This window comes from Pavona decussata, unplaced genomic scaffold (assembly GCF_977016875.1).
Source record: "Pavona decussata unplaced genomic scaffold, jaPavDecu1.1 SCAFFOLD_19, whole genome shotgun sequence".
In the NCBI taxonomy this organism is placed as follows: domain Eukaryota; kingdom Metazoa; phylum Cnidaria; class Anthozoa; order Scleractinia; family Agariciidae; genus Pavona; species Pavona decussata.
Window position 1 is genome coordinate 2741669 of NW_028145442.1, and position 127411 is coordinate 2869079.

The window sequence follows — 127411 nt, forward strand, 5'->3', positions numbered from 1 at the left end:
TTCATCAAAAGTTGAATGGATGTTGGGCAAATGTTGAACGGAGTGTTCATACGGCTTCAACTCCATTCAACATTTTTGGGAACAAAGGAAATGACATTGACATTGAATGAAAGCTTCAACCAATTTAAATTTGATTCATAATGCTTTCAACAAGCTTTCTACATTTTTTTTTACACTTTCAACAATGTTGAATGACCTGTTCAAAAGCTTCCAACATTTGGTTCAACAAAGCGTCGAACGCATGTTGAAGCAAATGTTTGAACTGTTAAAATGGGCCTTAAATGATTGGACAAACAACAAGAATGTGTCAAAAATTAATATATATTCCACTACAATGAAAAACATCAGGTCACTGCAATACAACCTCGACAAAATGGGCAGAAAATTTAAAATTATTTAACAGTTACTTTAGCTTTGTTTGCATTGATATCTACAAAAGAAACAGGTATGCCATGTTGAATCCAGCACCTTCAAGCAACCCAGTCAACACAGACTGTCAGACCCAAAACCAGTGTTTTCCAGAAGCCCCAGCAGTTGATATTGAATCATAATGTTTGATTTCTGTAAAATCCAAGACATGCCAACTAAACAGTGGATCATGTATCTACCCAGAAGCTCATGTCTTGCATGCATTTTGGTGCCAGGTGCCATTTGGGAACTGGCTATTCCAAAATCTCTGAAGAACATTGAATGATAAACTTTGATTTCTGTAAATGCCTACTAAACAGAAGTTAAACATACTTGATCTAACTAGAAGGTCATGTCTTACCAGGAGTTTCATTAAGATTTTGAACAGATGGGCAGGATAATTAACTTGGATATGTTCTTTTATGGAAAAAATCAGATGAGATGTTAAAAGACAAGTTCACAAACTGTCAATTTGCCCTGTGCACGGCCCTTAACGAAACCCGTCTTACACGTTTTTAGGTGCCAGGTGCCATTTAGGGATTAGCTATGCCAATGCCAAAAACACTGAAGAACATTGAACGATAAACTTTGATTTCTCTAAAATCCAAGAAATACCAACTAAACAGTCTGGATCATGTATCTACCTAGAAGCTCATATCTTACACACACTAAGGTGCTATTTAGGAACTAGCTACTCCAACATTACTGGAGAACACTGACTTAGAATAATTTGAGGAGGTGAAGTCAACCAGACTGTAATAACAGATAAGGAATACTACAGATGATCAAATCCTCTCTTGCAGTCACTGTAACCAAGCCAACAAAACATTCTAGGCATGGTGATACCTGCACAGACCCAATATGTGAACAGATCAGGACCCAGTTGTTTGAATGTTAATTGACATAACATCAGGATTAGCTGTTAAGAACAGTCTGTGCCTCCTTTTGCAACTGCGCATATGTTCTTCGCATCTCAGGATAGTCTGAGAAACTTAGGTTTCTTAAAGGTAGTGCCTACTAAAACAAAGATATTTTTGGATGGTTTGTAACTATATGGCAAAAGCAGATCTTGGCAAGACTTCTTGGAATGCGAAAAGAAAATGAGGGGAAACCAATCCATTTTCAGAGACAAAAGCTTCCATTTTAACACTTTTTAGAATTATTATTGTTGCTTAATTACCTCTGAAAAATGCATGGTTACCCCCAATTTTCTTTTTGGATTCCAATAGCCCTTGCCAAGATCTGCTTTTCCCACATGGTCATAAACTGCACAAAAATACCGCTGTATTAGTCGGCACCATCCTTAATTAACCAAGGATTTCACTCCTCTTGTTGAAGGCATTGTGGCTGCCTACCTTGAATAACAGCTAACAGCAGCTGAAGTCAAAATGTATATGCCAAAAAGTAATAACAAGAATTAAGCACATAAACTAGCTACATGTATGATCAGAATTTCTCAAACTCATCAATAATCCATGAGAAGAAAACAGGGGAAATTGCTACCGTGAAGGAGGTTTGGAAAACACGATCTTAATTACCATAACATTTGGTGAACTATTGCTTTGAATTTCTCCAAAAATTATTGATGGTTTGAGAGGCTATATCAAACACTTGAAAGAGAGTTTCATCCAATTCCCAAACACCTTGAAGTTGGTTGATTTTTCTCGGTGTTTGGAAATCCAATGAAACACTCTTCCTCTTGTTTGATATATTACTTAAAATTGACACTTATCCTTGGTAAGCTAACCACACTCAATCAGAAAAATGTTACATTTTAGAGTGCAGTGCCCAACTAGTTTGTATTACAGACAGAAAACTACTACAGGATTAGTTGAAATGCATATGTCAGCAACTTGAATATTACAAATTCATGTCAAAAGCTAGATTAAGACTGCAGATTGTTGCTAGAATTAAAGAACAAAGTGAAATGGGCGTTTAGTCAGCAGGTCTCTTCTCTGAATATTTCTTTGTGAACTCTTCAGCATTCTTTATAAACTTTTTCCTATCCTTCGTATACTCCTCTGCCAAATCTCCACGCAGTGGGTGCTCTGGTTCAGGATCATGTATGAGAGCCACAAGTGCCTGAATTACTGAAAAGAAAAAAAAAAATAAAATAAGCAAGATTGTTATAAGGAGTATCAGAGCACATGAGCAAGCACAAACTCACTCATGTTCCTTAACCCCTAATATCAAAGGACGAATTCTCCCATCTTGTCCCCATACATTTCTTAGAAAAGTACTGGGGAGATAATTCAAGGAAAATTCAGCTTGGGTGATCATATCCTTAATTCTCATGACCTCAGGGGTTGAAAAAGCATTGATATTACAAGGAGAAATTTGATTCTGATCACTGTTCTAAAGGGCTTTAAAGGTTAAGGATTTCCAGTAACTAGAGAGAAAAGACTGTTGTACTAGCAAAAGAGGATTCACACCAACCTTGATCGGTCTTTGTCGCTGGCTTCCAGTTTTCAGGGCTGATAATAGGAAGACATACCTGGCCCTTTTCATCAATGTTTGGGTGATAAATCCTTGTCTTAAACGTTATCTGAAAAAAAATAATTTATCAATTATGCAATGATTACTGTCAGCTGTTATTGATAGTTATACAATGTCCTATGAGCCAAGAGGAAACACACACACAAAAAAAAAAAAAAAACAAGAAAGAACAAAGGAAGTGATACCAGTCTACAAAAACAATGTTTTTAATACGTCTGTGCAACCATTAGTAAGAGAATCCAATTTCAGAGTTAGCAAACTATTAAAATGCACAGCAATAGCATTCTGTTCTGTATACAGTAGAATCTGGACTGACCTTAGGAGGCTTGAAAGGATATTCCGCTGGGAAATTGATCTCAATCTTAAAAGCGCCCTTGCTGTAAGGTGGATTCTCCTGTAAAGAAACAACATGGTCAATGCCAGCTCTCTAAGAAAAGTGGCGAAGCCGATTTTTTTCAAGAGACCTTTTCATAGTTTTAGACACCATCCTGGTTGGGGAGCACACACAGCTAAAATTATTGTAAACAAATGGGATTTTGGCTTTGAAGTAGTAGTAGTTTGCGACGAAACTGAGAATGTTGTAAAAGTTCAGACATTCTGGGACTACTGTCCCTTCATTAGTGAAATAAGATGTTGAGTGAAGCGTGCGTGATGTTATTTAAATGTTGCATAGGATTTTAGCTGCCTTTGAGCCTCTGTAACTCCATTAACATTTGTCAGAATTTGGCAGCGAATACATCAGATTTTCAAAACATAATAAATTGTTATTAGATTATTTTCATAAAATATAGAACAGATTCAGGCTATGACAGCCATAGGCGAAATTTATACCAACTCCCCCCCCCCCCCCCATTATATCAAAAGATACAAATTTGCTGGAAAATTATGGTGTTTGCCAACAGCAAACTTCTATAGCAGCAATATGGTAATTAAAGATTGTCCTTATCAATTACTGACCAAATTACAGTCAGTCTTCGTCACATGTGACCAGTTTTTCCGAGAATGAAATGAAAATTTGAATTCCTTTTTGTAATGTCTGGCATTTGAATGGAACCTTGAGAAATCTTTCCAAAAGACACATTAACTGAACAAAAAAGTCCAAAATACTTGGGAAATAATGTTATTTTTTAAATACTTAATGCTATAATGTGAAGAAAAATTCATAGATTTATACTGTCAATAAACTAAGGTAATTTCTAAAGAAACTCTGAAATCTTGCTGGTGGTGTTCAAAACTGACATGTAAATTTATGTCAAAACTCTGTTCAAATTTCAAAAATACTGGTCATACGTGACGTAGATTGACTGTAACTACACTGCAAGGAAAGCTATAATAACAGGTGTAAAATAAAGTACAGTTACTTGGAACAAAACCAAACAAAAATATGTCATCAACAAAATAATATTCAAACCCTCACCAACAGTAGTCTAAATAGAGCTTAATTGATCATCTCAATCTTATAACTAAAGACATGGCATTCATGGAAAACAGGCATTTTATTAGTTAGTGATTAATATGTTTTTAACCTGATTGAATTTCTGTGGGTAAATAAAGATTGATTGATTGTTACTTGAGAACTACAAAGCTCTTCCTAAAAAGGTAACTGGTTCTTGAGATGGTGTATAGGCCTTATCACCGTTTTCGACGCCATTTTGACAAGTAGGCAAACACGTCTGAAATAACAGTGTTTGTATGGAAATCCGATGCCAAATAATTTTCAAAAAAAAATCGCATCTGAAAAATTCATGAATTGGAAACTTTTGGCACTAGGAAAACGACTTTAAGTAAAAAAATTTGAGGGATGTAACTGTGCCAGAAAGCGTCTAGTCGTGTTTTGAACTCTCCATACATTTGTCTGTATAGCGAACCAGCCGTGAACTGCTACTAAAAATAGTTCGCGGGAAAAAATACAGGGAAATGTATGGAAAGTTCAAAACACGACTGGACGCTTTCTGGCACAGATAGATCCCTCCAATTTTGTTCTTAAAATCCTTTCCCTAGTTCCAAAAGTTTCCAATTCATGAATTTTTCAGAAGCGATGTTTTATGAAAATCATTTGACATCGGATTCCCATACAAACACTGTTATTTCAGACGTGTTTGCCTACCCGTCAAAATGGCGTTGAAAACCGTGATAAGGCCCATGGCTGGCTCAATAACTTGGACGCAACTCGTACAAGACATAAAGTATGTATTTTAAGGAGTAACTCCATAATACCCTTTCACTGAGAAGGTACACCCCTTAATCAGCTGGATACTTGGATATACAGTGGCAAAGCCCACCACTCTCCTACTAAAATATGGTACGTGAGCTATATATAGTACACCAACCCTCTCGCACTGGTATGTAAAAAGATGGATACGCAGCTACCTGGATACCAGGTGAGTGTGGCTCACGGGCAACATGCTTTAACAACAACAACAACAACAACAACAACAACAAAATACAGAAAAAGGGCCAATTTCGTTTGATCACACAAGCGTTGAGAAAGATGTATAGCATTTCCCATTTATCACACTACACCCTCTCAACAGCAAATTAATTAAGACCAATTTGTGCATAATTATATTGACTGCCTATCCGCGTATCCACTCAAGCGGTATATATAGCTTCAAAGTGGCGGGGTATTCTAAAGTTAAGCCCACCTTAAAATTAGTCATTGGATACTATTAGATTACAGAAATAAAAATTGGCTACCTACCGGAACGATAAGTCCTTGCCAATTTAAAATATTTGATTCATCTACGTGAATATCACGAAATATTTTTAAACCAGACGATCTTATGTCTTGCAGTTCCTGGAATGATAGAGAAATCAATTGACAAAAACGGTAAGATTGCGAATCAAATAATCGTGAGTTTCGCATGATGAAATATAAAGATGCAACAAGAAACTGAATTGGGCATTGTACATTTCATTTCTGAACTCTAAATATTCCCCTATTTACTTTTGTTTAAAAAAGGGACATTTTGGTCACTCTTACAGAACTGCAAGGTAAATTAAACAAGACAGCTGCAGTTGCAAACGAGAAACAAATGAGATCAGATCGAAAACTGTCAGACATGCAAGTGATTTGACCAAAAATGTCTGGCTACTTTTTTCATATTAATGCACGATTCAAAACGCTAGCGTTCAAAATTCTCTTCCTTAGGTATTGTTAAATGATTTTGGTTACGACTGGAATCGTTTCTCCGTGGAATTCAAAAGATTTTCGCTTTTACAGTTCCTTTACCTTTCCCAATCTCCGTGTGGCCGCCATGCTCGAAGGAACCTATTGCCGGTTTCACTACCAGTCCCCGCGCAGCATCATTTACCAACAATGCACAGCGAAAAAGGTGGAGTTGAGCTTTTATCAGGGGGGTGGTCTGAGACACCTGATTTAAAAATAGTGAGTGTTGGGAGGGGGGGGGGGGGGGAGGGAAGAGGTTCCCGTTCATATTCATACCCAAACCACAAAGGTCTCAAAGACATGCCTTCTTTCAATTTATATAGAAGAAAAAAAAATCACAAAACAAATGCAAGAAAAAACAAACCAAAAACAAAATTTAACAAAACAAACACAAAAAAATAAAGAAAGAGGAAGAAAGAAAAGGAAAAAAAAAAAAAAAAAAAAAAAAAATGAAAGGTAAGATCTATAAAAACCTTTGAAATGTAAGCTCTAAGACCAATATTTACGACCCCCTAATTTCATCATTTTTAACTAGGGTCTTTGTTTTCTGCAGTTCATAGTTTCTAAAACTCGTCAACAGATTTAAGGCCCCAGGGAATTACATTTTTAAATGCACAACCCCCAGTACATTCATCAACATTATTTTAATATTTTTACAGTCGAAAATACTTTTAGTACCTTAATCACTTCACAGTCCCCCCCCCCCCCCACCCCCATTACCGTATCCCTTGGGTTATCCCAACTTTACTTTCATTAAACATATAATTTTTTTTTTTCACGGGATGGAAATGTTCTTTGGAGTCTAGAGAAATGCCCTCCCCCCTCACCCGGTGAGTGTGAGAGTTGTTGTACTCTGGGTAGAAGTCTTTTATTTTGCAGGAATGCAGGAGGCTTGTCAAGATATTTTGCCCCTTCAGTGCCTTCTCTCTGGAAGCTTTGTTCACTTCTCACAGTCACTTCGACAGGAAAAAACTGCTACACAGGCTAGCTTTGGTGGAGGGTGGCACACTCTTCAAAGGTGTGGGACCTTTGATTGCGATCTGGTCACAACTTTATACCGACTATCACTATGTAATATATATTTTGAATGAGAAAAATTTCCAACGACTGGAAAATGCACGAGATCATAGCTAATTAAAACCAATAAAATTTAAATTTGGCAGCCAGAGAAATTTTTTGAAACCAAATATTGTTTTCTAAATTGGACGGACTTTGGGACCACATGCCTTAGCTTCCTGAGTTTAAGAAATAATATTATTGAACATTTGGATAGATAACACATGTACAGTTCAAAGGCAAATTCACCAGTTATAATATTATGTTGACTTGTTGGCACTCTGAAGAATTCCTTGCTGTCACTTTTGCCATGTGATGTTGAATGTTACAAAATAAAATAAGCTTCAAGCTCTCTTTTCTGTTCAGCAGTGTTCAACATTTTGAATGGACTATATTTTACAACATTCAGCATGGCACTACTACTGGCCATGATACATTATACAACATTTGAACAACTAAGCAGTCACAATATTTCATTGATCAGCAAGTAAAGGGCTTCGCGAAAGCTTGAGGGTAATGTAAATATTAATTTTCGCCTAATTTAAATCTGAATTTGCTAATTAGAACTGAAGCCGGCTACTCAAACACTGAAGGTAGTAATAACATTTGTATTGTTATCTGTTTTCAATTAGGAAAAGAACAAAAAAAAAACAAATAAAAAAACTTTAAAAAAACCCAAAAAACACAGTGAAAACAAAACAAAACAAAAAAAAAAAAAACAAAAAACAAAAACTAAGCATTGAATCTTTTGTGCGAATTGCCTGTTATAAGTAAAGTAACAAGCTAAACAAAGTCCAAACATTGGTCTGTTTTGCGCCAAGCTCCTTAAATTTTATTGTTCAACGGTGTGCATGAGTAATTGGCTCAAGGCATAATTATGGAAGGATGACAATTCTGTCATTAAGTAGTTCCTTTTAATTACTAATTCCATTTGTACACTAAATATATATATATAAATATAAAAATAGTTTTAATGAACAATTCATCAGGATTGTTTGCTAGTTAGTTAAAATTAAATAGGGGTAAATGCTTTAAAAAATACATAAATTAGTGTCAAGGACATTTTGCAGAACACAAACAGCTACCATGGAAGAAAAATTCCAACCCTAAACAGAACTTACATTCCTAAATATAGGCACTTGCTCCTTAATGATACGCTGTTAAATGTGAAATAAATAAATAAATAAATAAATAAATAAATAAATAAATAAATAGATAAATAAATAAATAAATAAATAAATAAATAAATACACTTTATTGGCTTGCACAGTTACTGATAGACCCAGTAGTTTGCATATGGGCCAGAGAAAAAAGAAAAAAATAACAATTATAATAATATAAGGGAATGGTAAAGAGACTATTTATAATAATTATTATTAATAAAATATAGAAAATTATATCATTGTGATCAATGTTTATCCCTTTAATAGTAAAAAATGACTATAAGAACCTAAATATTCTGTATTCTGTAAACTACCAGTCTGCCATAGCAGATGGCCTTATAATTAAGCCCAAACTTTGACTGGTATCTTTTTTCTCCTTAACTACAACCTTACTGATTTAAACCCACAGGTCACAAGAACACATGTAAACATGCTGATGTTTCAATGAATTCTCCTAACTAGTGAGGCATGAGGAGAATATACCTGTTGATGTTACATGTTGGACTTACAGGGTTTAAACTCAGTGTTTCAGATAAGAGAGGGGTCTCAGGTCAAAATCCTGAGAAAGGTGACTTGCCGATCACCCAATAGGGGAGAGCCACACTTAAAAATTCAAAATCAAAATTCTTCATAATAGACTCCCTGGTTTTGAAAGTTATCTGGAACACTAATGTACTAATAGTGTTCTTTTTTAAGCCTTGTTCATAGTGGTGACATGGGTGCGGGGTAGAAAAGGTCTTGAGTAAGTTACAAAGCCTGGAAAATGAATCAAGGGCTGCATACAGTCTTTTGCTTCCAACCAAGCAAGTGTCTCAGGGGATGGCAAGAAGGCATCCATGATCCCATGCTTGTCTGATTCAACACTGATCAAGGAAAACATGACAAAAATGAGATCTCTCTCTCTCTCTCTCTCTCTCTCTCAAAAAAAAAAAAAAAAAGACTGAAACTGAAAAAATAAGCACTAAGATCCTAACCACCAAAGGAAAAGTTTTGCAGAGCTAGTTACTGCTACAAACCTACATATACCAGGTCCAAGTTATCGCTCCATTTTACATAAATTGTCACCTTGATAATATTATTATGTCATAGTTGAACCTAGTTGTATGAAATAATTGCTCACAATGCATTGTCATTAATCATAAATATTATTAAGGTGTAAAATTGTTCCCACTGTTGAAAAACTCTGAGACTAAGTTTAGTGAGATTGATTAAACAACACAAATTTCGGAAAACTCCTGCAGAAAATAACCACATATTCTTCTAAGCTCTTGCTAAAACTGGTTTCCTGATAGCTAAGCTTGAATCCCATTTTTAAAAAATATTATTTCCATGACTCACAAAAATAATGCAAGTATTCAAACTTTTGCTTATTGTGCTTAATAACAACTATCTGAATGGGAAAAGTATAGAAAGATACGAGCGTATCCAGCAACTATCCCTGCATTGTGCATAAACATAGAGCCCCTGTGAAGTGCGGCAAAGTAAAGAATCACACAGCACCAAGGTACAACATTGTAAGGTAAACGGAAACACCCAAAGGTGCATTTGTCAGACTTCACAAACTTTGTCACCAATGCTATTAGTCCAAACACCACACCAGACATTCCAAGACTGCATACATGAAAGAGGTCATGAGCCACATGGTAAAGAAGTGTTGTCATAGCAACCTCCATCAAGGTTGAGATCAGCCAACAGGAAATTAGCACAAGAATGAACAAAATGCTCCCCAGCTCTCTTGCAACTTTTGTTCCAAGAATAAGCAGTGGCACCGTAGTAACTGTGAGATGCCATGGTCCCTTGTGGAATAATGCATGGGAGAAAATCCTGGAAACTGCAAATTAGATTAAAAATATTAGTCAAAGAATGATTTTGTTACTTGCTTCTTTTGCACTGTAACAAAAAGATACATATCGAAGCTGAACGACTTTCAAAGCTATGAACACCCCCCACCCCTCCCCATTATTTTTGTGAAAGATAGGAACTCTTGTCGAGGCCTGGCCTTAAGACTGAGGTATTATATATCCCATAAAGTGTAAATCCTCAAGTAGGTGCCAGGGGCACTTACTTCAAATTTAGGATAAGAAAATAGGTGCTCATTCATACAGGGATGGGGGAGGCTTCGGAAAATATTTGTGTTCCTGCAAATGATGGGAACACAAATCTAAAGCTTACTTTCTCATTTTCTTCTTTCATGCATAATTACGGGACCTGTACGCCAACTTGTATTTGCTATTCATACGGGACTCTCAGGGTTGTCAAAATAAGCTGGCAACCGGCACATTTCACCGGCTATTCCGAATACTGCGCCGGCTACTCTGGCTGCTAGGTTTGTTCTAGGCATGGTATCGCGGAAATAAAACTGTTCAGTTAATAATTTGTTGGAAGCCAAATCGGAACAGAGGCAATAAAACAGTTATTTTGCCTAAAAAGTACAATAAATTGTGTGCGTGACACAGATGTCGACGCGATTGGCCGCGCTTGCGAAAGCATCAGTCAATGCTCGAGGTTTCAAAAAAATTATGGCGAGCGGAGGGGGCGGAGCGAAACGAAATAGGACTTTGCTTATTAGGCCTTATCACGGTTGTCGACGCCATTTTGACGAGTAGGCAAACACGTCTGAAATAACCGTGTTTGTATGGAAATTCAATGTCAAATAACTTTCATAAAACATCGCTTCTGAAAAATTCATGAATTGGAAACTTTTAGCACTAGTAAAAGGATTTTTAGAAAAAAATTGGAGGGATGTAGCTGTGCTAGAAAGCGTCCAGTCGTGTTTTGAATTTTCCATACATTTGTCTGTATAGCGAACCAGCCGTGAACTGCTACTAAAAATAGTTCGCGGGAAAAAAATACAGACAAATGTATGGAAAGTTCAAAACACGACTGGACGCTTTCTGGCACAGCTACATCCCTCCAAATTTTTTTTCTTAAAATCCTTTTACTAGTGCTAAAAGTTTCCAATTCATGAGTTTTTCAGAAGCGATGTTTTATGAAAATTATTTGACATCGGATTTCCATACAAACACTGTTATTTCAGACGTGTTTGCCTACTCGTCAAAATGGCGTCGAAAACCGTGATAAGGCCTATTTCATTAAAAAGAAGACGATGAGGGAAGATGAGAAGAATGAGCAAGACGACGGGCAACAAGGTAAACGTTGATAAAAACTCGTCCTTTGCACGTTTCGCATTGTCTCGGAAAACAATATCAGTCATTGGACAGACCATGGATTCAGTACCCCGATACGGCAAAAAGAAAAGTCGTTCTGGTTCACTGGTTATCTTGTGAGTATTGGCACTAACATTAAGGTTACTTTAATGATACTTTTTTTCTTACATTCGAATTATCTTTTCTTTTGTGTCGCTTTAGAAACACTTTTGTTGATTACAACAGTGTGAAAATTTTGTAAACCCTAATTAAATTTACTCACTATTTACAGTTACGTTTTTTTGTGCTGGCGCGTCTCTCAAGCAATCAAAAAGAAATACCAAGGCTAAAACTAATATTGAAACCAAGAAGGATAATTTTAGAATAAGTTGAGCTTTATTTGCAAGACGAAACTTGCAGCCAAATGAGTGTTTATACAAACAAGAAAATTGCCAAATTTATCCGCCAGACGTGACGGCACCTCTGATAATTAGTAAGATGTTCATTTCATTTTTGTGGGCTCTTGACTTTTCACCGGGTTTTACATAATGATAATGATAATGAAGTGGATGATCATGAATCAGATGAATCTGATTATTACAGTGATTTGGAAGATGATTAGAGCAATCTAATCTGTAATGAAATAAGTCTAATCTGAAGCATCTTGGTTTCTTTGAAGTATTTTGTATGTTACAGTAATTTACATTTCAAACACTGAATTCAAAGAGTACACACTGACAGAAACCGGACAATACTGTAAAAAAGAAAAGTTGTGTTGAAGACAAAATACAGTGTAAGAGAATAGTAGTCTCCTTCTTGTGCGCTGTAGTTTTTCAGGATTTTTAATCACATGGCATGTTGATGTAAAGAAAATAAAGATAATGGCAGGCATGGTGAATTATACAGTTATACATGACTTCAGCTATCACATAAAGATGGATTGCAGAACTATAACATCAACTTAACAGTGGGAAAACCATTTACAAATTTACACAACGTTTGCTGAAAATATGCCCAGATTGCATTTCAGAGTATCGTTTTTGGCAAAATTTCCTGGGGGAGGCCCCACAGGACCCCCCATAGAAGGGACCAATATCCCTCCATACCCTCCCTGAACGATGTCCGTGCCTTGCTGCAGCCGCCTACTTTATGGACAGAACCTGCTACTCAGAAACATAATGACAACCCTGGACTCTTCTCTTACCTTTCTTTTAAACTCTAGTTTTTGTAACTTTAATAACTCCAGAAGAACATGGCAAATGTGTAATCCATTCCTTAATGGGCTTCCGTTTTTAGATAAATATAGAACATCCAGAAATCGATCAAAATAATGCTGATTAGGCAAATGCAGAATGGGGCAAGCACCCCAAGGGTGGGGCGGGCAGGTGGGGGGGGGGGGGGGTGGTAGGAGAGAGAGAGATGTGCCATGAATAACAATATTGTTTCGATAACAATCGATGTTAGGTTTAGTGACAACCAAGTAAATTAGAAGTTACAGTGTAATTAAAAATAAAATTAAGCATAGCTCCATGAAGCTCACCTTCGTTTGAGCGGACGATTCCATGCGCTTGCAGGCAAACTTTGTCAAGTTTAAAGTCTATGAAAAAGGAATTTAGAGCAAAGAAACCCACAGAGAAAAGAGCTACCACAAACGTAACGAGGGGAACCTTCAAAAACAAAATAAACCTCATTATCTTGCACCGTTTAATATCCGACTACCTGGGGCGCCATATTGACCGTGGAAAGTATTTATCTGGGAGGACTGGTAACGGGTCAGTTGTTATACGCGTAAATCTTATGCGCCCTTCGGACTGCGCATTTCAAGATGGCGGATGGAAAACACAACATGAAACAGAGTGCTTGTCTGTGTGCGGTTACTGCCATCTGATCTCTGTTTTTTAAAGAGATTTCTGCTTCGTAAACATGAGATATGCACAACTGGTAATGGGACCCGCTGGCAGCGGAAAGGTAGGTGTATTAATGGAGAAATTATCGGACAATATGCAGTTCCTTCACCTAACACACCTTTTACAGTGCGACCGGGAAAACCGTGAACACCTAAAATATGTCAGGAATGCTTATTGTTTTTAAGCCAATCATGTTTCAGGACTTCGCGCGCCAAAACTGCAAAGTGAATAACAAATACTGGAGGAATAAAAGACTCGAGTCTGTCGATGATTACTTGTTACACTTCGTGTAAGGGCTCTGCACTGGTATTTCCTTTGAATTATTTTCACTCACCAAGAGATGTGTATCTTATGGGCAAGGCGATCAAAGAGTCTCACGCATTCGCACAAGTTGTCTGGCACATGACCCATGACTTGATTTGAAGGACTTCGCACAGCAATTGCTTTGTGATTTCTTACATTAAATTATTAGGTTCTGGAGTGTATTTGTAAGTGTCATCCCAGCCACAGTATGATTGTATACGTATTGCCCTTTCATGACAGTCGCTGATAACAACCTTGCTCATTTCTCCCCGATACTATCTTACATGTAATGGTGAGGCGCTAAAAGTAGTAAAGGAATCTAATAAAACGATGACAATACTGACAGCTGTCAACCATACATCAAGACTCCCGCCCTTTGTTTTCCTTCGTTCTGCTTTCGCACTAAATAGCAGCGTTAACAAAGTAGCAGAATTGGAGCAAAGTTCCCAGGTAAACTAACCAAAACGCAAGCAAAATGACGGAAATAAGAGAGTGGTTGGTGTCAATGGGAATTCCTGGTATAGAGAGATTTTCTGAGGAGTTTGAGGACCGTGGATTCACCACAAAAAAGTCGCTTCAGTATTTGAAACAAGGAGATTTGGATATAATATTCTCATCACCTAAGCGTTTGTTGCTGGCCGAGAAGAGAGCGCTAGAATTCGAAATTCGTCGTTTTCAAGAGAATTGTCTTCAGCCGAGGCAGTTGACCTACGAGGAGTCCAGCACTAGTGGTCAAGTTGATACAACAACAACCAGATACGCCTATGAGTTTTGTCGTATCGAATCCTGCTGCTCCTGAACAACCAACGACAGATTCTCCGCTCGAACGCCGCAAACTAGAACTTATCGAGAATGTGAGCTTTTTAGAAGCCCAAATTTCCAGTGCAGAAAAGCATTTATCTAAGCTTAAAGAGGAAAATAATTCTCTCCTCACCGTAACGCGGGGAAGAATTTGCAGTAAATGCCATTCTGAAGGCCATAACAAGAACAGTTGTCGAGGTGTGCCTTGTGATTCCCACAAGAAATGCAGACTGAAAGACAAACATCCTGAACTTAGCAAGGCGATAAACGACACACAGAAAAATCTCGCCTTGTTGAAGAAGAACAAAGAAACAGCGAAGCATACACTTGACCAATTTCTAATGCAAATACAGAGATCGCGTGGGAATTTTTTTTCAATTATGAGACCAAGATTGAAGGCTTCGAATCCCATAAAATACATCAACAGGCAGGAACTCGACAAAGACCTACTATACCTTCAAAGAATATTGGAAAATAAAATCCCGCCCGAAAGTGAAGACTGGCGTCTGATTCACTTGCTAGAGACAAGCAAAGCGCAAGTAGCTCCACTGCAGGTCAATGTTACGGGCGATCATGCAACGGCAATTTCCACTCCCAGTAGTGCTAGAATGCCTATTTCAGGATCACTCAGTGATTGACGATTTCATCCCTATTTGTGACCCTGAAGCACGTTCGACTTCGTCGACTTCGGTTGTGGATTATATCTGATATTATAAGAGACTTGCAGCGGGCAAACTGTCTGTGAAACTGTTGCGTTCTTTAAGCTCACTTTCCGGTAGAAAAATGATAAACAAAGGAACACGAACATTTCTCATAGTTCTGCAAGGCTTACAAGTAAAAATTGGCTCTGAAATATCGGCTGACTGTTGAGTTATGATACGTTTTCATCTTTCAATAAATCGTTCATGTTTTTTGTTGAATGCACTGGTTTTATTTCATAGTGATAATACAGGTATTAGCGACCGCGCCACATGTTGAAAGCAACAATTGCTTCGGAACGCCAGTGTTCCGGTGAACTGAAATGACAAATACATGCACAGTTCTGTTTCTTTATGGGGTTTATGAGTAGTCTCAGAGCTTAAACGACCAGAATTAGCTCACATAAAATAAATTACCCGTATATAAAGCCAAAACAAATCTGGCCGCGCAAACGACAGTAAACAGTCTGCGGTTTGGCGAATGGATTTCGGACGCGTGATTGGACAGAAATAACATTCCTGACATATTTCAGGTGTTCACGGTTTTCCCGGTCGCACTGTAAGTACGGTGGGAAAATGGCAAAAAATAACCAGGGATTGTTATTGAAATTCGAGTGTTGTATGCATGCTTTGTTTTTCTGGCAATGTAGTCCGGGATCAAGCTAATAATAACCAGGTTAAATCCCTGGTACCTGGCAAATTGCAATCGATCGATCGATCAATCAATCAATCAATCAATCAATCAATCAATCAGTCAGTCAGTCCGTCCGTCCGTCAGTCCGTCAGTCAGTCAGTCAGTCAGTCAGCTCACTGACGGTCAGTCAGCTCAGTGACAGTCAGTCAGTCTGTCTGTGTGTCAGATCTGGGATGTTTATGCACCTCCCCTTTCCACCCCCTGAACACCACCCAGATTCACCTAGAGGAACTGCAGTCTGTGACCTGTTTTGGTCAAATGTCAATACACTTTGAAAGCTTTTACTTAGGATTTATACCCTCTTGGTATTATTATGTACTAATTAGTACACGGGACTGATTTGTAACTTGAGGCATTTTTGTTTCAGTCAACTTACTGCAGTACAATCTTACAACACTGTGAAAATGTGCAACGATCTGTTCAAGTGGTGAATCTTGATCCAGCTGCAGAACATTTTGATTATCCAGTTTTAGCTGGTATGTTACATGTACATTAATAATTTATGAATGTCATTTAGTGGAGTAATTGATTGTGTAGGGTGTGCAATTATGGTTGAATTTATAAATTTTGATGCTACATCATATATTTGAAAGTAACATTCTAAGCTTTTGACTCTGCTAGAGTTTTGTTCATAGTGATTTGGTCAGGTCACGAGACATGTGAACTGACCAGACCTCACGGCACATTTCTGAGAACATAGCAGACCGAGCTCCTCCATGTCTCAACACATCAACAAAGACAAGCCAGAACACGATGTCCACATTGACGGGACATGGATTTTGGACAGAGATCCAGACTGCTTTACAAAAGGAGTTCAGGAGGCAATTTACATCAGAGCCCACAAGCCAATCCTAAATAGAGACGGAGTGAGATAAAACCTTCCAGCGATCTGGACAAGGCTGATCAGGTCATATCATGTGATCTGACCAATTCACTCTGAACAAGACTCTAGCAGAGTCAAAGAATTCTACTTTCAGTATGGTGTTGCGTCAAAAATGTATTAGTTCAAGCAAAATAGTTTATGGACCCTAAATGATGCACTGACCGCACCCATGGCAGGTTTTGTACTTTACTAGTTTAGGGCAATTTACATGGTATGACTTTGTCGCATGCGACAAGCTTACGACAGGCCTACAACACGAATTGTTTCGTGTAAAGCAAACCTACATGTACAAGTCGCTTACGACTGTCGTGTACGTCACAAGAAATGTTGTAGGATTTTAAAACATGTTTTAAAATATGTTTTAAAATCCTACGACAATTGTAGGTTTAGGCAATGTTGAATGACGAGTGTTGTGTGTGATTTTTTTGCATGAGGTGAGCAGCGCGCTCTCTAGAAATCGCATGCGACAATTATTGTAAGCAAAAGTTGTACAGTCTAAATCGGCCTTTTATTGGCTAAACTAACTGAGAATCTTGTAACCGCTATAAACTTACAGCTGTATTGTTCCTAGAATACTATTTAATTAATCAACATTATCATCAATGTTTTTTAAGACATAAGGGAGTTGGTTGAACTGGAAGATGTTATGGAAGCTGAGGATTTGCGACTTGGACCAAATGGAGGACTTGTTTTCTGCATGGAGTAAGAAACAGTTTTATGGACTATACACTGTGTCTACCCTTAAAACTTGCCAAGTACACTGCTAGTAGTGGTATTAGATTAGATTAATTCTTCCAGCTTGTCTGTTGTGATACATTCAGTTCATGGTGTACACTTTTTCATACAATGTTTCTAAAATTACACAAAAATTTGCCATATTTGTTAAAAATCAAAAGCATCCATTATAAGTGCCTCATCTCCATCGATTTTATTTACCCTGTAGTGAGGTCCCAAAATACTGACTGGCTCTTTGATGCACTTTATTTTCCAGTTTTTGCGTGTGCACTTCCCCTTGTTTATTGTTATTTTTGTGTGTGCGTGTGTGTGTGAATGGTAAATCGTGTCCTTAGTTCTATTTTAATGTAGGGTATTTGCAAATTTTTCCGCTTGGCCCAGCCACTTAGCTCGATTAGCTTGCTATTTCTAAGTGGCTGTGCCCTCTTCTTTAGTAATTTTTCTTTCTTGTATTAATGTAACTCTGTATATTTTCTGGGCACGAATAAAGATTGTTGTTGTTGTTGTTGTTAAAAAAAAAAAAAACCTCAGATGTCACCTTTCATCTTGACAAATAATGCATTCTGTAAATAATTCATACTCTGCTCTGGATTGATATTGAAGATACCTGGTGCAGAATTTTGATTGGTTGGAGGAAAAATTGGGAGATGTTGATGATGACTACATTCTCTTCGACTGCCCAGGTATTTATCCAAAATTGACTGTGTGAAGTGGTTATTAAGCTTAGATGAAGAATAATAATAAACCTTCCTTCCTTTTCTTCTTTCATTTGTTTTTTCCTTTGTTCATTCTTTCTTTCTTTCTTTCTTTCTTTCTTTCTTTCTTTCTTTCTTTCTTTTGAGTAACAATGTTATTCTCTTTTTTGTGAAACAGTTTCTACTTGCAATGAGATGATTTAGTCTAGTGTTCTAGTCTCAGTAATTTTTTAAAAAAGCATCCCTACATGTACATGGTATACTGAAAAGCTTATTACTACACACTGTAGGCAAATCCCTGTAAGATAGTGACATTGAAGATGACTACTATGAAATTGCACTGACAGTGACTATTCCTAAGGTTTAAGTTTCTGTTATTGTTTGGCCATGGAACACTACTGTAGATGGCTTAAACTCTCAGAGTTAATTTGTACCCCTTTCCTTTATATACACTTAACCCTCCGAACTTCAAGTCGAAACTTCTCATAAGCTCTTGATACAAAGTAAGTGCCAGGCAGTAAATTGAATATCTATATGTGGTTCCTCATTTTTTACTGCGCATGCGCCTTTCAATAACTTGTGAACTCTGAACTTCAATACTCAACTAATGATTTGCGTGTTTTACTGCTGTCAATCATAAAATTATTATGTAGACAACTGACTTACCGCAAAATCCAGAAAGCTACCAAGTGGATAGAAATCCACCAATCACAGCGTTTGAATGTGACCTTTTGAACCCACTGAGCCAAACATCTTAGTTTTCTAAGAGGTAAGCTGAGCATTGGAGAATGCAACGGTTGGTTAAATCTTGAACTTCAGAGTCCGCATGTTATTGAGAGATACAGTAAAGGAAATTTATTTTAGTTTAGTCTTGGTTCTTTTTATTCTCCGGCAGGGCAGATAGAGCTTTACACACACATGCCTGTCATGCGGCAGTTAGTGGAAACCCTACACCAGTGGAATTTCCGAGTGTGTGGTGTTTTCCTGATCGACTCACAGTTCATGGTAGACTGCAGCAAGTTCTTTGCTGGAATTTTGTCGGCACTGTCTGCTATGATTCAGCTTGAAATTCCCCACGTAAATGTGATGAGTAAAATGGACTTGCTGAGCAAAAAGCAACTGAAGGAGGTAGACAGGTGGGTTGATAATAAAAACTGCTATTTTCAGCAAATTTAAGTATGTACTTATACAAATTCTCAACATGAAAGCTAGATATCGAAAGCTTGTACTCTTAAATATATTTTTGGATTCTGAAAGCTAATTTTTTTTCTTAACTTCAAGTGACAGGACCAGGAAACAATTTATTTTGTCATACAATAAATTATTGTTTCACAACATCTTGCATAATGTTGCTGTCCAGGATCCTTCTACTAAAATCCAAGAGATTTCTTTAATTCTGCTTTCCTCATGCTACAGAAACTTGGCTAAACAGTGGCTGTGCCACACGATGCAACTTTAGTACCCTTTTAGTTATGTTTGCGACATTGCTGTCAGTTATTATGATTGTGAATAGGTTTCTGGACCCTGATCCATGGCAACTTGTAGAAGAGCTTAAAGGAAGTTCAAGCAAGAAATTCAGAAAGCTTAATAAAGCTCTAGCACAACTGGTAGGTGTTAACCCTTTAACCCCTAATATCAAAAAACAAAATTCTCCTATCTTGTTCCCATACCATTCTTATAAAAGTACTGGGGGGAACATTCACCTTGAGTGATCATATCCTTAGTTCTCATAACCTCAGGGGTTGAATAAAAGCATTGATATTACAAGAAGAAATTTGATGCTGATCACTGTTAGGGCTTAAAGGGTTAACTTGTCTAGTTCCCAGATTGAAAGATGAAATCAATAAATTCTACTTAATTATTATCAGATATTTATTTGTTAGCTGTTTGTTTACCTTTCTTTAGTTAGTTGTTTAAAAGGGGGAAAAACAAAACAAAACAAAACAACAACAACAACAACAACAACATGTTTGAATGGATGGGTATATTAATTAGCCATTCAAATGGAAAAAAAAAACTAACTTTGTACAGACCTTTTTAGACATTTGAACAGATAAACAAGGGATTATTAAAGTCAATCATAATTCTTCAGTTTATTTAGAGCCTACAAAAGGACGTTAGTTCTCTTAACAGATAGCTACACGAGCATTTGAATTTGACTTGATATTTTTATATGATTGTACATGAGTGTTATATGTAGTATAAGAGGTGTTTTGCAGCTGATCAAAGCCAAATTATTGAGATAACATGTACATCACACTCACTATTATTCTGTGTTTAGATTGATAATTACAGCATGGTATCATTTCTACCACTAAATCTTTGTGATGAAGAATCCATTATGAAGCTGCTTCTTCAGATTGACAATGCCATTCAATATGGGGAAGACTTGGATGTCCGTGAAATGAAGGTTATTATTTGATTTAATTTCAGATTCACCAAAAGCAAGATCAACTGACGTTGTAAATTACTGTTTGACGGCATGTTCGCCCAGTGTAGTTGATGAAGATAAACTAATTAAGGCAGGGCTTCTGATAGGGTGCGGAAAAAAATTGGAAATTATGCGGCACTTTTAAGTCTCATTATGCGGCAAGAAAGGTCTATTATGCGGCAAATTATGCAATTTCATTTAAGCTAATTTAGCCTTGTTTTATTAGGTCTAAGAGGAGCACAATCCATTTTTTGCTGTTCAAGAAGCAACTAGAGCTCGAAGAAATGAAGAAACAGCTGAAATAAATCATTTGTTGCCTCATTTCAAATTATTGAAAATCAGATATTGCTTAAATTTGGTCAAGTCAGCATTTGTTGCTTCCCACCCGCATTTTTTTCCACGTTCCGCTTGTGTGACTCAGCTTCAATGTGCTTGTCAACCACAAACTTTCGAAGATGATCAACCACTATGTTGCACGAAGAGCAAAACATCTAGGAAGATCGAAGGAGACACTGCTCGCAGGGTAAACAACAGACCATCGTCAACATGAAACGTTCCTTCGGGTACTTTCTTGCCCTGTCTTTTGCCGAAATATTTACTGAAAGGTGTGATCTTTTTTTTCTCCTGCGAAGAAGCGCTCGGTGTTTTAACAACAAACCTATTCATAATGAGGATGTTTGTTGCAATTAAAACAAAATAACTACATATTGCAAGCGACTATCACGCAGTTTTCACGTCAATGCCTACATCCCAAGTATGAAGGGATCAAATGACATCTTAAAAATATATCAATGATTGTGATTGGTGTATTTACATAAAAGGATTGTTTATTCGGGGTCAATGATCACTTGTTTAATATTGAAAACCAGCACCAGGTCCCCAGCATGTAAAATGAAGCATAGAATGCCTGTTTGTTCGCTTAATCAACAAACAAACGCTTCCAGGTGATTTCTGATGCCTTTTGAGAGAAAAAACTCCTTGAGATAACGCTTAAATTATCGGAGAACTTAACATAAAGCGAAGTTTTTGCTCTTTTTTTCTTAAATTGTGCGATTTTGTACAAATTCTGCGATTTTTCATGAATTATGCGATTTTAGGTCAATTATGCGAAATCGCAACATCGCATAATATCAGAAGCCCTGTTAAGGTTTAAAATTGCTGTATCAGACAGGACAGAAGTGTTTCTGTCTGTAATCCACACCGTCCTGAACTTTGATGTCTTGTTCATATTTGCACCCCAGCTCCAGCTGTCCAAAGAGCTAGTATAATATGTATTTTAAACACACATATCTGTTGTGATTTAAATTTTTTTGGGTCTAAATTTTTCAAACCAGCTTAATTTTTATTTGCCTTTTTGCAATATTCATTACCATTATCAGAGACAAAGGGAAATAAAAATCAAACTTGTTTGAAAATTTTTAAACCAAACAAAAATTTGAACCACTGGATAAATCCATTATATTGGATAAATTTATTTTAGCGAATGGATAAAGCTAATGCTCTATCTATCTCTATCAGTTGGATGGCAGCTTGTCCACTGAATACAGTTAATGACTCTTTGAGAAGCTGGGCTGGTCTTAAGAAACATCAGCCTGGTCTCTTTGAGCTCTTTCAGGGAATGACCAAATGGTACAGTGTTGCTAGGTGATTGTATTCACAGCATAAGCAAAGCGGTTTCTCTGACCAAGCATTGCTGGTGCAAATAACACAATGAATCAATCAGAACTCCAGGCAAATACATTTACAGTCAACTCCCTTTATTGCGAACATCCTTGGGACCACGAGTTAGTGCCCTTAATAGTGAGAGTCCATAATAGCGGGAATTTATTTCAGTCAAACATCTCCTATTTATTTTTGTTGGGGATTTAGCTGATTTAGCTGCTGTCCGTATTGTCGGGGTGCCCATGATAGCGGGGTGTCCGCAAGGCGAGAGTTGACTGTATTTAGTTAGTGCCAAGCCCTGGCAAACATGTTTGGTTTGTCAACAGAGTTGATAACTAAAGGTAAAATGGCCACCGTAAAGAAATTTGAGTGCTGACGTTTTGTGTGTTAGCCCTTCCAGTTCATCAGGGCAAATCAAGGAATTGTGGGCTGTAAACCGTGTACAAGAAAGGCAGGATCAGCATCAACTATATAATTATTTTACTTTGTATTGGTCAAGAAAGTGTAACAGGTTGTTTGAACCAATAACAGAGTGTTCCCTTGGAAGCAAAACCAAAGCAAAAATGTGAAATAGTTTTGATGTTAAAATTAATGAAATGTTTGTAGCTAGTCTGAGGCAGTGTTTTGTCTCGCCCATCTTTTCAATTCTTTATTGTATAAAATTAATGAAAACCAGTTTAATAAAATGAGTGTAAGTAAAATACACATTTCATCGACTTTTAAATGTTGATCTGCTTCCATTTTAGGATGATGATCAAGATGACGAGAATCCTAATGATTTCACAGGTGACAGCTGACAGGTGCTTTGTTATTCCAGCTTATACATCAAGCATGGATATCAGTATAAGGATCTGAAACCATTCAGCATCTCAACAGTGGAATATTACCAGTAACCAGCTCTCAGTTTGTTATCAAGTGGAAGGCAATCCAATTCCAAACTGAGCTACAGATAATGCTCATTCACTGGACGTTATATTTTGTCAATGAAAATTTGTGCAATCCCAACTGTGGCTGGATGTGATGTCTGGATGAATCTTCCTGCTGTCAATGATGATCATTTTTAATATAACAATGGCCATCAAATCTGATCCATCATTAGATCACATTTACTGGATTTTTTTAATGTTGCCTCCAATTCCTTCAAGGAATGTTTTGCTGAGATTTTTCACTCTGGTTTGCACTTTGATTTGACATAAAAAATGAAAAACTTGCCCGTAACCATGAGTTTTTACGAAGCACAAAAAAGTGAAAAAATCTTAAGCTGAAACTGTAGGTCAGTAATACACCAAATCCTTCAATTCTAACAGGTAGTTACAATCCTGGGCTGGGTTGTTCGAAAACCGATTAACGCTAATCTCTGATTAAAAGTTAACCGAGGTTTTCATCTTGCCCATTAAAGATGATTTTAAAGGCTCATTTTAAGCTAATTGTAAAGAAAAGTCTAAGGCAAAACTAAGGGACAAAGATCTTTTCAACGTATTAGTAAATATACTCGAATCAAAGTTCACGTTAACCCAGGATTACATGTAGCTTAATCGGGCTTTGAACAACTGGGCCCTGTTTGTTAGTAAATTTTACTATGACTTAGCCTTTTGCCCTCAAAGGTACCCACCAGGGATAACTGTTGCAGCCATGCTAATCCTAAGTAGTACCAAAGCACAAATGTTTGCCCCTGAAAGGTATGGTTCTCCCCTGCAACTTTTCTAAGAGAGGCCACCTCAGGGCTTCATAACCTTTGTTGTTTTTTGTACATTTTGTAAAATTAATAAAAATTTGTTGTGGATTTATTTTGGGCTCTCTTATTTTTTCGTTGCACTGATAAGGGATTAGGTTAAAATGTGTTCTTTCAGTATATAGTATAGGAACGATGGACCCATTTATAGGATATTGTGAAAGGCCTTGATGACACCGAATTTCAACAACTTTTAACAATCTTCCACCAGTAAAATTAGTAATCTATTGTTGGAATGCTATATTAATATTACAGAGTTTTGATTTTGATAGCTATTGAGTCCACTTGTGGGCCTCTGAGCTGTTGATTACATTTATTTATTTTGGTGTGAAGTGGAACATGATAAATGTGCCTCTGTGGTTATGGTAATTCAAACATAAATGTTTGAAATCCGTCTTTGGAATGATTCTGTTGATATCTGTACCAGTCAGTGGCTTCATGTCTGCTCACGCAAAATGTCCGTTATGTGTAACAGAGATTTACAGTGTGATTTGTCATATGAAAAAAGGTCAGGCTAGAAGTGGGCCACTGGGCAAGCTATGTCGAGAAAAGCAGGCTAATGAGATGCATGAACTGTATGAGACATCACAAGGTGTCCCCTAACCAAATCTTACTATTAAAAAGACAAATAATTCTGTCAGACACGAAGTCATACGAAAATGACAAAAAAGGACTCTCTTATAATAAAGTGCCCGAATTCAGGGTTAGGTGTATTTCTGTACATTCGTGCACTGGGCCATGGGTCATGGTGTGGGTTGGGCACCACAGGGCTGAGGGCCAAGAAGTGGGCTTAGGGCTGATGGGCCATTGGACTGCTTTTAGCAAAACTGCAAACCAGTGAACAAAATACACAGAAAAACAATAAATTTATTATGTAATAGAACATGGTGTAAATTTTAAACTTTCTTGGCATAAAAGTAATCTGAGGGTATATATTGCTTTGTTTCTGATAATGTGACAAACACTTTATCTTCATCAACATGAACTTGATGAACTCTCTGAACAGCCCCTTTGGAACACAGTCTGGGTGGCTTCTTCAAATCTTTAGGATCAATGGAGTAGTGTAAACCTTCACCAGTGTCCAGGGCAATTTTCTGTTTGTGATATGGACATATGATGCACCATCTTCCACCTATGTCCTGAAAAAGTATTATAATTAATCCCATTATGTGGAACACACTCTGAATGGTTCTTAGCAAGCTGTTTTATCAGGCAACTTGATCTCCCAACACAGAAACCATGGAGAGACTGGCAGGTATTAAGCATTGTGGGATTATTTGGGCAGACAGAAAGCCATCGACAGACATGACAATGAACATCAGATTGCATTATTTGCTATTTTCATGGTCAGTAGCATGGCTCTGCACCATCTCAAATAACGTTTCCTCCAAAGCAGACTGGTACTGTCATTTATGACAGTTCAGTGTTCCCCCAAAATGCTTGTTAAATGCATGTAATGAAGGCTTCTACACTGCCTTTAATTCTAAAAACAATGGTTGATGAGTTTCAATCATTACCTCAATGTCTCCTTTATCCAAAGGACCACCAGCATCTTGTAACAGGAGAAGCATGATGGTTAGTGAATGCTTGAAAATGATTTGCATGGGTCGAGGGGGTACACAAGAAACAAGAAACAAGAAACTATGGTCCATGCATAGTTTCAAGTTACTATGGTATGCATGGAAAGGTAAATTTCCAAGGGTATATCCTGGGTATTTCCAAGGGTATATATACTAGATCCTGGGCCCAGTTGTTTGAAAGGCGATTAATGCTAATCCACGATTAAAAGTTAATGTTTGAGGTTTTCATCTCGCTCGTTAAAAATGGGTTTGAAGGCTTTTGTCAAGCTAAAGGTGAAGAAAAGTCTAAGTCAATACTGAAGGACAAAAATCTTTTGGAAAAATGTTTATTGATTAGTACTTAAACTCGGGTCAAAGTTCACGTTAATCCAGGATTAGCTAAATCGGGCTTCAAACAACTGGGCCCAGGTGTAAATAAACTGAAACTGAACTGAATAGTTGTGTGTTTTAGTGACCTGGCTTTGGATTGGAAGCGAGGCTGGGGGTGACCTCGTTTTGATACAAACTTCAGCTCACTGCTTTTCATATGTAAATGCAAACTAGTTAGCAGAACAGCATGATCTACATATGAAAAGCAGTGAGGTTTGTATCAAGACAAGGTCACCTGCAGCCTTGCTTTGAATCCAAGGTCAGGTCACTAAGCACACAGGGCTATTGGACAACAAGACAACCAGCGAAAATTAACCATGCTCACTAGCTATGGTCTCCTTGCCTTCTGTTGACTGTATTGGTGATTCCAGAAAATATCCGTACCCCACCACGCGTGGCATCCCACTAGCCTTTGGAAAATATTTCCCCCCCAGGCAATGACCTCGGAATTCCATTATTGTTCACCCCTCCCCCTTGGAATTCCTTTTAAAATATGCCACATCTGGGTGATGTTTACCTCCTCATTTTACCAAGATTGTTTATTTTACGAAGTGCGGGTGTCTAGAAACGTAAGACCTAAGACCTGGAAACCTAAGACCCGGAAACCTAAGACCTGGAAACCTAAGACCCAGAAACCTAAGACCTGGAAACCTAAGACCCGGAAACCTAAGACCTGGAAACCTAAGACCAGGAAACCTAAGACCCGTTTTGTTTCGGGTTTCCTCCATAGTTACAGTCAATTAATGTCACGTGTAACCAGTATTTTCGAGAATGAAATGAACATGTTCAAGATTATATGCAAATGCCGGACATTACAAAGAGCAATTCTAATGTTCATTTCATTCTCGGAAATACTGGTCACGCGTGACGTGGATAGACTGTACAAACAGATAAAGGTATATTCAATAATAATAAGATATTGGGAAACAATTATCTCCTCCTTGTTGCAAAGCTGTTAAAATGGAAGCACCGGCAATCCTGTGCAGTCGACCTCCTTCTGTTTTGAAGGAGGGATCGAAGGGATTTGAAACGCCATAGCGAGAAAACTGTACGGCACAGCGCTAGCGAAACATGAGCTTCTGAGTTAGCCGTATTGAAAAAAAAAAAGAATTCTAACATGATGGAATGTTAAAAGTTGCCTGCAGAAACGTCAACGGCCGTGGGAAAGGAAAATACCTTAACCGCATACTGCTTTCAGTACGATTAAGAAACAGTTTGCGGTTCCATCACTGATTGCAGAAGCATGTACAGCTTGTGGTATATTCATTATCACACGTCTTGCTTGCCGGTAAGTCCGCCAAGTTAGTAAGTTTTCAATTGCACTAAAATTGACCAAAAAAAAAACAACATACCCCGCATAGCTTGGAAATTAATATTGGTAAAGTTTCACCTTCCCTTTGTAGCTAAAATTTTCAATTTTTTGCTTTATTGCCTTAAAACCATGTCAAAATAAAAATATAACTTCAATAACTTTTGTTTAGTGGATTAATTTCCATTGTTTATTTAACCTCTTTTAAAGGTGATGGGTCGCATGTTATGATACCGACCAACCATGATTGTTACCCGCACCCATCGGCCACTTAAAATTTATTTAATATAACCCATTTCCGTGATGTGTTTTTTTAAATACAAACTTTTACACTTAATTGTTTATTCTTCCGATGATCTCAGTAGAATTTTCGAATCTCTGAATATTTTTCTTCTTGTCAACCGGCTGATCCTAAGTAGCAGTCGTTATCTCCAAGCGAGCGCGAAAAGCAAACGAAAGCTTTCAGGGAAATGGGGCAACAACAACAACAACTCAAAATGCAGTAGGTGGCTGGGAGGGGAGTCGACAAGGAAAGGAAACGAATCCCTTCCCATTCACTGCTCCCTCTCTCCTACTCCTCCTCTCCTAACCTTACAAACGGGTCACCTTTCCCGGCTTTGGTTTGCAAGGGAAAGCGCCTACTCTTGAACCTCACTACTTCCCGGGAACCCTATGCTCGCTCACAGCCCACCCGGAACTGTGCTTATCGATCATAACTAGTTTCCAATCTTTGCGAAAACAAAATGGCGACAACCTCAAAAAAGCTGGACCGTAGAAGTTTTTCCCCTTAAAACCGTTCAGAGAAGCAGTTATCCAGATATGTGAAGTTGAAGAATGGTTATTATTTTTTAATTCAAAGAGGGATTCATATAATAACCTATTATACTCGGGTCTTGGGTTTCCAGGTCTTAGGTTTCCAGGTCTTAGGTTTCCAGGTCTTAGGTTTCCGGGTCTTAGGTTTCCGGGTCTTAGGTTTCCAGGTCTTAGGTTTCCGGGTCTTATGTCTGAGTCAAATCCAAAAGCGATCATCCTCCCCCCCCCCCCCCCGCCCCCCGGGCAAACCCCCGGGCATTTGACTTTTTTAAAAATGCCTGATCAAATTCCCCGCTATATGGGCCGATTTCTTGGTCAAATGCTCCACTGGTTGGGGCTGAAAAGTCATCGTGTTGGTTTTTTTTTGTATTCGCTAGCTCTATTTATATAAAAATCAACGAAATTGATACATTCATAAATTTTTTAGATAAAACTAGTGAGCAGCACGTCTGCGAACTCTTACAGTTGTAAAACGATTTATTTTCTCCTACGCGTTTCGTGTGACTAACGCACACTTCGTCAGGGAGTTTTACAATGCAACATGAGTGACCTGTATATGTACCTACATAAAAGACTAAAATAAATTTTACATTACGTAAAACCGCACCTACGCTAGCGGATTTACATGTAGGAAACAGGCGAAAAGGTGTGCAAGGCGTTACATATTTTGTGCTTGACATAATTTTGGGGCCCACAATTTTAGCTAAAACTGTGGGCCCCAAAAAGAGCTCGCATATATCAACATAAATTTTGTCGAAAACCACGAGGAGTTGTGACATGTTACATGGAGTACAAATCATTTTTAAACGCGACCGCTGACCAGCATTTTTTCGACGGGTCAAATGCCCGATGGGTCGGGTTCTATTCGCGTCAAATGCCCCACTATGTGGAGCCGAACAGGGGTCAAATGCCCGGGGGTTACCCGGGGGGGGGGGGGGGGGGGATGATCGCGCTTGGAATTGACTGATAAATTAGGTTCCCAGGTCTTAGGTCTTAGGTCTTAGGTTTCTAGACGCCCTACGAAGTGCTATCAAACATAAAAGTCATGATTTACAGAAATGTTATAAAGCTTACTGTTATTACATGCAACTTACGATAGCAATGCTGATCCATGGCATAAAAAGTTTTGTTGTGGTAAAATATGACAACATCCCTTCCATTCACATTGCATCTCATTTTCCTTTTTTCAATTACCTCCTGCCTACTGCCAACACAAACAGATATACCAGGGCTACATTCAGCTTCTGTAGAGCTATCAGTTGCCTCAGAAGGCCCTGACATAACAGAACGCAGAATAAACAACTATAACTGCCGAAAATCGAAAAATAATAAATAAGGGAATGTAAATAATTCAGCGGTTTCTTTTTTTTCTGATGCGCACGAGGCGCGCTTTTCCCATACTCGTTTCCAGGCCAATTTAAATGTGTCAGAGAGGGTCTGGTGATCAAAAGAATCCAACATGGCGGCCGTCATAGCGAAAAATCCCGGCATTTTACTTTACGTTTAGTGAGCCACGTTTGGTAAATGCAGCGAAGCCTATGGGCGTCTCTGCGCTCAATCGGTAGCAAAAAAAGATGTAGTTTGATTTCAAGCGCGTTGAATACCACACCAACAGATCTCGTGGCTAATTGTAGACATTTTAAGATGCACAGAGGAGGTGAGAAGATTTTTGAACAGAAGAATTATTAAGTTTACATGTAGTTTATATAGTAAGCCTATGAGCTTATTAATATAGTGCCTGCTACAACCTTTGGGCCTAAAAACTCATATTATGTGATGCTGTTGCTTTATGTTCTATACTTAGGCTGTGATTTTTTTTTGCTGTGTGTGTGTGTGTGTGTGTGTGTGTTTCGGATATAGGCTACAACTTCGAGAGGAGGGGAGGAAGGGGGGGGGGGGTGGTTTGCGGGGGAAATGAGGGCAGATACTTGCTTATTTGGGGAATGGGGAATGTATGGCCTAATAGGGTATAGTTTTCTGAGACTTCTTCCCTGAACAGGGTACTGATTACATAATGGGATAACTATCTTGGGTGTTTGTTCACAGGCAGACCGCCCTTTGTTTGTGTGGTGTAATTACTGTTCAGAACTTGGGACTTTATTTTCACGTGACACGATCGGTTGAAATTTTTACTGAGTTGAGATATTTTAAGTACGCCTTTTACCTTTATGTTGAAATAAAGTTTCAAGGAAATGTTGATTGAGTCATGCGTGGTGTTTTTTTGCCATTCTGAGCCGTAGAAACCTTTCTCTGGCGAGTTTACTGTTCAACAGTGCTACCGGCCGAAGGCTGGTACTGGAGAAAGGGAGGCACCGGCGGCTTCTTGCCTGCCTTGTCTCCCCTTCTCTAGTACTGGCCTTCAGCCGGCAACACTGTTGCACAGTAAACTTGCCAGAGAAAGGTTTCTACGGCTTGGAATGGCCAAAAAACACCACGCATGACTCAATCAATATTTCGTTGAAACTTTATTTCAACTTAAAGGTAAAAGGCGACTTAAAATATCTCCACTCAGTGAAAATTTCAACCGATCGTGTCGCGAGAATAAAAAGTTTCAAGTTCCAAACAGAAATTACACCACACAAACAGAGGGTGGTCGGCCTGTGGTTGGTTCCATTTTTATCAAAATTGTCAGAAAAAGGCAGAACTGTAGGATCCTTTCAAACCCAATGTGTCAACAGCATGAGGCATAATCACATAAAAATGTTGCAGTGCTATTCAGTAACTCTCTTGAACAGGGCCACAAAATGGAGCAAAATGAAGCATTTTTTTTTTATCTTAGAATGCCATAGGGTTGGTAGCTGCACCTCTCTCCCCGTGCTTCAGTTAAGTACCTCCATGAGAAATAATGGTCGGCAGGTCTAAAACGCAGGTCACAGGTGATAGGTTACAGGTACAATCCTAACCCTGTGCTTCAGTCAAGTACCTCCATGAGAAATAATGGTCGGCAGGTCTAAAACGCAGGTCACAGGTAACAGATTACAGGTACAATCCTAACCTAACCCAAGGTTAGGGTTAGGGTTGTACCTGTAACCTGTTACCTGCGTTTTAGACCCGCCGCTATCATGTTTATTCTGATTGACCATAGGTGCTTCCCCTTAATTCCTAGTACTGTAATTGACCATGTTTTCATCTTACAATCATTGTTTTGAAGGTGTTCGTAACAAGTCTGAATTTTCAAGAGGAGGAGGAGGAAGGAGAGGTGGGCGTGGCCGGCATCCATCAGGGTTGTCAGGGAAACAGATTGGTTTGTGGTATGCTGCAAAAGGAAAAAGAAACAAGACAGAGAGAGAAATGAAACAGGTGTGATGTTATTGTATGGCGAGAAATTTCCCTGCGCTATCCTTGCCCGGCAGTCATTGCGAAATGCAGGGGATATGTCTAATTGCATGCTGATGAGATGCATGAACTGTATAATAGACATCACAAGGTGTCCACTACCCTAAATTCTTACTAAAACATAAATAATTCTGTCAAATGTGAAGTCATATGAAAATGACATAAAGGTCTGTCTTACGTAAAGTATCCAAATTCAGGGTTATGTGCATTTCTGGACATAAGTAAAATGAAGGCTTGGATTAGAATGTAGACTGAGGGTAAATTGCAGACCACAGACTAAAGTCAGTGTTCCAGATAAGAGAGGGGTTTCAGGTAAAAAATCCAAGAAAACTGGCTCCCAGCTGACTGACAAAATAAAATTAATGATAATAAAAAATCGCTAAGAGTGCCAATAATGCCATAACTTTCTCAATATTTGACAGATCTCTACGAATTTTTGACACCAAGATGGTCTTCTGAAGATCTCATTAAAAGGATGAAAACTTAACCTCCTCCCATATGTGATATGGTTGACCACCCCTATAACTTTTCAACTTTTTTCCCCTAGAAGTTGTGGGTTTTAAGACATCTCTCACATTAATGAACATGTTGAGAACTGCAAATAAGCCATAGTTAAGGGGTATACCTAATATACACAAGGATTGGGAAGTTTTTGAACGTTTAAATTTTTCCGTGTTAAGGACATTTATTTCAAAGCCATAACTTTTCTCATTCATAATTATATCAGTTGTGAAATACACTCATGAGTAGCTTTAAAATGGTATATCATACATGGACATTGAGTTTGTAGTCCTGGATCTGGAGAAAATGTTTAAATCTCAAAATTTTGCCAGTGACCTATCTTGATTTTTTATGTGCATGCAACATTCAGTATGACACTTGAAATATAAAATGTTTGGGAGAAAGTTATCCAGCAGAATGTTCTGTAGATAAAAATGCATATTTGATAAAACACAAAATCTACTGGATTTAGGGGGCTTTTCAACAAAACAATATAACGGTATGAGCATCCTTAACTGCACTCTGGTTATATGAAAAAATAGGCACATAGAACATCTTATTTGTTATTGGTTATTGGGATTTTGTGCTGGCTAGCAACTTTTTAAAGAATCTAATCAGTCAATGTTTTATCTAGCGAGCTTATGTTACCATGGACAGCCATCATGAGGAGAGAATAAATGAGTTGTTGGATAACATAAGAGCAGATGAAAGTCACAATTTGAATGATGGCAGTGGACATGCAGGGCCATCAAATCAGAACAAACAAATGAATCCAGGATACAGAAGAAAAGATGATGGACCTTCAGCTTGCAGAGACTGGTATAATGATGTGTCTGAAAAATGGTCACTGACAGATAGAAAGGATGGAATGAGTTCTGGATCTGACAGATCAGAGGCTGGGCCATCAACTGCCAGAGATTGGCTCAACACCTCTCCACAGTGGAGATATCAGAAAGATGAACTGAGCTTGGATGAAGGTAAGGTGGCACTCATCTCTACTCAGTTTTTGTATGGGATGCAGGAAGGAAAGGGTGAACAACAAAGAACAAACACAATATTTGACATGAAAACCTGGGATGAAAACAGTATTATCATTTTAACATTTTGTGTCTAATTCAGTGTATTATAGAGAAAACACAAGAATGCATGATTAAAACATTATGATATAATCTTTAGTTTCAAGAAATCATAGCAGCGGCAAGTGCTATGTGCTTTTGGTTTTCCAAAATTAGAGAATAAATATATTGTATTAGTTTCTATCTTGAAACTTTTTGTTTCTGCTATAGACTCAGGGCACACAAAGAGTACTGCAGCTTTTGGAAAGCAGTTTACTGTGGAAGCAGATGAACCAATTTGCCATTCTCCTGATGATCTATTGGCATCTGGCGATGGTAGATTTAATCAGGCGAGTTCAAGTGAGAGAAGTTTGCAGAGAGATGCTGTTTTGGATCAGTGTTTAAGGGAAGAACAACAGCGAAAATTGCTGTCAGGTGGAGGAAGATATCAAGCCATGCAGGTGTGTTTATATGGCTTGACAGGCAATGGAAACTATAGTAATAAATTTTATTATGGATCTGGGTTCTAGTAATTTGGTACAATAACTGTCAAAACATAATGTATAATAATATTACACATTTCCTGCATCATAAGGAAATATGTTAATGCGTTGTTCCAAAAAAAATCCATACCCGCTCCATGTAAGGTCATCAGAAATTCGTAGGGGGAGGCGGGTCTTAAAAGTGAAAATTTTAGAAGCAATGTATGAAGCTAAAGTGGAATTTCGTAGGGGCAGGGGGTGGAAAACAAAAAACCTTTTGTGGGAGGAGTGTGGATATTTTCTGGAATTGCACAATATTAAATAGCATGATTTATGTGTAGTTAGTGTCACATTTGAATAAATATATTACTTGAAAAAATTATGTTTTCAGAAATATATTTGCCACACTGAAAGAAGATTAATTTTAGCAAAAATGCAAAGTTTTATAGAGATCTGATTTAAACTCAAGGAAATATAAAAAATTAAAAAAAAAAAAAAATCCAGTGCGATGCCAGGAGATTAATAGCAAATTATCATCTGCAGTTTGAGTAACCATTCATAGTGTGTGAAAAAACACTATCTTCTTATTTTGGTATTTAATACTAAAGTTAATGTGATATATCCCATCCTTGGAGTAGAAATACTTGTGGCCTTAGCCTAGATCTAGTCCTGATAAAAATTATCAGATCTGTTACAGCTTTCATCATTTTTGGCCATTGTTTTGTTTTGTAAGTGCATTTGTGTTTCCAGAATGGAATGAGTAAAATTTTCAGAACTATTAAATTTTTATTGGAGCCATACATGTCATTTTTTTCTGCTCTGTAAACAGCCTTTAATGCATGTTTTGATAAATTTCATGGAGTACAGTGTGTAATTACTGGACAATTGTCCTTCTTTGTTCTTTTATCAGGAGTTCCGTAAACGGTTGCCAGCTTATGACAAGAAAGAGGTATTACTTTTAGTTTACATGGAGTGCAAAATAGGTGTTAACTAATGATATGTTGACCTACAAATCCAGATTGCTCCAAAACAGCTCTATTCTGGCTTGCAGACTGAATATTGTCCTTTATTTATTTTTTGACCAAAAGACTTAAATTTGAAGAAATACCTCATTACTTTTTCACAAAAAAACTGAAGCTATTTGCTCAAGAATTCAGTGATTTATTTTGTTCTCTATTTTAGCCAAAACAAGGGGAATCAGTTAAGCATTAACTCTTCTTTTGTTCAAATTTTTTCAAGTTAAAGCCAGGAAAAGTAGTAGCAAATTCCCTCAATTGAAACAATAAGCTAAGAATTAAATGTAGAGCTTTGTTATACAATGTCCAGTCTACAAGCTGAAGTAGACCTGATTTTGGAGCAATTTCAATTTCTTTGCCAAAATCATGCACCTGCGCCCCCCCTGCACTAAGCGCTTCTAAATTAATGTAATGTGCTGTGCATTCTAATCAGCTTGTCTTTGATTGGTCAAGAGGTTGAAACAATAGAGAAAAAAGCAGAAAAGATCAAACAATTAATGTGATGATGTCATAGATTATAATAATCACAAGACAAAACATCCAATTTTGTTTTGGGGGGTGAGGGGGAGTGAGGTCAAGAATGAAAATTAATGAATACTCCAAAGATTACCGGAGATTGGACAAAGACTTAATTCTCAGAACTAAGCAAGCTTCCACAGACTGCTAAAGAAGTTTGGAAATTGCCAAACACTTTCCCAGACATTTTCAACTCTACAGACCTGTGAAGATTGCCAGTCAAGAGACATTCTTTTTCAAGTCTTTCTTCAGTTCTTTTAAAAATTCACTACAGGACAAAGAATCCTAAAGTTAGTCCGTGTCCATAAGGCAGGGTTTGAATGTTTCAATAACAGCACAACATTTTTAGACTGTGGCCAGACATGATACAAGGCCTGTGCACATCCAATCCAGTAGACCATTTTTTTTTTCTGGCTGACTGTTCATGATGTGATAGAAGTTCATGTCACTGGTAAACCTGTGGTCACACACTGATGAAACAAAGATCTTAAATGCTGGTGAAAAACAGCAGGCCTGCCCACTGGAAAATAGTAGCTTTTCCATCTGAAGTCCAGTCCATATGACGGGTGACATGGTGATGGTTATGCAAAAGGATGATTAAAAAATGCAAACAAAGAACAATGTTCTTAGTGTTGTCTCATCCGTAACTAGTCTCCTACACAATGATGAGCCAAATAATGTTGCATGGGAGACACACATCTGATGTAGAACACTGCATTCTAATGGATACATGCTGGCTTCAACCAGAGCATGCTCCAATGTAGTGATCTTGCAATTTTGAAGCCTAATGGAATCATGCTCAAGCTGTCTTATGGGATTTCCATGGTGTAGAAAATAACTTCATTTTTTTAAATTTTAAAACAAATCACCAACATTCATGACAACACATGTAGTAGTAGTATAGTACAGTATCTTCAAGTAGACTGAAATGGTTTGGTTTAATTTTCCATTTACGCCATAGTTCCTGTGACTACGTAGACTACATATTAAAGATCTTGCAAATCATTATAATGTTAAACATTCATGTTAATCATTACCAGAGATGCCAACAACCCCTGGTTTGAATTTTTTCATTTCTACTACCCCATGTCCCCCTCCCCCAAGTGGTCCAAATCCACCCCACATCCCAACCAAGAAAAACAACCCTCGACTTTCAAAATTCACCCCCATGAACAATCTACTCTCCTACTAACTGATGCTATACAGATAATGATATTGGCAATAATCAAGATCAGAGTTACAAAACCAGAGGTTCATTTACTTCAGCCGAGGTATGACAAAAGCCACAAAAGATACTGCAGCTGTAACGATGGTCGTAAAAATCTTCATTGCTAGTTGTACAGTGATACGAATTTCAAGAATTTTAAGACCCATGTCTTTCTCGCACCATGACATACACTCAAATACTTGCATGTCCTCTGAGGGTAGATGCATTGTCATAGGAGTTACTTTAAACTGGCATCTCTTGGCAGCTTGTTCAACAATGGAATGTGATGCCGCTGCGACTATAGCTGGGGGGTAGAGCTTGACAATGATACTGATCAAATCATAGATTACAGTACCAATGTACTGCCATATAGGGTACTCCTTGCCAAAGGCAGAATTGAAATAGGCAAAACTGAAAATGATCAAGTCTAGTGCATGGTATGCCAGAGCTAATGAAATAATCACACCAAAGTCTTTTTGTGTTCTCTCTAGCGAGGTAAGTATCTGGGCGTGTTTGTACAAGATGTTTGATGACTTGCTTCCCCTTGACTTCATTTCTTCTACAAGAGTATCAATTTGAAGGCTGTGAGCGTGACAGACAAATCCATATACGCTGAGCCATGTGCCCCACCACCCTGCAATGTATACAACCACAGGCATATACACTGCATAATGCCATGATTTCGAGAAAAATGGAAACCAGTGGACCATGAAAAATGAACCACAAAGGCCCCAGAGACAAACCGACATCAAAGTGTACCATCTTGCAATTCGGCTCAGCTTCTGGTGCCATTCATTTGAGACATTCTGGACACTGAAAACAAGCTGAACAAATTGACCTCTGTTGAAATAATACACAGTGAACACAAACGGGCAAAGGAATACCAAACATGTACAGAAGCTGTTCATGATTTCTCTGAAGCGAATCTTGTCCGTATTATGCACAAAATCCAAACACATAATGGCTACGAGACATCCTAACCAAATCAAATACACCAAACTGCGATAAACACGCCACATGAATCCGAATTGTCCGTTTCTGGGTTTCCACATGCCCAAAAGTTGCAAGATGTAGTAACATGGGCGCACAGCATCTGGCGATTGTGGTCCTCTGTCAACGGGAGGCAAAAGAAGGCGATTTCTGTAATCATAAGAATTGTACGAAGAGCCTATTTCCCTCATGTAGTTAGAGTTAATGGTTGCACTTTCCCAATCTTCAGACCCTGCCATTTTTCCAGCGTTTCAACCTTTGGTCACCTCAAAATTGTAAACTGAAACTGCAAGGGTCACTTCCGCTTTACAGACTCGTTCCCAGTGTTCACTCCTTCCTTGATAATCTTTACTGATTCTTCGCCCGTCTTCTTGACTCTGGTACAAACATTTCAGCTTTTTCACTGGTAGGAAGTCAAGTGAGCGTTAAATATCAATAAGCTGAGGATTTCTTTTTGGCAGTCATTCGGCCATGTAACAAATTTTCTTTGAACTCGATGTGTATTAAAGTGGTACTATGACTGTCAAGCAATCGTCATTTTGGTTTTCTCTTTCAAGCACGGGAGGAGGTAATACGAGTCCCCTAAAAACGACTGCGTGGGAGGCTAGTTGAAACCGGAAGTGATATGCTTTGAGAGGTGTTGACACACCATACGCGTTTACGAAATCTACAGCTTCTTACAAATCGTACCAAAAATATGGCAGAGGTAGAGGTTTGTGAAAATGCTGAAATTAACTCAAGTTACGCGAGAGAAATTAGCTCCTCGTACAACTCTTGTGAGGAAGGAATTCACCTTCTATCTGCAGTTGATCGAGGACCGCATTCGCCGCATGCGATTCGACCTTGTTACTACATCTTGCAGATTTTGGGCATGTGGAAACCAAGAGACGGAAAATTCGAATTCATCTGGCGTGTTTATCGTGGTTTTGTGTACCTTTTATGTCTAGGAACTCTCGCAGCAATTATGGGTTTGGATTTTGTGCACTACGGCTTTGACAAAGACAAGATTCGCCTGGGAGAAATCATGAACAGCGTTCCCACTTGTCTCAATTTGCTGTGTCCATTCATCTTCACTGTCTATTATTTCAAGACAGGTCAGTTTGTTGAGATTGTTTTCAGCGTGCAGAATGTCTCAAATGAGCGGCACCAGAAGCTGAGCCGAGTTGCGAGATGGTACACTCTGATGTCGTTTTGTCTCTGGGTCCTTGGAGCTGCGTTTTTCATAATTCACTGGCTCCCGTTCTTGTCCAAACCCTGGCAATATGTAGTATATATCGTGGTTGCTGTGTACACTACAGGCTGGTGGAGCACATGGCTAAGCATATATGGATTTGCTTGCCATGTTCATAGCCTACAAATTGATGTCGTTGTAGACGAAATGAAGGCAATAGACTGCACGCCAGTAGCTATAATGCAGAAACATTCTCAGTTGCAAATCTCACTGGAAAGAACACAGAAAGATTTTAATGTCATCATTTCATTTGCTTTGGCATACCATGTCGCAGACTTAATCATTTTTAGTTTTGCATACTTCAGTTTCTCGTTTGGCAGTACCTATGAATTATGGCAGTATGTTGGTGGTGTCATTTTTGATCTGATAAGTATTATTGTCAAGCTTTACCCCCCAGCTATTGTCGCAGCTGCGGTGCATCGCATAGTCGTACAGGCCTCAAAACGATACCAGTTCCAAGTGACGCCCATGTCAACAGATCTTCCACTTGAGGATATGCAGCTCTTTCAGTACATTGCTTGGTGTGAGGCAGACATGGGTCTTAAGATTCTAGGAATTCGCATCACTGTAGAACTAGCCATGAAGATTTTTATGACCATTGTCACAGCTGCTATATCTTTTGTAGCTTTTGTTGTACCACGTCTGAAATAATTAAGACCTCCCTGGAGAATTATAGCCTGCGTAGCAAAGGTTTCTGTTGGTGTTTTGTGTGCTTTTCACTCTTCTCTTCTCAACTTTCACATGTTTAAACAATAACAAAAAATGCACAAAACCCCACAGAAATGCTTGCTACTCAGGCAAGGAGAATTAATGCACCAAACCAAAAATAGTACAGTCGGGGGTTTCAAAAATTAAGGGCTACATGAGGTTTTCGGAAAATTATTCATCTGTGAACATGACTTCACGCTGCTGCTTTTGACATCTTGACTGACTTTGACTATCCTGCCCATCTGCACCAACCTCTGCCCACCTGTTTAAAAACTTATTGAAACTCCTGAAATATACTATGTTCAATGAATCATTGCACAAAATGTCAGTTTTTAAAGTCAGAACAATTGTGCCAAGACTCCAACTTCAACTTTAACTTCACCTTTATTTATTACTTGACAAAAGAAAATACAAATGGTCGCTTCCCACATATAGCATTGGCTAGTCGAGGCAGGAAGCGACAGAAGAGAGAAGGTTGTCAAAGGCTTGTCAACTTTGAACAAAATTAAAGAAAAGGAAAATAAAATGAAAGGTAGCCATTAAGATATAAACATAACATGTAGAAAAGTAAAAAAGGTATAGATCGCTTATACAATACAAGGGTAAACATTACAGAGCAAATGCAAGAACAATGTCAATGGTGCAATTTTAGCATAGATATAATAAAATAACAACAAAATTAGCATTAATTTTGGATGTCATTGCGAAAATGTTGATGTAAGTTTCTGAATAATAATGGTAGGTGAATCAATGTAAACATCCTCAGAAGCAAGAGAAGACAGAAACATATTGTGGATTACAGTCAGGCATTAATACTATTGATTACATTAACGACATTGAATGATATGTATTTCTGTGGAATTCTGCATTACAACCAATGCGTGTAATATGACCACCTTGTTATCATGGCGCATTTTATGGCTTTTGATAGTAGTATCAGCGGGGTACGTTTCCACTGTGGTTGTTTTGCACCCCCCCTCCCCCCCAGGAAATTTCAGTTTAGCTTCATACTTTGCTTCTAAAATTTTGACTTTTAAGACCCCCCTCCCTCTAAGGAATTTGCAATGACTTTCCACAGGGTGGGTATGGATTTTTTCTGGAACTGCACAATCATTTATGATGGTATCATTATTAAAATAATTCATACGTGTATTTGACATTGCCTAATGGTGTACTATAAAACAACCAGTGCTGAATCACTTTACGCATAAACCCTGCGAAGATTGAAGTACCCTGTGCAGCAGGCATAGTGGGAAAAGGGGAAGGGGAGTGAGAAAAAGTGGTTCGGAGCAGTCCCCCTTTCTCTCTCCCACTTTTTCTCACTCCCCCTTGCCTTCCTTAATTATGCCTCCTTCACAGGCTAAGCTAGAACTGTCACTCATCTGAAGTCCTAAGAGTGATAGAAGAGGCAGAACAGGGGTGGGACAAGGGAAGTGTACATGAATGCTTGATGTAGGACTGACAGTTTTATCTTGAAAATGTAAAGTAGTTCAAAATGTGTGGTGAAAGTAGTTCAAGTTGTGAAGAAAGTTGTTGTCATTTTTCTTTGTGAGTGACTTGTCTAAAACCAATAAACAGAAAAATAAACCATCCCATTTCCCAGTGCTTTCCTTGATGGCTCCTGACACCTTTGCAAAAATATTACACAGTATTGTAATTTTTTCTCATTTCTCCTTCCTGTTATTTCCCAAATGCCATTTTTTTCTTACCTCCCCCTTCTCTTCCTTGTTTCTCCTCCCTTTTGTCCAAATTTGGTCTGCTGTCCCTCAACTCCAAGTTTCGTTGTTATTGGCACTTGTTCCCCCCCCCCCCCACCCCATTCTTTTCCCCCTTTGGCTAAAGTGTAGTTTCAGGATTGAAATAACCATACTACCACAGAAGGGATTTTTTTTCTAAGGCCCCTGTATGTACTTCCCTAGAAATTCCTTTTGGCCTTTGAGCCATTTGGCCATTCCTTTTCTATATTTTGTTCCAATAACTTAATTTAATTATGTACCTTTCAAAGACTTTTTAGAGTTCATTAGTTTGTTTACATTTTTGAAAGATCAATTCAGTTGCTTGTTTGATCTGTAAATAATTTGAGCATTCCAAACCTTCTACAGTGCTGTTTACTGAATAGTTTTGAGCACTAAAATGGAAAGTGCAGAGCATCAATTAAATTGTTTTCGTTTTTCCCATTTTAGGAATTACTTCAACTCATCCACTCTGAACAGGTGTTGGTGATCAGTGGAGAGACAGGCTGCGGAAAAACAACTCAGGTCTCTGCAGACTTTTCTGATCAAGTGCTTATAATAACTGTCATTCTTCTCACAACAACAGTTGGAGTAGACTTTAAAAGCATTCACAGTAATATTTTTAGAATAAAAGAAATTCAATGGTACATTTTGTGCTTGTTGATTAAATGAGAAAGATGTACCAGTATTTATTGGTAAGTGACGTAGGCTTGCCCAGAAAAAGTAAATCTGAGTTCACCCAACAGGGGTCGAACCCATGACCTTCAGATATATATTTACTAGTTCAGATGGTCTACCTCTGAGTTGTGGGAGACACATGGCCCAAGCTAGGCCATTAAATAAGGTTAATGCAACAAATGTCCAGCACATCATGTATTTTTTTTTAGTCGAGCATTTTTATCATAAGCCCCTGGCTCTGGAGATTGGGCGACCACTCCCTATGCCCCCTACTTTAAATAAATATTGTATTGTATTGTATTGTATACTGCAAGGATAATTAATTTGAAGTGGCAAATGAAAGAAATGCAGTAGTTAACATTAGACCAGAAGAATAAGTCAGAACATATTTACTTAAAATAACCACACATTTTGCAGAGATGATTATGCTTTAATATGGGGGAAAAAAGCTACACATTGTTATTAACAATAATGTATTTTAATGCCATATTGAGAATTGCTTGGTTACCCCCAATTTTCTTGGTCCATTTCAATAGCCCTTAGCTTGCATGCTTTAAGATCTGCATTCCCACAGTCATAAACTTTATCTTTCTGTAAATGTGCAATTACATTCAGGCAAAGTCTTGGAATCCCAGAATTTGTAGACCATCTTTTCAATCAAATTTCTGAGCTTGCTAACTGTATTTTCAGGGATTGTATTAGCCCCTCCTTTTTTCAGTCAATTTATATCTAGATAGTATTAGATTTAACATTCAATGCCCCTTATCAAGGTAAGCACTGACTTAGTATTCTTTTTTATTAATAACACCACTATATCTGACAGGTCGCACAGTTCATCTTGGATGATGCCATTGAACAAGGGCGTGGATCATTATGTCGAGTCATCTGCACGCAACCCAGGAGAATAAGTGCAATTTCAGTAAGTTTAAACAAATATCCTCATCTTGTAAATCCCACCACCAGTTTGTCACCATGAGATTAACATGATGCCACTCTGTCTACCACACCAGGTGGCAGAGAGAGTCGCTGCTGAAAGAGATGAAAGCTGTGGTGGAAACAGCAGTGTAGGTTTTCAGATCAGGCTGGAAAGGTGTGTACATGTTTGATGTTAATTTCTCCCAGCTAGTGCTGTAAGAATTATCTAGTGATTGGTATGGAGAATATGTATGTTGATAATAGTGGGCTTAAAGGTTCAAACTCTCAAATGTCTCTATAGAGTCAAATTACAAACCAGAAATTTAATTTCAAGTGTTACATACCTACTCAAGAAAAACAGTTGCTATTTGTTCTTGCGACACAGTAGTGATTTTTCCATTTTTTTTTTTTGCTTTCCAAAGTGAAACTTAAGAAAAACATCATCATTTATTTTTTTTAATTTACTTTAATTTATAAAACAAAGAATGGCTTAACTAATTTTCTGCAATTTTCGTTTGTAGCAAGCTACCTCGAGAGCAAGGATCCATTCTGTATTGTACAACAGGCATTCTGCTAAGATGGCTCGTTTCTGATCCGTGAGTAATTAAAATTAATTTGCTGATAATTAAGTGTGTGTGCAACTCAGTGAAAGTTTGGTTATGACATTTAGCTTACAGACAGACATCCAAGTATGATAGGGTTGAATAGGTGAGTTCATCCACCCAACCAAGGCTGTTTTTATAGTAATAATTATATAATTAATAATGGTAATTGAACTGAGTGGAGTGCAATTTGGTCTGAAATCATACGCGTGGTTTCAAAATCGAATGAGCGCGCACAGGTGAGCAGCGCGAGTTTGATTTGAAATCACAAGCATGATTTCAGACCAAAATTGCACGACACAGAGTTCAATTACCACTTTATTACACCTATTTTGAAATCACAGAGTTTTATTGTCAAATTATATAAAATTCTATTTTTGTTACCTCATTTCCATTTTGATGGGCTAAAGAAAGGATGCGATTTAGAGCAAAAAATGGTGCAATTTAGCAATAAATTGCATTTTTGAGAGCCAATCAGATTGCAAGGATCACCAGTGATTTCAAAATGGGTGTAATAAAAGCAACTATTGCTATACAGTTTAATTGTCAGCAGTGGAATGGATGTAAGAATGTTTATTCTCATTCTTGTTGTTCTTTGAAATCAAATCCTCTTTTTCCCTGCAGGTTACTTCAAGGTACTAGTCATATCATCCTTGATGAGATTCATGAAAGAGATGTTTTGTCAGATTTCCTGATCATCATCGTCAGAGATCTTTTGCCAAAAAGGTAAGAATTATGATTCATAGTTATGGATGTTTAATTGGTGTACTACAGCAAGTATAGTTAAAGTTGGATTATTTAATTTGCTAATGAATCAAACAAGCAAATATGCTATATAGCAGTAACTTTTAATCAGATGCAATTAATAGCATGCTATCAGTGTAATGGCAATTAACTTTTTTTCTTGAGTTTTTGAGCAATGCAGTTAGGGTTTCATGGTCAAATCTAAGTGTTCTAGCTTTTATGATTTGGAATTTAATTGACAGTTTGACTTTTATAAAAAAAATTTATTAGTAGTAGTAGTAATTGTTCACAGCACAAGCGCTGGTGCTGTGACCATCCTCACTCAGGTGTCAACAAGTCTCCCAAGGACTACAAAAGATGCCTTGCAAGATATTTGTTTGTTTACCATCATCATCATCATCATCATCATCATCATCATCATCATCATTATCATCATCATCGTCATCATCATTATCCTCATCTCATTAAATTACTATTTATAGTATCACCTGTCAACTTGCTGCCTAAACTTGTAATTTGTGTTTGTAGGCCTGACTTGAAACTTATCCTAATGAGTGCAACATTGAATTCAGAGATGTTTTCTGCTTATTTTGGTAAGATGATCTTGATTAATGATTCTCTTAGCCTGAGGTCTGAAGTAGGGGTGGGGCACCAGGGGGAGTGAGGTGGGGGGGAGAGCACCTATATGGTAATGTGCCACAAACATAAGGTATGGCTTTTTCCATCTAAAGTTTTTAAGTAAGGTGCAGGTTCTTGACTTGGCAGGCTAAAAGAAAATATTTTCCTAGTTCCCCTAACATTTTCTGCAGGACTCCAACCTTAAACCTTGTGTCTGACTGTAATATAATTGAAGGGGTGCCTGAAAAAAAGTCTTGTGAGTTCTGATGAATTGCTAGATTCACCTTCCAAATTGCGTTGTATTCGCTTGTGTAACAAAAGGAGAATTTGACCTTACATCACAAGTCGCTTAGGCCCCGCCTTATTCTAAGCCAATGATTCAAATATTGAGGGGTATTTTTAAACCACATGTTCATGTGCAACTGAGGATTTTGCAGTGTATTGGGTCTGAGTGGAGTTTCTGGTCTAATTTTGTTGTCTGTTTTGTCTCAAGGGAACTGTAAAATGTCTCATATTCCAGGCTTCACCTATCCTGTCCAGGAGCTTTACCTTGAGGAAATCATTGAAAAAACAGGGTAAGAAAAACATCCTTATCATCTCAACAGTCACCAATCACTGGGCACTAGCTTGATACATAGGAACTTCTCATAAATGATCACCCACAATGCTAGGAGAGGTTGTCATCTTGGAGAGAAGGGGGGTAGGGGATCTGAACTCTCCCCTCCCCATGCCCTTAAGTTCTCACCCCACCCTTGGTAACATCCATCTTCCATCAGTATTTTCCTGACTTTTTGCTATATTTCCTGTTTCCAATTACCTTGGAAATCCAACTGCCCATCCTCTTTTATACTAATAGACACTGTGCTCTTCTTTCTGGTGGATGGCTGTCCACCCTCCCCCCCCCCCCCCCCTGCCTCACTTAGCCTATCTCAGGTGTTCAGAGAATGGAGATTTGCACAGAGTGAATATATGAGAGAAGACGCCACCCACCAGTGAATACCTAAAATAAGCTACTCCCAGTGGGAGATGTCTCAGTTAAGGACGGTGCCCTCTAATAAAGAAGTATTTTTGTGTGGTTTCTGACTATGCGGGGAAAGTAGATCTTAGCAAGGGCTATTGTGTGGTTCCAGAAAATATCCATACCCCCACCACGGAGGGAATTGGAAATTCCAGAGGGGTGGGGGGGTCAATGGCCCAGGAAATTCCAGAGGGGGGGAGGGGTGAATGGTTGGATAAGTTTCCAGAGGGTCAATTTCACGTTCATGTCAGACATAAATGTTCAAAATTGTAACTTACAAACTTTGCAACTTCGTAGATCTTTCTTGAAGACATTACTTTGTTTAACTGTTTTAAAGAGAACCCTTGTTACATTAAAAACATGTTTCCCTTCTCCGAAAAGCCTTTGTAAGCGAAGTAGTCCAACTGAGACAAGAAATCTATGTCTGCGTTGTGTGACTCAGTTATTATAAAACTGTTGTTTTGTGAAACTTTCTTGCGTAGAAAATATTGTTTACTGACAAAAATTGAATTTATATCAATGTTTAAAAGAGAAAATTTTGTATGGCTATAAAGTGAAAGCCCCAATTATACATAAAACATTGAAATATTTGTTTGTTATTTTTGTATGCTGTGTAGAGTTACGGGCAAAGGTCAATTCCCGGGGTCAATTATAACTAGTTTGTCAAAACTGACCCGTGTTAAAACTTATTTTGTCCAAAGTATTTCAACTTAAAGTCCAAAACTATTCACTTAATTTCTATGCCGAAATTCAACAAAATAGAGCCAATTCAACATTCTTTTAATGCGTTGTTGATCTCATACAAAATTTGCATAAGAACGTGAACATGCTAATTTCGTTTTGCGGCTCCATTTCGTCTGCGGTTTCAAGTTACGATCTGAAAGCTCTATTTGTCTCCCTGCCCTGCTAATGCTTATTTTGTCCATGCTATTCGATTCAATAGGGAAACTATTGACTAAAATAACTAGACTGAATGATTACCAGGAGAAAAATCATCAATTGAGTAGAACTAAAGCGATAATCTTTTTGATCTCCAAAAATTTGCATAGGAACGTAAACATGACATATGCAAATTAAATGAAAACACTTTTTTGCATTGCCGGACTTATTCCAACAATTTAGATTTTAAATCTTCAGCGAAGCTAATGGTAAAGTTTGATGTCAATGACCACAGGTAAATATAAAACACAACAATTATTTCGGTATCAAGAGCTTTTTGGCAAACTCTGCCGTTGAAATTGAACGGCGCGCGCGCTCTTCGATAACGCATATTTTCAACTCGTGTAGGCGCGCAGTTCTTGATATTTCTGAAATGTTCACATCAAACTGATTTTTGAGGCGTTCTTTTAAAATAAAATTTTTCCAGAGGGGGGTGGGGGTGTATTCTGCATTTAAGGAATTTCCGAAGGGGTGGGGGGGATAAAAAAATGCCTCGAAAATGGAAAATCCTGGGGGGTGGGGGGGTCCTATGTGAAATTCCCTCCGTGGTGGGGGTATGGATATTTTCTGGAACCACACATTGAAATCCAAAAGAAAATTGGGGGTTTTCATGCATCTTTTAGAGATAATTATTTAGCAACAATTCTAAAAAACAGTAAAATACAAAGCAATGTATGGCATTTTTTTTCCAAATTGAAGCTTTATTATCTCTGAAAATTGCATGGCTACCCCCAATTCCCTTTTTGGATACCAAGAGCACTTGCCAAGTACTGCTTTCTCTGCATAGTTTTAAACCACGCAAAAATATCCCTGTATTAGTAGGCACCACCCATAGGAAACCTGAGTATCTCAAAATGTGCAGAACGTATGCACAGTGACAAAAGTAGGAACCATCCTTAAATAAACAAATAATTGAAAGAAACTTTTTTTATTATAGCCACTAGGTGAAAATACAACCACCCATTTACAAGATGAGGGATTTAACTGTTTGTGTCTTGCCTTTATGCCAGTTATCATGTAGATCAGGACAGGAGCCGTAGTGCTTACAGAAGACAACCAAGATGGAAGCAGAATAGAGGGAGGAAAAGCTTTGCAAAAGACAGAAGGCTAGAGAAGTCCATGTCATGGATGGCAGAGAATAACGAGGATGATGATGAGATGATGTGGCAACAGTATCTAGACTCCATCAGAGATCAGTAAGGAAAACAAGTTGGAATGTCTCTGTATTCTAACTCACTAGAAATTGGCTTGCAAGGGTATAATGGGCTCCCTTTGTTATAGCCTGGGTAGCAGACACATGTAAAGTATAGGGTATGAGAAAGAGTAGGTGCATGTGTCTCCTTTCCTCGCGTCTCTCTCGCGCTTTATATTTTTCATGCACATGGTATTTCATGCAGCTGCTAAGCAAGTCATCTTTGTAGATTTTAGAGCCGCCTTTCGTTAAGGCAAGGGTGCCTTAGACATTTGATATTCTTATGCATGTCTTCTTAGTTTTATTAGAAAGTTCTTCCAGTGGTAGACTAACCTTGTGGTGGAGTTCTGCAAAATCTTTGGCAAATGATCACACTCAGAAAAGCTATCCAAACGTCAAATTTCTAGAACTGCATTGTTTGATGTGCTTTAGTTTTATGCAGTAATAATGTATTGTCAATTACAATAATAATTATTTTGTATCCCATAGTGATGTATTCTAGAATAAGCCCTGTGCATTCACCTTCCTTCATAAACTAAAATGAAAGGTCGCATGACTTATGACATGTGACTTCACAATAAAATTATTAAAAGCTGAGAATAAGTAAGCTCCTGTTGACGTAAATCACTACAGAGCTGTAAGCTTTATAGAGCTACAATTTAGATGTTAATCTTTCTTAGACCTTGCTTTTTTATCTTCTCGGACTTGGAATTTGCTAGAGTATATTATGGTAATAAAACATGGCATATTTTAAACTCTAGCCATACCCCAGGGTTAGGGTAATAACTTAGTACTTCTTTTGCACCTTTTAACATAAAATGATCAAAAGTGTATTGTGGTGTGTAAGCGAAAGTTAAATACATTGCATTGATAGGTTCTCATTAGCACAATTGAATGTTTGGTTTATCAACAGAGTTGATAACAAGAGGTAAATTAGCCACCGTAGGGAGATTCAAGCGCTGATGTTTGGAGAGTTAGCCCTTTGTCAGAGCAAATTGATTCACTCTGACAAAAGGCTAACTCACAGCACTCGAATCTCTCTACAGTAGCCAATTTACCTTTAGTTTAGTGTCCCTCACAGCTGTTCTGTGTCTCATCACGCATACTCCTCTCCACGAGACACAGAACGGCTGCGAGGGAGACTACCTTTAGTTATGAACTTTTTTGATAAACCAAACATAAATATTCGTTTCTACTGGACCCCACAGATGCAGCACAACAGTTTTTTTTAGAAATTACGCCCTTATCTCATTAGTAATACTTTTTGCCTCCACAGATTTTCACCCAGAACAGTAACAACACTTCAGAATATGGATTTAGAAAAGATTGACTTGGACCTAGTAGTTGGTGTGATCTCTCACATTTCTCTTCAGATGGAGGTACATTAATACGCTATATTTACTAAAAAATACTGCCTCCTCCGATCACTTGATGCTCCCCAATAACAGGCCCAAATTTTCACAGCTCTCTTTGGTCTGGTATTCCTGGCTGATCGGAGGGGTGGGTGGGGGAGTTCATGTCCCCAAGCAGTGGCTGATAAGTGCTGCACATGAAAACAAAAATACAAATAAGCACCACTTCCGAAAAGTGTGGAGCATGGTATAATATACACTTAATGAATGTTCCCGAGGGAAACAGTTAGTGTTGTTTTTAGTTTTGTTTTCCTCAACTTCGTCTCAGGAAACATCAGGACTCGAGGGAAAACAAAACTAACCAGTTTCCCGAGAGACCATACATTAATTGCTTTGTTATTTTTATTTAGACTTTCCCTTCAACAATCAAAGCAAAACAAACAAACAAACAAACAAACAACTGAGAGGGCAACAACTGCGGGATTGTATCCTGATCAGGGGCATGTGACCAAGAATCAACCAATCACAGTGTTCGTTTTGTTGAGTGAAAGTCTAGGTATATAACAGTGGCTCATATACCATGGCCACTAAACCAATCAAAACTCTGGAACTGCAAACTGCGTTATCCAATGAGTCAGGTTTTAATAATAAGAAATGCTACCTGAGTGATTATTAATGATGTTATTTTGTGTAATTTTCCTCGATATAGGAAGGAGCTATTCTTGTTTTTCTGCCTGGTTGGGATGATATTACCAAACTTCATGACAAGTTAAAACAGGAAAGACTTTTCTCTTCAGGTATCTTAAGCAAAACAAACGTTTTACCTATTCAAATCAAAGGTGTTATAATAGTCTTAATTGTAATTCTGTGATTATTGAATGTTCATTTTCTAGTTGTTCTATGACATGCATAAATTAAAAGTTCAAATACGCATTGTGTAAGTAGTAGTATGTGCTCGCCCGTCAGAGCCTAGAGTCACGTGACCCATCTGAACCAATTACAATGCCGGATTTTGAACGTATTGTGAACTTCGATCAGTACAAGTTAATTGGCAACACTCTGTTGTTTTCTTAAAGGTTGTTTCTAACATTACTCTAAAACTAGTTTTTTAGATTACAAAATGTGTGCTTTTTTATGCTGATTACACTGAATTTCAGTAATTGTAGTTGGATGGCTAACATCAGCATGTTTTCAACTAGGTTGGTTCGTTATTTTTGATGTTTTTGTTCTAGTTTGCACCATTGAACAGTGATGCAAATTACATTGGTAATTTTTTTTTCTGTCTTGAAGATAAATTTAGCATCATTCCTTTGCATTCTATGATGCCGTCAGCAAACCAAAGAGAGGTAACGTCCAATTTTGTCCCTCACCTCACTGTTCTAGCAACGTTGTTGTTTTATTTTTTTATAAAGAAATTGTTAGTGTATGGTGTTGGCCCTCTCCTTACCCAAAGCCTGCTTCCCTTCTGCCAAGCAGAGAGGTAGTAATGGGAGCGAGAACAGCAGCCAAGAAAATTTCATGTATTAAAACCTGTGACAAAATCGTGAAAGCTATCATTGGTCATCGTGGTAGTAATAAATAAAAGAATCGTTTGTCTCACGATATAGTCACTTAAGACGTCACGACGTTTCGACTGCTTACTGCTAGGCCCAGTTGTTCGAAGGGCGATAAAAGATAATCGAGGTTTTCACCTCGCTCGATAATAATGTTTCTAAAAGCTGATTTAAAAGTCTAAGTTAAAAACTGAAGGGCAAAAGTCTTTTGTTAAAATGCCTATCGATAAGTAATTAAACTAGTATCAAACTTCGCGTTAACCCAGGAGTAGCTTAATCGGGTTTTTAACAACTCGGCCGATCACGCTTCGGCGGTATTCAAATCACGAAGGCCGGGTGTGATTGGCGGATTTCGATCCTTGCTTACTTCTGGAAGAAATCAATTTGTGACTAACACTTATACAATAATTTATAGGTTATCTAAGTTGTTTTTTTTCTATAGATCTCTATGTCCTGTCTTCTTTATATAACTAGTGCGTCAACGTTCTGATTAACTGATCAACACTGTATGTCTGTATATTGTTAGTCGGTAAAAGCTAGATTTGTAACAAAATGTTTTCTTGTAGGTTTTTGACCGTCCCCCAAAAGGTGTCAGAAAGATTGTGATTGCTACTAACATTGCAGAAACCAGGTATTTCATGATAGTCAAGAAAAAAAATGACATCTACAACCGATGTTGTACTTGAACTGTCATCACAAAATTGACGAATAGTTTCTTGTTAGAGCCAGTACCCTTTCAGCCAGAGATTGAAAATTACTGCTTAAAATTGAACGTGATTTCGATTGACGGATTCCCCGTTAATATCTCTAAACATTGCTTATCTTCAAGACTTCCTAAATACTGTGAATAACCTTCTGGCGGGACGAAGTGTATTGTAACGTAATGATTATTTTGTTTTTCATGTAGCATAACTATAGACGATGTTGTTTTTGTTGTGGATGCTGGCAAAGTGAAAGAAAAGGTAGGACATACATCAAAAACGAAGACAAGTTATTCAGTATCACTACCAACTCACAGAAAAAGTCCGATTTAAGACATTCAATTACGGTATGTTATTCAAGAATTATTACATCTACACGAACAAATTCCATCATAAATCAATTCTATTGCAGGAATTCATCAACAAAATATGGTTTAAACAGTAGATAAAAGACGGTATCAGACAGTAAGACATACAAAAATAAGCTCCTGCAACAAACGAGGGCTATAGCCGGAATAATTAGAACAAATAGTTTCCCTTGTTAAATAGAAGAAAAGGTTCTCGTAGTTATATACGCAACCAGACTGTTGCGAAAAAAACTGAAAAAAATTCAGGCTTTAACGGGAATCGAACCTAATAATACAGGGAGAACCTTTTCTTCTATTTAATCTTTCATCCGCAGTGCATATACATGTTACACATGCTACACATATAGTTTTCCTTGTGTTATCACACCTTTTCTTTTCTTCAGTTCTTTAACTTCCTTTGTAATCGCTCGTGTTCTTTTTGTACCACAACATGTGTTTTGTTTAGTAAAGATCTGCATCTGTGACCAGTACAGTGCTTTTGAAGGTTTTTCTATTTGTCTTGGCCACCGAGAAACAGGAGTCACAGATATCAGTGGTTATATCAGTAATTACATCAATACTGGCAATGATAGGAAATAACACGTTAGTTGTTAGACTTGTCATAAGTCAACTTCTTCTCATTGCAAAACCAGAGTAATGAAGTCGGCCCACACTGCGCTCTTTACAGAACAGACTCTGGGTACAATACTAATATTTGGTCTTATCAACTGCGTTGATAACTAAAGGTAAATTGGCCACTGTCCTGCAGCGTATGTCTCGAGCGTTAGCCCTTCGTCAGGGACTATCGACGTCAGCTTTTGTATCTCGTATCGATACGCTCATTTTACCCCCCCCCCCCCCCCCACCGACGCAGCACTTGTTTAGAAACTATCCCCCTTTATCTCAGTGAATAAAATATGTTGTTGAAAGTACTGTGCTTTTAATCGAATCTTTTTTGTCACTAGACTTATGATGTGAACAACAAAATCGCCTGTTTGCAACCAGTATGGATCAGCAAGGCTTCTTCGCGTCAAAGGAGAGGCCGGGCTGGAAGGTGAGTGTTGTTTACAAGAGCGTTTTGCTCGGTAATACTGATCCGGCTTTGACGCCCGGGGGGAAGGGGTATGGGTACTCTCCTATATATAGAGAGAGTGATACATAATATAATTAATAGTCATTTCTATTTTATTCTAGTGTTTTGTAACATTTCTAATTGTAAGTAATCGTTTAGTTGTTTATGTCTTAAGTTTTTATTTTATAGAGGGCCACTGGGTTATCAGTTTCCTTACTGTCATGTGCTACTCTCTAAAAATAAAGTCTATTGTATTGTATTGAATTGTATTGTATTGTATTGTATGCAAGCTATATAGCTATGTGCGGCGCCAAAGGGTATGGTTTTTGAGCGGTTTTGGTCTGAAAAAGGGTATAGATTTTGACTATTTTAGTCTGAAAGTCTAAAAACAGATTTGGATTCTAGACGGCCAGGTCTAAAAATGGGTATGGATTTTTTTTAGAGGAAGTCCGGTTTGGATAACCGAGCCACACCCCCACCAAAAACTCCAAGGAGTATCTCCCCTCCTCCGGGCTTTTAAGTCCCACAGTCAAAGTAGGTTTCATCTTAGCCAATCTTAATCCTGATTTTGTAATGAAAAATTCGATTTTCCATTCGGTTTAGGGTTGAACGACGTTCATCATACTTCAGCTAGCACGAAAATCCAAACTCTCTGGACTAGTTTGTTTAGAATGGATTGCATGGAGCAAAAGGACACACCCATGTTAGTTGAGAAGTTGCGTCTTCACGCGGGAGTCGATTTTCTCTCGTGCTCGAGTGTTTCCCCTGCTCTATTATCAGTAAGAGAAATAATTGACACCACTCGTACTCAAGGGGAATAGTTGTTGTGACTACTGAACAACCTCAAGAATGATAGATGTATGGCATATTCGGAAAAAGAAAAAAAAAAAAACCTGTTCTCGCAACAGGAACGAACTTAAGACCTTCCGATTACTAGTTCGGCTCTACCACTGAACTACAGGAGACTTGTGGGAGCTAAGGCCATTAAACTAGGTTCATGGGACAAACATCCTGCATACTGCTAGAATGTGTGATTTTAATTCATTTGAACAGAGTTCAGCCTGGTTACTGCTTTCATTTGTTCACCAAGTTCCGCGATGATTTGCTTGATGATTACCAGCTGCCAGAGATGATGAGAACACCTCTTGAGGAACTGTGTCTTCAAATAAAGGTACTCACTCAAACATGCAGAGCAAATTTCTGTAATCACTAGGATGTTCTAGTTTCGTTTGTTTGTATGTTTTCTTTCGGGGCGTTTACGGCACCCACACTCACGCATGGCACCTGCCTCGTGGGTTTATTTAGAGTTCTGGGCCGGGTTGTTCGAAAGCCGATTAATGCCAATCCACGATTAAAAGTCAACCGACGTTTTCATCTCGCTCACTATAGTGGTTTTTAAAGGCTAATTTTAAGCTCATGTTAAAGACAAGTCTAAGTCAAAAATTGAGGGACAAAAATCTTTGGAAGAATCTTTAAATGATTAGTCATTAAACTGGAATTTAAGTTCACGTTAATCCAGGACTAGTTTAATCGGGCTATGAACAACTGGGGCCAGAATGATTCATGACTGTGCTGTAAGCCCTTGTGCCAATTGATGCAGACACGGTGACTAGTTTATTGAACTGTTTTCTGTTTGCCAGATTCTCAAACTGGGCATGATCAGACCTTTTCTGTCCAAAGCCTTGCAGCCTCCCGAGGAACAAGCAGTTATCAATGCAATGGATGTACTTCATCAACTGGTAAGTAATGTCGGCAGTCAGAAGACAAGTGCTGTTTATGCCGGGGAAAGGCGCAGAGCGATGCTGGTACATTCCTTTTGGATTGTCAGCCTTTTCCTTCCTTCAGTGCTACTAGTCTCTAAGCGTTCCTCGCTCGTTTGACGCCGCAGTGGCCTCACCATATAACACTCTTGCCCATCAGGCCCCGCCCTAGTCTCCTTCGTAGCCGTTCGGGCCGGAGTCACGCGACGCGTGGGGAAGGGAAGCGAAGCGTTGCGTGACCTCGGCCCGAGCGGCTGCGAAGGAGATTAGCCCCGTCCCAGATTTCGCACAGATAACGAGTTGCCGCTTTAGGCTTTGCACAGGCAACGACGCAAGAGAGAACGTCCTGATGCTATGCTTCCATTTCTGGTGATTTACCAATGCTTGCCGAACATCAAACAGAACAACGCACGCAATACGATATTATTTACAGCTAGTTCTTACACAGGAGCCGCAGAAACCACCCCGTATATTGTTATCATAAAGGACCATAAAGAAACAGACCGTCTTTGTTGATCTTATTGCAGAATGCACTGGATTTGCATGAAGAGTTAACTCCACTGGGTTATCACCTGGCTGCTTTACCGGTAAATCCGCGAGTCGGCAAGATGATCTTATTTGGCGCAATCTTCTCTTGTTTGGACCCTGTGCTGACCGTGGCATCTGTGTTGGGATTCAAGGATCCTTTTGTTTTTCCGCTGGTAAGCAAGAACGGTTTTTTCGACTTGTGATGAATGTTGTAAACGACCTAAAACTCAAAATGAGAGTTTGTTGTGTTCATTGTATTGGTTGTTGTTGTAGTCTTATCTGCTGGTAAAGTAAATCTCGCTTTAGCAACGACCGTGCAACCACGACGGCTCTGCACGTGCATTACACTTTTTGGTACATTTCTTTGTCGTCACTGCACAACTAGGACGTGAAATTTCCTGATGGGACGTTTTATGGAGGACGTAAACACACGACGACGAATTTTTCTTTCTCTTTCTAAACTTGGCTGCGGTCTCCGAGAATTCAACTCCAGGAACTTATTTCAGCTACATTTGCCATTTAAAGCGAGTTGGAAGAATCGCGACGACGTTTGTAAAAGCGCGAATACATTTTAATAGTGAAGTTTTCGCTGTCGTCGTTGCTAAAGGTTGTCAATTTTAATCAGGCATCCGTTATCTTACTGCTTGATATATGGGCTCTACAAAGCTGCTAAATTGATCCTACTTTCCTTGTAAATCACCCGTGTTTTCAATTACCAACCTCAAAAGTCCGTTTATGTCTGTAAGAACTTAGGTTTTTAAATCAGGGTCAAAATAATTCAGTGTTTTATTGTTATTGTTGTGTATAGGGTAAACAGAAGGAAGCTGAAAGCGCCCGCTTAAAGTTTGCTGGTGACACACGCAGTGATCACTTAGCTCTGTTGAATGCTTACCAGGTAAGCCCGGAGACAGTACAGTTATTTTGATAATACTTCACATATTGACAATTTAAGGACGGTGCCTACTAAAAAAGAAGTATGAAAGGGGAAAGGAAAAGCAGATCTTAGCAAGGGCTATTGAAATCCAAAAAGATATTGGGAGTAACCACGCATTTTTTAGAGATAATTAAGCAACAATTGTTCTGAAAAACAGTTAAATACAAAGCAGTGTATGGCGTTTTTTTTCCCAAATTAAAGCTTTATTATCTCTGAAAAATGCATGGTTACCCCAAATTTTCTTTTTGGATACCAAAAGCACTTGTTAAGTTCTGCTTTCTCCACATAGTTTTAAACCGCGCAAAAATATCCCTGTATTGGTAGGCACCACCCATAGGAAACCCGAGTATCTCGAGACGCGCCGAACGTATGCGCAGTAACAGTAAAAGTAGGCACCGTCCTTAACAATTCATCCTTTAGCGTGTGTATATCGAGTTATGATGACGCGGAAAGTTTGCACGGGAGAAGCGTAACAGATGCTCCAGGCGCAGTGCTCTCCAACTTCCCAAGTGTATCGTAACTCTCACGCACAACTAAATGCAGGAACCAATTGTTTTATAAAATTGCCAGTGGAACTGTAGGCAGATGTACGACGAACGACTTGACGAAAGCCGAGAAAAAAGCATCCGTACGAACGAGTCTATAAAGTTAAAAACGTCTTAGGGTCTTTTGTAAGGTAGTATTTTGTTTTGTTCTTATAATATTTAATTCTTTGTCCAATTTCTCGTCCGAAGATGTTCCATCTGTCGCGCTAGGCCGCTCGGGCGAGAGAAAAAATTATGCAAAGCAAGAAACAGGTTCTGTCCCCAAGGTCCGGCGGTGAAATCCAAGATGGCGGCACGAAATCACCGGGAAGACCCTGGGACCTAGTGTTATTGGCTTGTATATCATCGTACTTGCTGAGAAGTTGCGACCTTGAATTCTCACACTTCTGTCGCTCCATACCGTAGATCTTAAAAATCGCTCTCGTATAAACGAAAATTTATTTATTTTTTACTCATTTTACTTTTGCGCAAGAGAAGTAATTTAAATTATTATTAAATGTTTTATTTGAATTATTGCCTTTCTGTTCGTTATTTTAGGGTTGGGAACGCTCGGCGAGACATGGACGTGAAAGGGACTTCTGCTGGAGAAATTTCCTCTCTGCGAACACCATGAAGGTAACATGCATCGGACCCCGCTGAATTTTGCTCTTTTACGTGGAGTTTATTTCTGCAGTGCTTTTTTGGGAAAGGGCTTATTATTCCAGCGAATTCTGGTTGCAAGGGATTTATTTGGTCGCCGTCTTGAATTAAAATATTCTAGAAGAATTAAAACTTGTTGCTATCAAAATACTCAGTTCACTCAGTTCACAAGCTAACACCATACCACCTCCAGCTCGATCATAGGATCTGGAAATCATGGACTGAAATTCCACCAGGGTCGGAAAATTGGCCTTTAGTCCTGGTCTTAGTTGCGGGATTTTCCTCTTAGGACTTATCAGGAGAGTTTTAAAAGATAGATTACGTTGTTTCTAGCTCTTTTATGTACACTACAGAAATACGATTTCCATCGCTTTATACGAGTGCTACCTATATCACACACGTTCTACACTCACTTAGCTGTTCTGGGTTTTTGGCTGATATGAGGCAAGAAGCTAAACGCGGCAGATGTTCACTAATGACTGTGTTATCTACTTTTTTTATTTCAGATGATAAAAGATATGAAGCAACAGTTTTCTGGATTACTTTGTGATATAGGTTTCCTAGACTCCTCTGATCCAAAAGCTCGGGCTGCTAATCACAATTCAGGTGTGTTTTATCTCACTTCTTTCCTTTTTCATTTCCTTATCTCTTTTACTCACTGTTAGTTGTGTGTCCTTTTACAGAAAATCTGAAACTCGTGAAAGCCATCCTTTGTGCTGGGCTGTACCCAAATGTTGCAAAAATAGATCACCATCCAGCATTTAAACGGCAAGTAATACATTAACCCTATCTACATCGAGCTCTTTTTTGTCTTCTAAGGCGGGGGATGACGTCATATGACGTTGTATTTAAGTCATGAATGCCAAATAGCGGCCATTTTGGATTTCTGGATTTCACCTTAAGTTCAGGAAAGCGCCGAAATTGAACGAAAACTATCAAAGCCAATAAAGGAATACTAGCATGAGCTAAAAACGTAAACGTTACGGTAAGAAAAGAAGTAATTTCTCTTCATTTTAGAAAGGGATTTTCCATTTCATGAAAAACTGCCTGTCAAAAAAAAAAATGTTTGCCCATACGCAAATGCTTAAAAAACACCAAAAGGAATATATAAAGTGAATGTTCAAAAAGGGATAAGAAACGATCATCATTCGCAGCGATTTTTCGATGCATGAGGCGGAAATCATCTGGCTGTTTACAACACTGGTATAATACCCTTCCGTTGATGTAAACTTGTTTCTTGAATTCTGAAGATTTCCGGTACTTTAAGCAGTTTAGCTTTATTGAAAGGCTTATATGTCATGGGCAATATTTTTTTTTCTCATGCTGAAAAACAAAATTGTTTGATTAAATCCTCAGGCCTCCAAAACTTCGAACTAGGGAGGACGGCAAGGTGTGCCTGCATCCCAAGTCAGTGAATGCTGAGGTCACAGTTTTTGAGGACAACTGGTTGATTTATCACGAAAAGATGAAGTCTTCCTCGGTGGGATAACAACTTAATTTTGTTTATGAGTGTGAAGATGAGTCCATCTTTAGTTTCAGTAGTTGGAATCACCTTGGGGAAACAGGGATTGCGCAGCGATGAGAACACTTGCCTCCCACCAATGTGGCCCGGGTTCGATTCCCGGACTCGGTTTCGTATATTTGTGGGTTGAGTTTGTTGTTGGTTCTCGTCCCTGCTCCGAGAGGTTTTTTCTCCGGGTACTCCGGTTTTCCCCTCTCCGCAAAAACCAACATTTCCAACTTCCAATTCGATCTGGATTATTCTCAAGCACTTTATCATGAGCCTCTCGTAGGACTTCTTGTACGAACTTTAAAGATAGAACCGCGTTACTCTACTCAAGCTTTTACTCGGAGAGTAAATTTTAAGGTCTTTAATCCACTCAGCTACTGTTATTACCAATCGTGCGATCCACGTTTTAACCGCATAACATCGTTGTTTACATTGCAGCTGTTCCTGTATGACAGTACTATGATTGCTCCTTTTCCTTTGCTGTTTTTTGGTGGTGATATTTCTGTGCTTATTGAAGAAGGCCAGGAAACTGTTGCGGTTGATGAATTCATCAAATTTAAATCTCCGACAAGAATCGCTAACTTAGTTAAGGTTGGTGTTAGTTGGCATTAAAGTATCGTGAAACTCTGAGGCTGAAACGCAACTTCAAGCGGGATTTAAGGGGCATTATTTCAGAACTTTGCTCCACAGGGATGTATAGCCGAAGAGGTGTATTTTCTAAGGTCCCGTTTATATGGAGAAAAGTTGTCCCGGGTAGAAGGGTCACTCGCCTACCCGAGCTACCCTGGGCGAGCCAACTTTTCCTACATTTCCTTACAAAACTTGGCGAACCGTTTGCATGACAAACAAAAAGTAGGCTCGGTTAGAAGGGTGACCCACCTAGCCGGGTAACCCTTTTTCGATGGTAGGGTCACCCTCCTAGCCGGGCCAACGCTTCTCCATATAAACACTTTGGCTCGCCTAGTCGGGTCAACTCCGTCAAGGCGAGACAATCAGAGCACGCGCGAGCGCTGTTGGCTCGGGCAAAGGGGTCAACTTTTTTCTCATTTAAACACTCGCTGAAGTTGACTCGGCTGGGAGGGTGACCCTCTTTCCCGGGACAACTTTTCTCCATATAAACGGGGCCTAAGGAGTTTTTGGCTCTTCGGTAGAGTTTGCCTTTTTAGCAAGTTTAAAACCTGCGTGGTTTACCCACGCTTGGCCCCGCTTGTATTAATGCTTGGCTAGAGTTGCTACTTTGGTTGTGGTTTAGCGGCATTCTGTGGTGGACTTGATTTGCAGTCGTTTAATTTTAGCTAATTTTCTCATCCTTCGTGGTTTGAAGAACGTAACCGCCCTTACAAAATGGCTGAAGGTGTTGCCTTTTCTCTATTTTTTCTTCCTTTCTAGGAGCTGCGCGTTGAACTCGATAAACTTTTGAGACAGAAGATAGCTCAACCGAAGATGAAGCTGAGTGCAGGCACTGGAACGGCTAATAAGGAAAGTGCTCTGCTGCGAGCCATTATCGACCTGATTACAAGCGAGGAAAATACAAACTGGGTGAGTGCTGACCTCCCTCCACTTGTACATAAACAAACAAACAAACAAACAAACAAAGGAAACAACTTGTCCTTCCCTTCGAATTCCAACTTTCCTTTATCACTGTCTAAACTGTGTCTAATTTTTTTTTTTTTTATCTTTCTTCTTCTCCTCAGAAAAGACAAAAAGCACTTGTCGATAATTCTCAAGAGAGCTCTTATTAATTGCTCATTGTTTTGGAGGCCGAGCCAGAACTATAGAAGATCAGAGAGAGAGAGGCGTTTTGTTTGCCTGTCAAGTCAGGCTGCTTTCTGGGCTGATTACGAACGGAGCTAAGTTAAATATATGCAGGCGTTTCCTCCACGCTCTCTCAATTTTGGCGCGAACTTATGACGTTACCAAATGGCACACTGTGGGAGGCGCAACCCGTTCGAAATCAGGCCGTTCGTACTTAACTTTGCGCTCGCCCGCGGGAGAAGGAGATAGCTTAAGGGGCAAGGCTGCTTTGAAACGGCTCGCGTGATTGGGAATGGCTGTCTCGCAAATTATCTTATCCAATCGGCGAACCCGCGAGTTACGAACCTTGATAACTGTATACTGTAAGTTGTCGCGGTGCGCGAGAGAGGGTCGATCCGCGCGACAGAAGAGAATGGGAGCCTCTCTCCTTACCTCGCGCTAGCCTTTTTCGCGCGCGTGTGAACTAGCGTGCATGCGGACGTCTGCTACAACTAAGGAGAAAATAAACGACGCTTGTGGGCCGGCTTCAGCGAAGTGAGACTTGTTATAAAATTTTGACGAGACTCTCGTGTATAACTGCCAAACAAAAATAAATGATATTTGAATATATTAAGGCAAGGAGTTCTGCTTTTATTTTCCAATTTACAGAAGAGGTAGCTATGTTTTGCAACATAGGTTTAGTCTATCTATGGAGTAGTTATTACACTGTTGTTACAAATAAAAAAAAATGGTTATTTGGAGTAGATGTTTATCTTTGATTGGTTATTTATTATCTCTTTCAAACATTCAAACCGCTTTTCCTGACAGTTTTACCATCAGTATCTTGGCAATTTCTCTACATATATTTTGTGCATTATATATCCCACCGACTTTTTTGTTTTCGTCTTCGTAGCAACTGGCCCCAGTGGATAAATAGGCCATTTCCGAGTTGCTTTGAACCTCATGAATATGAAAAACTTTGCACTAAGCCTCGCTTTCATAACGAGGTTCGCAGCAACTCGAAAATGGGATTTTATTGGCTTAGCGGCCATGGTAAATGAGCCATTATACCTACCCGAGAAATGGTGACCATCAAATTGTCTTCTGGTTACTTTTGCAGAGCGAAATCAGCAAGGTCAAGCAATTTTTCTTGATTGTTTTTAATAAAACAATTATTCCACTCACGCTCGTTGGATATGAGATGATCATAGCCAACGCGCACTTGTGCAATAATTACACTGGATAGCGATTTTTTTTTCCGCTCTTTGAACAACCGGAGCCAGATTAATTGTTGTTGAAGCTGCTCTGAAACTGACAAGTTTTTAATAGGACAATCCAATTAATTAGAGGAATTTCTTAATCTAATGTCTACATTCAGAAAATGGACCCATGTGCGACCTTGCTTTGTGCCTGAGACCTCTAACATATCATGTACAAAGAGCCGCTCACCAACCATTCACGTGAGCTGTAATACTCAAATAATTAACGACCGAACGATATGACTTAAAAGAACGTGACAAAAAAACTAAATAGAGCAAATAGACGTATTTTGAAACTGGAAAAGGCGAAAAATGAAAATAAGAGCAAAACAATAAATATGTTCTCAGATAGCATCTCATCGAGCGCTTTGTGGAATCGCAAAAAGCGTGGACTGGGACAGTTCCTAAGTACTGCTGCAAAGCGTCGGAGTGATCTGCGAAATGAAATTGTAACAAAAGAAAAGAAAAAAAAATCAAAAATGAATTCGTGGAAAGAAATAGGACATAGCTACTTAATAGACGGTAAAAGCGAACATAGAATCACTAGGGAACACTTGGGTAAGGTTTAAGGTAGCTACAGCATGCTGAACTTAGTCTGAGTATGAGGAATCCAAATGAAAACGACTCAACGCGTCCGCTAAGACATTGGACTTTCCGCTAATATGACGCGCAGATAAACGGATGTTGTTAAGGGAGAGCAACAACCAAAGTTCACGGAGACAGCGTTGCATGAAAATGTTCGAGGAACGTTGATTGTTCAATGCGGACACGCTGACCTGATTGTCGGTGAGAATCACAACATGTGAACCACGCAAGCGATCCTGCCAAAGTTTGAGGCAAACGAGGATGGTAAGCAATTCGAGCTGGTTAATGTTCAAATGTTGACTAACAATGAAAGGAGGAAACGTGGCATGGAAGAATTCCCCAAAACACACCGCACCACAAGCGTCAAGACAAGCATCACACGCGAACAATTCTGGATCGGACACGATGATGGCGGTCGGGATCACTGAGACACCATTGTAGTGTTGAAGAAAAAATTTCCACCAGATAAGATCCTCACGCATAACATCGCTGACAGGAAATAACTGATGTCGGGGACTGGCAAAACACGCACGTAAGGCGTTGATTAAACGACAACTGAAAGCACGACCCGGACGAATGCAAGCCGTAACGAACGCCAGTTTACCCAGAAGTTGTTGCAATTCGCGCTTAGAGAAATGGGTCTTATCCAACCATGAAGAAAGAAGGTTTTGGAGTTCGTGCAAGCGGAACTCGGGAACTGTCAATGTCATTGTTAGCGTGTTCACAGATATTCCTAAACAGGTCATTGTGTGCGTGGGGGGAGTATCTTTAGCAGGCGATGATTGCAATCCGAGCTCGGAAAATAAATGAGTCATGCGATCAAACGATTGAGTGGCAAGTTCGGCGGTTTCGGCGCCGTAGAAATCATCAATGTAAACGTCTACGAGAATGCCTTCTTGGTTAAGAATATGCGCGACGGCTTTCGTTGTTCGTTGGCAGGCTAAAGAAGCTGAGCGTAAGCCGAAAGGCATGACAGTGTGAAAATAAAACTGACCATCCACTGTGAAACCGAGAAGATGATAATCGTGCGGGTCCACAGGAATTTGTCGGTAGTCCTTTTTAAAAACAAGGCAACCAGGACCCTTGAGATTAATAAACTCGGTAAGTCTGTCTATCCCGGGCAAACGCAATTTGAAAGGTTCGTTGAGGTATTCATCGGGCATAATGCCGTCATTAACTGACTGTCCGGGTGGAAAACTGAGATCATGGACCACGCGTGGGATGCTGGAGTCGCGTTTTGGAACACATTGTAAAGGAGATACAACACAATCGACACTAAAAGGGTTGAATTTGAACGGGCCAATTATAGCATGATATTGAAGTTCTTGTTGAACGTAATTGCGAAGCAGCTGCAGATTGCGATGCGCGGACGGGTGATTATAAATTGTTGAGCGCGGAAGCTGACTCTTAGTGTAATTGATGGGCCAACCAAATTGCAAAAACTGTGTCACAACAGCATCGGGAGAATTGCTCAGATAATAGTGCCAACGTTCAATGTGAAAGGCTGTTGTTATTTGCTTGAGTCTGTTCTTGAAAATTGTAACGCAAAGTTGATCTCACTAAGTCAGCGAGACCAACTTGCGAGATATGTCAGTCTCGACTGGAATCCACAGAGCTAATTGTCGTGACTGTGGGGATGGGAAATTTGCGTTTTGCACAATGCAGCATAGGATGTTCCACCGAGTCGCATACACGACATCGGTGGTTGGTGGCATATGTTGTAGCTGTAGCGGAACAACTACATTTCGCAGTATAGTTCCAGTCCCGGCAATAGCTTTCCTTCTGTGCGCGGTCAGAGCGGTTCAAGGATCGCTGAAACGGTGTTTGGGGACCCGCTTGACTCTGCTGTCGCGGAGTGCCCGACGGGCGTGCCTGCGAAGCGGTGCGCAGATCTTGGTGAGTGAAGAATGTTTGCGATTTTTCACGAATAGCGTCAGAGTTCGACCAGGAGAGCCTATTCTGTTCTATTGCGGTAGCGATCGCTAAATGAAAGCTACGCACACTCGACCAAGTGTAAGTAGATGCACGCTCCATTAGAAGTTGAAGATGTGTCATCAAGGCTGGTTTACTTAGATCAGATTGTTGCTTTTGGAATTCTAAAAACCCATTAACGAAATCCGGGAGCTCTAATGAATCATAAAGTATAGTACCTTTTGATGAGAAGACGTAGTTATTGGGTAGGGTAGATCCGGGTTTCATCTTTTCCCGCAGTTGCTCCAGCGTGGGGATCACTCGGAACGGAGCGGTGGAAGTGGCTGGCGTAGATGTCAGTGCGGCCTGCAGGGAAAGTGGCTGTTCGACAACCTTAGGCGTCTGTGGAGACTCTGGAGTCGCACCTTTTAGTTTAGCCATCTCCAGTTGGGCCTTCGTTATTTCTAGCTCAAGCTTTAGGTTGTCGTTCTTGAGTTTCTCGATTTCCAATAGAGTTTCTGGGGAGGAGGCTGGTGGAGGATCTTTCTTGGAGTTTCGTGCCTCTGATTTGCCAGCTGATCTAGTGGAGGTTTTCTTGGATTTTGCTTTCTTAGGACGGGCACCGGTTGATTCAGGGAGTTCGGTGCCCATGGAGGCCATGAGTTCCGTCAAATTGTCAACATCATAGATGTAGTCATCTTTATCTAAGTGACTGGCCATGACGACGAATTAACGAAAAGGCTGAGGAAATTGGATGTGAGCGGACGAAAGATATTGCTCTTGCTTTCACAAAGGATAACACAGGAATGAATGATCTTTGACACGCACGACATCTAAAGGTCTTATCTGAATACACGCATTACAGAGATATCCATTACGGAAACTAATGTAATTAACCCTTTTAACATATCTACAATAAAAACACTCGCCGCTCACCAACCATTCACGTGAGCTTCGGTCGTGGTGGGGGTAGGGCGGGCAGAGTTGTGGGCCAACATTCTGTGTGTAATATTATAGAGTCTAGTTGTAGAAAACGAGTATTGTTGCAAAAATCAATCAAAAGGAGATATCTTTTAACTAAGACTACAGTGAGTGAATTAACAACAGAAATTCACTGGTAAAAGGCGTGCTGAGGTTATAAAAGTTAACTTAACCAAGCGCAGATCTTTTGGCTTAATGTGCACACGGGACAGCTTTCCTGCACGCAACACAGGTACAGAAATCAACCAGGAAAACGATTTAAAAAACAGGATTTAAGAAACCGTATTTATGCTTACCTTTCATGTCCATAAGCCAACACATCGGCACAACTGCGACAACAAATGAAATTGGGCCCCAATCGGCAAGGAGAGTGATAGTCGTGTTGTCCCAACCGAACACCACTTGCGCAGTACCCTGAATCGGTCCCCATGTATTCCAAATTAAATTGTTCAGCGAAGCAACGATTGAAAATATGATCAAAATATACCATCGCCGTCTGTAGACCTTGCACTTATTCTGGTAAACTGAGCCAAGCGACTTATAGCGCCGATCTTCGGAACGAAGCAAGTTCTCTCTCTCCTCGAACGACAGCCCTCGTATCATCGTTATTGTACCGTACCGCGATTGTTTTCAAAACACTATGAAATCAAAATTGCAACGATAATTCCTCTCTGAAAAACTAGTTTGATTCCTGGGGTTCTTTAGTTAGAAGGCTTCGTTCACTCAAACAGGGCCTGATTCAAAGGTTTGAGTTTCAAAAGGCGCGACGATTCCACAACAGATCGATCCCGATGAGTTGTTCTTCGTTGTGGCTTCGTTTAAAAACATACACTTTACCCACTACAGGTCGAAAGTTGGAAAAGAACACAAAATGCGTGTAATACTTATAGTCGATCGATCTTTCCAGTAACAAAGACAACAACGCTGGCGTTCCGGCGCGAAGAAATTTTTTTTGCACTCTCGTCATGTGATCTCCTTGCGGGGGACGGGAGCATTGCGCATATTTTAACAGCAGCCCTGTTTCTGGACTTTCTCAAAGTCGCTCGTTCGCTTCTCGCGCTGCGCGCTCTCTAAGCTCGACTTATAAGCAAGTCTACCCTGTTTCATAAACCTTCTTCCAAATTACTACCATTTTTCAAATTAGTCCTTCCTGCCTTGTTCAAGGTAAATAGGAAATTTGTAGTATAAGCAATCTCGTTGCTTTTTCAGGTATTTTTTGCCATTGCCTAAGAAAACATGAAAGATACTTCGAGTCTACAGGTACAGCCTTAGCCTACGTGTAGCTGTAGCCACCCCCCGAAGAAAAACGTTTTCCTTCGGGGGGTGGGTACGGCTACACGTGGGCCAGTACAGCCTTCGTGGTGTCCTTTCGCACAGCGATGAGCTTGTGACTCCGCTCGTGACCTTAAGCAGGAAGAAGGAGGTTCCTTTGTAAATGCTGTATTTGGATTTCCTCGTGGTGAAGTATAGACGAAAAGAAAATCAAAGAGATAACCAAAAATACTTAATCCAAGGTTTTGGCAATAAGTTTGTGGATGTAAAGGCCGAACTGATTTATTGACCTTGGGCGAGTACAAAACGTGGTCCCCCGCCCATTTGGACCCCATCTGGACCCTCAGTTTTATATAGAAAAAGGGTAAAAATGAAGTATGAAGTAAAAAAAAAAAATCGAAAACAGGGGAGCCTATTTTTAAAGCCCTTCCAGCCCCCGCGCTACTCGTGACTCGCGGCTCGTACCCGATGTTATTTTTTTCCCCTCGGATTTTCTAACAAAAGAGACACAGCTCGCAGTCCGGCTATACAGGTTTGTGCGGCCCCAAAGGGTAAGGTTTTTCAGCCGTTTTGGTCATAAATGGGGTATCAATTTTAGCCATTTTGCTAATAAATATAGTCTGAAATGTCAGCCGTCTCCTCTCCCTAACCAACAGTCTCTCTCTCCCGCGCCCCCTGTGGGTTAGGGAGAGGAGACGGCTGACATTTCAGACTATATCATGATGTTTATGGCAACTGTGTACGTGCCGCAACGGCTTGTAGACTGCAAGCAGTCCCTTTCTGGATAGTCGAGAGGTCGAGCGAAATAGCCGACCGCGAAAAAACTGTAACAAACGAGCGGAGGGGGGCTTGGGGAGAGGCAGGAAAAAGAGGAAAGGAAAAGAAACTATCCAGTGGAGGAAATGTACTCAAACCAATGCCTTTGCCAAGATTTCCACATAATCCCATTCTTAAATTTGACACATGCTTCTACTCTATTGTCAAATTATAGGACTATCGGGAAAATCTTGGACATATATTAAAATTAATTTATCTGCTGGATAGCGAACTATCCAGTGGACAAAATTATCCACCCTTTGAACTACTGAGGCCTGGATTCCAAGTATGCCAAGTAATCTATTTCTATCACTGTGGATCTGTGGTGCTGCTGTTAGGTTTTCATACATTCCTGGTGAAAAATTTTATCATTTTAATTAGTAAGTTGGAGGTTTATTTTTAATTTTTGCATTCACAGGTTTTGGAAGCTAAGTTTGCTTTGTGTCAGCACATTGCAAGAACAGTCTCTTCTCGTTTATTTCTCCTCGCTCCAGTCTCGCTGCGCTGTGAGCGCACCATCCCGACTGGCCAGAAAGGGACTGCTTGCAGTCTCAACGGCTTGTCACGCGCTCCTCAGTCACGCGCCGGGCTCCAGGGATTTTAAACTGAAGTTGACTGACGGCCTCAGCTGGCTGCAATATTTCTCATAATGCCATGTGCCGAAGTAATTATCTATTATAATTATTGATTCCCATGAACTTCTATTGTTGTGTGTCTGCCGGTTGGATCTTCGATTTTAGTCCCACGTATGTGCGAGTTTAGTCACAGGTATGTGTGATAATTGCATGTGATGGTCATTGCTATTGTTCCTTGTTTGTGATGAATATATCTTCGATTTTAATGGTTGGAATAACGATGACGATCTAACGATGGAATTAATTCGTGCAAGGCGTGCATACATACTTGCATACATACATACATACATACATACATACATACATACATACAGACAGACAGACAGACAGACAGACAGACAGACAGACATACATACATACATACATACATGCATGCATGCATGCATGCATGCATACATACATACATACTTGCATACATACTTACTTACATACTTTGCCGACATACTTGCATACATACTTGCATATGCGTTGCATACTTTATAAGCCAGAGAATAGCCCTTTTCACGGTGGATTTTTCTCATTTACATTACAATGTTATCCAACGTGGATGCAAGGCAATTTCGGGCTTAAACTACAAATAGCCCGAAATTGCCTCATATATATGCTAGATTTCATTGTAATTCAAATGAGCAGAGTTAACCGTGCAAAAGGGCTATTCAGTCATTTTACTCAGTGGCAACGTGGGTTAGAAAGACGATGGATTCGTCGGAAGAGGAAGGATTATTTATTACACAGAGCTCTACGAAGGGAGATATTTCTGCAGAAATCGAAGGTAATGTCGTGTAACGTTTGGACGTTTCTGTCAGTGCTTAAATTCTTTATCGACTTCTAAAGGCGGCGTTTTCATTTTCTTTTTTTTAAATAGAGCAAAGATTTAGAACGCCAATTACAGCTTTAGAATGCGAGAAGTGGCACTTCGAAACAAAAAATTAAGTCGCAATGAACGAGAGTTAAACGCAAACGGTACTGTTGACAATGTTGTAAGCTATCAGTTTTTGTGCACTTTATACATTAAATTTCCTAAACCAGGCTGCAATATTTTTAATAATTGTAGCCTGCACACTGCAATATTTTAATATTGCAGCCTGCACACTGCAATATTTCAGCATGCTTATTTAGTGCGTTTAATTATATTACCCCTGATATTTTCCCTGCTGACAAAAAGGACGGCCTCCGTTTTCCCCAGACAGTTGATAGAGACTTTAAGCATCGACGACGGGAACGGCGACGTGAGATTGTGAGGGAAAACTCAAATGTCACATTGCGCATGTCTGGCGGGAAATATCTAGACGTTCTGCTCCGGGGCCCGACGTAGAAAGCTTCGTTTGGCGTTGCCCGAAAACGTGAGTAACATTTCACACATTTTACCTCCGTTTCGCCCCGAAAAAATGATATTTTTAATATCGCTTGGCACATAAGGATACCGTAGGAAAAGTACGCGTTGAGTTTTTGTTTTATTTTTTCCGAAACTATAATAACTTCATCAGTCGCCTGTTTCAAAACAGAAAGCTAGTGACGAGATGCCTGCAAAATTAGAAATGACTTGCGTGTCTGACACTAAATATCGATGTTTCTCTCTAACATCAGTGCCTGATTAAACATTACTTTTTCTTGTTCAGAAAAAGACACACTGGAACTTTTAATTTACATTTAAGCTGGAGAAAATTTAAACAGTCTATGTTGCTCAAAAATAACATCCAAACCACAAACCACTGTGTGATATCGTAGTCTTTAGTTCAAATTCTTAGATGTACAGATAACGAAATTTACACGCGTGCTCGCACTGCTATAAAAGCGTTTCTTGAAATCCCAGCCTTCGATGCAGAACATTTGAAGTAAATTAATGTTAATCTAGTTGCTATTCCTAGTTATATCGGTAATTTTTATTACGACCCAATAATATATCAAATAGTCTGAATTGTTTACATCGGAAAACGGCCACTCCGACAAACACGTTCTCGATTGGAACGGGCTTATTCTCGGTCGGTTTCCACTTTTCGGGAACAGCTGAAAAGGTTGTCCTAAATTTTCGAAAATCTTTTCCGGAAAAGATGCTGTTCCATTCGATTTCCACCCGAAATTTTCGAAAATTTCGTCGAATTGAAAGCACCCATCAAGTCTTCGTTAAAAGAAGTCAGAAATTGATTTAAATAATGAAATAACCGATGAAGAATTTTTACGGCTGTTAACGAGACCGAAATTTCCGAAAATTCAAGTCGAAAATTTTTGGTGAATGGTAAGCGCCCTCTCTATTTAATCCTCTTCGAGGAAAGTTGTAGGCCATTTTCATGACGGCGTCGGTTTCTCCGTCGCCGTTGCCGTACCCGTCGTCGATGCTTAAAGTCTCTGTCTTGTCATCTTAAAGACTACAATCGTTGATCTAATGCAGAGAGAGAACAATAGAATTTCATGGGGATCAGTAATAATATTAAAACTGAAGTAGTTAGTTAATAATCTGAGGAAATACAGTGAAATATTTTCATTAACCGAACATTGCATTACAGTGAAATCGAGAATAAAATAGTTGTTTAAAGGACAATGCTTAACGTACACATCAACAACAACAACAACAACAACAATTTATTTGGTATTCCCACATGAGTACATGGTATTACCTAAAATTACAAAACGGTTTCTCATTAAATTAAATAATTAACGTCTGTCTATAATTCATACATGAATGGATATAAGCAGCTGTAAGTCTGCAAATAGTAGGATCAACATTGTTAAAAAGAAAAAAGATTTTTGAATTATCGTCAAAATCATTGAAATGAGGATATTTTCTTATTATGTCTTCAAAAAACTTTGAACGTAAATTATCGTAAAGGTGACAATTGAGTATAAAATGCAATTCATTTTCAACTTCATCTAAGTGGCAGAAAAGGCAAATTCGGAGATTTTCTGGGGTTTTGGGTATTGTGTGTCTGCCAGTTTCAACCCTTAATCGATGATTTCCGAGACGAAATTTATTTATCGTTTTTTGTGAGAGGGATTGTTTATGGTGTTCAAAAAATCAGCTTTGTGAGAGTCAGTTTTAAATATGGAGTAAAACTTCAATTTCTTGTTTTGTTTCATCAAATTTAATTGATGTTGAGTCAATTCTTTATTAAGCGTTAGTCTGACCTGAGAGATAAAAGTGTTGTTCTCATCTAAATTTAATGGGTTTAGGTTTGCTTTTTTACAGAGGTCATTAACTTTTTGCATAAGGCTCATCTGGTTTTTGTCTGCCATATGTGCTGATATGTGTAAGCATTGTTTGGCAATACGGTTTTCTGGTTGGTTTTCTAAATGTTTCCAAAATTTGATAACATTTAGGTCGGTTAGTTCTTTCAGTGGCAATCGACCGAGTTCATTTCTACAGGCTACGTTTGGGCATTGTTTGTTTACACCTAGAACTTGTTTAAAAAAATAGATATGTGTTTTTTCAATAATATCTTCTTCCCACGAGTTATAATCATCTTTATCATAAATGCTCCAAACCTCAGAACCATATAGGAGAATTTGGAGATATAAGGAATTACATATTTTGTTAACAACATCAATTGGCAATTTTAGAAAATCAAGGTAGCGACGAGTTGCAAAAATTGATCTTCTGGTTTTCTCCTTAAGGAGCATTTTGTTTTCATTAAAACTGCCATTTGTTGAAAATCTTACCCCGAGATAAGTGTAGCTATTGACAATATCAATTTTATCTTCATTCATGTAAAAACCCGGGCATGTTTATAACAATCGAATCACCGGAAAGTCGCTGCAAGCAGGTTTACTTTTAAAAGTTATAAAAATAATAACAGATAAACATTACCTGAACTAGGGATTTAATTATAAGGTAGGTCTGAAACAGGCTATTGATTAAATAGGGTAGGGGAAATCGAAGATTTTGGTTATAAATAGGGTGAGGGTTTTGGGAAGCGGGCTGCACACCCCTACCCAATTTTTTTGGGAGTACCCCCCCCCCCCCCCCCTCGGGCTCGTAGTCTACCTTTGAAACGGCTGCATCGGCCCATCCACAGTAGAAAATGGAGGATGAGCACACGAAAAGTCTGCGAAGGAGCGCTGTACCCAACGGAATAGTTCAGCTCGCTCGCCAATGATTGATCATGATTCGTTTGCGCTGCCCCTATTACCCTATTAGAGGTGAGCCAATGTTCGACAAAAAGTAAACGAAACGAAATGTAAGTAAGTGAACTTTATTTAAGACAGGTTGGCCCAATCAGCTACAGGGCTGTTATCCTGAGGGGCCCTGTATACACCTAAAATCATTATAGCAAAGTAATGAATTACAATGAACGCTTGTAGTCTAAAAAAATTATAATATATATGATTCTAATAAACACTTTTGGGCTAAAATATTACAAGATAGAAAAAATAAATAAAACATTTGCAAACTAAGAAAAATCTATGCAAAATTGTGTTTCATCATAAGTCGCTTAAAAGCCTCCAAGGACGCTGCCCGTTTGTGTGTTTCAGGTAACTGACGAGTTAAATAAAATCGCTCCGGAGTATCTAAAAGTTCTCTTTCCGAGGCTAAGTTTGGGTCTTGAAGGATGAATGTCTTCACGCCGACGTGTATTGTTACTATGGAAACTGTGGTTTCTATTAATAATCAGAAAGATACTGGGGCACTAAATCATTAAGACATTTGTAGACTAAGATAGATTTGTTCCTTTTCCTGAAAGTTTCTAAGTTAGGCCATATCCTAGTGTCTTGATAGCTTCGCTGGTGTTATCTCGTCTGACAATTATACGTGCAGCTCGATTTTGTCGGTGCTGTCACTCTTGCACTCAACAGACAATTCACCCCAGGCCGTGTCGGTGTAGCACAGGACCGGTAATACGAGACAGTTGTGTACGCATTTCGCTGCCTTAAGCGTTAAACATGATCGGATGCGGCCGAGTAGACCCAAGCGCTTGTTAACCTTGGTAAACACTTTACTAAGATGCTCTTTCCATGAGAGGTATTCGTCAAGGGTGACCCCTAAATAGCAAAAATTTCTCACCCTTTCGATGTCACTGCCATGAAGCTGGGTCGTAAGAGGCATTTGCAAGTTTCTGTTTAGTACCAAAGAGCATACATTTGGTCTTTGTGGGATTTAGAACGAGCTCTCTGTTTTTCATCTACTGTTCAACTCTTTGGAGGTCTTCTTAGATTTACGTCATGATGCAGTCTGACTCCGAGCCAGTGGTATATATGACGGTATCATCTGCATACATGCTGATATTGGATCGCAGTGAGCACTGTGGGAGGTCGTTGATATAAAGCACAAAGAGTCAGGGGCCTACTAGTGAACCCTGAGGTACACCATAATCCAGGGGGAGGCTAGATGATAATTTCTTCCCAAATTTTAGTCTCTGTGAGCGGGTGCAGAGATAATCCAGGAACCAATTATAGCTCAGTGGGCCTCGAACTCCATAATGTTCTAATTTATGAAGAAGGCACTTGTGATCCACGAGGCCGGAGGCCTTTTTTAGTTTTTTTTTTTAAAAATTGGATGAATGAATGAATAACAATTTATTACAATATTATTACAGTAAAGACTGAAGTTTCCCTTATTGCAGGTATTATTTCTTTCCCCATTTTGCTGAGATCTCGTTATCTCGTTATCTCGTTGCTACCATCTTGTTTCATGCTTTATTTGGCATGCTCGTAATTCGGCGAGTTTTAGGAATTGTTACCTTCCTCCGCGTGCTATTGTTAACACAATTATTAAGGGTATTCAACTTCGAATTCGCGGTGAGCCTATTGATCATGTTAGGTATTTCTGGTCGGTTAATAGTGTTTTTGTCAAGTTGGCACGAATGACAAGATTTCTTTTCTGTTTTAATTTTATTTCTATTTTTGATTTTTCGGCCTGGTCGCCTTAATTGGTTGTACTGGGTCGTTTCCCGTTTCCTGTTTCATTTGTAACTCTCCTTTTTCTTGACCTGGTCGCCTTCATTGGTTGTACTGGGTCTCGACTATTGTATATAGTGTATAAATGTGTTTGTTAGGGCGGGAGAGGCTTGGCTGTGGCCATGTCTCACGGGGCCTCTTTCGCTTGCTTTGTAATTAGTTCAGTTTGTTGTAGTTTTTGAATTTACTTGTCTTGTAACAATATTGTATTTACTCTGCTTGTAAATAGCATTTTGCATCTTTGACTTTTTGTATATAGTAATTCACTTTTGTAATCTACTTTTTGTAATTTAACTTTGTACTTTACTTCATGTAGTTTTTGTAGGCCGTCGATAAAACCCGGAACATGGAACATTCCGGAACATCCCGGAACATTCCGGAACATTCCGGAACATCCCGGAACATCCCGGAACATTCCGGAACATTCCGGAACATTCCGGAACATCCCGGAACAAGAAAAAAAAATTAAGATACAAAAAAATAATAACAATAAATTAAACAAAAATAAAGGAACAAATGAAAAAAAAGTGGGTATATTTATATAAAATGAAATTATATTGTATCCGAAAAAAATTCATATAAGAAGAATTACGGAGTAGGTGGAAGGGTATCGAATAGTCTTTGCGAGCATTTGCGAGCATGCGAGCCGTGTGTTTATTTTTGCGAGCACGAGCAGTTGTCAAATTTTTCTCGCGAGCAGCGAGCACTTCAGAAAAATACAGATGGCGAGCAGCGAGCACTTCGTAAATTTTCCGCTAGCCGAAATCTCTCTTTTATTAATAGGATAAATGTTTTGCGCCAAGTACTAGCTAATAATCTGGCTTACACCTCCAAAACAGACTGAACTGTTGAAGAAAGACTGAAGCTAGAGGTAAGGATGTTTAAACCATTTTTTTAACCCTATCATAACTGATTTATCGTTTATATATGCATAAAAAATAACTGCAAAGGAGGATTAACGAAATTTCGAGCAATCGAGCACATGTTAACGAGAATGCGAGCATGCGAGCAGTTGCAAAAATTTTGCGAGCACGAGCAAGCGAGCACCCGTGTAATTTTTGCGAGCAATTCGACGAGCAAAGGCCAAATTATGCGAGCACTTTTAAATTAAATGGGACCATTCGATACCCCTAGGTGGAACGGTAGTATAAATGGGGTGTTGAACTGACCACACTGGATGAAGGCGCAAGTACTTTCCCGCCATTTGCAGCACGTGCTTATCGTCCGCTACGCCAGAAACTGATCAGTTCCGGCTATTTTCAATGGATTTTATCTTAAAAACAAACAGGCCTAACAGGAAACTTTGTTCATATGAAAAATAGTTATAAGCATAGAGAACAGCTTTGTAAAAGCAAACAATCTACAAGGAACCGCACAACGAAAATGCTGCAAGTATACGCAGGATCTGTGAAAGATCTAATCCGCCCAAAATATAAATGACTCAAATTTCTGCAAGGCTGATCGGACTGCTTAGAAAACCTAACACGACAGCGACATGATAGAGGTTGCCGCATTCTGTTGAGTCTTGGTTTGGTCTCATTGAAAATAGCATGGAAGGGCAGAGAAGTTTTCGTGGCTTTCGTTCGAGAAACGGGTCCAAGCTCCCGAACGACCAACAAAGGAGTACAAATACGGAACGTGAGGCCCTAGGCGAAGATGCGGGGAGCCCGGGAGGGTTTTGGTAAAAAGACTGCGCCCACGACTTTTAGTTCCACTCCGAACATCAGGAAATTGATTCTTTGGTCAGCCGAGCCGGTACTGACCCATTTCTGGCGTAGCGGGCGATAAGCACGTGCTGCAAATGGCGGGAAAGTACTTGCGCCTTCATTCAGTGTGGTCAGTTACAACACCCCATTTATTGTAGGTAATAGTACATACCATTGAAGTACATACTCCATTTAGACTACCCTTCCATCTACTCCGTACTTCATCTTGTATGAATTTTTTTCGCATACAATGTAATTTCATTTTATATAAATATACACTTTTTTTTTTCATTTTTTCCTTTATTTTTGTTTAATTTATTATTATTATTTTTTTGTATCTTAATTTTTTTTCGTGTTCCGGGATGTTCCGGAATGTTCCGGAATGTTCCGGGATGTTCCGGAATGTTCCATGTTCCGGGTTTTATCGACGGCCGTTTTTGTAGCTTCCTAATCTACTTCTCGTATAGAGATCATTAGCTTTAGTCATTTAGTTACGCAGTTATTTCTCGTCATTGATTTTTCCTTGGTCATTAGCATTTTTCCCGCTCTTTTTGCGTTTTGTATTTTGCATTCCGTTTCGCGCCTTTTTCGCTGTATGACTGTTTTTTGCATATTTCACATGCCTTTCTGTATATCTGTATTTTGCATATTATTCCCGTTTGATTTGTGCTTGTTTAAGTTTAGGCTCCCTTGCAACACTTGTAATCAGTATTGTAATAAGGGCTTAGTTTTCTTTTTCTTTACTTGTACTTGATTGTAATAGTTGATCTTTTTATCAGTGGGCTCTTTGGCTCACTGTGGAAATAAACTTTTATCACAAAAAAATATGGTCTAGGGGCCGACTTTTCCCTCCCTCACTGTCTTGTCGTGAGACAAGTTATCGGACTAAGCAGCAAGATTCATCTCCGCTGGAATAAGAGATCTGCGAGGTTTCTTTTGTCAGCTGTTGTATTATTTCAGAATAAAAAGTAGCGAGATTAAAACATGACGCTTCGGCGACGACATGTCACCATTATTTTGCTTTAAGTATGCCATGTGAAAGACAGGAACTACATTTTAGTAACAGGATGATCACATTGACCTTAAGCTAAAAACCTTGTTGGCTTTCGCTGATGACCGCGTTAGCCCTGAAACGAATTCCTTCAACCACGTGACCAAGTGACGAAGACAAAACCGACAATTCGAAGAAGCGAGCAAGTCTCGAAGCTTTACCTGTTGGTTTTCTTTTTAGCTTGAAATATTTTTGGCCGTCTGGTGATGGAAGGGCATCATTAAGCCTGGAAATCTGCAAATCACAAGCATCCCTCAAAGAACCGAGGCATGTTTTGCTTTTTGACTGATAAATAGTGCTTTTTTCAGCGCTAGAGGTGATAGTTTACAGTCGGAGGCAAGCCGAGCCAGACGGAAGTCTATTATTACCTCTTCTCTAAAAGCGGACGGTATCAATATCAAAAATGGTACCAACGTGAGTTGTGGCTCATTTGCCAAAGCGTGCGGTGGTCGAAGTCTGCAAATGAAGAGGTGATTTTAGACTTATAATTATTTTTGAATGAATTCGAAGTATGGCATTCCCCGCAAAAAAATGGTCAAAGCTATCCCATAATGCATTGCGATATCAGTGTATTGTTTTTAAGATCAGGCAAAAACGAAGAGCAAAAGAAGGAAGGAATTGAAAGACAGCTAGCGAAAAGACGTAGGGTTCTTAACCTGTATATAAAAAACAGTGTTTCAGGCTATCTTTGCCACGAGAAATAAGCGCGCGGTCAGTGGATCAGCGATTCAGGTGATCGACAGAACGGTATCCGCAGTTGTGACTTTGCTGGGGAGCGAATGGACCTGACAGGAAAACAACTTAAAGGTCTCAGTAAGTCTTGAACAATCATGTTTTATTTTATGTTGTTTCTTTTAATTTGACTGTCGTGTTCGCTTTAGATCGAGAACGAAATATTTTCGAATTAGCGATGTCATTGATTATTCCAGCTGTGAAGTTGTTCGTTTCAAGAACCATCGCTTAACTTATGTTGTTATATTCGCACTTCTTTGTGAGAAAACTTCCTTTCAGTTAAATACCGTAAGTTTACCTAGCTAATCAACACAATCAGACTTTCTGCGAATGCCTTAAGGTGGAGTTCCACTGTCGCGTAAATTTTACCTGCGTACAGACGTGAATTGAGCTGGCTTAACGTACGTAAATAAAATAAGACGCGATGCATGAGCGGCGTGCGTAAACGTAAAAAGTTGAACAGCATTCAACTTTTTACGTTTACGCACGCGACTCATACATGATCGCTTCTTATTTTATTTACGTACGTAAAGCAAGCTCAATGCACGTCTGTACGCACGTAAAATTTACGCGACAGTGGAAATCCAGCTTTAAGAAGTTGAACAGCACTCAACTTTTTGCTCATACATCGCTTCTTATTCTATTTACGTACGTAAAAACCAGCTAAATTCACTTCTGTACGCACGTAAAATTTACGCGACAGTGGAAATCCACCTTTAGTTACTTTCTAGAATAGGCCTTATCACGGTTTTCGACGCCATTTTGACGGGTAGGCAAACGGGCTTGAAATAACAGTGTTTGTATGGAAATCCGATGTCAAATAATTTTCATAAAACATCGCTTCTGAAAAATAACAGGCTTGAAATAACAGTGTTTGTATGGAAATCCGATGTCAAATAATTTTCATAAAACATCGCTTCTGAAAAATAACAGGCTTGAAATAACAGTGTTTGTATGGAAATCCGATGTCAAATAATTTTCATAAAACATCGCTTCTGAAAAATAACAGGCTTGAAATAACAGTGTTTGTATGGAAATCCGATGTCAAATAATTTCCATAAAACATCGCTTCTGAAAAATTCATGAATTGGAAACTTTTGGCACTAGAAAAAGGATTTTAAGAAAAAAATTGGAGGGATGTAACCGTGACGGAAAGCGTCCAGTCGTGTTTTGAACTTTCCATACATTTCCTTGTATTTTTTCCCGCGAACTATTTTTAGTAGCAGCTACGTTAGCTTTTATGCATAAGCTGTTTACTACGTAATCATGATAAAATGGCATTTTCACCGTGTTCTGACCTGTATTTTGTACAACCTGTATTAAGCGGTCACTTAGCCATTCCCCGGCCGAGGGTGACCGCTTAATACACAAAAAGTTGCCTCTAAGACGTTTACGGTCTTTTTATGGAGTTAACATCTTGTTTAGCTTGAAGCAAATATTGTCTCTCATTTTAAAACACAGTCTATGCACTGCTGCAAACAAAGGGAGAAAACTGACTGAGCCTCCACAATTCAAACGCACTATATCAGTGGAGCGAAGCATTTGCAAAAACACAGTCGTTATTTAAATACAATTCAAGCCTTTTCAGTATTATTGTGACACGCTGCATAGCTCTATAACACGCTATAACGATTACTAGAGAACTAAAAAACCAAATAGCCGTGCCAAGAAACACAACTTGTTGTGACAAACACTAATATCCGGGCCCGGCATTGCAGCAATTACAGAATGAAGCTCATTGCACGATACAAGCAATGATTAATTCCTGTCCTAACATTACACAAATCTCAACAAGAAAGGCAGTTAAAACTATCAAGTACTTCAAAGAGCCAAGCCAAACCCAGCTGAAATGCCCTATGTGGTGTAAAAACAACGTCTTTGAACACACGGAATAAGAGGTCATATTCAAAAGGAAGAGAATTCAAAAGAGGAAACTGAAAAATCATTAGGTGAAAATGACTTGTCGGATGATGAACATATGATGGTTAAATCCAAACCCGCTACAAATACTTGCGTGCAGCGCAGGCTTTTAAAACCAATTTATCCCTTAAAAAAAACCTTCTTGTTAGTATAAGCTAGATTTAAAAAGGCTAAAACACGCGCCAGAAAGTGACGTAGGCTTGTCAGTCTTTATTTACACACCGAATTCTAAACCATAGGCAGCCCAAACTGACAAAATCATTATTTTCATAAGAAAACTGGTTATTGGTACTGGCTTTTGTTTCAAAAGATTTTCCAAAATAGTCATTTGGAATTCACATTGAAGGGATATTTTTTCAGTCAATTAGTCGATTTTCTTGTGATCAGTGTGATGTTAGAAACAAATTGAGTTTTCCTGGAGGGGGCCCCCGCGCTATGTACGGCCCTGTAAAATCTCCACAGTACTTTTTATAAGAAAAGTAACGGGACAAGATAGGAGAATTTGTTCTTTGATATTAGAGGTCCTGTATTAAGCGGTCAACCTGTATTAAGCGGTATTAGCTAAGCAGTACTAGCTAACCATCATGAATGGCTCGATGTAAATAAGCTCAGCCTGAATATTGCCAAAACGGAATTAATGTTAGTAGGCTCACGGCAGAGACTGGCTAGTACTACAAGTGGCCATTCACTTACTGTACAAATTGAAGGTCACGAAATTGATAGAGTGCCCCACACCAAATCCTTAGGACTTTACATCGATCAAAATCTTTCGTGGTCCAAACATGTTAATAAGACTGCCAAGATTATCTCCTCTGGCATAGGTGCACTTAAAAAACTGAGGCCGTTCATTTGCGACGATACAGCAATATTACTATATAGAGCCCTTATTGAACCATATTTTGATTATTGCTGTCCTGTGTGGGACAGTCTCAGCAACGAATTAGCTGACAAATTGCAAAAACTACAAAATCGCGCCATTCGGGTCATAACAAAGTCAGATTACTATTCTAGCGCTACCGCCCTACGCGGTAAGCTGGGATGGGATAATCTCTGTACCAGAAGGAAGAAGCAAAAATTAAAAATCATGTTTAAAACTTTAAATGATCAGTCTCCGGAGTACCTGAAAGGCCTATTTAAGCCCTTCAGCACGGACTATGGACTTAGAAATAGTGACAACAAATTGGCTCTGCCTAAGCCTCGTACAGATTTTTTGAAACGTAGTTTCTGCTACAGTGGAGCACATTTGTGGAACAGCCTTCCATCTAACGTCAGAGCCATTAGATCTTTTACTAATTTTAGAAATGAGATAGATCGCCAATTGTCCTCCTCGTACTCCCACACGGCAAACGTGTAAATCAATTTTAATTTTAAATTTTTGTCTTGTAACTGATGTTTTTACCGTGTCTAAATAAAGTTTATGTATGTATGTAACTATGTATGTTTTTATGTATGTAAGCGGTCACTTAGCCATTCCCCGAGGGTGACCGCGTAATACAGGTTCGACTGTAATTTAATAACTTCTCCACAGTACTTTTATAAGAAAAGTAACGGGACAAGATGGGAGAATTTGTTCTTTGATATTAGAGGTTAAAGGGTTAACTGAGATGAAAAACTGAACTACAACGTCGATCTGTACGGATGCCAAGCCTTGGGTAGAATGAACAATCACAATCATACATTGAGCGTTTTTCTTTTATAAAACCAAATTGAAATAATGAAAAGATTCTCTTGTCGTTAAAGGGAGAGTTTCACGGTTCGGCGCATGTGCGAGCGATAACGTAAGCGCTGTCAAGCCAATTGTTTTTGGAGCAATTAGAAGCGAGTAAACAACAGCGGCGGGATACGGCGGGCAAGCCTTATAACTTGCTGGCATAAAAATAAAACTGACATGGCCGGCCAGTGTTTTGGTCACGTTTCAGAAAGAAACAAAAAGGCTGTCCATGTAAAACACATGGGGATTTTTGCAGCGCCGCTTGTTGAATGTCCCATGACATTCAAGAAATGCCAGAACTTATGCGAACGTATACGGTTTTATTTTAGTACAATGTCGATATCTCGAGGCATCGACCTTTTTTTATTACGCGCGGTTCGTAAAGCCGAGAAGCTCCCTAAATCCAGTATTTCATCAGCATTCAGTGATAAACTTACTATATAGTGTGTACGCTCGATAACCTGATTTTATTAGACCAGCGAGAAGGCGAAGAACGAGAAATCCGCAAGCTTCAAGAAGCGATGCGACTGTTTAGTAACAACACACTGAGCGTCCTTCCGAGATGTTGGAATGCATTTGAGAAAACTCTGCCATAGTGGCAAATCAAAACTGCGTTTGCCATTCGCAATGACCATAATTGTATAGATAAATGAATACCTTACAATAGATTTTGTAGTTTACCGCAAATCTTTTGGATTTTTTTCTACTGCCCGCTAATAGACTACAACTAACTCGCACATTTGATCTCATATTTATTCGCTTCGCGTCTCACTGTTGTACAATTTTTTCCATCCAAAGCAAAACACTGATGTTTGATGCTGTTTGTCCGTCGAATTCTCCGTTTTTGACAGTTGAATTCCATATGAACAAACAGTACGATTGAAATCTAGAAAATCCTCGCGAGTTCATCCAAAGCCAGTTGGTGACCTTTGCCATTTCCAGCGAAAGCAGATGTGCCGCGAAATCGTTGTCTATCTTAAACAGACTTATCCCTTTACCAATTTTCCACGTTTGGTGGACGTGTCTTCTTAACCGCACAGGATTTCTACATCCACTCCACTCTGTCCGCTTAACTTCTGTGCTTCCAGAGAGTCCACAGAACGTCCCGTCGCCGGTCGGCCGCGCCATCGACAAAAATGTCGTTTTCGGATGCTAAAACACTTTAAACCTTACAAAAATCGAACTTATATTTACAACAGGAAACAAAGATTATAAAAAGTGAAGAACGAATAGCGGATGATCCAAATTCGGGCGCGATTTCAACAGATTGTTCCACCACAAGGTCGCATCGAATTTAGTGTCGACCCGTACAATTCATTTTTGAGCCGGTCTGCTCGCGCATGCGCGTGACCGTGAACTAATCACAAGCGCGTTTTTCCCCCTAACTTTTCATATTTTTGATAATTGCCTGATCATTTTGTTGAAATAAACAACGAGGTATTTCTCTATTCATTTTGTGAGTTTTAGCATGTACCTCAAGACGTACCACTTGGAAGACAGCTGTTCATGTTATATGTAGAGGCAACTCAATTTGAGACAGTCAGATGTGAGCGCTAGCCGAAAGGGGTCTGCCTAATAAGGTCTAGGGGCCGGCTTTCCTCTCCCTCTTTGTCGGACTGAGCACAAGACCATCTCCGCTGGCATAAGAGACCTGCGGTGTCAGAGGTTTCTTTTGCCAGGACTGTTGTATTATCTCAGAATAAAAAGTAGTGAGATTAAAACATGACGTTACGGCGACAACATGTAACATGATGATCACATTAACAGGATGATTACATTGACTTTCAGGCCTTCTTTGCCAAGAGAAATAAGCGCGCGGTCAGTGGATCAGCGATTCAGGTGATCGACAGAACGGTATCCGCAGTTGTGACTTTGCTGGGGAGCGAATGGACCTGACAGGAAAACAACTTAAAGGTCTCAGTAAGTCTTGAACAATCATGTTTTATTTTATGTTGTTTCTTTTAATTTGACTGTCGTGTTCGCTTTAGATCGAGAACGAAATATTTTCGAATTAGCGATGTCATTGATTATTCCAGCTGTGAAGTTGTTCGTTTCAAGAACCATCGCTTAACTTATGTTGTTATATTCGCACTTCTTTGTGAGAAAACTTCCTTTCAGTTAAATACCGTAAGTTTACCTAGCTAATCAACACAATCAGACTTTCTGCGAATGCCTTAAGGTGGAGTTCCACTGTCGCGTAAATTTTACCTGCGTACAGACGTGAATTGAGCTGGCTTAACGTACGTAAATAAAATAAGACGCGATGCATGAGCGGCGTGCGTAAACGTAAAAAGTTGAACAGCATTCAACTTTTTACGTTTACGCACGCGACTCATACATGATCGCTTCTTATTTTATTTACGTACGTAAAGCAAGCTCAATGCACGTCTGTACGCACGTAAAATTTACGCGACAGTGGAAATCCAGCTTTAAGAAGTTGAACAGCACTCAACTTTTTGCTCATACATCGCTTCTTATTCTATTTACGTACGTAAAAACCAGCTAAATTCACTTCTGTACGCACGTAAAATTTACGCGACAGTGGAAATCCACCTTTAGTTACTTTCTAGAATAGGCCTTATCACGGTTTTCGACGCCATTTTGACGGGTAGGCAAACGGGCTTGAAATAACAGTGTTTGTATGGAAATCCGATGTCAAATAATTTTCATAAAACATCGCTTCTGAAAAATAACAGGCTTGAAATAACAGTGTTTGTATGGAAATCCGATGTCAAATAATTTTCATAAAACATCGCTTCTGAAAAATAACAGGCTTGAAATAACAGTGTTTGTATGGAAATCCGATGTCAAATAATTTTCATAAAACATCGCTTCTGAAAAATAACAGGCTTGAAATAACAGTGTTTGTATGGAAATCCGATGTCAAATAATTTCCATAAAACATCGCTTCTGAAAAATTCATGAATTGGAAACTTTTGGCACTAGAAAAAGGATTTTAAGAAAAAAATTGGAGGGATGTAACCGTGACGGAAAGCGTCCAGTCGTGTTTTGAACTTTCCATACATTTCCTTGTATTTTTTCCCGCGAACTATTTTTAGTAGCAGCTACGTTAGCTTTTATGCATAAGCTGTTTACTACGTAATCATGATAAAATGGCATTTTCACCGTGTTCTGACCTGTATTTTGTACAACCTGTATTAAGCGGTCACTTAGCCATTCCCCGGCCGAGGGTGACCGCTTAATACACAAAAAGTTGCCTCTAAGACGTTTACGGTCTTTTTATGGAGTTAACATCTTGTTTAGCTTGAAGCAAATATTGTCTCTCATTTTAAAACACAGTCTATGCACTGCTGCAAACAAAGGGAGAAAACTGACTGAGCCTCCACAATTCAAACGCACTATATCAGTGGAGCGAAGCATTTGCAAAAACACAGTCGTTATTTAAATACAATTCAAGCCTTTTCAGTATTATTGTGACACGCTGCATAGCTCTATAACACGCTATAACGATTACTAGAGAACTAAAAAACCAAATAGCCGTGCCAAGAAACACAACTTGTTGTGACAAACACTAATATCCGGGCCCGGCATTGCAGCAATTACAGAATGAAGCTCATTGCACGATACAAGCAATGATTAATTCCTGTCCTAACATTACACAAATCTCAACAAGAAAGGCAGTTAAAACTATCAAGTACTTCAAAGAGCCAAGCCAAACCCAGCTGAAATGCCCTATGTGGTGTAAAAACAACGTCTTTGAACACACGGAATAAGAGGTCATATTCAAAAGGAAGAGAATTCAAAAGAGGAAACTGAAAAATCATTAGGTGAAAATGACTTGTCGGATGATGAACATATGATGGTTAAATCCAAACCCGCTACAAATACTTGCGTGCAGCGCAGGCTTTTAAAACCAATTTATCCCTTAAAAAAAACCTTCTTGTTAGTATAAGCTAGATTTAAAAAGGCTAAAACACGCGCCAGAAAGTGACGTAGGCTTGTCAGTCTTTATTTACACACCGAATTCTAAACCATAGGCAGCCCAAACTGACAAAATCATTATTTTCATAAGAAAACTGGTTATTGGTACTGGCTTTTGTTTCAAAAGATTTTCCAAAATAGTCATTTGGAATTCACATTGAAGGGATATTTTTTCAGTCAATTAGTCGATTTTCTTGTGATCAGTGTGATGTTAGAAACAAATTGAGTTTTCCTGGAGGGGGCCCCCGCGCTATGTACGGCCCTGTAAAATCTCCACAGTACTTTTTATAAGAAAAGTAACGGGACAAGATAGGAGAATTTGTTCTTTGATATTAGAGGTCCTGTATTAAGCGGTCAACCTGTATTAAGCGGTATTAGCTAAGCAGTACTAGCTAACCATCATGAATGGCTCGATGTAAATAAGCTCAGCCTGAATATTGCCAAAACGGAATTAATGTTAGTAGGCTCACGGCAGAGACTGGCTAGTACTACAAGTGGCCATTCACTTACTGTACAAATTGAAGGTCACGAAATTGATAGAGTGCCCCACACCAAATCCTTAGGACTTTACATCGATCAAAATCTTTCGTGGTCCAAACATGTTAATAAGACTGCCAAGATTATCTCCTCTGGCATAGGTGCACTTAAAAAACTGAGGCCGTTCATTTGCGACGATACAGCAATATTACTATATAGAGCCCTTATTGAACCATATTTTGATTATTGCTGTCCTGTGTGGGACAGTCTCAGCAACGAATTAGCTGACAAATTGCAAAAACTACAAAATCGCGCCATTCGGGTCATAACAAAGTCAGATTACTATTCTAGCGCTACCGCCCTACGCGGTAAGCTGGGATGGGATAATCTCTGTACCAGAAGGAAGAAGCAAAAATTAAAAATCATGTTTAAAACTTTAAATGATCAGTCTCCGGAGTACCTGAAAGGCCTATTTAAGCCCTTCAGCACGGACTATGGACTTAGAAATAGTGACAACAAATTGGCTCTGCCTAAGCCTCGTACAGATTTTTTGAAACGTAGTTTCTGCTACAGTGGAGCACATTTGTGGAACAGCCTTCCATCTAACGTCAGAGCCATTAGATCTTTTACTAATTTTAGAAATGAGATAGATCGCCAATTGTCCTCCTCGTACTCCCACACGGCAAACGTGTAAATCAATTTTAATTTTAAATTTTTGTCTTGTAACTGATGTTTTTACCGTGTCTAAATAAAGTTTATGTATGTATGTAACTATGTATGTTTTTATGTATGTAAGCGGTCACTTAGCCATTCCCCGAGGGTGACCGCTTAATACAGGTTCGACTGTAATTTAATAACTTCTCCACAGTACTTTTATAAGAAAAGTAACGGGACAAGATGGGAGAATTTGTTCTTTGATATTAGAGGTTAAAGGGTTAACTGAGATGAAAAACTGAACTACAACGTCGATCTGTACGGATGCCAAGCCTTGGGTAGAATGAACAATCACAATCATACATTGAGCGTTTTTCTTTTATAAAACCAAATTGAAATAATGAAAAGATTCTCTTGTCGTTAAAGGGAGAGTTTCACGGTTCGGCGCATGTGCGAGCGATAACGTAAGCGCTGTCAAGCCAATTGTTTTTGGAGCAATTAGAAGCGAGTAAACAACAGCGGCGGGATACGGCGGGCAAGCCTTATAACTTGCTGGCATAAAAATAAAACTGACATGGCCGGCCAGTGTTTTGGTCACGTTTCAGAAAGAAACAAAAAGGCTGTCCATGTAAAACACATGGGGATTTTTGCAGCGCCGCTTGTTGAATGTCCCATGACATTCAAGAAATGCCAGAACTTATGCGAACGTATACGGTTTTATTTTAGTACAATGTCGATATCTCGAGGCATCGACCTTTTTTTATTACGCGCGGTTCGTAAAGCCGAGAAGCTCCCTAAATCCAGTATTTCATCAGCATTCAGTGATAAACTTACTATATAGTGTGTACGCTCGATAACCTGATTTTATTAGACCAGCGAGAAGGCGAAGAACGAGAAATCCGCAAGCTTCAAGAAGCGATGCGACTGTTTAGTAACAACACACTGAGCGTCCTTCCGAGATGTTGGAATGCATTTGAGAAAACTCTGCCATAGTGGCAAATCAAAACTGCGTTTGCCATTCGCAATGACCATAATTGTATAGATAAATGAATACCTTACAATAGATTTTGTAGTTTACCGCAAATCTTTTGGATTTTTTTCTACTGCCCGCTAATAGACTACAACTAACTCGCACATTTGATCTCATATTTATTCACTTCGCGTCTCACTGTTGTACAATTTTTTCCATCCAAAGCAAAACACTGATGTTTGATGCTGTTTGTCCGTCGAATTCTCCGTTTTTGACAGTTGAATTCCATATGAACAAACAGTACGATTGAAATCTAGAAAATCCTCGCGAGTTCATCCAAAGCCAGTTGGTGACCTTTGCCATTTCCAGCGAAAGCAGATGTGCCGCGAAATCGTTGTCTATCTTAAACAGACTTATCCCTTTACCAATTTTCCACGTTTGGTGGACGTGTCTTCTTAACCGCACAGGATTTCTACATCCACTCCACTCTGTCCGCTTAACTTCTGTGCTTCCAGAGAGTCCACAGAACGTCCCGTCGCCGGTCGGCCGCGCCATCGACAAAAATGTCGTTTTCGGATGCTAAAACACTTTAAACCTTACAAAAATCGAACTTATATTTACAACAGGAAACAAAGATTATAAAAAGTGAAGAACGAATAGCGGATGATCCAAATTCGGGCGCGATTTCAACAGATTGTTCCACCACAAGGTCGCATCGAATTTAGTGTCGACCCGTACAATTCATTTTTGAGCCGGTCTGCTCGCGCATGCGCGTGACCGTGAACTAATCACAAGCGCGTTTTTCCCCCTAACTTTTCATATTTTTGATAATTGCCTGATCATTTTGTTGAAATAAACAACGAGGTATTTCTCTATTCATTTTGTGAGTTTTAGCATGTACCTCAAGACGTACCACTTGGAAGACAGCTGTTCATGTTATATGTAGAGGCAACTCAATTTGAGACAGTCAGATGTGAGCGCTAGCCGAAAGGGGTCTGCCTAATAAGGTCTAGGGGCCGGCTTTCCTCTCCCTCTTTGTCGGACTGAGCACAAGACCATCTCCGCTGGCATAAGAGACCTGCGGTGTCAGAGGTTTCTTTTGCCAGGACTGTTGTATTATCTCAGAATAAAAAGTAGTGAGATTAAAACATGACGTTACGGCGACAACATGTAACATGATGATCACATTAACAGGATGATTACATTGACTTTCAGGCCTTCTTTGCCAAGAGAAATAAGCGCGCGGTCAGTGGATCAGCGATTCAGGTGATCGACAGAACGGTATCCGCAGTTGTGACTTTGCTGGGGAGCGAATGGACCTGACAGGAAAACAACTTAAAGGTCTCAGTAAGTCTTGAACAATCATGTTTTATTTTATGTTGTTTCTTTTAATTTGACTGTCGTGTTCGCTTTAGATCGAGAACGAAATATTTTCGAATTAGCGATGTCATTGATTATTCCAGCTGTGAAGTTGTTCGTTTCAAGAACCATCGCTTAACTTATGTTGTTATATTCGCACTTCTTTGTGAGAAAACTTCCTTTCAGTTAAATACCGTAAGTTTACCTAGCTAATCAACACAATCAGACTTTCTGCGAATGCCTTAAGGTGGAGTTCCACTGTCGCGTAAATTTTACCTGCGTACAGACGTGAATTGAGCTGGCTTAACGTACGTAAATAAAATAAGACGCGATGCATGAGCGGCGTGCGTAAACGTAAAAAGTTGAACAGCATTCAACTTTTTACGTTTACGCACGCGACTCATACATGATCGCTTCTTATTTTATTTACGTACGTAAAGCAAGCTCAATGCACGTCTGTACGCACGTAAAATTTACGCGACAGTGGAAATCCAGCTTTAAGAAGTTGAACAGCACTCAACTTTTTGCTCATACATCGCTTCTTATTCTATTTACGTACGTAAAAACCAGCTAAATTCACTTCTGTACGCACGTAAAATTTACGCGACAGTGGAAATCCACCTTTAGTTACTTTCTAGAATAGGCCTTATCACGGTTTTCGACGCCATTTTGACGGGTAGGCAAACGGGCTTGAAATAACAGTGTTTGTATGGAAATCCGATGTCAAATAATTTTCATAAAACATCGCTTCTGAAAAATAACAGGCTTGAAATAACAGTGTTTGTATGGAAATCCGATGTCAAATAATTTTCATAAAACATCGCTTCTGAAAAATAACAGGCTTGAAATAACAGTGTTTGTATGGAAATCCGATGTCAAATAATTTTCATAAAACATCGCTTCTGAAAAATAACAGGCTTGAAATAACAGTGTTTGTATGGAAATCCGATGTCAAATAATTTCCATAAAACATCGCTTCTGAAAAATTCATGAATTGGAAACTTTTGGCACTAGAAAAAGGATTTTAAGAAAAAAATTGGAGGGATGTAACCGTGACGGAAAGCGTCCAGTCGTGTTTTGAACTTTCCATACATTTCCTTGTATTTTTTCCCGCGAACTATTTTTAGTAGCAGCTACGTTAGCTTTTATGCATAAGCTGTTTACTACGTAATCATGATAAAATGGCATTTTCACCGTGTTCTGACCTGTATTTTGTACAACCTGTATTAAGCGGTCACTTAGCCATTCCCCGGCCGAGGGTGACCGCTTAATACACAAAAAGTTGCCTCTAAGACGTTTACGGTCTTTTTATGGAGTTAACATCTTGTTTAGCTTGAAGCAAATATTGTCTCTCATTTTAAAACACAGTCTATGCACTGCTGCAAACAAAGGGAGAAAACTGACTGAGCCTCCACAATTCAAACGCACTATATCAGTGGAGCGAAGCATTTGCAAAAACACAGTCGTTATTTAAATACAATTCAAGCCTTTTCAGTATTATTGTGACACGCTGCATAGCTCTATAACACGCTATAACGATTACTAGAGAACTAAAAAACCAAATAGCCGTGCCAAGAAACACAACTTGTTGTGACAAACACTAATATCCGGGCCCGGCATTGCAGCAATTACAGAATGAAGCTCATTGCACGATACAAGCAATGATTAATTCCTGTCCTAACATTACACAAATCTCAACAAGAAAGGCAGTTAAAACTATCAAGTACTTCAAAGAGCCAAGCCAAACCCAGCTGAAATGCCCTATGTGGTGTAAAAACAACGTCTTTGAACACACGGAATAAGAGGTCATATTCAAAAGGAAGAGAATTCAAAAGAGGAAACTGAAAAATCATTAGGTGAAAATGACTTGTCGGATGATGAACATATGATGGTTAAATCCAAACCCGCTACAAATACTTGCGTGCAGCGCAGGCTTTTAAAACCAATTTATCCCTTAAAAAAAACCTTCTTGTTAGTATAAGCTAGATTTAAAAAGGCTAAAACACGCGCCAGAAAGTGACGTAGGCTTGTCAGTCTTTATTTACACACCGAATTCTAAACCATAGGCAGCCCAAACTGACAAAATCATTATTTTCATAAGAAAACTGGTTATTGGTACTGGCTTTTGTTTCAAAAGATTTTCCAAAATAGTCATTTGGAATTCACATTGAAGGGATATTTTTTCAGTCAATTAGTCGATTTTCTTGTGATCAGTGTGATGTTAGAAACAAATTGAGTTTTCCTGGAGGGGGCCCCCGCGCTATGTACGGCCCTGTAAAATCTCCACAGTACTTTTTATAAGAAAAGTAACGGGACAAGATAGGAGAATTTGTTCTTTGATATTAGAGGTCCTGTATTAAGCGGTCAACCTGTATTAAGCGGTATTAGCTAAGCAGTACTAGCTAACCATCATGAATGGCTCGATGTAAATAAGCTCAGCCTGAATATTGCCAAAACGGAATTAATGTTAGTAGGCTCACGGCAGAGACTGGCTAGTACTACAAGTGGCCATTCACTTACTGTACAAATTGAAGGTCACGAAATTGATAGAGTGCCCCACACCAAATCCTTAGGACTTTACATCGATCAAAATCTTTCGTGGTCCAAACATGTTAATAAGACTGCCAAGATTATCTCCTCTGGCATAGGTGCACTTAAAAAACTGAGGCCGTTCATTTGCGACGATACAGCAATATTACTATATAGAGCCCTTATTGAACCATATTTTGATTATTGCTGTCCTGTGTGGGACAGTCTCAGCAACGAATTAGCTGACAAATTGCAAAAACTACAAAATCGCGCCATTCGGGTCATAACAAAGTCAGATTACTATTCTAGCGCTACCGCCCTACGCGGTAAGCTGGGATGGGATAATCTCTGTACCAGAAGGAAGAAGCAAAAATTAAAAATCATGTTTAAAACTTTAAATGATCAGTCTCCGGAGTACCTGAAAGGCCTATTTAAGCCCTTCAGCACGGACTATGGACTTAGAAATAGTGACAACAAATTGGCTCTGCCTAAGCCTCGTACAGATTTTTTGAAACGTAGTTTCTGCTACAGTGGAGCACATTTGTGGAACAGCCTTCCATCTAACGTCAGAGCCATTAGATCTTTTACTAATTTTAGAAATGAGATAGATCGCCAATTGTCCTCCTCGTACTCCCACACGGCAAACGTGTAAATCAATTTTAATTTTAAATTTTTGTCTTGTAACTGATGTTTTTACCGTGTCTAAATAAAGTTTATGTATGTATGTAACTATGTATGTTTTTATGTATGTAAGCGGTCACTTAGCCATTCCCCGAGGGTGACCGCTTAATACAGGTTCGACTGTAATTTAATAACTTCTCCACAGTACTTTTATAAGAAAAGTAACGGGACAAGATGGGAGAATTTGTTCTTTGATATTAGAGGTTAAAGGGTTAACTGAGATGAAAAACTGAACTACAACGTCGATCTGTACGGATGCCAAGCCTTGGGTAGAATGAACAATCACAATCATACATTGAGCGTTTTTCTTTTATAAAACCAAATTGAAATAATGAAAAGATTCTCTTGTCGTTAAAGGGAGAGTTTCACGGTTCGGCGCATGTGCGAGCGATAACGTAAGCGCTGTCAAGCCAATTGTTTTTGGAGCAATTAGAAGCGAGTAAACAACAGCGGCGGGATACGGCGGGCAAGCCTTATAACTTGCTGGCATAAAAATAAAACTGACATGGCCGGCCAGTGTTTTGGTCACGTTTCAGAAAGAAACAAAAAGGCTGTCCATGTAAAACACATGGGGATTTTTGCAGCGCCGCTTGTTGAATGTCCCATGACATTCAAGAAATGCCAGAACTTATGCGAACGTATACGGTTTTATTTTAGTACAATGTCGATATCTCGAGGCATCGACCTTTTTTTATTACGCGCGGTTCGTAAAGCCGAGAAGCTCCCTAAATCCAGTATTTCATCAGCATTCAGTGATAAACTTACTATATAGTGTGTACGCTCGATAACCTGATTTTATTAGACCAGCGAGAAGGCGAAGAACGAGAAATCCGCAAGCTTCAAGAAGCGATGCGACTGTTTAGTAACAACACACTGAGCGTCCTTCCGAGATGTTGGAATGCATTTGAGAAAACTCTGCCATAGTGGCAAATCAAAACTGCGTTTGCCATTCGCAATGACCATAATTGTATAGATAAATGAATACCTTACAATAGATTTTGTAGTTTACCGCAAATCTTTTGGATTTTTTTCTACTGCCCGCTAATAGACTACAACTAACTCGCACATTTGATCTCATATTTATTCGCTTCGCGTCTCACTGTTGTACAATTTTTTCCATCCAAAGCAAAACACTGATGTTTGATGCTGTTTGTCCGTCGAATTCTCCGTTTTTGACAGTTGAATTCCATATGAACAAACAGTACGATTGAAATCTAGAAAATCCTCGCGAGTTCATCCAAAGCCAGTTGGTGACCTTTGCCATTTCCAGCGAAAGCAGATGTGCCGCGAAATCGTTGTCTATCTTAAACAGACTTATCCCTTTACCAATTTTCCACGTTTGGTGGACGTGTCTTCTTAACCGCACAGGATTTCTACATCCACTCCACTCTGTCCGCTTAACTTCTGTGCTTCCAGAGAGTCCACAGAACGTCCCGTCGCCGGTCGGCCGCGCCATCGACAAAAATGTCGTTTTCGGATGCTAAAACACTTTAAACCTTACAAAAATCGAACTTATATTTACAACAGGAAACAAAGATTATAAAAAGTGAAGAACGAATAGCGGATGATCCAAATTCGGGCGCGATTTCAACAGATTGTTCCACCACAAGGTCGCATCGAATTTAGTGTCGACCCGTACAATTCATTTTTGAGCCGGTCTGCTCGCGCATGCGCGTGACCGTGAACTAATCACAAGCGCGTTTTTCCCCCTAACTTTTCATATTTTTGATAATTGCCTGATCATTTTGTTGAAATAAACAACGAGGTATTTCTCTATTCATTTTGTGAGTTTTAGCATGTACCTCAAGACGTACCACTTGGAAGACAGCTGTTCATGTTATATGTAGAGGCAACTCAATTTGAGACAGTCAGATGTGAGCGCTAGCCGAAAGGGGTCTGCCTAATAAGGTCTAGGGGCCGGCTTTCCTCTCCCTCTTTGTCGGACTGAGCACAAGACCATCTCCGCTGGCATAAGAGACCTGCGGTGTCAGAGGTTTCTTTTGCCAGGACTGTTGTATTATCTCAGAATAAAAAGTAGTGAGATTAAAACATGACGTTACGGCGACAACATGTAACATGATGATCACATTAACAGGATGATTACATTGACTTTCAGGCCTTCTTTGCCAAGAGAAATAAGCGCGCGGTCAGTGGATCAGCGATTCAGGTGATCGACAGAACGGTATCCGCAGTTGTGACTTTGCTGGGGAGCGAATGGACCTGACAGGAAAACAACTTAAAGGTCTCAGTAAGTCTTGAACAATCATGTTTTATTTTATGTTGTTTCTTTTAATTTGACTGTCGTGTTCGCTTTAGATCGAGAACGAAATATTTTCGAATTAGCGATGTCATTGATTATTCCAGCTGTGAAGTTGTTCGTTTCAAGAACCATCGCTTAACTTATGTTGTTATATTCGCACTTCTTTGTGAGAAAACTTCCTTTCAGTTAAATACCGTAAGTTTACCTAGCTAATCAACACAATCAGACTTTCTGCGAATGCCTTAAGGTGGAGTTCCACTGTCGCGTAAATTTTACCTGCGTACAGACGTGAATTGAGCTGGCTTAACGTACGTAAATAAAATAAGACGCGATGCATGAGCGGCGTGCGTAAACGTAAAAAGTTGAACAGCATTCAACTTTTTACGTTTACGCACGCGACTCATACATGATCGCTTCTTATTTTATTTACGTACGTAAAGCAAGCTCAATGCACGTCTGTACGCACGTAAAATTTACGCGACAGTGGAAATCCAGCTTTAAGAAGTTGAACAGCACTCAACTTTTTGCTCATACATCGCTTCTTATTCTATTTACGTACGTAAAAACCAGCTAAATTCACTTCTGTACGCACGTAAAATTTACGCGACAGTGGAAATCCACCTTTAGTTACTTTCTAGAATAGGCCTTATCACGGTTTTCGACGCCATTTTGACGGGTAGGCAAACGGGCTTGAAATAACAGTGTTTGTATGGAAATCCGATGTCAAATAATTTTCATAAAACATCGCTTCTGAAAAATAACAGGCTTGAAATAACAGTGTTTGTATGGAAATCCGATGTCAAATAATTTTCATAAAACATCGCTTCTGAAAAATAACAGGCTTGAAATAACAGTGTTTGTATGGAAATCCGATGTCAAATAATTTCCATAAAACATCGCTTCTGAAAAATTCATGAATTGGAAACTTTTGGCACTAGAAAAAGGATTTTAAGAAAAAAATTGGAGGGATGTAACCGTGACGGAAAGCGTCCAGTCGTGTTTTGAACTTTCCATACATTTCCTTGTATTTTTTCCCGCGAACTATTTTTAGTAGCAGCTACGTTAGCTTTTATGCATAAGCTGTTTACTACGTAATCATGATAAAATGGCATTTTCACCGTGTTCTGACCTGTATTTTGTACAACCTGTATTAAGCGGTCACTTAGCCATTCCCCGGCCGAGGGTGACCGCTTAATACACAAAAAGTTGCCTCTAAGACGTTTACGGTCTTTTTATGGAGTTAACATCTTGTTTAGCTTGAAGCAAATATTGTCTCTCATTTTAAAACACAGTCTATGCACTGCTGCAAACAAAGGGAGAAAACTGACTGAGCCTCCACAATTCAAACGCACTATATCAGTGGAGCGAAGCATTTGCAAAAACACAGTCGTTATTTAAATACAATTCAAGCCTTTTCAGTATTATTGTGACACGCTGCATAGCTCTATAACACGCTATAACGATTACTAGAGAACTAAAAAACCAAATAGCCGTGCCAAGAAACACAACTTGTTGTGACAAACACTAATATCCGGGCCCGGCATTGCAGCAATTACAGAATGAAGCTCATTGCACGATACAAGCAATGATTAATTCCTGTCCTAACATTACACAAATCTCAACAAGAAAGGCAGTTAAAACTATCAAGTACTTCAAAGAGCCAAGCCAAACCCAGCTGAAATGCCCTATGTGGTGTAAAAACAACGTCTTTGAACACACGGAATAAGAGGTCATATTCAAAAGGAAGAGAATTCAAAAGAGGAAACTGAAAAATCATTAGGTGAAAATGACTTGTCGGATGATGAACATATGATGGTTAAATCCAAACCCGCTACAAATACTTGCGTGCAGCGCAGGCTTTTAAAACCAATTTATCCCTTAAAAAAAACCTTCTTGTTAGTATAAGCTAGATTTAAAAAGGCTAAAACACGCGCCAGAAAGTGACGTAGGCTTGTCAGTCTTTATTTACACACCGAATTCTAAACCATAGGCAGCCCAAACTGACAAAATCATTATTTTCATAAGAAAACTGGTTATTGGTACTGGCTTTTGTTTCAAAAGATTTTCCAAAATAGTCATTTGGAATTCACATTGAAGGGATATTTTTTCAGTCAATTAGTCGATTTTCTTGTGATCAGTGTGATGTTAGAAACAAATTGAGTTTTCCTGGAGGGGGCCCCCGCGCTATGTACGGCCCTGTAAAATCTCCACAGTACTTTTTATAAGAAAAGTAACGGGACAAGATAGGAGAATTTGTTCTTTGATATTAGAGGTCCTGTATTAAGCGGTCAACCTGTATTAAGCGGTATTAGCTAAGCAGTACTAGCTAACCATCATGAATGGCTCGATGTAAATAAGCTCAGCCTGAATATTGCCAAAACGGAATTAATGTTAGTAGGCTCACGGCAGAGACTGGCTAGTACTACAAGTGGCCATTCACTTACTGTACAAATTGAAGGTCACGAAATTGATAGAGTGCCCCACACCAAATCCTTAGGACTTTACATCGATCAAAATCTTTCGTGGTCCAAACATGTTAATAAGACTGCCAAGATTATCTCCTCTGGCATAGGTGCACTTAAAAAACTGAGGCCGTTCATTTGCGACGATACAGCAATATTACTATATAGAGCCCTTATTGAACCATATTTTGATTATTGCTGTCCTGTGTGGGACAGTCTCAGCAACGAATTAGCTGACAAATTGCAAAAACTACAAAATCGCGCCATTCGGGTCATAACAAAGTCAGATTACTATTCTAGCGCTACCGCCCTACGCGGTAAGCTGGGATGGGATAATCTCTGTACCAGAAGGAAGAAGCAAAAATTAAAAATCATGTTTAAAACTTTAAATGATCAGTCTCCGGAGTACCTGAAAGGCCTATTTAAGCCCTTCAGCACGGACTATGGACTTAGAAATAGTGACAACAAATTGGCTCTGCCTAAGCCTCGTACAGATTTTTTGAAACGTAGTTTCTGCTACAGTGGAGCACATTTGTGGAACAGCCTTCCATCTAACGTCAGAGCCATTAGATCTTTTACTAATTTTAGAAATGAGATAGATCGCCAATTGTCCTCCTCGTACTCCCACACGGCAAACGTGTAAATCAATTTTAATTTTAAATTTTTGTCTTGTAACTGATGTTTTTACCGTGTCTAAATAAAGTTTATGTATGTATGTAACTATGTATGTTTTTATGTATGTAAGCGGTCACTTAGCCATTCCCCGAGGGTGACCGCTTAATACAGGTTCGACTGTAATTTAATAACTTCTCCACAGTACTTTTATAAGAAAAGTAACGGGACAAGATGGGAGAATTTGTTCTTTGATATTAGAGGTTAAAGGGTTAACTGAGATGAAAAACTGAACTACAACGTCGATCTGTACGGATGCCAAGCCTTGGGTAGAATGAACAATCACAATCATACATTGAGCGTTTTTCTTTTATAAAACCAAATTGAAATAATGAAAAGATTCTCTTGTCGTTAAAGGGAGAGTTTCACGGTTCGGCGCATGTGCGAGCGATAACGTAAGCGCTGTCAAGCCAATTGTTTTTGGAGCAATTAGAAGCGAGTAAACAACAGCGGCGGGATACGGCGGGCAAGCCTTATAACTTGCTGGCATAAAAATAAAACTGACATGGCCGGCCAGTGTTTTGGTCACGTTTCAGAAAGAAACAAAAAGGCTGTCCATGTAAAACACATGGGGATTTTTGCAGCGCCGCTTGTTGAATGTCCCATGACATTCAAGAAATGCCAGAACTTATGCGAACGTATACGGTTTTATTTTAGTACAATGTCGATATCTCGAGGCATCGACCTTTTTTTATTACGCGCGGTTCGTAAAGCCGAGAAGCTCCCTAAATCCAGTATTTCATCAGCATTCAGTGATAAACTTACTATATAGTGTGTACGCTCGATAACCTGATTTTATTAGACCAGCGAGAAGGCGAAGAACGAGAAATCCGCAAGCTTCAAGAAGCGATGCGACTGTTTAGTAACAACACACTGAGCGTCCTTCCGAGATGTTGGAATGCATTTGAGAAAACTCTGCCATAGTGGCAAATCAAAACTGCGTTTGCCATTCGCAATGACCATAATTGTATAGATAAATGAATACCTTACAATAGATTTTGTAGTTTACCGCAAATCTTTTGGATTTTTTTCTACTGCCCGCTAATAGACTACAACTAACTCGCACATTTGATCTCATATTTATTCGCTTCGCGTCTCACTGTTGTACAATTTTTTCCATCCAAAGCAAAACACTGATGTTTGATGCTGTTTGTCCGTCGAATTCTCCGTTTTTGACAGTTGAATTCCATATGAACAAACAGTACGATTGAAATCTAGAAAATCCTCGCGAGTTCATCCAAAGCCAGTTGGTGACCTTTGCCATTTCCAGCGAAAGCAGATGTGCCGCGAAATCGTTGTCTATCTTAAACAGACTTATCCCTTTACCAATTTTCCACGTTTGGTGGACGTGTCTTCTTAACCGCACAGGATTTCTACATCCACTCCACTCTGTCCGCTTAACTTCTGTGCTTCCAGAGAGTCCACAGAACGTCCCGTCGCCGGTCGGCCGCGCCATCGACAAAAATGTCGTTTTCGGATGCTAAAACACTTTAAACCTTACAAAAATCGAACTTATATTTACAACAGGAAACAAAGATTATAAAAAGTGAAGAACGAATAGCGGATGATCCAAATTCGGGCGCGATTTCAACAGATTGTTCCACCACAAGGTCGCATCGAATTTAGTGTCGACCCGTACAATTCATTTTTGAGCCGGTCTGCTCGCGCATGCGCGTGACCGTGAACTAATCACAAGCGCGTTTTTCCCCCTAACTTTTCATATTTTTGATAATTGCCTGATCATTTTGTTGAAATAAACAACGAGGTATTTCTCTATTCATTTTGTGAGTTTTAGCATGTACCTCAAGACGTACCACTTGGAAGACAGCTGTTCATGTTATATGTAGAGGCAACTCAATTTGAGACAGTCAGATGTGAGCGCTAGCCGAAAGGGGTCTGCCTAATAAGGTCTAGGGGCCGGCTTTCCTCTCCCTCTTTGTCGGACTGAGCACAAGACCATCTCCGCTGGCATAAGAGACCTGCGGTGTCAGAGGTTTCTTTTGCCAGGACTGTTGTATTATCTCAGAATAAAAAGTAGTGAGATTAAAACATGACGTTACGGCGACAACATGTAACATGATGATCACATTAACAGGATGATTACATTGACTTTCAGGCCTTCTTTGCCAAGAGAAATAAGCGCGCGGTCAGTGGATCAGCGATTCAGGTGATCGACAGAACGGTATCCGCAGTTGTGACTTTGCTGGGGAGCGAATGGACCTGACAGGAAAACAACTTAAAGGTCTCAGTAAGTCTTGAACAATCATGTTTTATTTTATGTTGTTTCTTTTAATTTGACTGTCGTGTTCGCTTTAGATCGAGAACGAAATATTTTCGAATTAGCGATGTCATTGATTATTCCAGCTGTGAAGTTGTTCGTTTCAAGAACCATCGCTTAACTTATGTTGTTATATTCGCACTTCTTTGTGAGAAAACTTCCTTTCAGTTAAATACCGTAAGTTTACCTAGCTAATCAACACAATCAGACTTTCTGCGAATGCCTTAAGGTGGAGTTCCACTGTCGCGTAAATTTTACCTGCGTACAGACGTGAATTGAGCTGGCTTAACGTACGTAAATAAAATAAGACGCGATGCATGAGCGGCGTGCGTAAACGTAAAAAGTTGAACAGCATTCAACTTTTTACGTTTACGCACGCGACTCATACATGATCGCTTCTTATTTTATTTACGTACGTAAAGCAAGCTCAATGCACGTCTGTACGCACGTAAAATTTACGCGACAGTGGAAATCCAGCTTTAAGAAGTTGAACAGCACTCAACTTTTTGCTCATACATCGCTTCTTATTCTATTTACGTACGTAAAAACCAGCTAAATTCACTTCTGTACGCACGTAAAATTTACGCGACAGTGGAAATCCACCTTTAGTTACTTTCTAGAATAGGCCTTATCACGGTTTTCGACGCCATTTTGACGGGTAGGCAAACGGGCTTGAAATAACAGTGTTTGTATGGAAATCCGATGTCAAATAATTTTCATAAAACATCGCTTCTGAAAAATAACAGGCTTGAAATAACAGTGTTTGTATGGAAATCCGATGTCAAATAATTTTCATAAAACATCGCTTCTGAAAAATAACAGGCTTGAAATAACAGTGTTTGTATGGAAATCCGATGTCAAATAATTTTCATAAAACATCGCTTCTGAAAAATAACAGGCTTGAAATAACAGTGTTTGTATGGAAATCCGATGTCAAATAATTTCCATAAAACATCGCTTCTGAAAAATTCATGAATTGGAAACTTTTGGCACTAGAAAAAGGATTTTAAGAAAAAAATTGGAGGGATGTAACCGTGACGGAAAGCGTCCAGTCGTGTTTTGAACTTTCCATACATTTCCTTGTATTTTTTCCCGCGAACTATTTTTAGTAGCAGCTACGTTAGCTTTTATGCATAAGCTGTTTACTACGTAATCATGATAAAATGGCATTTTCACCGTGTTCTGACCTGTATTTTGTACAACCTGTATTAAGCGGTCACTTAGCCATTCCCCGGCCGAGGGTGACCGCTTAATACACAAAAAGTTGCCTCTAAGACGTTTACGGTCTTTTTATGGAGTTAACATCTTGTTTAGCTTGAAGCAAATATTGTCTCTCATTTTAAAACACAGTCTATGCACTGCTGCAAACAAAGGGAGAAAACTGACTGAGCCTCCACAATTCAAACGCACTATATCAGTGGAGCGAAGCATTTGCAAAAACACAGTCGTTATTTAAATACAATTCAAGCCTTTTCAGTATTATTGTGACACGCTGCATAGCTCTATAACACGCTATAACGATTACTAGAGAACTAAAAAACCAAATAGCCGTGCCAAGAAACACAACTTGTTGTGACAAACACTAATATCCGGGCCCGGCATTGCAGCAATTACAGAATGAAGCTCATTGCACGATACAAGCAATGATTAATTCCTGTCCTAACATTACACAAATCTCAACAAGAAAGGCAGTTAAAACTATCAAGTACTTCAAAGAGCCAAGCCAAACCCAGCTGAAATGCCCTATGTGGTGTAAAAACAACGTCTTTGAACACACGGAATAAGAGGTCATATTCAAAAGGAAGAGAATTCAAAAGAGGAAACTGAAAAATCATTAGGTGAAAATGACTTGTCGGATGATGAACATATGATGGTTAAATCCAAACCCGCTACAAATACTTGCGTGCAGCGCAGGCTTTTAAAACCAATTTATCCCTTAAAAAAAACCTTCTTGTTAGTATAAGCTAGATTTAAAAAGGCTAAAACACGCGCCAGAAAGTGACGTAGGCTTGTCAGTCTTTATTTACACACCGAATTCTAAACCATAGGCAGCCCAAACTGACAAAATCATTATTTTCATAAGAAAACTGGTTATTGGTACTGGCTTTTGTTTCAAAAGATTTTCCAAAATAGTCATTTGGAATTCACATTGAAGGGATATTTTTTCAGTCAATTAGTCGATTTTCTTGTGATCAGTGTGATGTTAGAAACAAATTGAGTTTTCCTGGAGGGGGCCCCCGCGCTATGTACGGCCCTGTAAAATCTCCACAGTACTTTTTATAAGAAAAGTAACGGGACAAGATAGGAGAATTTGTTCTTTGATATTAGAGGTCCTGTATTAAGCGGTCAACCTGTATTAAGCGGTATTAGCTAAGCAGTACTAGCTAACCATCATGAATGGCTCGATGTAAATAAGCTCAGCCTGAATATTGCCAAAACGGAATTAATGTTAGTAGGCTCACGGCAGAGACTGGCTAGTACTACAAGTGGCCATTCACTTACTGTACAAATTGAAGGTCACGAAATTGATAGAGTGCCCCACACCAAATCCTTAGGACTTTACATCGATCAAAATCTTTCGTGGTCCAAACATGTTAATAAGACTGCCAAGATTATCTCCTCTGGCATAGGTGCACTTAAAAAACTGAGGCCGTTCATTTGCGACGATACAGCAATATTACTATATAGAGCCCTTATTGAACCATATTTTGATTATTGCTGTCCTGTGTGGGACAGTCTCAGCAACGAATTAGCTGACAAATTGCAAAAACTACAAAATCGCGCCATTCGGGTCATAACAAAGTCAGATTACTATTCTAGCGCTACCGCCCTACGCGGTAAGCTGGGATGGGATAATCTCTGTACCAGAAGGAAGAAGCAAAAATTAAAAATCATGTTTAAAACTTTAAATGATCAGTCTCCGGAGTACCTGAAAGGCCTATTTAAGCCCTTCAGCACGGACTATGGACTTAGAAATAGTGACAACAAATTGGCTCTGCCTAAGCCTCGTACAGATTTTTTGAAACGTAGTTTCTGCTACAGTGGAGCACATTTGTGGAACAGCCTTCCATCTAACGTCAGAGCCATTAGATCTTTTACTAATTTTAGAAATGAGATAGATCGCCAATTGTCCTCCTCGTACTCCCACACGGCAAACGTGTAAATCAATTTTAATTTTAAATTTTTGTCTTGTAACTGATGTTTTTACCGTGTCTAAATAAAGTTTATGTATGTATGTAACTATGTATGTTTTTATGTATGTAAGCGGTCACTTAGCCATTCCCCGAGGGTGACCGCTTAATACAGGTTCGACTGTAATTTAATAACTTCTCCACAGTACTTTTATAAGAAAAGTAACGGGACAAGATGGGAGAATTTGTTCTTTGATATTAGAGGTTAAAGGGTTAACTGAGATGAAAAACTGAACTACAACGTCGATCTGTACGGATGCCAAGCCTTGGGTAGAATGAACAATCACAATCATACATTGAGCGTTTTTCTTTTATAAAACCAAATTGAAATAATGAAAAGATTCTCTTGTCGTTAAAGGGAGAGTTTCACGGTTCGGCGCATGTGCGAGCGATAACGTAAGCGCTGTCAAGCCAATTGTTTTTGGAGCAATTAGAAGCGAGTAAACAACAGCGGCGGGATACGGCGGGCAAGCCTTATAACTTGCTGGCATAAAAATAAAACTGACATGGCCGGCCAGTGTTTTGGTCACGTTTCAGAAAGAAACAAAAAGGCTGTCCATGTAAAACACATGGGGATTTTTGCAGCGCCGCTTGTTGAATGTCCCATGACATTCAAGAAATGCCAGAACTTATGCGAACGTATACGGTTTTATTTTAGTACAATGTCGATATCTCGAGGCATCGACCTTTTTTTATTACGCGCGGTTCGTAAAGCCGAGAAGCTCCCTAAATCCAGTATTTCATCAGCATTCAGTGATAAACTTACTATATAGTGTGTACGCTCGATAACCTGATTTTATTAGACCAGCGAGAAGGCGAAGAACGAGAAATCCGCAAGCTTCAAGAAGCGATGCGACTGTTTAGTAACAACACACTGAGCGTCCTTCCGAGATGTTGGAATGCATTTGAGAAAACTCTGCCATAGTGGCAAATCAAAACTGCGTTTGCCATTCGCAATGACCATAATTGTATAGATAAATGAATACCTTACAATAGATTTTGTAGTTTACCGCAAATCTTTAGGATTTTTTTCTACTGCCCGCTAATAGACTACAACTAACTCGCACATTTGATCTCATATTTATTCGCTTCGCGTCTCACTGTTGTACAATTTTTTCCATCCAAAGCAAAACACTGATGTTTGATGCTGTTTGTCCGTCGAATTCTCCGTTTTTGACAGTTGAATTCCATATGAACAAACAGTACGATTGAAATCTAGAAAATCCTCGCGAGTTCATCCAAAGCCAGTTGGTGACCTTTGCCATTTCCAGCGAAAGCAGATGTGCCGCGAAATCGTTGTCTATCTTAAACAGACTTATCCCTTTACCAATTTTCCACGTTTGGTGGACGTGTCTTCTTAACCGCACAGGATTTCTACATCCACTCCACTCTGTCCGCTTAACTTCTGTGCTTCCAGAGAGTCCACAGAACGTCCCGTCGCCGGTCGGCCGCGCCATCGACAAAAATGTCGTTTTCGGATGCTAAAACACTTTAAACCTTACAAAAATCGAACTTATATTTACAACAGGAAACAAAGATTATAAAAAGTGAAGAACGAATAGCGGATGATCCAAATTCGGGCGCGATTTCAACAGATTGTTCCACCACAAGGTCGCATCGAATTTAGTGTCGACCCGTACAATTCATTTTTGAGCCGGTCTGCTCGCGCATGCGCGTGACCGTGAACTAATCACAAGCGCGTTTTTCCCCCTAACTTTTCATATTTTTGATAATTGCCTGATCATTTTGTTGAAATAAACAACGAGGTATTTCTCTATTCATTTTGTGAGTTTTAGCATGTACCTCAAGACGTACCACTTGGAAGACAGCTGTTCATGTTATATGTAGAGGCAACTCAATTTGAGACAGTCAGATGTGAGCGCTAGCCGAAAGGGGTCTGCCTAATAAGGTCTAGGGGCCGGCTTTCCTCTCCCTCTTTGTCGGACTGAGCACAAGACCATCTCCGCTGGCATAAGAGACCTGCGGTGTCAGAGGTTTCTTTTGCCAGGACTGTTGTATTATCTCAGAATAAAAAGTAGTGAGATTAAAACATGACGTTACGGCGACAACATGTAACATGATGATCACATTAACAGGATGATTACATTGACTTTCAGGCCTTCTTTGCCAAGAGAAATAAGCGCGCGGTCAGTGGATCAGCGATTCAGGTGATCGACAGAACGGTATCCGCAGTTGTGACTTTGCTGGGGAGCGAATGGACCTGACAGGAAAACAACTTAAAGGTCTCAGTAAGTCTTGAACAATCATGTTTTATTTTATGTTGTTTCTTTTAATTTGACTGTCGTGTTCGCTTTAGATCGAGAACGAAATATTTTCGAATTAGCGATGTCATTGATTATTCCAGCTGTGAAGTTGTTCGTTTCAAGAACCATCGCTTAACTTATGTTGTTATATTCGCACTTCTTTGTGAGAAAACTTCCTTTCAGTTAAATACCGTAAGTTTACCTAGCTAATCAACACAATCAGACTTTCTGCGAATGCCTTAAGGTGGAGTTCCACTGTCGCGTAAATTTTACCTGCGTACAGACGTGAATTGAGCTGGCTTAACGTACGTAAATAAAATAAGACGCGATGCATGAGCGGCGTGCGTAAACGTAAAAAGTTGAACAGCATTCAACTTTTTACGTTTACGCACGCGACTCATACATGATCGCTTCTTATTTTATTTACGTACGTAAAGCAAGCTCAATGCACGTCTGTACGCACGTAAAATTTACGCGACAGTGGAAATCCAGCTTTAAGAAGTTGAACAGCACTCAACTTTTTGCTCATACATCGCTTCTTATTCTATTTACGTACGTAAAAACCAGCTAAATTCACTTCTGTACGCACGTAAAATTTACGCGACAGTGGAAATCCACCTTTAGTTACTTTCTAGAATAGGCCTTATCACGGTTTTCGACGCCATTTTGACGGGTAGGCAAACGGGCTTGAAATAACAGTGTTTGTATGGAAATCCGATGTCAAATAATTTTCATAAAACATCGCTTCTGAAAAATAACAGGCTTGAAATAACAGTGTTTGTATGGAAATCCGATGTCAAATAATTTTCATAAAACATCGCTTCTGAAAAATAACAGGCTTGAAATAACAGTGTTTGTATGGAAATCCGATGTCAAATAATTTTCATAAAACATCGCTTCTGAAAAATAACAGGCTTGAAATAACAGTGTTTGTATGGAAATCCGATGTCAAATAATTTCCATAAAACATCGCTTCTGAAAAATTCATGAATTGGAAACTTTTGGCACTAGAAAAAGGATTTTAAGAAAAAAATTGGAGGGATGTAACCGTGACGGAAAGCGTCCAGTCGTGTTTTGAACTTTCCATACATTTCCTTGTATTTTTTCCCGCGAACTATTTTTAGTAGCAGCTACGTTAGCTTTTATGCATAAGCTGTTTACTACGTAATCATGATAAAATGGCATTTTCACCGTGTTCTGACCTGTATTTTGTACAACCTGTATTAAGCGGTCACTTAGCCATTCCCCGGCCGAGGGTGACCGCTTAATACACAAAAAGTTGCCTCTAAGACGTTTACGGTCTTTTTATGGAGTTAACATCTTGTTTAGCTTGAAGCAAATATTGTCTCTCATTTTAAAACACAGTCTATGCACTGCTGCAAACAAAGGGAGAAAACTGACTGAGCCTCCACAATTCAAACGCACTATATCAGTGGAGCGAAGCATTTGCAAAAACACAGTCGTTATTTAAATACAATTCAAGCCTTTTCAGTATTATTGTGACACGCTGCATAGCTCTATAACACGCTATAACGATTACTAGAGAACTAAAAAACCAAATAGCCGTGCCAAGAAACACAACTTGTTGTGACAAACACTAATATCCGGGCCCGGCATTGCAGCAATTACAGAATGAAGCTCATTGCACGATACAAGCAATGATTAATTCCTGTCCTAACATTACACAAATCTCAACAAGAAAGGCAGTTAAAACTATCAAGTACTTCAAAGAGCCAAGCCAAACCCAGCTGAAATGCCCTATGTGGTGTAAAAACAACGTCTTTGAACACACGGAATAAGAGGTCATATTCAAAAGGAAGAGAATTCAAAAGAGGAAACTGAAAAATCATTAGGTGAAAATGACTTGTCGGATGATGAACATATGATGGTTAAATCCAAACCCGCTACAAATACTTGCGTGCAGCGCAGGCTTTTAAAACCAATTTATCCCTTAAAAAAAACCTTCTTGTTAGTATAAGCTAGATTTAAAAAGGCTAAAACACGCGCCAGAAAGTGACGTAGGCTTGTCAGTCTTTATTTACACACCGAATTCTAAACCATAGGCAGCCCAAACTGACAAAATCATTATTTTCATAAGAAAACTGGTTATTGGTACTGGCTTTTGTTTCAAAAGATTTTCCAAAATAGTCATTTGGAATTCACATTGAAGGGATATTTTTTCAGTCAATTAGTCGATTTTCTTGTGATCAGTGTGATGTTAGAAACAAATTGAGTTTTCCTGGAGGGGACCCCCGCGCTATGTACGGCCCTGTAAAATCTCCACAGTACTTTTTATAAGAAAAGTAACGGGACAAGATAGGAGAATTTGTTCTTTGATATTAGAGGTCCTGTATTAAGCGGTCAACCTGTATTAAGCGGTATTAGCTAAGCAGTACTAGCTAACCATCATGAATGGCTCGATGTAAATAAGCTCAGCCTGAATATTGCCAAAACGGAATTAATGTTAGTAGGCTCACGGCAGAGACTGGCTAGTACTACAAGTGGCCATTCACTTACTGTACAAATTGAAGGTCACGAAATTGATAGAGTGCCCCACACCAAATCCTTAGGACTTTACATCGATCAAAATCTTTCGTGGTCCAAACATGTTAATAAGACTGCCAAGATTATCTCCTCTGGCATAGGTGCACTTAAAAAACTGAGGCCGTTCATTTGCGACGATACAGCAATATTACTATATAGAGCCCTTATTGAACCATATTTTGATTATTGCTGTCCTGTGTGGGACAGTCTCAGCAACGAATTAGCTGACAAATTGCAAAAACTACAAAATCGCGCCATTCGGGTCATAACAAAGTCAGATTACTATTCTAGCGCTACCGCCCTACGCGGTAAGCTGGGATGGGATAATCTCTGTACCAGAAGGAAGAAGCAAAAATTAAAAATCATGTTTAAAACTTTAAATGATCAGTCTCCGGAGTACCTGAAAGGCCTATTTAAGCCCTTCAGCACGGACTATGGACTTAGAAATAGTGACAACAAATTGGCTCTGCCTAAGCCTCGTACAGATTTTTTGAAACGTAGTTTCTGCTACAGTGGAGCACATTTGTGGAACAGCCTTCCATCTAACGTCAGAGCCATTAGATCTTTTACTAATTTTAGAAATGAGATAGATCGCCAATTGTCCTCCTCGTACTCCCACACGGCAAACGTGTAAATCAATTTTAATTTTAAATTTTTGTCTTGTAACTGATGTTTTTACCGTGTCTAAATAAAGTTTATGTATGTATGTAACTATGTATGTTTTTATGTATGTAAGCGGTCACTTAGCCATTCCCCGAGGGTGACCGCTTAATACAGGTTCGACTGTAATTTAATAACTTCTCCACAGTACTTTTATAAGAAAAGTAACGGGACAAGATGGGAGAATTTGTTCTTTGATATTAGAGGTTAAAGGGTTAACTGAGATGAAAAACTGAACTACAACGTCGATCTGTACGGATGCCAAGCCTTGGGTAGAATGAACAATCACAATCATACATTGAGCGTTTTTCTTTTATAAAACCAAATTGAAATAATGAAAAGATTCTCTTGTCGTTAAAGGGAGAGTTTCACGGTTCGGCGCATGTGCGAGCGATAACGTAAGCGCTGTCAAGCCAATTGTTTTTGGAGCAATTAGAAGCGAGTAAACAACAGCGGCGGGATACGGCGGGCAAGCCTTATAACTTGCTGGCATAAAAATAAAACTGACATGGCCGGCCAGTGTTTTGGTCACGTTTCAGAAAGAAACAAAAAGGCTGTCCATGTAAAACACATGGGGATTTTTGCAGCGCCGCTTGTTGAATGTCCCATGACATTCAAGAAATGCCAGAACTTATGCGAACGTATACGGTTTTATTTTAGTACAATGTCGATATCTCGAGGCATCGACCTTTTTTTATTACGCGCGGTTCGTAAAGCCGAGAAGCTCCCTAAATCCAGTATTTCATCAGCATTCAGTGATAAACTTACTATATAGTGTGTACGCTCGATAACCTGATTTTATTAGACCAGCGAGAAGGCGAAGAACGAGAAATCCGCAAGCTTCAAGAAGCGATGCGACTGTTTAGTAACAACACACTGAGCGTCCTTCCGAGATGTTGGAATGCATTTGAGAAAACTCTGCCATAGTGGCAAATCAAAACTGCGTTTGCCATTCGCAATGACCATAATTGTATAGATAAATGAATACCTTACAATAGATTTTGTAGTTTACCGCAAATCTTTTGGATTTTTTTCTACTGCCCGCTAATAGACTACAACTAACTCGCACATTTGATCTCATATTTATTCGCTTCGCGTCTCACTGTTGTACAATTTTTTCCATCCAAAGCAAAACACTGATGTTTGATGCTGTTTGTCCGTCGAATTCTCCGTTTTTGACAGTTGAATTCCATATGAACAAACAGTACGATTGAAATCTAGAAAATCCTCGCGAGTTCATCCAAAGCCAGTTGGTGACCTTTGCCATTTCCAGCGAAAGCAGATGTGCCGCGAAATCGTTGTCTATCTTAAACAGACTTATCCCTTTACCAATTTTCCACGTTTGGTGGACGTGTCTTCTTAACCGCACAGGATTTCTACATCCACTCCACTCTGTCCGCTTAACTTCTGTGCTTCCAGAGAGTCCACAGAACGTCCCGTCGCCGGTCGGCCGCGCCATCGACAAAAATGTCGTTTTCGGATGCTAAAACACTTTAAACCTTACAAAAATCGAACTTATATTTACAACAGGAAACAAAGATTATAAAAAGTGAAGAACGAATAGCGGATGATCCAAATTCGGGCGCGATTTCAACAGATTGTTCCACCACAAGGTCGCATCGAATTTAGTGTCGACCCGTACAATTCATTTTTGAGCCGGTCTGCTCGCGCATGCGCGTGACCGTGAACTAATCACAAGCGCGTTTTTCCCCCTAACTTTTCATATTTTTGATAATTGCCTGATCATTTTGTTGAAATAAACAACGAGGTATTTCTCTATTCATTTTGTGAGTTTTAGCATGTACCTCAAGACGTACCACTTGGAAGACAGCTGTTCATGTTATATGTAGAGGCAACTCAATTTGAGACAGTCAGATGTGAGCGCTAGCCGAAAGGGGTCTGCCTAATAAGGTCTAGGGGCCGGCTTTCCTCTCCCTCTTTGTCGGACTGAGCACAAGACCATCTCCGCTGGCATAAGAGACCTGCGGTGTCAGAGGTTTCTTTTGCCAGGACTGTTGTATTATCTCAGAATAAAAAGTAGTGAGATTAAAACATGACGTTACGGCGACAACATGTAACATGATGATCACATTAACAGGATGATTACATTGACTTTCAGGCCTTCTTTGCCAAGAGAAATAAGCGCGCGGTCAGTGGATCAGCGATTCAGGTGATCGACAGAACGGTATCCGCAGTTGTGACTTTGCTGGGGAGCGAATGGACCTGACAGGAAAACAACTTAAAGGTCTCAGTAAGTCTTGAACAATCATGTTTTATTTTATGTTGTTTCTTTTAATTTGACTGTCGTGTTCGCTTTAGATCGAGAACGAAATATTTTCGAATTAGCGATGTCATTGATTATTCCAGCTGTGAAGTTGTTCGTTTCAAGAACCATCGCTTAACTTATGTTGTTATATTCGCACTTCTTTGTGAGAAAACTTCCTTTCAGTTAAATACCGTAAGTTTACCTAGCTAATCAACACAATCAGACTTTCTGCGAATGCCTTAAGGTGGAGTTCCACTGTCGCGTAAATTTTACCTGCGTACAGACGTGAATTGAGCTGGCTTAACGTACGTAAATAAAATAAGACGCGATGCATGAGCGGCGTGCGTAAACGTAAAAAGTTGAACAGCATTCAACTTTTTACGTTTACGCACGCGACTCATACATGATCGCTTCTTATTTTATTTACGTACGTAAAGCAAGCTCAATGCACGTCTGTACGCACGTAAAATTTACGCGACAGTGGAAATCCAGCTTTAAGAAGTTGAACAGCACTCAACTTTTTGCTCATACATCGCTTCTTATTCTATTTACGTACGTAAAAACCAGCTAAATTCACTTCTGTACGCACGTAAAATTTACGCGACAGTGGAAATCCACCTTTAGTTACTTTCTAGAATAGGCCTTATCACGGTTTTCGACGCCATTTTGACGGGTAGGCAAACGGGCTTGAAATAACAGTGTTTGTATGGAAATCCGATGTCAAATAATTTTCATAAAACATCGCTTCTGAAAAATAACAGGCTTGAAATAACAGTGTTTGTATGGAAATCCGATGTCAAATAATTTTCATAAAACATCGCTTCTGAAAAATAACAGGCTTGAAATAACAGTGTTTGTATGGAAATCCGATGTCAAATAATTTTCATAAAACATCGCTTCTGAAAAATAACAGGCTTGAAATAACAGTGTTTGTATGGAAATCCGATGTCAAATAATTTCCATAAAACATCGCTTCTGAAAAATTCATGAATTGGAAACTTTTGGCACTAGAAAAAGGATTTTAAGAAAAAAATTGGAGGGATGTAACCGTGACGGAAAGCGTCCAGTCGTGTTTTGAACTTTCCATACATTTCCTTGTATTTTTTCCCGCGAACTATTTTTAGTAGCAGCTACGTTAGCTTTTATGCATAAGCTGTTTACTACGTAATCATGATAAAATGGCATTTTCACCGTGTTCTGACCTGTATTTTGTACAACCTGTATTAAGCGGTCACTTAGCCATTCCCCGGCCGAGGGTGACCGCTTAATACACAAAAAGTTGCCTCTAAGACGTTTACGGTCTTTTTATGGAGTTAACATCTTGTTTAGCTTGAAGCAAATATTGTCTCTCATTTTAAAACACAGTCTATGCACTGCTGCAAACAAAGGGAGAAAACTGACTGAGCCTCCACAATTCAAACGCACTATATCAGTGGAGCGAAGCATTTGCAAAAACACAGTCGTTATTTAAATACAATTCAAGCCTTTTCAGTATTATTGTGACACGCTGCATAGCTCTATAACACGCTATAACGATTACTAGAGAACTAAAAAACCAAATAGCCGTGCCAAGAAACACAACTTGTTGTGACAAACACTAATATCCGGGCCCGGCATTGCAGCAATTACAGAATGAAGCTCATTGCACGATACAAGCAATGATTAATTCCTGTCCTAACATTACACAAATCTCAACAAGAAAGGCAGTTAAAACTATCAAGTACTTCAAAGAGCCAAGCCAAACCCAGCTGAAATGCCCTATGTGGTGTAAAAACAACGTCTTTGAACACACGGAATAAGAGGTCATATTCAAAAGGAAGAGAATTCAAAAGAGGAAACTGAAAAATCATTAGGTGAAAATGACTTGTCGGATGATGAACATATGATGGTTAAATCCAAACCCGCTACAAATACTTGCGTGCAGCGCAGGCTTTTAAAACCAATTTATCCCTTAAAAAAAACCTTCTTGTTAGTATAAGCTAGATTTAAAAAGGCTAAAACACGCGCCAGAAAGTGACGTAGGCTTGTCAGTCTTTATTTACACACCGAATTCTAAACCATAGGCAGCCCAAACTGACAAAATCATTATTTTCATAAGAAAACTGGTTATTGGTACTGGCTTTTGTTTCAAAAGATTTTCCAAAATAGTCATTTGGAATTCACATTGAAGGGATATTTTTTCAGTCAATTAGTCGATTTTCTTGTGATCAGTGTGATGTTAGAAACAAATTGAGTTTTCCTGGAGGGGGCCCCCGCGCTATGTACGGCCCTGTAAAATCTCCACAGTACTTTTTATAAGAAAAGTAACGGGACAAGATAGGAGAATTTGTTCTTTGATATTAGAGGTCCTGTATTAAGCGGTCAACCTGTATTAAGCGGTATTAGCTAAGCAGTACTAGCTAACCATCATGAATGGCTCGATGTAAATAAGCTCAGCCTGAATATTGCCAAAACGGAATTAATGTTAGTAGGCTCACGGCAGAGACTGGCTAGTACTACAAGTGGCCATTCACTTACTGTACAAATTGAAGGTCACGAAATTGATAGAGTGCCCCACACCAAATCCTTAGGACTTTACATCGATCAAAATCTTTCGTGGTCCAAACATGTTAATAAGACTGCCAAGATTATCTCCTCTGGCATAGGTGCACTTAAAAAACTGAGGCCGTTCATTTGCGACGATACAGCAATATTACTATATAGAGCCCTTATTGAACCATATTTTGATTATTGCTGTCCTGTGTGGGACAGTCTCAGCAACGAATTAGCTGACAAATTGCAAAAACTACAAAATCGCGCCATTCGGGTCATAACAAAGTCAGATTACTATTCTAGCGCTACCGCCCTACGCGGTAAGCTGGGATGGGATAATCTCTGTACCAGAAGGAAGAAGCAAAAATTAAAAATCATGTTTAAAACTTTAAATGATCAGTCTCCGGAGTACCTGAAAGGCCTATTTAAGCCCTTCAGCACGGACTATGGACTTAGAAATAGTGACAACAAATTGGCTCTGCCTAAGCCTCGTACAGATTTTTTGAAACGTAGTTTCTGCTACAGTGGAGCACATTTGTGGAACAGCCTTCCATCTAACGTCAGAGCCATTAGATCTTTTACTAATTTTAGAAATGAGATAGATCGCCAATTGTCCTCCTCGTACTCCCACACGGCAAACGTGTAAATCAATTTTAATTTTAAATTTTTGTCTTGTAACTGATGTTTGTACCGTGTCTAAATAAAGTTTATGTATGTATGTAACTATGTATGTTTTTATGTATGTAAGCGGTCACTTAGCCATTCCCCGAGGGTGACCGCTTAATACAGGTTCGACTGTAATTTAATAACTTCTCCACAGTACTTTTATAAGAAAAGTAACGGGACAAGATGGGAGAATTTGTTCTTTGATATTAGAGGTTAAAGGGTTAACTGAGATGAAAAACTGAACTACAACGTCGATCTGTACGGATGCCAAGCCTTGGGTAGAATGAACAATCACAATCATACATTGAGCGTTTTTCTTTTATAAAACCAAATTGAAATAATGAAAAGATTCTCTTGTCGTTAAAGGGAGAGTTTCACGGTTCGGCGCATGTGCGAGCGATAACGTAAGCGCTGTCAAGCCAATTGTTTTTGGAGCAATTAGAAGCGAGTAAACAACAGCGGCGGGATACGGCGGGCAAGCCTTATAACTTGCTGGCATAAAAATAAAACTGACATGGCCGGCCAGTGTTTTGGTCACGTTTCAGAAAGAAACAAAAAGGCTGTCCATGTAAAACACATGGGGATTTTTGCAGCGCCGCTTGTTGAATGTCCCATGACATTCAAGAAATGCCAGAACTTATGCGAACGTATACGGTTTTATTTTAGTACAATGTCGATATCTCGAGGCATCGACCTTTTTTTATTACGCGCGGTTCGTAAAGCCGAGAAGCTCCCTAAATCCAGTATTTCATCAGCATTCAGTGATAAACTTACTATATAGTGTGTACGCTCGATAACCTGATTTTATTAGACCAGCGAGAAGGCGAAGAACGAGAAATCCGCAAGCTTCAAGAAGCGATGCGACTGTTTAGTAACAACACACTGAGCGTCCTTCCGAGATGTTGGAATGCATTTGAGAAAACTCTGCCATAGTGGCAAATCAAAACTGCGTTTGCCATTCGCAATGACCATAATTGTATAGATAAATGAATACCTTACAATAGATTTTGTAGTTTACCGCAAATCTTTAGGATTTTTTTCTACTGCCCGCTAATAGACTACAACTAACTCGCACATTTGATCTCATATTTATTCGCTTCGCGTCTCACTGTTGTACAATTTTTTCCATCCAAAGCAAAACACTGATGTTTGATGCTGTTTGTCCGTCGAATTCTCCGTTTTTGACAGTTGAATTCCATATGAACAAACAGTACGATTGAAATCTAGAAAATCCTCGCGAGTTCATCCAAAGCCAGTTGGTGACCTTTGCCATTTCCAGCGAAAGCAGATGTGCCGCGAAATCGTTGTCTATCTTAAACAGACTTATCCCTTTACCAATTTTCCACGTTTGGTGGACGTGTCTTCTTAACCGCACAGGATTTCTACATCCACTCCACTCTGTCCGCTTAACTTCTGTGCTTCCAGAGAGTCCACAGAACGTCCCGTCGCCGGTCGGCCGCGCCATCGACAAAAATGTCGTTTTCGGATGCTAAAACACTTTAAACCTTACAAAAATCGAACTTATATTTACAACAGGAAACAAAGATTATAAAAAGTGAAGAACGAATAGCGGATGATCCAAATTCGGGCGCGATTTCAACAGATTGTTCCACCACAAGGTCGCATCGAATTTAGTGTCGACCCGTACAATTCATTTTTGAGCCGGTCTGCTCGCGCATGCGCGTGACCGTGAACTAATCACAAGCGCGTTTTTCCCCCTAACTTTTCATATTTTTGATAATTGCCTGATCATTTTGTTGAAATAAACAACGAGGTATTTCTCTATTCATTTTGTGAGTTTTAGCATGTACCTCAAGACGTACCACTTGGAAGACAGCTGTTCATGTTATATGTAGAGGCAACTCAATTTGAGACAGTCAGATGTGAGCGCTAGCCGAAAGGGGTCTGCCTAATAAGGTCTAGGGGCCGGCTTTCCTCTCCCTCTTTGTCGGACTGAGCACAAGACCATCTCCGCTGGCATAAGAGACCTGCGGTGTCAGAGGTTTCTTTTGCCAGGACTGTTGTATTATCTCAGAATAAAAAGTAGTGAGATTAAAACATGACGTTACGGCGACAACATGTAACATGATGATCACATTAACAGGATGATTACATTGACTTTCAGGCCTTCTTTGCCAAGAGAAATAAGCGCGCGGTCAGTGGATCAGCGATTCAGGTGATCGACAGAACGGTATCCGCAGTTGTGACTTTGCTGGGGAGCGAATGGACCTGACAGGAAAACAACTTAAAGGTCTCAGTAAGTCTTGAACAATCATGTTTTATTTTATGTTGTTTCTTTTAATTTGACTGTCGTGTTCGCTTTAGATCGAGAACGAAATATTTTCGAATTAGCGATGTCATTGATTATTCCAGCTGTGAAGTTGTTCGTTTCAAGAACCATCGCTTAACTTATGTTGTTATATTCGCACTTCTTTGTGAGAAAACTTCCTTTCAGTTAAATACCGTAAGTTTACCTAGCTAATCAACACAATCAGACTTTCTGCGAATGCCTTAAGGTGGAGTTCCACTGTCGCGTAAATTTTACCTGCGTACAGACGTGAATTGAGCTGGCTTAACGTACGTAAATAAAGTAAGACGCGATGCATGAGCGGCGTGCGTAAACGTAAAAAGTTGAACAGCATTCAACTTTTTACGTTTACGCACGCGACTCATACATGATCGCTTCTTATTTTATTTACGTACGTAAAGCAAGCTCAATGCACGTCTGTACGCACGTAAAATTTACGCGACAGTGGAAATCCAGCTTTAAGAAGTTGAACAGCACTCAACTTTTTGCTCATACATCGCTTCTTATTCTATTTACGTACGTAAAAACCAGCTAAATTCACTTCTGTACGCACGTAAAATTTACGCGACAGTGGAAATCCACCTTTAGTTACTTTCTAGAATAGGCCTTATCACGGTTTTCGACGCCATTTTGACGGGTAGGCAAACGGGCTTGAAATAACAGTGTTTGTATGGAAATCCGATGTCAAATAATTTTCATAAAACATCGCTTCTGAAAAATAACAGGCTTGAAATAACAGTGTTTGTATGGAAATCCGATGTCAAATAATTTTCATAAAACATCGCTTCTGAAAAATAACAGGCTTGAAATAACAGTGTTTGTATGGAAATCCGATGTCAAATAATTTTCATAAAACATCGCTTCTGAAAAATAACAGGCTTGAAATAACAGTGTTTGTATGGAAATCCGATGTCAAATAATTTCCATAAAACATCGCTTCTGAAAAATTCATGAATTGGAAACTTTTGGCACTAGAAAAAGGATTTTAAGAAAAAAATTGGAGGGATGTAACCGTGACGGAAAGCGTCCAGTCGTGTTTTGAACTTTCCATACATTTCCTTGTATTTTTTCCCGCGAACTATTTTTAGTAGCAGCTACGTTAGCTTTTATGCATAAGCTGTTTACTACGTAATCATGATAAAATGGCATTTTCACCGTGTTCTGACCTGTATTTTGTACAACCTGTATTAAGCGGTCACTTAGCCATTCCCCGGCCGAGGGTGACCGCTTAATACACAAAAAGTTGCCTCTAAGACGTTTACGGTCTTTTTATGGAGTTAACATCTTGTTTAGCTTGAAGCAAATATTGTCTCTCATTTTAAAACACAGTCTATGCACTGCTGCAAACAAAGGGAGAAAACTGACTGAGCCTCCACAATTCAAACGCACTATATCAGTGGAGCGAAGCATTTGCAAAAACACAGTCGTTATTTAAATACAATTCAAGCCTTTTCAGTATTATTGTGACACGCTGCATAGCTCTATAACACGCTATAACGATTACTAGAGAACTAAAAAACCAAATAGCCGTGCCAAGAAACACAACTTGTTGTGACAAACACTAATATCCGGGCCCGGCATTGCAGCAATTACAGAATGAAGCTCATTGCACGATACAAGCAATGATTAATTCCTGTCCTAACATTACACAAATCTCAACAAGAAAGGCAGTTAAAACTATCAAGTACTTCAAAGAGCCAAGCCAAACCCAGCTGAAATGCCCTATGTGGTGTAAAAACAACGTCTTTGAACACACGGAATAAGAGGTCATATTCAAAAGGAAGAGAATTCAAAAGAGGAAACTGAAAAATCATTAGGTGAAAATGACTTGTCGGATGATGAACATATGATGGTTAAATCCAAACCCGCTACAAATACTTGCGTGCAGCGCAGGCTTTTAAAACCAATTTATCCCTTAAAAAAAACCTTCTTGTTAGTATAAGCTAGATTTAAAAAGGCTAAAACACGCGCCAGAAAGTGACGTAGGCTTGTCAGTCTTTATTTACACACCGAATTCTAAACCATAGGCAGCCCAAACTGACAAAATCATTATTTTCATAAGAAAACTGGTTATTGGTACTGGCTTTTGTTTCAAAAGATTTTCCAAAATAGTCATTTGGAATTCACATTGAAGGGATATTTTTTCAGTCAATTAGTCGATTTTCTTGTGATCAGTGTGATGTTAGAAACAAATTGAGTTTTCCTGGAGGGGGCCCCCGCGCTATGTACGGCCCTGTAAAATCTCCACAGTACTTTTTATAAGAAAAGTAACGGGACAAGATAGGAGAATTTGTTCTTTGATATTAGAGGTCCTGTATTAAGCGGTCAACCTGTATTAAGCGGTATTAGCTAAGCAGTACTAGCTAACCATCATGAATGGCTCGATGTAAATAAGCTCAGCCTGAATATTGCCAAAACGGAATTAATGTTAGTAGGCTCACGGCAGAGACTGGCTAGTACTACAAGTGGCCATTCACTTACTGTACAAATTGAAGGTCACGAAATTGATAGAGTGCCCCACACCAAATCCTTAGGACTTTACATCGATCAAAATCTTTCGTGGTCCAAACATGTTAATAAGACTGCCAAGATTATCTCCTCTGGCATAGGTGCACTTAAAAAACTGAGGCCGTTCATTTGCGACGATACAGCAATATTACTATATAGAGCCCTTATTGAACCATATTTTGATTATTGCTGTCCTGTGTGGGACAGTCTCAGCAACGAATTAGCTGACAAATTGCAAAAACTACAAAATCGCGCCATTCGGGTCATAACAAAGTCAGATTACTATTCTAGCGCTACCGCCCTACGCGGTAAGCTGGGATGGGATAATCTCTGTACCAGAAGGAAGAAGCAAAAATTAAAAATCATGTTTAAAACTTTAAATGATCAGTCTCCGGAGTACCTGAAAGGCCTATTTAAGCCCTTCAGCACGGACTATGGACTTAGAAATAGTGACAACAAATTGGCTCTGCCTAAGCCTCGTACAGATTTTTTGAAACGTAGTTTCTGCTACAGTGGAGCACATTTGTGGAACAGCCTTCCATCTAACGTCAGAGCCATTAGATCTTTTACTAATTTTAGAAATGAGATAGATCGCCAATTGTCCTCCTCGTACTCCCACACGGCAAACGTGTAAATCAATTTTAATTTTAAATTTTTGTCTTGTAACTGATGTTTGTACCGTGTCTAAATAAAGTTTATGTATGTATGTAACTATGTATGTTTTTATGTATGTAAGCGGTCACTTAGCCATTCCCCGAGGGTGACCGCTTAATACAGGTTCGACTGTAATTTAATAACTTCTCCACAGTACTTTTATAAGAAAAGTAACGGGACAAGATGGGAGAATTTGTTCTTTGATATTAGAGGTTAAAGGGTTAACTGAGATGAAAAACTGAACTACAACGTCGATCTGTACGGATGCCAAGCCTTGGGTAGAATGAACAATCACAATCATACATTGAGCGTTTTTCTTTTATAAAACCAAATTGAAATAATGAAAAGATTCTCTTGTCGTTAAAGGGAGAGTTTCACGGTTCGGCGCATGTGCGAGCGATAACGTAAGCGCTGTCAAGCCAATTGTTTTTGGAGCAATTAGAAGCGAGTAAACAACAGCGGCGGGATACGGCGGGCAAGCCTTATAACTTGCTGGCATAAAAATAAAACTGACATGGCCGGCCAGTGTTTTGGTCACGTTTCAGAAAGAAACAAAAAGGCTGTCCATGTAAAACACATGGGGATTTTTGCAGCGCCGCTTGTTGAATGTCCCATGACATTCAAGAAATGCCAGAACTTATGCGAACGTATACGGTTTTATTTTAGTACAATGTCGATATCTCGAGGCATCGACCTTTTTTTATTACGCGCGGTTCGTAAAGCCGAGAAGCTCCCTAAATCCAGTATTTCATCAGCATTCAGTGATAAACTTACTATATAGTGTGTACGCTCGATAACCTGATTTTATTAGACCAGCGAGAAGGCGAAGAACGAGAAATCCGCAAGCTTCAAGAAGCGATGCGACTGTTTAGTAACAACACACTGAGCGTCCTTCCGAGATGTTGGAATGCATTTGAGAAAACTCTGCCATAGTGGCAAATCAAAACTGCGTTTGCCATTCGCAATGACCATAATTGTATAGATAAATGAATACCTTACAATAGATTTTGTAGTTTACCGCAAATCTTTTGGATTTTTTTCTACTGCCCGCTAATAGACTACAACTAACTCGCACATTTGATCTCATATTTATTCGCTTCGCGTCTCACTGTTGTACAATTTTTTCCATCCAAAGCAAAACACTGATGTTTGATGCTGTTTGTCCGTCGAATTCTCCGTTTTTGACAGTTGAATTCCATATGAACAAACAGTACGATTGAAATCTAGAAAATCCTCGCGAGTTCATCCAAAGCCAGTTGGTGACCTTTGCCATTTCCAGCGAAAGCAGATGTGCCGCGAAATCGTTGTCTATCTTAAACAGACTTATCCCTTTACCAATTTTCCACGTTTGGTGGACGTGTCTTCTTAACCGCACAGGATTTCTACATCCACTCCACTCTGTCCGCTTAACTTCTGTGCTTCCAGAGAGTCCACAGAACGTCCCGTCGCCGGTCGGCCGCGCCATCGACAAAAATGTCGTTTTCGGATGCTAAAACACTTTAAACCTTACAAAAATCGAACTTATATTTACAACAGGAAACAAAGATTATAAAAAGTGAAGAACGAATAGCGGATGATCCAAATTCGGGCGCGATTTCAACAGATTGTTCCACCACAAGGTCGCATCGAATTTAGTGTCGACCCGTACAATTCATTTTTGAGCCGGTCTGCTCGCGCATGCGCGTGACCGTGAACTAATCACAAGCGCGTTTTTCCCCCTAACTTTTCATATTTTTGATAATTGCCTGATCATTTTGTTGAAATAAACAACGAGGTATTTCTCTATTCATTTTGTGAGTTTTAGCATGTACCTCAAGACGTACCACTTGGAAGACAGCTGTTCATGTTATATGTAGAGGCAACTCAATTTGAGACAGTCAGATGTGAGCGCTAGCCGAAAGGGGTCTGCCTAATAAGGTCTAGGGGCCGGCTTTCCTCTCCCTCTTTGTCGGACTGAGCACAAGACCATCTCCGCTGGCATAAGAGACCTGCGGTGTCAGAGGTTTCTTTTGCCAGGACTGTTGTATTATCTCAGAATAAAAAGTAGTGAGATTAAAACATGACGTTACGGCGACAACATGTAACATGATGATCACATTAACAGGATGATTACATTGACTTTCAGGCCTTCTTTGCCAAGAGAAATAAGCGCGCGGTCAGTGGATCAGCGATTCAGGTGATCGACAGAACGGTATCCGCAGTTGTGACTTTGCTGGGGAGCGAATGGACCTGACAGGAAAACAACTTAAAGGTCTCAGTAAGTCTTGAACAATCATGTTTTATTTTATGTTGTTTCTTTTAATTTGACTGTCGTGTTCGCTTTAGATCGAGAACGAAATATTTTCGAATTAGCGATGTCATTGATTATTCCAGCTGTGAAGTTGTTCGTTTCAAGAACCATCGCTTAACTTATGTTGTTATATTCGCACTTCTTTGTGAGAAAACTTCCTTTCAGTTAAATACCGTAAGTTTACCTAGCTAATCAACACAATCAGACTTTCTGCGAATGCCTTAAGGTGGAGTTCCACTGTCGCGTAAATTTTACCTGCGTACAGACGTGAATTGAGCTGGCTTAACGTACGTAAATAAAATAAGACGCAATGCATGAGCGGCGTGCGTAAACGTAAAAAGTTGAACAGCATTCAACTTTTTACGTTTACGCACGCGACTCATACATGATCGCTTCTTATTTTATTTACGTACGTAAAGCAAGCTCAATGCACGTCTGTACGCACGTAAAATTTACGCGACAGTGGAAATCCAGCTTTAAGAAGTTGAACAGCACTCAACTTTTTGCTCATACATCGCTTCTTATTCTATTTACGTACGTAAAAACCAGCTAAATTCACTTCTGTACGCACGTAAAATTTACGCGACAGTGGAAATCCACCTTTAGTTACTTTCTAGAATAGGCCTTATCACGGTTTTCGACGCCATTTTGACGGGTAGGCAAACGGGCTTGAAATAACAGTGTTTGTATGGAAATCCGATGTCAAATAATTTTCATAAAACATCGCTTCTGAAAAATAACAGGCTTGAAATAACAGTGTTTGTATGGAAATCCGATGTCAAATAATTTTCATAAAACATCGCTTCTGAAAAATAACAGGCTTGAAATAACAGTGTTTGTATGGAAATCCGATGTCAAATAATTTCCATAAAACATCGCTTCTGAAAAATTCATGAATTGGAAACTTTTGGCACTAGAAAAAGGATTTTAAGAAAAAAATTGGAGGGATGTAACCGTGACGGAAAGCGTCCAGTCGTGTTTTGAACTTTCCATACATTTCCTTGTATTTTTTCCCGCGAACTATTTTTAGTAGCAGCTACGTTAGCTTTTATGCATAAGCTGTTTACTACGTAATCATGATAAAATGGCATTTTCACCGTGTTCTGACCTGTATTTTGTACAACCTGTATTAAGCGGTCACTTAGCCATTCCCCGGCCGAGGGTGACCGCTTAATACACAAAAAGTTGCCTCTAAGACGTTTACGGTCTTTTTATGGAGTTAACATCTTGTTTAGCTTGAAGCAAATATTGTCTCTCATTTTAAAACACAGTCTATGCACTGCTGCAAACAAAGGGAGAAAACTGACTGAGCCTCCACAATTCAAACGCACTATATCAGTGGAGCGAAGCATTTGCAAAAACACAGTCGTTATTTAAATACAATTCAAGCCTTTTCAGTATTATTGTGACACGCTGCATAGCTCTATAACACGCTATAACGATTACTAGAGAACTAAAAAACCAAATAGCCGTGCCAAGAAACACAACTTGTTGTGACAAACACTAATATCCGGGCCCGGCATTGCAGCAATTACAGAATGAAGCTCATTGCACGATACAAGCAATGATTAATTCCTGTCCTAACATTACACAAATCTCAACAAGAAAGGCAGTTAAAACTATCAAGCACTTCAAAGAGCCAAGCCAAACCCAGCTGAAATGCCCTATGTGGTGTAAAAACAACGTCTTTGAACACACGGAATAAGAGGTCATATTCAAAAGGAAGAGAATTCAAAAGAGGAAACTGAAAAATCATTAGGTGAAAATGACTTGTCGGATGATGAACATATGATGGTTAAATCCAAACCCGCTACAAATACTTGCGTGCAGCGCAGGCTTTTAAAACCAATTTATCCCTTAAAAAAAACCTTCTTGTTAGTATAAGCTAGATTTAAAAAGGCTAAAACACGCGCCAGAAAGTGACGTAGGCTTGTCAGTCTTTATTTACACACCGAATTCTAAACCATAGGCAGCCCAAACTGACAAAATCATTATTTTCATAAGAAAACTGGTTATTGGTACTGGCTTTTGTTTCAAAAGATTTTCCAAAATAGTCATTTGGAATTCACATTGAAGGGATATTTTTTCAGTCAATTAGTCGATTTTCTTGTGATCAGTGTGATGTTAGAAACAAATTGAGTTTTCCTGGAGGGGGCCCCCGCGCTATGTACGGCCCTGTAAAATCTCCACAGTACTTTTTATAAGAAAAGTAACGGGACAAGATAGGAGAATTTGTTCTTTGATATTAGAGGTCCTGTATTAAGCGGTCAACCTGTATTAAGCGGTATTAGCTAAGCAGTACTAGCTAACCATCATGAATGGCTCGATGTAAATAAGCTCAGCCTGAATATTGCCAAAACGGAATTAATGTTAGTAGGCTCACGGCAGAGACTGGCTAGTACTACAAGTGGCCATTCACTTACTGTACAAATTGAAGGTCACGAAATTGATAGAGTGCCCCACACCAAATCCTTAGGACTTTACATCGATCAAAATCTTTCGTGGTCCAAACATGTTAATAAGACTGCCAAGATTATCTCCTCTGGCATAGGTGCACTTAAAAAACTGAGGCCGTTCATTTGCGACGATACAGCAATATTACTATATAGAGCCCTTATTGAACCATATTTTGATTATTGCTGTCCTGTGTGGGACAGTCTCAGCAACGAATTAGCTGACAAATTGCAAAAACTACAAAATCGCGCCATTCGGGTCATAACAAAGTCAGATTACTATTCTAGCGCTACCGCCCTACGCGGTAAGCTGGGATGGGATAATCTCTGTACCAGAAGGAAGAAGCAAAAATTAAAAATCATGTTTAAAACTTTAAATGATCAGTCTCCGGAGTACCTGAAAGGCCTATTTAAGCCCTTCAGCACGGACTATGGACTTAGAAATAGTGACAACAAATTGGCTCTGCCTAAGCCTCGTACAGATTTTTTGAAACGTAGTTTCTGCTACAGTGGAGCACATTTGTGGAACAGCCTTCCATCTAACGTCAGAGCCATTAGATCTTTTACTAATTTTAGAAATGAGATAGATCGCCAATTGTCCTCCTCGTACTCCCACACGGCAAACGTGTAAATCAATTTTAATTTTAAATTTTTGTCTTGTAACTGATGTTTTTACCGTGTCTAAATAAAGTTTATGTATGTATGTAACTATGTATGTTTTTATGTATGTAAGCGGTCACTTAGCCATTCCCCGAGGGTGACCGCTTAATACAGGTTCGACTGTAATTTAATAACTTCTCCACAGTACTTTTATAAGAAAAGTAACGGGACAAGATGGGAGAATTTGTTCTTTGATATTAGAGGTTAAAGGGTTAACTGAGATGAAAAACTGAACTACAACGTCGATCTGTACGGATGCCAAGCCTTGGGTAGAATGAACAATCACAATCATACATTGAGCGTTTTTCTTTTATAAAACCAAATTGAAATAATGAAAAGATTCTCTTGTCGTTAAAGGGAGAGTTTCACGGTTCGGCGCATGTGCGAGCGATAACGTAAGCGCTGTCAAGCCAATTGTTTTTGGAGCAATTAGAAGCGAGTAAACAACAGCGGCGGGATACGGCGGGCAAGCCTTATAACTTGCTGGCATAAAAATAAAACTGACATGACCGGCCAGTGTTTTGGTCACGTTTCAGAAAGAAACAAAAAGGCTGTCCATGTAAAACACATGGGGATTTTTGCAGCGCCGCTTGTTGAATGTCCCATGACATTCAAGAAATGCCAGAACTTATGCGAACGTATACGGTTTTATTTTAGTACAATGTCGATATCTCGAGGCATCGACCTTTTTTTATTACGCGCGGTTCGTAAAGCCGAGAAGCTCCCTAAATCCAGTATTTCATCAGCATTCAGTGATAAACTTACTATATAGTGTGTACGCTCGATAACCTGATTTTATTAGACCAGCGAGAAGGCGAAGAACGAGAAATCCGCAAGCTTCAAGAAGCGATGCGACTGTTTAGTAACAACACACTGAGCGTCCTTCCGAGATGTTGGAATGCATTTGAGAAAACTCTGCCATAGTGGCAAATCAAAACTGCGTTTGCCATTCGCAATGACCATAATTGTATAGATAAATGAATACCTTACAATAGATTTTGTAGTTTACCGCAAATCTTTTGGATTTTTTTCTACTGCCCGCTAATAGACTACAACTAACTCGCACATTTGATCTCATATTTATTCGCTTCGCGTCTCACTGTTGTACAATTTTTTCCATCCAAAGCAAAACACTGATGTTTGATGCTGTTTGTCCGTCGAATTCTCCGTTTTTGACAGTTGAATTCCATATGAACAAACAGTACGATTGAAATCTAGAAAATCCTCGCGAGTTCATCCAAAGCCAGTTGGTGACCTTTGCCATTTCCAGCGAAAGCAGATGTGCCGCGAAATCGTTGTCTATCTTAAACAGACTTATCCCTTTACCAATTTTCCACGTTTGGTGGACGTGTCTTCTTAACCGCACAGGATTTCTACATCCACTCCACTCTGTCCGCTTAACTTCTGTGCTTCCAGAGAGTCCACAGAACGTCCCGTCGCCGGTCGGCCGCGCCATCGACAAAAATGTCGTTTTCGGATGCTAAAACACTTTTAACCTTACAAAAATCGAACTTATATTTACAACAGGAAACAAAGATTATAAAAAGTGAAGAACGAATAGCGGATGATCCAAATTCGGGCGCGATTTCAACAGATTGTTCCACCACAAGGTCGCATCGAATTTAGTGTCGACCCGTACAATTCATTTTTGAGCCGGTCTGCTCGCGCATGCGCGTGACCGTGAACTAATCACAAGCGCGTTTTTCCCCCTAACTTTTCATATTTTTGATAATTGCCTGATCATTTTGTTGAAATAAACAACGAGGTATTTCTCTATTCATTTTGTGAGTTTTAGCATGTACCTCAAGACGTACCACTTGGAAGACAGCTGTTCATGTTATATGTAGAGGCAACTCAATTTGAGACAGTCAGATGTGAGCGCTAGCCGAAAGGGGTCTGCCTAATAAGGTCTAGGGGCCGGCTTTCCTCTCCCTCTTTGTCGGACTGAGCACAAGACCATCTCCGCTGGCATAAGAGACCTGCGGTGTCAGAGGTTTCTTTTGCCAGGACTGTTTTATTATCTCAGAATAAAAAGTAGTGAGATTAAAACATGACGTTACGGCGACAACATGTAACATGATGATCACATTAACAGGATGATTACATTGACTTTCAGGCCTTCTTTGCCAAGAGAAATAAGCGCGCGGTCAGTGGATCAGCGATTCAGGTGATCGACAGAACGGTATCCGCAGTTGTGACTTTGCTGGGGAGCGAATGGACCTGACAGGAAAACAACTTAAAGGTCTCAGTAAGTCTTGAACAATCATGTTTTATTTTATGTTGTTTCTTTTAATTTGACTGTCGTGTTCGCTTTAGATCGAGAACGAAATATTTTCGAATTAGCGATGTCATTGATTATTCCAGCTGTGAAGTTGTTCGTTTCAAGAACCATCGCTTAACTTATGTTGTTATATTCGCACTTCTTTTTGAGAAAACTTCCTTTCAGTTAAATACCGTAAGTTTACCTAGCTAATCAATACAATCAGACTTTCTGCGAATGCCTTAAGGTGGAGTTCCACTGTCGCGTAAATTTTACCTGCGTACAGACGTGAATTGAGCTGGCTTAACGTACGTAAATAAAATAAGACGCGATGCATGAGCGGCGTGCGTAAACGTAAAAAGTTGAACAGCATTCAACTTTTTACGTTTACGCACGCGACTCATACATGATCGCTTCTTATTTTATTTACGTACGTAAAGCAAGCTCAATGCACGTCTGTACGCACGTAAAATTTACGCGACAGTGGAAATCCAGCTTTAAGAAGTTGAACAGCACTCAACTTTTTGCTCATACATCGCTTCTTATTCTATTTACGTACGTAAAAACCAGCTAAATTCACTTCTGTACGCACGTAAAATTTACGCGACAGTGGAAATCCACCTTTAGTTACTTTCTAGAATAGGCCTTATCACGGTTTTCGACGCCATTTTGACGGGTAGGCAAACGGGCTTGAAATAACAGTGTTTGTATGGAAATCCGATGTCAAATAATTTTCATAAAACATCGCTTCTGAAAAATAACAGGCTTGAAATAACAGTGTTTGTATGGAAATCCGATGTCAAATAATTTTCATAAAACATCGCTTCTGAAAAATAACAGGCTTGAAATAACAGTGTTTGTATGGAAATCCGATGTCAAATAATTTCCATAAAACAACGCTTCTGAAAAATTCATGAATTGGAAACTTTTGGCACTAGAAAAAGGATTTTAAGAAAAAAATTGGAGGGATGTAACCGTGACGGAAAGCGTCCAGTCGTGTTTTGAACTTTCCATACATTTCCTTGTATTTTTTCCCGCGAACTATTTTTAGTAGCAGCTACGTTAGCTTTTATGCATAAGCTGTTTACTACGTAATCATGATAAAATGGCATTTTCACCGTGTTCTGACCTGTATTTTGTACAACCTGTATTAAGCGGTCACTTAGCCATTCCCCGGCCGAGGGTGACCGCTTAATA

At 39.3% G+C, this 127411-nt stretch overlaps 8 protein-coding genes across 8 annotated transcripts; 3 read left to right on the forward strand and 5 right to left on the reverse strand.

The window, feature by feature from the left end:
* Positions 1–982: 982 nt before the first annotated feature.
* Positions 983–6200, reverse strand: LOC146487063 (ubiquitin-conjugating enzyme E2 L3-like). The gene is made up of 5 exons (XM_085091812.1): positions 6137–6200; positions 5606–5701; positions 3221–3298; positions 2845–2953; positions 983–2498 (listed from the first exon to the last, which is right to left on the reverse strand). Exons 1-5 carry the CDS (start codon positions 6161–6163, stop codon positions 2344–2346), a joined length of 465 nt encoding a protein of 154 aa, XP_084947938.1. The 5' UTR covers positions 6164–6200; the 3' UTR covers positions 983–2343.
* A 2315-nt stretch (positions 6201–8515) lies between these two features.
* LOC146487064 (uncharacterized) lies at positions 8516–13170 on the reverse strand. Its single transcript, XM_085090190.1, has 3 exons — positions 12979–13170; positions 9710–10123; positions 8516–9144 (listed from the first exon to the last, which is right to left on the reverse strand). Exons 1-3 carry the CDS (start codon positions 13127–13129, stop codon positions 8984–8986), a joined length of 726 nt encoding a protein of 241 aa, XP_084946316.1. The 5' UTR covers positions 13130–13170; the 3' UTR covers positions 8516–8983.
* An 88-nt stretch (positions 13171–13258) lies between these two features.
* Positions 13259–24374, forward strand: LOC146487065 (GPN-loop GTPase 3-like). Its single transcript, XM_085091917.1, has 8 exons — positions 13259–13406; positions 16209–16317; positions 17339–17426; positions 18063–18142; positions 19050–19290; positions 19668–19761; positions 20436–20564; positions 22994–24374. Exons 1-8 carry the CDS (start codon positions 13362–13364, stop codon positions 23042–23044), a joined length of 837 nt encoding a protein of 278 aa, XP_084948043.1. The 5' UTR covers positions 13259–13361; the 3' UTR covers positions 23045–24374.
* Positions 24375–24826: 452 nt separating this feature from the next.
* LOC146487066 (Rieske domain-containing protein-like) lies at positions 24827–29397 on the reverse strand. Its single transcript, XM_085091928.1, has 3 exons — positions 29145–29397; positions 25497–25531; positions 24827–25118 (listed from the first exon to the last, which is right to left on the reverse strand). The coding sequence occupies exons 1-3, from the start codon at positions 29329–29331 to the stop codon at positions 24876–24878; spliced, it is 465 nt and encodes a 154-aa protein (XP_084948054.1). The 5' UTR covers positions 29332–29397; the 3' UTR covers positions 24827–24875.
* A 95-nt stretch (positions 29398–29492) lies between these two features.
* LOC146487067 (ATP-dependent DNA/RNA helicase DHX36-like) lies at positions 29493–60967 on the forward strand. Its single transcript, XM_085091835.1, has 30 exons — positions 29493–29707; positions 31202–31350; positions 32522–32864; positions 33174–33403; positions 34335–34373; positions 41276–41350; positions 42327–42422; positions 42514–42593; positions 42940–43014; positions 43645–43746; positions 44293–44357; positions 44876–44957; positions 47350–47535; positions 48808–48910; positions 49593–49680; positions 50174–50229; positions 51003–51067; positions 51344–51398; positions 52450–52538; positions 53610–53727; positions 54197–54295; positions 54844–55017; positions 55653–55739; positions 56861–56938; positions 57469–57568; positions 57646–57730; positions 58319–58442; positions 58911–59063; positions 59862–60011; positions 60167–60967. The coding sequence occupies exons 1-30, from the start codon at positions 29575–29577 to the stop codon at positions 60212–60214; spliced, it is 3327 nt and encodes a 1108-aa protein (XP_084947961.1). The 5' UTR covers positions 29493–29574; the 3' UTR covers positions 60215–60967.
* Positions 34652–37708, reverse strand: LOC146487068 (uncharacterized). Its single transcript, XM_085091890.1, has one exon. The coding sequence runs from the start codon at positions 37390–37392 to the stop codon at positions 36214–36216; it is 1179 nt and encodes a 392-aa protein (XP_084948016.1). The 5' UTR covers positions 37393–37708; the 3' UTR covers positions 34652–36213.
* On the forward strand, positions 37767–40682 carry LOC146487069 (uncharacterized). The gene has a single exon (XM_085090203.1). It carries the CDS (start codon positions 37851–37853, stop codon positions 39033–39035), a length of 1185 nt encoding a protein of 394 aa, XP_084946329.1. The 5' UTR covers positions 37767–37850; the 3' UTR covers positions 39036–40682.
* A 2657-nt stretch (positions 60968–63624) lies between the features above and the next one.
* LOC146487070 (uncharacterized) lies at positions 63625–64681 on the reverse strand. Its single transcript, XM_085090216.1, has one exon. The coding sequence runs from the start codon at positions 64679–64681 to the stop codon at positions 63641–63643; it is 1041 nt and encodes a 346-aa protein (XP_084946342.1). The 3' UTR covers positions 63625–63640.
* Positions 64682–127411: the final 62730 nt, after the last annotated feature.

Bases quoted from the DNA above. Each gene is read 5' to 3' on its own strand.
- LOC146487067 (XM_085091835.1), top strand. From the start codon at position 29,575: ATGCAGCGAAGCCTATGGGCGTCTCTGCGCTCAATCGGTAGCAAAAAA. The intron at 31,351-32,521 runs GTGTGATGTTAT...TGTTTTATCTAG, and splicing joins CAGAGAGAGAAATGAAACAG to CGAGCTTATGTTACCATGGA. The intron at 34,374-41,275 runs GTATTACTTTTA...TTCCCATTTTAG, and splicing joins CAGCTTATGACAAGAAAGAG to GAATTACTTCAACTCATCCA.
- LOC146487068 (XM_085091890.1), bottom strand. From the start codon at position 37,392: ATGGCAGGGTCTGAAGATTGGGAAAGTGCAACCATTAACTCTAACTAC.
- LOC146487066 (XM_085091928.1), bottom strand. From the start codon at position 29,331: ATGTCAGGGCCTTCTGAGGCAACTGATAGCTCTACAGAAGCTGAATGT. The intron at 25,532-29,144 runs GTAAGTTGCATG...TCCTGTTACAAG, and splicing joins CATGGATCAGCATTGCTATC to ATGCTGGTGGTCCTTTGGAT. The intron at 25,119-25,496 runs GTAATGATTGAA...ATACTTTTTCAG, and splicing joins TGGATAAAGGAGACATTGAG to GACATAGGTGGAAGATGGTG.
- LOC146487065 (XM_085091917.1), top strand. From the start codon at position 13,362: ATGAGATATGCACAACTGGTAATGGGACCCGCTGGCAGCGGAAAG. The intron at 16,318-17,338 runs GTATGTTACATG...ATGTTTTTTAAG, and splicing joins TGATTATCCAGTTTTAGCTG to ACATAAGGGAGTTGGTTGAA. The intron at 19,762-20,435 runs GTAGGTGTTAAC...TTCTGTGTTTAG, and splicing joins ATAAAGCTCTAGCACAACTG to ATTGATAATTACAGCATGGT.
- LOC146487069 (XM_085090203.1), top strand. From the start codon at position 37,851: ATGGCAGAGGTAGAGGTTTGTGAAAATGCTGAAATTAACTCAAGTTAC.
- LOC146487063 (XM_085091812.1), bottom strand. From the start codon at position 6,163: ATGGCGGCCACACGGAGATTGGGAAAG. The intron at 3,299-5,605 runs GTAGGTAGCCAA...GTTTCTTTACAG, and splicing joins GGCAAGGACTTATCGTTCCG to GAGAATCCACCTTACAGCAA. The intron at 2,954-3,220 runs GTCAGTCCAGAT...ATTTTTTTTCAG, and splicing joins ATCCTTTCAAGCCTCCTAAG to ATAACGTTTAAGACAAGGAT.
- LOC146487070 (XM_085090216.1), bottom strand. From the start codon at position 64,681: ATGGCCAGTCACTTAGATAAAGATGACTACATCTATGATGTTGACAAT.
- LOC146487064 (XM_085090190.1), bottom strand. From the start codon at position 13,129: ATGAGGTTTATTTTGTTTTTGAAGGTTCCCCTCGTTACGTTTGTGGTA. The intron at 10,124-12,978 runs GTGAGCTTCATG...TCTAATTTGCAG, and splicing joins AATCGTCCGCTCAAACGAAG to TTTCCAGGATTTTCTCCCAT. The intron at 9,145-9,709 runs GTATCTTTCTAT...GTGTTGAATCAG, and splicing joins GATAGTTGCTGGATACGCTC to ACAAGCATGGGATCATGGAT.